This window comes from Tachysurus vachellii, chromosome 2 (assembly GCF_030014155.1).
Source record: "Tachysurus vachellii isolate PV-2020 chromosome 2, HZAU_Pvac_v1, whole genome shotgun sequence".
NCBI lineage: Eukaryota > Metazoa > Chordata > Actinopteri > Siluriformes > Bagridae > Tachysurus > Tachysurus vachellii.
The window spans coordinates 27542631-27686809 of NC_083461.1; the positions used below are offsets into that span (position 1 = coordinate 27542631).

General features: G+C 37.9%; 5 protein-coding genes across 16 annotated transcripts in view; 2 read left to right on the plus strand and 3 right to left on the minus strand.

Moving 5' to 3' along the window:
* Positions 1–2697: 2697 nt before the first annotated feature.
* Positions 2698–27396, plus strand: rnf24 (ring finger protein 24). The gene is made up of 6 exons (XM_060864104.1): positions 2698–3093; positions 14127–14276; positions 17169–17211; positions 18188–18229; positions 21841–21920; positions 24290–27396. Exons 2-6 carry the CDS (start codon positions 14134–14136, stop codon positions 24429–24431), a joined length of 450 nt encoding a protein of 149 aa, XP_060720087.1. The 5' UTR covers positions 2698–3093; positions 14127–14133; the 3' UTR covers positions 24432–27396.
* Positions 27397–29526: 2130 nt separating this feature from the next.
* Positions 29527–63278, minus strand: fbxo41 (F-box protein 41). 2 transcript variants are annotated; one of them, XM_060864107.1, is made up of 13 exons: positions 63141–63278; positions 55021–55908; positions 47564–47771; positions 44519–44589; positions 42406–42752; positions 39343–39578; positions 39124–39239; positions 38620–38772; positions 38430–38525; positions 37902–38020; positions 36296–36454; positions 35817–35932; positions 29527–34941 (listed from the first exon to the last, which is right to left on the minus strand). In XM_060864107.1, exons 2-13 carry the CDS (start codon positions 55677–55679, stop codon positions 34879–34881), a joined length of 2343 nt encoding a protein of 780 aa, XP_060720090.1. In that variant the 5' UTR covers positions 55680–55908; positions 63141–63278; the 3' UTR covers positions 29527–34878. The 2 variants fall into 2 exon arrangements, with proteins under 2 accessions (XP_060720090.1, XP_060720089.1); XM_060864106.1 differs by lacking the exon at positions 63141–63278 and adding an exon at positions 62863–62924.
* Positions 63279–79281: 16003 nt separating this feature from the next.
* Positions 79282–82935, minus strand: LOC132860508 (early growth response protein 1). Its single transcript, XM_060891765.1, has 2 exons — positions 82515–82935; positions 79282–82136 (listed from the first exon to the last, which is right to left on the minus strand). Exons 1-2 carry the CDS (start codon positions 82663–82665, stop codon positions 81013–81015), a joined length of 1275 nt encoding a protein of 424 aa, XP_060747748.1. The 5' UTR covers positions 82666–82935; the 3' UTR covers positions 79282–81012.
* A 16330-nt stretch (positions 82936–99265) lies between these two features.
* On the minus strand, positions 99266–104224 carry mogs (mannosyl-oligosaccharide glucosidase). Of its 2 annotated transcripts, none has more exons than XM_060864108.1 (5): positions 104075–104224; positions 102709–103076; positions 102271–102494; positions 101671–101864; positions 99266–101393 (listed from the first exon to the last, which is right to left on the minus strand). In XM_060864108.1, exons 2-5 carry the CDS (start codon positions 103058–103060, stop codon positions 99641–99643), a joined length of 2523 nt encoding a protein of 840 aa, XP_060720091.1. In that variant the 5' UTR covers positions 103061–103076; positions 104075–104224; the 3' UTR covers positions 99266–99640. The 2 variants fall into 2 exon arrangements, with proteins under 2 accessions (XP_060720091.1, XP_060720092.1); XM_060864109.1 differs by lacking the exon at positions 104075–104224 and adding an exon at positions 103501–103533.
* Positions 104225–108214: 3990 nt separating this feature from the next.
* The window catches only part of LOC132841682 (neurexin-1a-like), a 261155-nt gene continuing 225190 nt past the window's right edge, over positions 108215–144179 (plus strand). For 6 of the 10 annotated variants that reach the window (XM_060864110.1, XM_060864111.1, XM_060864118.1 and 3 more), the window contains exons 1-4: positions 108215–108285; positions 109876–111058; positions 120247–120264; positions 124867–124896. In XM_060864110.1, coding sequence (XP_060720093.1) covers positions 110347–111058; positions 120247–120264; positions 124867–124896 — 760 coding nt within the window. In that variant the 5' untranslated portion in view covers positions 108215–108285; positions 109876–110346. The remainder of the gene's footprint in view (positions 108286–109875; positions 111059–120246; positions 120265–124866; positions 124897–144179) is intronic. The other 4 variants (XM_060864112.1, XM_060864117.1, XM_060864125.1 and 1 more) reach the window with 2 other exon arrangements.

The window sequence follows — 144179 nt, forward strand, 5'->3', positions numbered from 1 at the left end:
TATCTGTGGGGCATCATCAAACAGAAGCTTGATCAATGTAAGGTTGCTAACATCCACCAGCATCATGTCCAAGAGGGTTAAGACAGTACTGGAAAATAATAGTGGCTGCACAAAATATTGACACTTTGAGCCCAATTTGGACATTTTCACTTAGGGGTGTACTCACTTTTGTGGCCAGCAGTTTAGACATTAATGGCTGTGTGTTGTGTTATTTTGAGGGGACAGCAAATGTACACTGTTATACAAGCTGTACACTCACTACTTTACATTGAAGCACAGTGTCATTTCTTCAGTGTTGTAACATTAAAAGATATAATAAAATATTTACAAAAATGTGAGGGGTGTACTTACTTCTGTCAGATACTGTAGATACACAGCTCATGTATGTGGAAGAGGGCAGACCGCACAGTCGAACATGATGTCATCACGTTTCTTTGAGATAGCATGTCTTCATAACAACACAACACAACAAAAACAACAGCAGCAAAACAGCCACAAATGGTGTAAACTTGTGAGGGAAACAGACAGCAGACCTCCAGTGAAGGAGCTACACAGGAGCTACAGGAATAATCTTTATTTGCTCTCAATGTGACAATGAAAAGCCAAGTGTTTATTATCAACATGGCTCTGAAGAGCTCGGAAAGACTGGTGTGTGTACAAAACAAACACACACACATACACACACACACACTGTTTTTGGTGTCACTCTGGTTCTCATCCTCATGAGCTCTATCTGAGTGGAGCAGAGGATCATGGGAGTTTTAGTATAGTCAAATATATACTGTTTATATGTTAGTGAATTTCTTTTCTTTGTGCTCTTTATATCTTCACAATCATTTTCCCCAAACACCCCCCAACACACACACACACACACACACACCCTGTACCAGTCTCATCATTAGACCTTTACTGCTTTGTCTCCTTTGGCTTCCTCGCCTTCTCACTGGCACAGTCATGTGATGCCACCCACTCAGCTTTCTCACAATGCACGTCTGTCACGCCGCCTCATTGGCATGCACTGGCACACGTCTCCACGTCTGCACCAAGCGTGTCCTCTGTTTCCTCCTACAATACACTTCCTGAAATGTTAAAAAAAAAAGCGTTCCTGCTCAGGAATGGAGGCAGCTGGAATGTGTCAGGATGGACCACAGTGTGATGCTATGGTCCAGTGTAATTTGAAGAAAAAAGCTAATAAACTCTAAAGAGATTATGCTTGAAATTTAACTTAGCAATACATAGGAGCCTTTTACCAAATCTCACCATCAACACCATTAGGCTCATCATACATGCATTTTCACTGGAAATGGAATAAAATCAAGTGTGAAATAATGATAATAATAATAATAATAATAATAATAATAATAATAATAATAATAATAAAGTAATAAAATGTAAACAGTCATTAAACACTATGAAAGGTCGAAAGTTATGAAAGTTACGAGCTGAGGTTAGCATGAAAAGTGTTTTAATGACTTGATTGATATGATATTGAGTGAAATACAACCACAAAATACAACTACTGTATGCATTTTGTGCTTAATAGACAAAGCACTTGAAAATGTAATAACAGAAAAACACTGTAACTTTAGTAAAAGAAAGAAAGAACGAAAGAAAGAAAGAAAGAAAGAAAGAAAGAAAGAAAGAAAGAAAGTAAAAATGTAATACATAATACAAAAAAATATTTTAAATAGTGAAATAATTCAATTCAATTCAGTTCAAGTTTATTTGTATAGCGCTTTTTACAATTGACATTGTCTCAAAGCAGCTTTACAGAACATAAACATAGAACAAAAGGTTATTATAAAGATTCATATAAATTTTTATATAATACAAAATTCTTGATTCATATTAGATATATTTAAATGTGTTTGTATTTATCCCTAATGAGCAAGTCTGAGATGACTCAGGTGACTGTGGGGAGGAAAAAATCCCTTGAATGATAAAGGAAGAAACCTTGAGAGGAACCAGACACAAAGGGGAACCTCATCCTCATATGGGTGACACTGGAAGGTGTGATTATAAATATACAGTCTGATAAATGTTGTATTGATGAGGAGATTGTTGTCCTCAAAGACCACATGGAGTTGGCATCTCCTCTGGAGCTGGAACATCTCTAGATGTCTCAGGATCCTCACAGAGTCGCCATCATCTAAGTGGAGGTCCAAAATCTTCATGGCATGGAAGACAATCGGAACTGGTACAATTTCTGGATGCCTCAGGATCCTCATTTATAAATAATGATAAATGTAACAAATTTATATAATAAGAATACATAAAGTAAATAAACATAAGGTTCTTTAATGGTTGTATAGACAGATAATTACAAAATAAGTAAAAACACGTTATAAAATACATGAAGGATAAAACTTTTATCAATTCAATAAAAGTTAAAATTCATCAAATAGCACTAACCAAAAAAAAAGAGACACTTTAATGGGATTTAATTGCAGTGTGTGTGTGTGTGTGTGTGTGTGTGTGTGTGTGTGTGTGTGTGTGTGTGTGTGTGTGTGTGTGTGTGTGTGTGTCCATTCCTGAGCGCGAACAAAAATCCCACCCACCACCATCCCCTTGTGCGCGCTCCCTGCGTTCTGGCGCTGTGTTCATGCGCGCACTCGGGCTACAGAGCAGGAGGGCGGGACGCTGCTTGCGTGCTACGTGCAGAAACGCTGTCGTCGTCGCACCGGAACATTTCTGCGAGACTGACTCGTATGTGTGTGTGCATGGGTCTATGTGTATGTGTATTTGTGTGTTTCTCTTTGCTAAACCTTGAGGAAGCTGCAAGAGCTGCGACTTACATCCTCTCTCTCTCTCTCTCTCTCTCTCTCTCACACACACACACACACACACACACACACACACACACACACATAAATGATTAAAGCGCTTGGGAGAAGTGACGCGATGCGCGCGGTTTCGCTTTATCTTCAGCGTTAAACAGCGCGCGCGCAAACACATACACACACACACACACACACATACACAGACCGACGGGTCGTGTCTGTGATTCAAACAGAGTGGCATTTAAATATTCAGCTTTGGATCGGAAGAATAAGAAGACAAAGAAGAAGGTTATCTAACGGAAGAAGAATAAAGGTATGTGTTTTATTTTTCACTACGCGTTTTTAACACATTCTGCGTTTTTACACGTTATTGCGCGTTAATACGGGTATATTGTGAGCACCGAGTTCCCTCACAGGGTTCTGCAGATGAAGGATAGATCAGACATCTACACTTTCTAGTCAAATGTGGATTCTGATGTTTGTTCCTCTGAAAGAACCGATAAAAAACTGAAATGATCTGAAATCAGAAACTATATAAACTACACTAGGTCCCTGCGTGTGAAATGAACATCATGTACTTTCATTTCATTGAAGCTTTCTTATTATCATATTTATTTTCTGATGTCTTATATAAATTAAATAGTGTTGGTGCTCATGCGCTTGGATACTGGAGGGTTTTTTTTAACGCATGTGTTTTTGGAACTATTGTGAAGATCCTGCATGCTGCATTTCTTTTTTTCTCAACACTCGTTACTCAGCCAGATCTGTTCATTCATCCAGCATCTTTTACAGCCTGGTCAGTCAATAATGTTTCACATCTCCGACATAAACCTCTTAGCCCTGGACACCTCTTTAATCTCCTCGTGCGTGTCGGGATTTGTAATGCTACACTTTCTCCACGTGTGCGTAGTTGCGCAATGTTGCGAGATTGTTGTTGATGTATCAGGATGTGAAAAGATTGAAAATATGACACAGTTTTTCACTTTCATTTTCGCTTATTGTTTATAACGGGGATGTGTTGCTGTTCTGAGACTGCGCTGAACATCACGTTTAAACTTCTCTGTGCTTCTGTGTTCATTCCAACCTGGATGCTGTACAGTAGATTTCTGTTCAGTGCCGCTGCTGTGATCATAAACACTTGTCTTACAGAACACAACCAGAGGAGTTCCCTTAAATCCTCCTCCTCGTGTTATCTCAGTTTTTTTAAACATAAAAAGCAATGACAGAAACTAAAAGTAACTCATAATTTGACTTCAGTCCAAATAAAACATCTTGCGATTCTTAGGAACTTCTGATGGTTCCTGAACCCCAAGTTCTGATTAGTCTTGTGGAAACTGAATAAGAATCAGGTTTATTGGCCAAGTGTTTTGACGCACACAAGGGAGAAAAAGTTCTACGGTAAACTCACATTGTATCACATTGTCATACAATGTGAGTTTACCGTAGAACTTTTTGTACAGTACAATATACAGCAGCAGTAGTGTGTGTAACGTGTATGGATGATGTGATGACTGACAGTTCTGATAATGCAGTACTTATAGATATGAAGCAGGGAATATAATTATGGTGAGTTTTTAATCAGGGTGATTGTCTGGGGAAAGAAACTGTTCCTGTGTCTGGTAGTTTTAGTAAACAAAGCTCTGTAGCGTCTGAGAGAAGGAAGGAGCTGAAAGAGGTTGTGTCCAGGGTGTGAAGGGTCAGTGGTGAATTTTCCTGCCCGGTTTCTGGTTCTTGTATGGTACAAATCCTGGGGAGTGGGCAGGGGAGCACCAGTTATTTATTTTCTGCTGTAACTGCGTGTTGTAGTCTGTTCCTGTTCTGTTTTCTTGCTGCTCCAATTGCTCAATTGGAACCAACTTAAAAATTTTTTTTTTTATAAAAACTTCTAGTTTTTCTTCGATCCATTTCTTCTCTGTATCGGTCTAAATTAGGTGGGCAATCTTGCAATCTTATCTGGTTTGAATCACGCTAATCAAACACACCTGTTCTATCAGTTGAGCCTGGCTTTAAATAGACTCAGGTGTGGCTTCTGCTTGGTTGGGGTGAAAACCTGCACCAACACGAGCCCTTTCCAGATAAGATTCTACATTCCTGTTCTAAACAAAACCCCCCAGAAAGCTAAAACCAGAAGCCATTCATAATCTATCATTTCGTTTATCAGTTTATCGTTCCCTGGAGCTCACTGTATCTCTGTATATCTGCTGTCAGATTCTGTGCGGGAAACCAACGGAGAACACAGCGGAGAACACAGCGTCTATTTACACTGATAACAGCTCGACTCTTCCGGTCCTGAATCATAAACCTTCACTCAGTCAATCAGCTGAATGTTAGATTAACAGCCAAATTAGCCCTGTGTGTGTGTGTGTGTGTGTGTGTGTGTGTGTGTGTGTGTGTGTGTGTGTGTGTGTGGTAAGATAAACACTTTAATAGCTGGTTTGTTCGAAGGATGCACCAATCTTCAGCGAGGCCACATGAGCTCAGTTTGTACATCAACATCTCTACAGCATAAGACTTTGTCCTAACTTTTTTATTTAACGAATGCAACTAAACAGAAATGGTTTTCAGAATTGCAGTGTTTAATTCAATTTATTTAAATAGTATTAAAATTTTTTTTTTTTTTTACAAACTATCTATAATTAATTTTGGACCAGTATTCAGTCTGCTATTAATTATTGTTAATAACTAAATCATTCTTATTAAATCATTTTTTAATTTATTAAAAAAAAAAACTATTTCTATTTAATTACACATTAATTTTGAATAAAAAAAAATATATATATATTTATATATATAAAACCTGGAACAAATAAAGAGTCAAACTGAAAGGCAAAATTAACAGATTATGACACATTACTACTACTGCCACTACTGCTACTATTACTACTATTATTATTATTATTATTATTATTATTATTATTATTATTATTATTATTATTATTAATATTATTATTAGGACTTTGGTTCTTATTTGCTATTAAGGATCAGAGAAGCTAGCATGCTGGTGTATTTGTGAGTGTTTGTGGCCAAGAAAGTGTTGACAGTGAGAGAGAGAGAGAGAGGGAGAGAGAGAAAGAGAGAGAGAGATAGAGAGGGGGAGGGTCAGGGAGGGGGAGGAATCCAGGCCGAGGGGCAACAGAACAGCTGCCTTTGCCATTTCTACAGTGTGTTTGTGTCATCTAAAGTTAACGTTACAGACCAAACGTTACACACCCCCATCCTCTCTCTCTCTCTCTCTCTCTCTCTCTCTCTCTCTCTCTCTCTCTCTCTCACACACACACACACACACACACACAGTGTGGTAGGATAACGAGTTGCTCATAAGTGTCTGTCATTTTTCCTACCTGAACACACTCTGTGATGGGATCTGAAACATGTCAGGGCGAGTTACACTGTCGCTTCAACTCCATCCATTCATTTCATCCATCCATCCATCCATCCATTCATTTCATCCATCCATCCATCCATCCATCCATCCATCCATCCATCCATCAATGCTAGTACAGCTTGTGAATAAATTGGATCATTAATAATCCCCTGACTGACCCCAAGCCTCCACTTTATCTATTAAACTGGTTGTCCTATAAAAAAAAAATATTAAGTCTACTTTATCGTGCATATGTTTTACATTATTATTATTATTATTATTATTATTATTATTATTATTATTATTATTATTATTATTATTATTATTATCACATTTCTAATCAGACTTTAACTCTGAATTAATATTTAGAGTCCTGGAGCAGAAACAAATCGCCAAGTGACGTAAAGTAAAAATACAAACAAACAAGTAAAAACAAATACTGTGTAATCATTATGTTATTATTACTTTATATTTTTAAATTTTTTAAACTGAGAAAATCATAAATTAGCAAGTCAGATTTAAATGGATATTGAAATTGCTCAGATCACAAATATTTCAGAAAATAATAGCAAAGTTTATTTATTTATTTATTTATTTATTTATTTATTTATTTATTTATTTTAGAGTTATTTGTTTGCATAAAAGCCACATAAATAGTCATGTCGAGTAAACGACCAACAAACAAACAAAAACTTAATAATAATAATAATAATAATAATAATAATAATAAAATAAATAAACAAATGAATACCACTACTAATAATATAATAATAAATGAGCTAAGAACTTTCTTGCTTTTAAAAAGTTTTATATTTGTAATCAGATTTTAAGCGTGAAGTGGGAGAGTCAGAATTAATAAACTCCCAGGGTAAATGTGGGGACTCGAGTAACATCGGTTCTGCTTTTACTTTTACTGCTGTGCATGATTTTCTAAAACTCCTTTATATAGCAAAAACAAATCAAAACACACACACACACAGGACTGTATTTAACAGCAGGCACAGACACTGGAGAAAATTCTGAGATCAGTGTGTTGATGATGATGATGATGATGATGATGATGATGATGATGATGTCAGTCGATCTTCATGCACGCTTCTTGATTTACTATAAATGAATGCCGGGATTATTCACAGCTCTACTCCAGCGTATTGCACAAGCTCAGAGCACTGCAGACCCCGGGGCTTTTACTGCTGCCCCTCTGCTGTATTAGGTTTCAGACAGGGTTGAAGCTCAGGATGGGGCTGGGGCTCGGGCTGAAAGTGGAAATTTCCACTCCATAGTCAGCCAGCTTCCTTTGTTCCGCCGCTCGCTGGAAGTTGGCTCGAAAGGCTGGAAAAAAACACAAGGAGGGAGAGAGAGAGAGAGAAGGGAGAGAGAGGGGGATATAGAGGGAGAGAGATGGAGAGAGAGAAAGGGAGAGAGGGAAAGAAGACTTTAAATATTAAAATGCTAGTTAAGGTTATTAACTAAATTCATTTATTTAAAATTTATCTGAAGCAGTGACCTTAATCTTAAAAAGTTGCACTTTGCATTTTTTCTCTTTAAAAGGAAGATTCTTTATACATTTTAAAATAAAAATATTTTATTGTATCTTCTGTTCTTTATGTATATACATAAACATTGTATGTTTATGTATATACATAAAGAACAGAAGATACAATAAAAAAAATGACATCCAAAACATATTGATATACAGTATATATTTTTATGTTTTCTGTTGAAAAGATATACATTTTATTTTAATATTTATTTTAACAATAATTTTAATTTATAATTATGCAATACCTAAACTCAGACCCTAACTTCCCCTTTTCAAAATAAACATTTATTTTTAGTGACTCTTCGGTTGTTCTCCAGAGAGAAATAAAGAATTTCCTCAGTGTCAGTTATGAGTCGTTTCAGTCACCAGGAAATCACTCATCGTGAACTTGTGACATCGTGAACTTGTGCAATTAAATGTCAATAAAACGTGGTAAGTCTCTAAAATCCCGAATGTCCTGTTGATGACGGTTAATGTCTACTGGGAAATGGAGAACATGTTCAGTGTTTTGTGATGGTTCATACAGTATTCAGAGATTATCGACATGTTGAGCAAACTGTAAACATCAGGAAAGTTTAGTGGAAAGGTCAAATGACCATTATTCAGGCTGCAGTTTGGCATTCCTCGGAAGTGGGAAGTCTGAACTTAGTCATATTTTATGGAGATAAAGTGCATATTTAGTTTTCTTAAAAAATTAAGAAAGCATTAGCTGCTCATGCTGTGAGCGAGCGATTGTGTTGGTTTGACGTCACTCGAGGAGAATATCCCAGAATTCTGAGATGAGGGGGCGTGTTCTTAGATCAGGAATGACGAGTTACGACCTCAAGCCAGGGATCACGACCTAATGTGGAGTCGCTCGATTTACAAATGAGGTTGTGGAAGAAAATAAGAAATACAAATGTTCAAGAAGGTTTCAGACTTTTTTTTTCCTTTTTCAGGTCTTATTTCTTGTTAAGATTTATGAATATTTTCTAGGTTTTAACTGAGTATGAACTTAGAAGCAGAATGTAGCTAGTATCTCATTTATTACAAGACGAGAGATCACGTTGTGTAAAACTGTGTACGAACGTGTTTAAAACACAAATATTTTGACCTTTATTGATGTTCAGGACATTCGCACGTCTGTGTTTTCACCTTATGGTCGCTACACAGGGGTCCGGTGTTTATTATCATTGTTACAGGAAAACAGAGCTGGTCTGAGCGAAGGACATTTTACTGAAAGTTATTTAAGAGAGCAGCAGGACGGTGTTAAAGGTCAGAGGGAATCTTGTGTGATGCTGTGAGTTGTGATGACGTCGTGACTCTTTTTTCATTGCTTGATCAAGACAAATTTTTCCCCTCGGATTAATAATTTAATAAATAATAAATAAATAAAGACTTTTATTAACTTGTACATATTGTGATAATGAGGATATATATATATATATATATATATATATATATATATTTCTTTTTTTTTTATTAATATTTTATTTTTAAATGAATAAAAACAATCAATATATATTTATTATATTTATTTTGTATCCATTAAATATAATCTTTAATATATTTATTTATATATCTATACATCTTATTCTATATATTATAAGACATACTGCATATAGTGAACATTTTTGTCATGAAGATCTGACTTTTTATTGATGTATTTGTAAGCAAAACTTTAACTCATACAAAAACCAGCTCATTGAAATACTCCAATATATTATAATAAGCCCCAGTGTGCTATTTTTACGATAAAGTAAAATACGGTGCCACATCCTCCGTCCTCGATAGCTCCGTTGATGTACTTGAGCTTCCATATAGCACGAGTTATTTTTCAGAACCTTTCATCTCAAATCAGACCTTTTTCTTATTTATTTATTTATTTATTTATTTTTGTACTCTGCGGCTGCCAGGAAGTGTGAAAGAGGCTCTTACAAACGTGTGTGCTCATAGTCTGCTTCAGTGAGTTTTAAATCAGGAACAGCTAATCCACTTTAGCAAGCACTTCTGTTGTATACTTACACAAGCTAGTGTGCTCCTTTATTAGTGAGCTCTTCCTGATGGACAGATTCACGGACGTGTACAGTACGTAGTAATAAAGCTTTGCCTCAAAGCTTTGGGATCAACAACTATTACAAGGTCCATAATTAAGCAGTAAAGCTCTTGGCCTCATGCTGTTAGAGGACAATAATCAATGATGGTGTGGTGTGATGAAGTGGTGTTACTGTTACTAGCAGGAAGTTGATTAGTTGCCTGTAACAGCATGCCCCAGAGTGTTCTGTAACCACAGGCTTCATCTTTTAGTCCCTTACGTTTCTGTTCATCTCTCATTAATCCGCTACACCATTAATCTGCTACAATAATAATATGAAATGACACGTCCTACATTTTCTTTAGTTTTATTTATGTTTCGTGTCATCCATATTGAATGAGCTGTTACTATAGAAACTAATATATACTACTAATATATACTAATATACTACACAAGATTTAAAAGTATTTTACCAAACTATATATTTATATTTAATGAGAACTAAACTATACTTTACTATACTATACTATACTATATACAACTTAAAAGTACTATACTATACTAATACTTATACTATACTATATTATACTACATTACACTACTCTACACTCCACAACCTAAAAGGCTCACAAACTATGCTATGCTATACAATTTTTAAGTACTATATATAAGATAATGAATTATCCCCTTGACCAGTTGCACTTCCTTCACAGTTGAAGGAAACGTCAAGGTGCTTTTTTATTAGGGATTTTCTTTGCACACATACTAGTCTGCCCACTCCTCAGGCTGTTTTGAGTACTCTGTCTGTTAGGAACATTGACGAAAAGGGTTTTTCCTCTGTGTTTTGTTGAAACAGTGGTACTGTTTATGGAAAGCACAGTGGCTCAGGAAATGCGGAACATGCTTTAGAGATAATGTTCATATGTTGGAATGTGGTATTGCACCAATGTAATACAGAAACGAAAGAGAAGAAGAAGGAGAAGAAGGAGGGGTAAATGAGTGTTCTATTCCAAACAGGAGTCAGCTATCCACACGTGGAGCTTGAGTGCTCTTTTATTGAACTTTGCTGTTCTTCTAGTTAACAGGTTAGATTGTTATGCTATGTTACATAGTGCCAGGTGCTAACTAGACAAGTGCTAAAATTCTGTGTCCAACCTCTGGTGTTCAATGATCCTCAATGTTCCTTTGAGTTCCACTCTTGATAAGTCATTAAAACAAAAACTTTACCTTCCCCCTAGGACAGAGATAGAAGGATTTTGAAATCACTGCTTCCACATTCATGACTTGATCCAAACGTCTTATACTGGAATCATAAGAGAATGTGACTCATTGTACCACCTGAAAGTGAACTCCAACTGGTAAAGTTATCAGTCATGGATTTTAAGTGAAAAAAAAAAAAACGTTTGATGGTGGAGTGAAGATGGCCAGTCAAAAAGAGTAAAAGAGACGCCAACTTATAGCTGAGGATCAAATGCTGAATAGACAAAGTGCAGGAATACTGGTTTTCATGGGTATTTCCTGCTTCTTTGGATTTTAAAGTGAATAGCTTGACATGGAGTTCAAAAGTGGCTTTGTAGTCAGGATTGTAAGCCGCAGCAGGATGGAGGCTTGCTGTTGCTCTCCGCCGTGCTGAATCCTGACGATGGCACACAGAAATAATAGCAAGGCTGAGGATAGAATGGGATCTGTTGGATCAGTTGCCAACCAGTTGCTCGAGTCTTTCTGGAACTTTCTTGTGTGTCACTCATGACAAATGGTCAACTGCTTGAACTGACATTTACACCTTGATCTTTTAAACCATTTGAGGTTTCGCATTATTAATGAAATCTACATCATCTTTTACCATGGGTGGCATTTAATTGGCTTTAAAAGATTAATGAAAGATAAACAGAAATACAAGGGAATGAAACATGAAGCCTGCGGCTAATGGCATTTTGCCAGCTAGATCATAAAAAGATAAGCTTAATAGCTGTTATCTCAGAGACACTAAATCTTACCTTTCTCTTCTTTTCCCTGGTGATGACTTTATATCGTGGTTTAGACAGAAGAGGACAATCCTCTAGGCGATCCACGTGGCTCCTCAGATCCAGCTCCTGATGCATTTAATTAAGCGATCAAGGACATGGGATACTGCTAGAGTAGTGTCAGGAATTCTAACATCAACTCAGGAACTTTGGTCATGTTTCCACAAGTGGATTTGAGGGTTACTTTTGTTTTAAGATAATAGTTCCAGGAACCTTTTAGATTCAGCTTGAGGGAAACTTAAGCTCTCAGCTAATTAATAACAGGCAGGAAATTGTTTCTAGATCAGAAAGTTTCTAGTGGAGGTTACTGTCAACATTTCTTCATTCCTGAAGTGGTTCCTGTATTGCACACAAATCTAAAAAGGCAGGTTTCTTCCACCTTTGAACATCTCATTCAATGGAGATGGAATGAGCACATTCACAGGAAGAACACATGATGTACCAGGGCATAGGCCAGCCTGTCTCTCTGGCTGTGTTTGCACCACAGGAATATTTTGTGAGATCATCAAAAACATTTCTCAATAACAATATGTAACATATGATTAGTTAGATCAAATGATTGGTTAGATCACTCATTAACTATGTTCAGTGGATGTACTTGGATTTTCTGGTGTCCTATGCTGGTGCATTCCTGTCTTGCTCTAAAGATTCTTGGGATGTTAGCATGCTTCTCAATCTGAAGATCCACCATCTGAAGATTGCACCTCAAACGTCAACTTTTAAACCCTGTTTAGTTTGTTCCAGTGTTTTGGTTCCTCCAGGAACCCAGAAGAACTGGATCTGTAGAAAGCGTCCTCCCTCGCGTTAATCTCTCAGCTAGCCTTGAATTTGTTCATCTTTGTCTGTCTTTATTGCCACATTGTTAAAGTAAACATATCCAGCTTCCTGTCTTTTCATATCGTGCACCAACTTGGCAAGGCTCCTCAATGTTCTTGTTGTGTTTGCATGAGTAAATGCTGTGCTAATTGTGCCAGGGCAGCTTGTTAGTACAAATTTGATTCAGTGGTAATCCGGCACGTTGCCTGCGCTGATATCAGAAAAAACAGGCAGAATCTTACAGTTATAGTTTATTTTGTGAAACCAGTGACAATCTGATGTTGGGTTTGGATTAGCTCCAGGGCTAACTGGCAAACAGTCAACCAAAAACCTCCACTGTTTACAACCAGCTTGTTGGAGAGCTTATAGTTGAGCTATTACTGTTTTTATGGCTCTCTGTGTGTGTGTAAACAGAACACAGTCTGTATTATTCCTAAACAGTGCGTTATTGATTTATGGATGTGTTTGGTATGGGCTGTCTCTGTTTATTTACTAGTGTGCTCCTTACCAGCAGGATTCTGGAGTTTTTAAAACTTAAATCGTTCCAGCAGTGTGAAGGAAACACCTCATCATTTTTGACAAATAAATATGAGAATACCATGGGATCCACCCGATTTCCATCAACTCCGTTTTCCAGAATGTTCTCATATTTCTAAATGCATCCAGATGGACGGCGTAGGACTGGACTTTGTATTCCAGATGACACTTCACACGCATTTTTAACTCACTGGGGTTCAATTTCAGTCCTTAAATAGGATGTGTCTTCCCACTCAGTGATCACCGATTCACTGCTTTTCCTTGCCAGTATAAAGACAACAGCAGAGTCTTCAAGGATGATCACTTAACACCAGTTTTCCCACAGAAGGCTGAGAGTGTGTGTGTGTGTGTGTGTGTGTATGTGTGTGTGTATATGTGTGTGGTGTAATGACTTGGTGTTCTCAAGCTCTCACCACAGAGTCATTCACTTAACCAAAGTCTGGCTTCCTCACACACAGACACACACACACACACACACACATCTGTCATAACTTCACTGGTAACTGTTGTTATGGAGACAGATGATGAGAGCGAACAGGAATCAGGCTGCATGCTGTCAAGAGCGCTGAGGTGGGAATGAAGCTGTAACACGTCTGCGCTCTGATTCATGGATGGGACTTGGAAAGGGCACTCGCTCTCACAGCTTCTCCACTGACATTTAGCCTCACTAATCAGACCTGTCAGATCTATCTATATTCCCTCCTTTACTTCTGACAAAGCCTTTAGGTTTCTGAGCAATTTAATAAAATGAAAAAAGGCTCGATTTTTTAAGTCTCGCTAGCAGCTAAACCTAATGCTAGCTAGATTAGCGTGGGTGACTGTTGACATATTTGTTTGTTGGAGAGAGTTGAGCAAAGTAACTACAGACCAATAGAACTGCATTGTTCTGAGAGTAGATTAGCAAAGCTAGCTAATGACTAGCATGCTAACTACATAGACTCACCAGTGCACTTTGCGATCTTTGCTAATTTCGTTGCTAAAACTAGCATTTTCAACATTCTATTTTTTCCATACAAAAACTCTTTTGTTCTCTTTTTTCCTCCACCAGGACATCCATGACCTCAGATTTCCATCACGACAGTTTCAGGATGCCGAATATAGGATTTCAAAACCTCCCCCTCAACATCTACATCGTGGTATTCGGCACCGCCATCTTCGTCTTCATCCTCAGCCTTCTGTTCTGCTGCTATCTGATACGGTAAGCCTTCACAATGCTTCCATCAACCTCCACCATTGGGATATCTCACAGTAAAGGACCATACCACTGCTCTGCCCACCAATTAAGCTTTTAGTGCAGTTTTAGTGTAACTAGGAAGAATTGAAAAATCAACACACGAAAAATCAACACTCATGATGCTAATAGTAATAATATATGGGATTAAAAAAACACTGAACATCGCATTAGAGTTATCTAATTATATCTAGATAGCTAACTAATGTGTTACTCTGTACACTTTATTCAGAATTGCAGTTAGAAACTACCAGTTAGCATAATGTTTATAAATGTTAGTTCGAAATGAAAGACTTCCCATTGTTTGATTAGCGCCTTCAAAATATGAAATTTTTCTTTAGAAAAGCTGCATGACCCTGAACGATGAATCGATTTTACCAAAAACCTTTCGAAGGCTAACAAAACTGTCTCTAGTTTGCAAAAAGCATGTAATCTGTCTACAGTTTTTGACTTTTTTTGACTTTTTTTTTTTTTTACTTTTTGTCCATATTATCTTTACTTCATAAATTACTTTGGCTCTTAAATTGGTGGAATCTATCTCAGCTTTATCCAGTAGCAGGATTGTGAAAAAGCTAACCGTGGATGAAGTAACAGCTACGTGAAGCACCGTGAGTCGTCTCCACGGTGGGAAAAAGAGGAAGGAGGAGATGCGTGGTGCAGCGAGAAGCTGACTTGTCCTCGACAGGAAAGAAACTGCTGACAGATGGTGCTGCCTGGAAGGATTTGCCTTTCATCTGCGGACTGAGGAGAGAGAACACGACGCTTTTATCACGTTTACTTTGAAGACAGCGATGACTTTGAACTGTGTAGTCAAACCCTCATCATTAATCCTGTGAAGGGAAAAATGGAGATTAAATGGTGGTGTTTTTTTTCCTTAATTTATTTTTAGAGAAAGAAAATATTTTGAGGAAGAAAAACCCACCGACGAGTTGATTCGATTAGTTTTGGGTGGTTTTGTTATTTCAAAAAAAACATTTTTTTATTTTTTTTGTTTTGTTTTTTTGGCTAGGGAAATAACAGGAAAATAAAGTGATGGTTGTTGAACTCTGGAAAGTCTTAAGCTTTCGGATAAATTAGCAACGTTCACTTGTCACTTAGCGTGAGAAGGTTAAACAAAACAGTTTAGAGAAGCTCCAGATTTAAAAAAAAGGATAGAAAAGAAAGTAAAACTCCCATTGATAAGATCAGTCATGTTACTTTCAAACGGCTCTTCAAAGCCTTCAGTGTTCTAGTCAGCATACTGAATAGATTCTCGCTTGAGAAGTCACGACCTGCACTGGCTTTAGCCTTATGGATGCTACAGCACACCTTCATCTTTTCCTCTCCTTCATGCTCAGCAGCAATTTTTTCTGTACATCAGAAGTGACAATAAGGCTGGCTATAAAAAACTCAACTATTCTCCCGAGCTGTGAAAATGAGCTGAAGTTCATGAGGTTCAGAACGAAACCTTTTCAAAAACTCAGGAATTAAATCAAGACAAAACCCTGAGCCGTGACCCCAACTTCCAAAGCTGGAAATATGTTAAAAAAGAATTTCACTGTGTTGTAATGTATATGTGACAAACACAAGGCTCCTTCTGTTAGTTGCTGTTTGGTTTCACACTTACAAGTTTGTCCCAACTGGACAAAAACAAACATATTGGCATTTTTACTGTTTCTTGGGAATTGATTTAGTTGAAATCTCTCCATATCATGTTTGGAATCCATTGATGTTTCCCAAGGGATCAAATATTACAATTCTTGAAGTGAGGGGGAGAACCAGAGTGAGGTGGAAGAACGTTCCAGGGTTGCTTTCACATTGTTTTTGTGAAATCAGTGTACTTCTAGGCTTCTAAAACTTGCTTTTCCTTTGCCAGTGGGCCAAATGCGTAAGATATCGCTCCAAGATTTCATGACCCAACCCATGTGCCTCTCGACAGCTCTGATAAATTCATGCTGCTCTACACCAGCAGGATAAGGTGCACCTGCTGTGAAGCGCCAATTTAACAAGCGCCAAAAATAGCAGGCTCGTGGCTCGCACAATCCAAGGAAGCGGCATTCTTCTCTAAGCTTCTTCTCGGCTTGTTTGGGATTGCGCAACTTCACGTCACCTCCACCTGAAAGTGTTTCCTGACAGAGCTTCTAAGCACGCTCAATACGTGTAGCACGAGGGAGTCGTGAGCTAACATGAATGCACAAAACAGCCCATGATTCATCCTACACACACACTCACTGAGGCAATGATAAATGTTGCAGCTCCTTACCAAAGATGGCACAAACACATGAAAGTGCTCCCCGGCCTTGAAAGCATTCATACAAGCCTCGTGTTTGTCTACTGCACATATTCTGCAGAAAGGAGAGAAGATGGGTGCTGGAGTTCTAATATTACAAACAGGTTCTATTTAGAACTAGAAGCAGACAAGGTTTGGGAGCTGGATTCCTCCTGTATTTTTCCATGTTTTCTGGTTTTCTCCTCCAGTCTAAAAATATTTGTTGTTGGCTGATGGGCATCTCTAAATTGACCATAATGTGTGCAAGTGTGTGATTGGTGATTGGGTTGGCATCCCATCTAGGGTGTCCCCTTGTCCCCCGAGTCACCTGGCCTAGTCTCGTCTCAGTTTGATCCTCTTTTCTGCTCTGACCCTAAGAACCTTTTCCCAACCATCACCAGCCTTGAACCAGGAAGTCACCTGACCAGTTGCAACAATCACATTACTTTGTACGGGGCTCTGAAAATGTATAATTCCACATCAGTTGAGGTCAACCACAGATCACCATTTTCAAGACCTTTCAAACTTCAGATTTATCAAACTCTCTGATGATATTTGCTTCATCCATTTCTTTCTTTCTTCTTTCATCCAGTCTCATTTGTGTTTTGCAGGCTACGACACCAGGCGCACAAGGAGCTGTATGCATATAAACAGGTATTTATTGACTACATGTATTATAAAGAGTGATTTCAGTGCTGCTTCAATAGACATTCAGGCTGTTGCAATGCTTATTTTAGCCTGTTCCTAAAGTTATCGCCCCCCCCACTATCACTTAATTGCATTTGCAGTCCTTGACGACTCAGCAGCCTTAACGACCTCAACAAGATCGAGCTCCCTTCCTTCTTCTGGCAGATGTTCCTCAAATAAAATGATTAAATGAGTACTCGTAAAAAAGAAAGGAGAGAAATAGAGAGAAACTTAAAAAATGTATTTATTATTATTATTATTATTATTATTATTATTATTATTATTATTTAGAATGATTTTTTGAATATCCATTGAATTTTTTTAATTTTCTCTGATTTTCTTCTCTTGTGCTTTTTTTTCTTTCTTTCTTTTTTTTTTTTTTTTTACAGCCATCTGAGTTGCATTTCATATTTTAAGTGATAGAAAGTTGTGATGATAATGAGCCCTGTTACATAACTGCCAACACTTTGTAGATGACATTAAAGACTGCACACAGATATAAAGCTGAGTAATATGTAAAACTGAGCCGTGGTGCTTCTTCAAATCTAATAACACTTGTGGTGATGACGTTAAGCCGACAGCCTGCTTCCTACACGCTCGAGCCCTGATTTACTGATTGCACTTGATTTACTAACATGAATGATGTAGAATTTGATTTTCACTTTTCACTCGAGCAGCTTGTCCATTTCACATGGTTTTTTTATTGTTTTATTTTTTTATAAAAATAAATGTGTAATACTTAAGTATGCCAAAGTGTGGTTGGAGTCAACTCAGACCGATTTATTTAGCCCTCACAGAGCGATTTGTTTATACCGTCTATGCTAGTTTGCCTACATTCTAGCAGTGTAACAATAAATTCCTTAACTAGCATAGCAAGTAATCATTGAGCCACATGGTAAATCATCACAATACCTCAAACTGACTGCTGATTATTTATTCACAGGTTATTCAGAAGGAAAAAGTCAAAGAGCTAAACCTGCATGAGGTAAGCACTTTTTCATTCACACCTCCTTAACATTCAAAATTCAGAACACAGTACTGGTCTGATTTGTTCTCCACATGGTGATGGTTACCATGATGTTACCATGGTAACAACTTATTTCATACAAATCATAATAAGGTGCTAATATTTTCTCATATGGTATCTAGCCTAGATAAGACTATTCTAGAAACAAGGTTGAAAAGGTGTTCCTAGTTTGTTAGTTTATTTATTTATCCCTTGCCGAACCCTGATTTGTGTTAACTGCATAGTCTTACAGTGAATCTTTGTTCTCTGTTCATATGATTGTGCACTGTTTTATTTATTTAGTTATTTATTTTTGTTTATGGATTATACAGGTTTTATATTCTATGGACTACGGTTCTGATTTGTGATTTTTGACTCACCACAAATAAATACATTTTTAGTTTAGCATATCCACAAGTCATTCAGCAGGAAATAGGAGTTGCAGCTAACCAGCAGCTAGGACTGGTGATGATTTGAAAAATTTCTCTGTAGCGTATTGTTACATTAGCTAGCGTTAACGATATTCAACCGCTACTTTTACAAGCCGTGTTTCTATATAAAGCCACCAAAACAGCAACACAGCTGCAAAAGTAATCTGTCGGAGTCGTGTGATGGTGTTGATGGAGATTGTGCTGCCAGACGAACCTGAGAACAGCATGCTAATATACAGATTGCTTACAGAGCGAGAGAGAGAGAGAGAGAGGCTATAAATACAGCCTAGGTTCCACGGCTTACTCACTTCCAAATGTGTGATCTCATGTTTAATTCAGGAGATAGGATTCTGACAGCTCATATTCAGGGTATCTGTGTCAGTACAGTTTGTTACAAGCCATGACTGATTTAGCTTTGAAGGGTTTTTTGGACAAATTTGGCCCTCAGTCCACAGATAAATTGTAGCAATTGGCTCGGGTTTGAAAATTTACGAAGGAAAATAGAGCCGTGATTAGGATTTTAGTTCAAAGGGATGCACTTATTTCCAGTGCTTTCAGAACAGCGTAACAGATATTGCGTCATCGGGTAGGCGTGGCCTATTTGCTAATCTAACCCTAACCCTAACCGTAGTTTTTGTTTGTTTATTTGTTTTCGAAAATAGCTTAACTGTAAGATAATAAAGCATAATAGATATAAAATATAAAATCTACCTGTATGACTGTTTTGTCCTTCATTATCCATCGTAGGTATGCTCTTTTTTTTGAAAGAGGGCATTTTTCCAAGACCTCCAGAAACATTGTCGAGGTAACGAAACCCCTGGAATTTAGTGAATGCCTTAGTTCAAATACAGATTAGCAAACACAGTCAACCGTAGCGTTGGTGCAGGTTTTGTGTTTGTCCCCAAAAAGAAAATTGGACGATGGATTTTGTATCTAGGACAATTCAAGCATCACACGCAATTCAGGATATTTATAGTTTTTCTCTTGCAGACCGACACGTCAGGCTTTTTGTCCGTTTATCAATGCATTACTTGACTGAGTTATGAGTCAGTTCCTGTTTTCAGTCCCATCATAACTGCTGTTAAAAGTCCTTCTTTGACCAGCATCTCCTTTTTCAGTCTCTTACTGTTACTTAAAATAAACATACAGCTTTACCTCTGATTTCCCGCTGAGTGCCACTTAAGAAAAACTTCAAGAAAACCTTATTTTTTATTTTATTTTTTGGAGCGAATGTGGAGCATTCGCTGTACAGGTCTGTGAGAATAAAATATGATTAAAAATCCAAGAGGAAACAAAATCTGCTTCCTTGAATAAAAATATGTCTCAGATACCAGCCCCATGCTGAAAAAAGGTATGTTATATTTGCTCCCATCTGCTATATATAGCAAATGTCTGGAAACCTTGCCTTGACTTGCTGGATGAATGCTAATGAAAGGCTAGCACTAACGCTCCAGTGTGAATTCCCCAGCTGAAGCTTAGCCCAAGTTCTGTTTGTCAAAGCTACAAACACTGAGTCATGCAAAATCTATTAAAAAACAGCAATTATGTTAAAACCTGAGACACTATTGTGAACCATGGGAAAATATCCATAGCTAAGAAGTGCAAATCTTTGGAAAGAAGCTACCTCCTTGCAGAATACTTTATCTCTTTTTTTTTGCCTCCCAGCAAGGGATTTTTGTTTATAAGAAAAGCTCACACTCTTGAGCATTATAAAACACTGTAGTGCTTGATTGCTATTTCACCTCTTCAGTTCGCACCGCTCTATTTTTATCCCGTAGGCTTTGTGGGGTTCATCGTTCAGGCGTCACTGCTTGCATGCTTTGGGTTTATGCTAGGTGTCGAGTGTAAATGACTGGCCACACGCTGGCATCAGTACGTCATCGCTTAGTCTCATTTCTGTAAATAGACAAATCGGAAAATAAGCAACTGTTTTTTTTTTAAATATTTTTCTGACTTTAAACTTTAAATGCCTGGAAGTTGGATGATTAATAATGTACTGTGGTGGAAAAATTACCAAACTTGAGTTCAAGTAATTCTAAGTCAAAATTAGTGTACAAGAAGTAAACGCAAAAAAAGTCATTAGTCTGCCTTCAAATGTGGCTACAAATTAACTTGGCCAAAAGCTGTTCTGGATTTCAGTCCCTTGCTAGATTTGTTTGCTCACAAGCATGCTAGCTCATTTTACTTTGTACTACTAATGTTTCTAGCCACATTTCATCCAAATTACTTCTATATATAACCATTAGCATTGCATATATTCTTTAGAAGCACTTAGATATGTTTAACATGACATCGATGTTAATAATCCAGAGTTTTCAACGATCTGGCTAGCTACAGTAGCTCCACTCACTCAACTCTGTAACGGTGTTAAAAAAGTCAATCTAATGAATGTAAATATTCTTTAAAATGCTGAAGTAAAATGAATATGATTCACTTTATTCATGTACTGTATAAAGTTTCAAGTTTCTCAGAACTGATTTTTTATTTTTATCAAACTAGCTGAGTTTGTGATGTCACAGTGTGCACCTGCCACGATATCACAAACTCAGCTAGTTTCAGCGTTGTCAGTTGTATTAACTGACATCCATCTGTAAGCCCCACCCCATCCATCTACCTTACAGAAGGAATGATTTAGTCGGTCTTTTCGTCTCGACGTACTGTCTTTCTAATTCTGTCTTGTCGTTGGTTCGTTATCCTAATGTGTTCACCTGTTCTGTGTTTAATGTCTAATTTGTTTGCTGTTTTTACTTTTCCTCATTGCAACGTCTAAATTCAGAGACTTGTTTTCTTGAATCGTGTTTATCTGTTTGTTTATTAAGTTGTTTATGGACAGTTTATTGTTACTTCCGTGTTTATTTATCTTTCAGTTTTGGACAAAAAAAGAGAAAAATGTGTAGGAGATACCAAATAAAAATTAAAGATAAAACTGAATGTATTTGATGAATCAAGCTCATGAGTTTAAGGTTCTTCTGAAGCAATTTATGGTATAAGCAAAGCATCAGCGGTTTTATCAGTCATCTTTAACGAGGCGTGTCAGTGACGTCTAACACCAACACGAGCCTGAATCTTCCGTAAAGTTCACTTTTGACGCTTCGGTAAATCGTGTCTAAGCAACATATTTCTTTCGCTCACTTCACGCTTCTTGTTTTGCGTCTGCAGATTTGCGCTGTGTGCTTGGAGGAGTTCAAGCAGAAAGACGAGCTGGGGATCTGTCCGTGCAAACATGCCTTTCACAGGAAGTGAGTATCAGACAATGTTATCTGCAATAAACATCAACGAATCCTCAGAATGAGTCTGAAATCTAAAATCTAAAAAATCCTGTTTCTTTTTTTTTTGTTCAGAAATATACATCATGGTGATCATGTAATATTTCGAAATATAGATTACTGAAAACGCTATCCTGTGGTCATGACGATTCCAATTCGCAAGTTTCATGTCACAGAAGCGTTTTTCTATCGTGTAGCATGTAGGAAAAAGTATTCTGAACATCTGAAAGCATGTTAACGTTGTCAAGACAAACGGAAATATCGGACCAGACTAAAGGTCAGGGCTGAGACACCGGGGTGGGAATTTTTTCAGAAAATCTGACCAAACGATAAAAATACTGACCTGCATCTTAGCATGGAGTGGGTTAATATATCTGTGCTTGGATGTACAATGTGTACAATGTGTAGCTGTGAGACATTCTTCCTCTGGATAAAAAAAAAAGATCAAAGGATATTTGAATGCATTTGAATATGAAAACCTTTAAAAAAGAAAGATCAATTTATATTCAGTATACGCTCCTAACATGGGGTATAACATCTAAGAACCCACATAGATTATAGATAATTTCTAGCTGTAGTGTGTGTGTCTGTGTGTGTATTGGTTTGACTTCTCCCGTTAACACAACTCTACCTGTTTATGTTTACACTTATGGACTTGAGGATCCTGATTAGTCCTGATTAATCAGAGTTTTTAAAATATTATGTCAGAAATGAGAAAATAAATCAGAATTCTGAGTTCTTTGTGAAGTAAGATGAGTCTGAATTTTGAGATGAAAAGCTACAAACTTGTAAATAATAAGTAAAAAGCTTGAGACAGTAAATATGAGATAGTAAATTTGAATCTTGAGATAATACATCAGAATTCTGCACTTTGAGATATTGGATTTTGACTTCTGTATTTTGAAAAATAGATCAGAACTCAGAGATAATCAGGTAGAGTTTTTTTTAATTAAAATGCACCAGAATTTAATAAAATCTCAGAAGTTTGAAATGTTAGAATGATTTGATTTCATGAGTATATAGAAAGCCATAATTAATAAAATTACTTAAATAAAAAAAGTAAATAGATTGGTGTTATATATCAGTAAAAAAAGATATCAATATAAACATTTTACATTTGAATGAAAAGTTCTTAATTTTCTTAATAAAATTTCTTATTAGCACTCCAGCACTCAGCTTTTCAACTGCCATAGAAATAAAAAAAATCCTGGAAATGCTGTTTTTTCTGCCATCCCTACGGCTCCTGGTGTCCTAAATACAGCAGAGGACCGAGTGAATAATTGATGAGTGTGAAGTTTACACTGCTGCTGACTTCATATGTTTATCATCTCATCACTTAAAAAACACAAAATCTACACAAATTCAAATTCCTAGAAATATATATATATATATATATATTTATATATATATACATATAGGTGGTGCCAATAATTATGGAGGTTTTTTTTGGGCTTAATTCGAGTAAAATCATACTAACTTTAGAAGTTACAAATGGTACAGTAATTTTTTTTTTGTATATTTTTTTTTACCTAATTTGCAAATAATAAAACAAACAAGTTAAATAAACAAAAGTCTACTTTCAGTTTCAGACTAAAGAAAAAAAGCTCCAGTTTATTTTGTGAAAAATGTAGGTTCCTAAGTCCACTGTGGTCTTATTTGTTTTGTGTAACCGCTGAGAGAAAAAACGTTTCCAGCAGCAGCACATTGATTAAACTTTAAAAAAAAAAAAAAACTAAAGAAAACCTTTTTTCTCTCAGTAACTTATTAAATTAATTTTAATGTAATCATATAAATTAAAGTTTGTGGCATTTTATTAGTGTCTAAAAAAATTGTGATCATGATATGTCGTAGACTGTAATCCAATGAAGATAAACATTTTAAATCATGCTAGCTAAACGCAAACCGCTAGCTAGATAAACACACAAATGATGTTTAAAATCTCATCTCACACCTGATGCTGTATACACCATATAAAAAAAAGGAAAGCGTGACAGAGCCCAAATGATGACGGTGATGAGTCCTGGAGAACATCATGTACAGTACAGTAAAGCTAATTCTTCTCATGTAGTCTATCAGGACACTTCCACTGTTTCAGTCAATTAAAGCTGAGGAATATAGAAACTATTAGTCTTCGCTCCACCTCATGAAGAGCAGCACACCTCAGACTTGTTTCCATGGGATACTCAAGTGGATCTGTAGCCAATAAGAGGTGCCAATATTTACGGTTTTGGCACAGCCGAACATATCAGTTTGTTTTTTGGATTTAACCCTTTGTTAACTCTTTGTTCCCTTTCTCTTCCCCTAATTCCGACCTTCTCTTGACATCACTCTGTCGCTCTCAGGTGCCTCATCAAGTGGTTGGAGGTGAGGAAGGTGTGTCCTCTGTGTAACATGCCCGTCTTACAGCTGGCGCAGCAGCAGGGAACCTCAGAGACGACGGCCCTGACACAGCAGCCCTTGCCTGGGGTGGAGAACTTGGTGTAGCCTTGATGTTCATGTCTTTTCCTCTTCTTTCTCCTACCTCCACCCTCAATTGCTCTACTATACTGGTACACAACAACAACAACAACAACGACATAAAGTGGTGATGTCCTGCTTTTTGCACCACGGCAGATCAGATGGATCATTGATAATCAACAATTCCAACCAAGATCAACCCAACCAGTGGAGATCCAGACTCTTCCACACCAAAGCACTTTTCTGGGGACACCAAGAGGAGCAACACGGACTATTTATAGAAGTGATAGGAGAAGAAGGACGATTCACAAAAAAGTGTGGGTTTTTTTTTGTTGTTTATTTTTAACAAGCACTTTACATGGACTCAACCTTAATCTTAATGGCTTGTGAAAATGGTAGCAAGTTTTGTATTATTTCAATTAACTGCATCTATTTTTATTTTTTGTTCTTTAGCGATGTAAACAAGCGATAGAATTACGATTCAAGGAATATCACATGATAAACAAGGGATGAGAGTTTTTCACGGTGCAGAAGGGACCGTAGGAAGCGAGTCCTCTCCCATGAAGAATCTGTTAATGGAATCGGAAATAGAGTTTAAGTTCAGCTCCAGTGTCATAGTGCATTAGGAAGGCATCCTGCATGGAAAGAAGTAGCTCTTCTGGGCTGATCCTAGACCAGTTTGGTGGTCATATTATAGTTTGTGTATCAGGGCAGAATAGGAGCATCTGATTGGCTGGAAGGACTCAAGCAAATGTGAGTTAGAAGAAGAAAACTTCATGTTATAGTACAGAATTGTTTATATTTTGTAGTCAGTCCATTAGCAGCAGCAGCAGAAACAAGTCCAAACACAACCCACCAAATTCTTACAATAGTCCAATATCATTTGCTCAAAAGAAAAAACATGTTTTGAATCCCAAAAACAGTCCTGTTCTGAAGGTACTGGAATCATTTCAGTGTCCTTTGAGATTGAAGACTCTTGAATCATTTACTAAACCCCTGAATTAAGAATCATCATATTTAAGATCATTCCCGTTTTTAAGCTCTTTTGATTTTTTTGCCGATGTAAATGAACATTTTTTTACATTTCAATCGAGACTCGTTTGGTATTTTAGTGACGAACAAAAATTGGTAATTGTTATTGTAATATTTAACTTAACATGTAAATAGTGGAGAAAAGGAAAAACTTGTTGGGAAGGAAAAAACACCTAGCAAGCACTTAGCTAGCTAGCTGTTCGTTTCAGTTTGGAGTCGTTTCATCAATCTTGACTTTTTTTAGTCATTTTAAGTGCCAAACAGGAGTACGCAATCATGCTAGCATGTACAGAGTCAAGCTCAATCAGCTAGCTCTTAGGAAGGGACTCGACTTGCACTTGGAGCCATGTGCAAAAGATTTTTCCAGAAGAAGGAGTAGTCTTGTGTCCTTGTTTGAACCAGACACACCAACCTCAACAACCCAACAGTGCACTAAAATATAAAGCCCAGTGCTGAAGTCAAGTGGGTCATATGATCGCCCCAGACGAACTCGCATCCATGTGTGAACAGTGACGGTCCTGACTGTGAAGCCGGAACCAGAGTATGCAAGGTCCTAGCATGGATCAGAATGTGGTTCCAGCAATTTGTATGTGATACACAAAGAGGTGTAAATGCATTGAGTGCATTTGGCTGCAGCACTTCAGTCAGCACGTTGCACCTTTATTGAATCTGCGTTCTGGTGCTTTCACCATGGCTGCATTGTTCTCGCTGGAAAGTGCTGTGTAGGGCATTTTCAATGGAGGTCAGCGGCTTTAAATAGATCTTCTGGGTTAAAATTATATGAAGCAGAAGGCTTTCTTTGTCGCAGTGCTGAAAGCTTTGCTCATTTCACCGCTGCGTTCCAATTCCGGTCTCCATCCCATTGCTTTTCACAAGAGACGTTAGGAAAATCTTTCCAAAGTGTTCAGATTAACATCTAATTTGTGGGATTGGCCAAGAATGTATGCTCAGTTGACAGGAATCCCAGCATTGGTGCGAGTTCTTCAACTTCTTCTTCTTGTCTTTTTTCTGATAAATCGATCAACCCATGAAAAGACTAATCAAACTGAATTAGACTAATACAGAAGAAATAATAGGAGTCTTCAGTGTTTAAACCGCAGTTATCTATGTCCCCGATGTCTGCAAAATACCTCATCGTGTCTTTCGCATATCTGCGAGGAACACCGTGAGGAACGTTGGAGCCTCGACAGTGCAGCCTCTTTAAGCAATAGTATTATAGATGACTACAAACACGAAATAATACATTGCTCTTGCTTCCTGACATTATAATCAATACACTACTGCCCCCTGCTGGTGTGGAGAGATTTTTCTTATTATTCCTCCTGCACTCCTTAGCTCAATAATGTTTAATATTAGTGCATCTTGATATCATTATTTATGATTATAGGCACAGACTACACACTACTGCCCCCTCCTGATGTGGAGAGGTTTCTGCTTTTGGGCTTCATTTGTCATAGTGTTTTGGATGTCTCAGTCGGTGCTGGGTGTCTGACGATGACTCTTGTGTGAGATTTGAGTTAAATGCCATTTGGCCTCTTCTTCACATCTGTTAATAAACATAATCTACAGTGGAGTCGTCTTTAACTTGTTTGAGTGGTTAATCGTCCAGATTGTGGGCTCTGGCCATAATATTGTATAGTTCTTATCTTCTCCCCATCCTGTCCTGTGTTGTCCTGTCCTGTCCTGTCCCTCATAATTGGTGGTGTACAGTGTTTTCTTGCGTCCTGCCTCATCACAATTGTTTGACCTCTTAACCCTTGCACTCTCACACCCGCCCCCCATGTTTAACACTGATATAATGTTTGTGACACTCACAGACATGGTTGTAAAACTAAGAATTCTGCAGCAGAATAATTTTTTTTTTGGAGACATTCTTGCTTGTACAGTATTTGTAAGCTCTATTTTTGTATATTTAATTGACATTTTGGAGAAAATAAAAAGAGTAAAAAAGATGGAAGAAGTTCTTTTATTTCGTCTGTTCGTTTGCTAATTTCATTTTATTTATTTAAAAAAAAAAAATGTTGCATGTGATTTGCCCTGAGTTGTAAATAAAAATGACCACATTTTGGAGGCAAAAAAAAAGCAAAATCATTGCACTGGGTTTTTATTGCTTCGCTTTTAGCTGAGACTTTATCAGGAGTGTGTGTGTGTGTGTGTGTTGCTTTTTTCACAATTGTCACCTTGAATTCATTCCAAAATAATGAAAGAAATCTAACAGAAGCTGAGAATTCCATAAACCAAGCTGCTGTTTTTATCAAACTGAGGAACTCTCTCTCTCTCTCTCTCTCTCTCTCTCTCACACACACACACATATACACATACACACACATTTTTCTAATCAGTCCTTTGTCCTGGATTCACACCTTGATGGCTGATTTCTCTACTGTAAATGTGTTGAGTCACACATCTTCAGCTCACAATAAAGTTTAAAATACATGTAATAGAATTCTGAGAAAATTCTGATGTGTATATGAAGTCACGTGACAGTGTATCTGAAATCTGGACACGTGTCTCACTTCACGTGGGTATTTTTCATGCTTTAACAAACTCATTATCTTAAACAGAAAATCTGAATCAGAATACAGCTTTAATATAATTCCACTAGGTGTGAAGAAAATGATGTAGCTAAAGTTATTACTAAGACATGTCATGTATAATGAACATGGGCTTTTAAGGCGTCAACAGTCAGGAAAGTGTCACAATTTGGGTCATTTGATAAGTTGTGTTCTGCTTCCCCCTGGTGGCCACTGCGCAAAATGATGAAACACTTCCTATTTTCTTGTGCATTGGAGCTCTAAGGCTAAAGTTTCTATAATAAAGTTGCTTATTTACCAGGATTGCCTGCGCCTGTCAGTTAGGGTATTTAAAGCCAGCTCTTGCTGCCCTCCTTTTCTTAAAGGGGTAAGTAATATGGTTTGTATGGGGTTGTAAGCGATATTTAAGGCCTGTTTAAAGAAAGAGAAAGAATCTAAAACTTTAATACTCTAAAGTCTTTTATTTCTTCAATGCTCCAAATTAAAATCATGTAACATTATTATTTGTCCCTGATTTAGTTTGAGATTGCTTTAAAAGTGCACCATTTTGGTATCTGGTTTTCTTTTGCTTTTGTTGCTGCCTTATAACTCAGCTCTGTAACCATGCTGCCTAGAGGTTTCATAGAGACACAACCAAAACCCTTCATCTAATCTAATCTATCTATCAATCATCATGCAGAGGTTTTCACTCTGTACTCGAGTTCACAATGATCCTTCCTGTAACAAAAGTACGCTATGCCAAGGGACGGTGCCAGGGTTGGAAGGGATGATGGTCTTAGATCCCTGAAACTGACTCACCAACAGTTGCATAACAAATCAATGTTGAATGTCTAGGGATGCGGTAGCCTAGTGGTTAAGGTGTTGGGCTATTAATGGGAAGGTTTTGAGTTCAAATCCCACATTAACCAAGCTGCTACTGCCAGGCCCCTGAGCAAGGCCCTAAACCCTCAATGGGTTAGTTGTACAAAATGAGGTAAAAACTAAATAAATTTTGGTGTATGCCAAATGCTGTAAATGTAAAATGAAAGAATGATGACTGTCCAATGGCCCTATACTAACACCAGTGCCACCTGCTGACAGGAATAGGTTCTGTTCTGTTTAACAGCTCGACATGTACGTTTTAAATCTGCGTATAGCAGAATGAACGTGTAAAATAAGTGCTAACACACAGACAGGATTATTGTACTTTATTTGTGGTCTACAATTTTTTCACACCGCTGAAGCCCCACCCTCGCAACCCCACTGGCCACGACACTTCTGGATTCTGATTAGTCAGATGAGATGGTGTGGATTTAAATTTTAGGGCAGCTTTATATCACAGGTTTATGTTAAAGTTTTCTGTAATGTAATGTTTATGGAAGGAGTCATCAGTGTCGGTGCACTGTAAGTCAGACAAGGTCAAATTTAAAGTTTATGTGACAAGCTCAGACAAGCGGCTTCAAAATCTGAGACTGGTGATGGAAAGACAATTCAAGGATGCACAAGTTTTAAAAAATTGACAGAGACATGCTGTTTTGTATGATTTTTTTAATTATTTATTTTGTTTCATTGGCTGTTTTTGGAATAAAATTGCATGAAACCCAGAATGTAAACGTTTGCATCTTATCACACACATGATGGCGGTGTTAATTAAGAGCAGGCAAAGCTACCGAAGCGATAAATGGAGTTGTCAGGCCAGGCAGCGACAGGAAGGTTTGTACAGAAACGTCGGCCATGCTCCGTGTGCAGTCTGTAACAAAAATCTAAACAAAAGTGCAATCGTACTTTTGTACACTGCTTTCAAGAGGATTAAATCCTGGCTGACGGATGTAAAATACATTCACAGCAGGAACATGTGCAGAAAAGGTACAGCTTCAGAAGAAATGCTGCTTTACACTTTAAGGAAAAAAAAAAAGCTTTGGTGATAAACGTGAACATTTTCCACTTCGTCATCTATGACTAACATTTAGTTCTTTAGTTTTGTGCTGGAGCTTTGATGCTAATGTAACAAATCTGCAACGCAATGTTTTCTTAAATAAATACATAAACACCCAGACCTATACAATACTGATAAGCTCCATAATGTTTGGTAAATAATAATATAAAAAAATCCTGAAAATAATTTTGTTTCTGTTCATTTTTAGATAGCATGTGCAATCATGTTAAACACGTAACACGTCTGTTCCTAACAACTTCAGCAGATGTTCCTGTAATTCCAGATGTTCAAAGTCGCCACCTGAAATTGTACAAAAAGTTTAGCTACGTGGTGACACCAAGCATTTAGTGGAAAATTTCAGGTTTTTCGCCAAACTATTCCTTGGCACAAAGCGGATCAGAGATAAAAATAAATATTCCAGAGGCATCTCTCAAGCGTCGCCGGCGCTGAATCCAGGAGATGAGGTGAAAGCGAGAACGGACCGTTTCCGATAAATGCTGAAAGTAAAATCATGACGCTGATATTGATCTGTACAGTATAAATAGTGTAGAGTAGAGTAGTCCAGGAATGTGCCATTCCACCATTTTAATCTGGGAAAACAAGAGCAATCTTTTTCCCACACACCGAGTCATAAATATCATGTAGCATCGTTATTCCACGTACACGCCTTATCTCGGTGTCAGAGGAGCGTGTCGTCTGGACGGTGTTAATAAGAGCTTTATGGATACAGATGTTTTCATAGAACAGCCACGTAAGAAAAAGGGCACGACACCGGGTACTTTAAAAACAACAAACACCACTACAACTGATTTCTACAACGACCTTCGTAGTCGAGAAAACGGATGTGCTTGCACCGGTGCAGGCTGCACGTTCTGTAGGTTCCGTCTACATGGGACTAAAAGACAGAAATGAACATAAGTGTGCTGTTTCTACATGCTAAAAACTTATGCACAAATGTTTGTACCGTTTATCATGATGGTTTCAGGATCTCCATCATAGACTAGCCTGTAACATTACCTTTAAATAAATATGCATTTACACCACAGGAACCTTTTCTGGATCTCTTTCGAGGAACTTTATAGAGCAGTGAAATTAAGCAATAAAGCAAGCTTTCGGTGACCAAGAAACACCTAGCAGTACAAAGTAGGCAGGGCAAAGGATATGCAAATTAAAAGCCTTTACTGATGAGCAGAAAGATTGAGGTTTGTTTCTTTTTTTTGGTTCCTAATTTTTGTTACGACTTGCAGAGGGTTTGTTTTAGAATAGAGAACTTTTTGCAGAACTTTTAAGCAGCAGTGTCATGAAGCAATAAATCATTGTTAAAAAGAAATGGAGTTTCTCAGCATCGGAGGGCAAGTAACCATTAGCAAGACCTAGTGGGCGGAGTCAGCAGTGTGACACAACTGAGTTTCAATTAAAGTTGAACTTTATGCAAATAAGAAGCTAAGGGATACGTTGACAACCAACAGGACTGAGAGATATTGATGTGGCTTTTTTTCTACTCACTCAAACAGTATTTGTTATTTTCAGTTCCACATATTTTTGCCTACTTGGTTTTCGACTTGCTATGTTTGATCAAACTAAAACAGAACCTTTTCCAGAACCTTTCCAGGAACTTTTCTCTGCACTCACAGCAGCACTGAGGCCCAAATCCATTCACTGTAAATGATGAACGGTGATTTCATAGGGTTAGGGTTAGTGATTTCATCATTTTTGTCTTTTTATTCTGGTAGATGGAAGTCTTTCACTGTGGCAACCATTTCAGTGCCAGTGTGAACACATGACCACCACCAGAGTTTACTTCCTTGGCAACAGTTAGAAAAAAATAAACCAGACCAGAAATCATTGGGATGGAGTTTCTAAACAGTTTCCAGTTTTTCAGCTGTTGATATTAATACTGATGGATAAGAAGGTTTGGAGCACGTCTCAGATGAACTGAGGTAGAGAAATGTTCTATGGTCAATAAGCTAAAACAAGAAATGTGCATGGTAGTAAAAATCTGTAAGTTCAAGTTTGGGTTCTTCCTGGAACAGGAGCTTAAAAGATCCTGAATTGGGTCCCAAGAGCTAAACTCAGTTCTGGTTCCTTTAATTGTAAATAAAAAGTCTTCGACATCAAGAAAAGGTTCCTGCAGTAGAACAAAACCTATCTGTTGTAAGAGATGTTGCTAACAATAAAGCTTAGCGTTGACAGATTAGCATTTTTGGCTAAAAATTACCGGAACCTTACAGAACGAGCGGTCGTGACCTCGGAAAGAGCTCGGATAAAAAAAGTGCATCGTTTGTCAAATACTGCAAAAAGCTCCACGTTAAACAAAGTGACATCAAATAACACCTTAATACTTAAACACTAGCATTTTCCTCATTTTTTTTTTTGTTTGATATCATGGCGCAAAGATTGTTCAGTCAAAAAAAACCCTAAAAAAATCAAAAGAAACAGCAAGCAGTATAAAGCTCTTACGTCTAAAATTCTAGCAACTATCGTCAACAGTTACAAAGGCAACAGGATGTATTTATGCTTGAACACAAACATGCCAAACATCATTATAGACATTTTTTATAGAAATAAATAGTTTGGAATAAACTCTATGCTCTCTTTTTAAATAATTTTCCATCTCTATAGGACTCTGATACACATTCAATATATAAAGCATCTATGATACACAACATACTGCAAATTCAACACAACTCTTCAGAAGAGATATTTCATGTGGTTGACTTGAGCACCACAGAAGAAGAACTTTGGGAAGAAAAAAACATCGGAGCTCGACGAAGCTCCTGAACATCATCTTTTTTTGTGTGTGTATATAATGTAATTCTTCGCTTGTGCATAAATAATGTATGTACAGCTTTAAGTCTTCAGGAGACAGATTGTCAGGAACTGAAAATGTGGCCTTGGTGAAGCAGTGCACCGTTACTCGGTCCTCAAATCTGAGACTCGCAAGAACATCAGCATCGAGAAGTGGTTCCTTTTACCTCCAACCTTTTATTTTGTGGGGAAGGTCACTGTGAGTGAAAGACTGAGTGAAACTGCAGAGTTGAATAAATTTAGAAATTGATAAACTCGATGTGGGGATTTAATACAGGAAGTACTGCACCGCACAACAGGAAGTGATTTCCTTGGACTAAAGCACTTGGAGTTAAAAGGTTGAAGCTCTAAACCCTGGTTCCGTGAAAACACCAAAGCTTGATGACAAAACTGGTGTGGAACTGTAAGTTCTCCGAAATCCTCACGACATCTGCATCATGACTGTTATTGCATTTGCTTAAGGAGACGTCAAGCTCTGATGCACTGAAAGGTCTTAAATCGTGGTTTAATATGGAAATGGCAAAAAAAAATAAAAAATACAGGATGGATTTGTGAGAAATGTTAAAAGACCTCCCTAGCTCAGATACAGAGGTGTTGAAGATTTATCTACTGAGAGCTATTCGGTTCCAACTTTGCTCTCTTAGCACAAGGGTTCCTTAGGGGTTCCTTGGGGGTTTCTTGGTTCTTGAAATCATCTCTGATAGGAAAACCAACCTGTTTAATGGTTCACACTGAGGAACAAACCAGAAAGATCCCCTTAAATGTTCAGGTTTTTCCTTAAGAGTGTAAAATATAGTATTTTGTAAGGACTGAAGGCAGAATGTGAAAGGTGCCACACCTGAGCAATATGACCATGTGATTTTACAGCACTTTACATGTTTTTACACAACTGTCGTAAGCAGGTCTGGAGCAATATGGCCACGTGAGATCGTATCGTATAAATTTATTTTATATTTTCAATAGTAGTTCAACTGTTTTTTTAAATGTTTTATTAATAAATTTAGTATGTTTGATTTTAATTTCTGAATTATTTCGATAATAAAACAAAGCATCACCAAACGGAGGAACCGCTATTTGTGAATTTTAAGAGTATTTGGTTATTAATTTATCCCCAATTTCTTTATGAAAGATTTTTTTTTCCACAATCCCTTTACATGTTTAAACAAAGGTAGCCATGTAGCAGGTTGGGCATTAATACATGATTTTATTTTTCTACTTTTCAATAAGTGAAAAAATGATAAATAAAATGATGAAAACTGCGATGATTAAATATTGTGTGTTCTGGAGATCTGCTAACAAACAAAGAGATTGTGAAAGTTTCTCGATATTTCGGCCATGTTGCTCACCCCTACAATTATGGCACTTTGTACATGTTTATTCGAAATGTGTTAACTGTTATAAAATGGTGCTAATGAGAGCTGAGCTGCATGAGGTTGATGATTGTTTTTATAAGATTTCAATTAAAGCACTGTGGATGCACAATATTCCACAAATGCAGAATTTCGGATTAACAGGCGAGTCAAACCTTCAACACGTTGATGTTTGCTAGCAGCATGATGAAGATGATGATGTTATTAGAATGTTATGGTATGAAAATCCTTCACGTTGGTTGGTGTAATTTCTTCTACATCCTGCTTGCTAGGGCAAAAAAGGTCCTACCTTGTAAAACAGTAAGTTGGTAGTCTTATTGTGCAATACACTCGCAAGAATGCGATCTCGGATCGGTGATTTTTAAAATTTCATTCTTGTTTAATACCGATTAATAATGCACTGCATACCCTCAACTCCAAGGCCATTTTCCTTAAGTGTGTATCTTATTCTTATGATGTTCCACATGGCTCTAATCTAGGACCGTTTCCTTTTTCTTTTCCTTGGCTGAAAATTGCAGCTCTGTGCTATAAACGTATCCAGTGAAAACTGATCCGATCTGGTCAACGTGATCTGACACTCTCCAGCTTGAATGCAGTCTCAAGAAGACTTCAGTAGATTATCGGTCGGAGCCAAAAACCTTGAAAGCGTTTGTTTAGCCGCAGACGAATAAATTGTTTTCGACATGATGCTGTAGTGATTATGTAGTTTCCTTTTTGTCGTTGTCACAGTAGCTGAAACTTAAGTTAGAGCTTCAGCTTGTTCCATGAAGGAGAAGTTGGTGGGTTTTACGCAGTTCATCTGGCAGTAGAGGACATTAGCACAAACCATCAGCCTTTACGTGGAGGATTTTTGAAAAGCCTGGCCTCTTCTTTAAAGCCTGTGGAGAAACATGTGGAGGATATGCACTTTACCTGAGTCTAACACCAATGACCATAAACAAACAAAATATTATTTTAGCGTCTACAATTTTACAATCTTCAAGATGATTCATTCACCAGTAAAGCCATATCCTCAGCAATCAGGACTCCTTTAAATGACTCATCTGATCTGAATCACTGATTTACTGAGTCGGAGACAGGAAAAGACCATGGCCTCTGACTCGATAGCAGCTTCGGCTGGTTAATTTTAGCCGGCGGTGGGAGGATCACACAGATGGGAGATCTGCCTCAAGCATCTTTGTGCCTGCTGTTCACTTCGAGGCGGTTGATTAAAAACCCATTTGTTTATTTTTGTTCAGAGTTTCCGCTCTCGGGCATCACACATGTAGTTTTATAGAATCAGGACATTGTAGAGACCCTCAAGATGTTGATTCATTTAATACCTCCACCGTTATACAGTATGTACATGAATTAGTGTTAGTTTTTAAATAAAAACAACCGAGAGAAGAAATCGCCCACACTGTGAATAATCTGCGCTGCTTCTCTTGAGCATTTTACGATCAATTTTTTTTTTGCTTTTCACAGAATTTCTAGTTGATTTGACAAAACAACACAGTATTGTTGTTGTTGTTGTTATTGTTGTTATTATTATTATTATTATTATTATTAGCTAGCAAATAATTTTTGTTGCATTTTTTTAAAGCCAAGTTAAAATGCTTTTTAAATAAGCTATTTTTAACTTAAAAAAAAGAGCACTTTTTTGTTTATATATTTAACACAAGCTTCTAACCATGATGTTTCTAGAAAGATCTGAAAGATCTGAAACCTGTCCCTGAAGACTGAACTGCGGTGTGTGTGTGTGTGTTTTCCACACCTGGAGTTTGTTCACCATTTCATCAAAGAGCTTTCTGGCCTCAGGGCTGTTGGGGTCTTCAAAGTAATCTTCAATACCGATCTGTACAACGATGGACTTCAGGTTACGACAGACGCCTCGAGAGAGTGATAGAGAGCGAGAGAGAGAGAAAGAAAGTGTGAGTAAGAGAGGTGTGAATATCGGCGTCCACTTTTTATTCGCCGTCAAGCTTTATTTTATGCTTTAAATTGCAGGGAAAAAAAGACTCTTGAATCCTGACTTCAATATAGCAGATTGTCAAATTCTTTTAACTTCAAAGATTTGGTATTTAAATCCAATTAAATATTAGTGTACTGAGTAACTGGACTGTTTATTTATTTAGCATAAAAATTAGAGACTTACTGTGTAGTTGCACATTAATATGTTGCTGCTCATAATTAGTGTGTGTGTGTGTGTGTGTGTGTGTGTTGATGACAGCATGCAGCACAGTGTGAACTCACTGTTGAAGTGAAGAAGTGCTTTGGGCGTGACCGGAGTCGAGGTGAGGACCAACATCTCCAAACCTTTCAGACCTTCACGACACACTTCAGCTGCCACTTCCTGATTAATCTCACTGACGTGGTCCAGTTCCAGCACCTGCAGCCTCATACAATTCCTCGCTGTAACACACACACACACACACACACACACACACACACACACACACACACACACACACACACACATAATACCCAGCATTCATTGAGAATAAAGCTACAGCCTGGTGTTCTTTTTTTTTACTGGTGTGGAACATCCCTGAAACATTAAGGGTTCTCTTTTCACTTTAATAAAGTTCTCTCTCACTCACTCATTTTCTACTGCTTATCCGAACTATTCTCGGGTCACGGGGAGCCTGTGCCTATCTCAGGCGTCATCGGGCATCAAGGCAGGATACACCCTGGATGGAGTGCCAACCCATCACAGGGCACACACACACACTCTCATTCACACACGCAATCACACACTACGGACAATTTTCCAGAGATGCCAATCAACCTAACATGCATGTCTTTGGACCGGGGGAGGAAACCGGAGTACCCGGAGGAAACCCCCGAGGCACGGAGAGAACATGCAAACTCCACGCACACAAGTTGGAGGCGGGAATCGAACCCCCAACCCTGGAGGTGTGAGGCGAACGTGCTAACCACTAAGCCAGCGTGCCCCACTTTAATAAAGTTAATAAAACAAAAAAACAAATAAATTAAAACCATCTCGTTATTCATTTTCTTTAACACCGAATTAGTGCATTTGTTTATTTTAGCTGTGTTTGAATGCCAAATATACAGTTAAATAAGATTCTAATAAAATACAAAAATATCAGACCCTTGCTTGACTTGGGAATGAAAGTAAAGCTGCAGAGACATATTAACTTCGGCAGACTACTTTTTATGTCATGGATGGTATAAACCTTCTCTCACCGACTTAAAACATCAGCAGCTTCACAATGACGTCTTTCAGACATCAAACATGATCTGAAAGCTCTGATCTGAAAAGGCCAAAGTCATTATTTGTAAATAGCAGGATAGCAGTAATGCGGGGAATCTTTCTTTCTTCTCGACTCGCTACATGAGTTGTTCATCTCCAGCGTATACAGGCTTCTTTATTCAAATCCAAACATTAGTATTTAACAGGGTTGTTTCCTGTGCAGCATCCTTTTTAAAACTCAACCTATTTGTTGTTTCATGTTGATATTTAAAGCATGATGAGCCACAGCTGCTTTTTTAGAAAGTAATAAATATCTGATTTTTACATCATCATCATCATCATCATCATCATCATCATCATCATCGTCGTGTCAGTGCAGTGTGTTTTTCACTCATCATGCCAAAGAAGCAAATTGCAGTAAGAATCAATGAGTCATTTTAAGGTGATATCTGTGATTTTGAAACATATTTTTAGATCCGTAATAATGAAACATGTTTTTAAATGTATACATTAAACTAAGAACTGTGGAACGTGTCCAGTCTCTTGATTATCATATTTGAATATAAAATCTTTGAGGGGCTGAAACAAGCTCCACCCCTTCTCTAAGGTGTATGATGTTTTAACCCATTTCCTGCTACTCACCCAATGAAGCCAATCCCTGTATACCACATCCAGCTCCGCCCACCCCTAAGGCTCGTAGGTGTGGCCAACACCGGCCAATCGTCTGTAAGCACCGGTTACTGAAGCGGGCTGGTTGTTGACTATTAATCGTATAATGTAATAAAAAGACAGAAATCAATGTTGGTATAAAATCCAATAGCTCTCAGCTAGCTAGCTAAAACAGAACAATTCTCACACTCTTATTTACTGTGTGTAAAATGTTTCTGGTTAGTGTCCTGTTAAAACTTTACAAATTTATAATTCAGTTAGCCTGTTTTATGGTAGAATCATAACTAAAGTTGCAAAATGCCCCTAGTAGCCTGGAGGATTTCTGATATTAGTGAACATTATTTTAAAGTTTTAAACATTTTGGTTAATACTGTTGTGTTGTGGCTAATATTTTTAAACTACTACTAATAATAGGTTAAAATAAATTAAAAAAAAAGGTTTTTATAAGCATTTCATAGATAAAATAATAAAGTGTTTCAATTACAGAGATTTATGTCTTACCAGGGATGTAATGGCGCCACCTGGAGGGAGATGATGTCCCTGCAGCCTGCTCCTAAAGCCCAGATAACTTCCTGACCAACCGGATCCGTTGCACTTCTGAAATAATTCACAGCTTGTAATTCAGAAGAACTACAGTCCTAAGTTCACTGTGTAAGAATGAGCACAGAACAGCTCCCCCTGATGGACTGACCGGTATGTTACGGCCTGTAGAGCTCGACAGTAGCAGCTGGCCAGCCACAGAGAGCGATCGGTCAGCAAGTTGGGACAGTGAGACACCTTCAGAATGAGCAGATTTCCTCCTGTTGCTTTCAGCAAGGCTTCCAGACCTTCCTCCAGACACCCACTAACACACACTTACAACATCATCTATATGCAGATACATGATGATAGAACCTAAAGAAACTAGGCTCTTATTTACACATGCAAATTGGATAACACGTGGAAGCTCCTTCACTCTGTAGTTCTCATGGGCAGGAAGTCAAAATGTAACATAACAGAGTTCCACATCTAAGCTAGGAAGTCAAAAGCATCTGTTTTTCATGGTTGTTTTATCACATATGTGATTTGGGCTGAAGTTAATGCACGAAGATTAATTTAGTTCCAATGGCCTAAAATTCAGAGCTCTTGTGTGTACATGAATATGACTTAAGGTCAGGTATTGAATTTACGGACATCTGTTTCTCTGCGTTAGTACCGTGTGCTCTTCAGATACTCCTCCTTGGTCTCCTTCTTTCCTCTCTGCCTTGGTTTGAGGTTCTGCAGGATCAGAGAGTGGGTCTGCGTACACCACTGAGAGAGTGTGCACAAGAACTGGACAATAAAAATAAAAATGCTATTTTGGTACTAAATTGAGCTCAGGTCATCAAATAGACGGTCATTAAAATATAAGTCAGAATCTTAAAAAATAGGGAACCTTAGAGGAGATGCGAGCGTTCTCCAGCAGCACTCTTGTCCACACAGCAGGGTGACGTGCCACAAACCTCCAGTCGTGACACACCTCGGCTGTCCTCAGCAGGGTTTTAGTGTCCAGGTAAGTAAAGATGCAGAAAAGCGCCGCCCGCATCTTGAGCACCTCAGGGCTGACCACCTCACTGGTCTTGGATGGGCTCTTCTCATGACGGCAGGGTTTGTAGCAGCCCTCAGAACGGCCTGAAAAGAAAAGGGTGCTGTAGTCATGACAATATAACAAACTTCCACCTTCTTTTCATTGTAACTTGCAACATTTGCAACAATTACCATTAAATATTTTTTAGGTGTGAGGAAACACTTTGGGTGTTTGGGGGAGAAGAGAGTCTCTGTAGGTGGGGCAAATGGATGTGGAAGATGTTACTTATAGTACACCGTCGTTACACACTGGATTATTCCATTGGAATCCATGCATTTTGTTCTTACAATCCACACGGTGGTGCCAGAGCACCATAAACATCTCGTTCTCATCACTGCTGCATCCTACTCAAGGGTTAAATCAGCCAGAGCATGTACAATTCTACACCACAGTCGGTCACAGATCCACCAGCTGGAGTATTCCGAACCTCACAAGAGGATCACAAGAAACCCTGAGTGTGAAGTAATTTTCCCAGTGGCCTATTTCTTCCATATAATACACCACTTTTACACTCATATGCACTAGACATCATAGAATTTAGTAAATAACTGGGTGAAATTAAGAATGTCTTAATTTATGTGCTTTTTAGTGATGTATGATATGAACAAGGAGAACATTTTTTTTTTCCTGGATTTAGGGTAAAGAGGCTCTGCACTGGTCAAAGGATGTCAGAAGGTTAGACAGGAGAAGATATTTGGGTGGATGAACATTTGGGTAGCACAGTGTAAAAAAGCTCCAGATTTGGGAGTCCGAGCCTTAGGCTAGTTTCAATAAATTCTCAGGCTGGGCGAGATATGCAGTGGAATGTCCAGAAGATACTCTAGATTATGGAGAATACCCCAGATCAAACTAAAGAAACACTGGGGTAAGATAGTGTTGCGATGAATTGCCAGATTGAGTGGAAGAAGCATTGGGCTGGTCAGAGGAAGCCCCAGGTTAGGCAAAAGAAGAAGATTTCTTGATAAAAGCCTTGGGTTGGACAGAAACCTCAGTTTGGCTGGAGTATAGACGACATTTGGGAGTATAGACGACATATTGGGCAGAATCCCAAGGTATGGTGGATGAAGCATTGAGTTGGACACAAAAGGATTGGGAAGAAACCCCTAATTGGTGGATAAACCTTTGGGTTGATCAGAGGAAACCTTGATTGGCCAGAGGAAGCACCAGATTGGTTGGGAGAACCTTTGAGTTTGTTTTGGGTTGGAGAGGAACATCAGTTTAGATAAGGAAGCTTATGTTGACAGAAGAAGCCGGAGATTGGGTTGAGGACGCCTTTAGTTGGGCAAAATAGAATTAAGGTGGGTCGTTCTGTAAGGGGACAACCATGACCAATCACATATCAAAGCACCTGCTTCAGATCATCAGTTAGATATACTAAAAATTGTGTATTTGTTCAGGTGCCTGCAGTAAGACTATTTTGGAGATAACTTTTGTCTAATGTTTTTTACAATATGCTGAATATACTGTGGTGTCTTCACTGAGGAAGACTACACTGATGAAACCAAGGAGTTGTAGGTGCCACTAGAAAACATTCAATCATTGCCTACTGAATTGAAAATGAGGTGGGAGTAATCGCTCTGCTCGCTCATCCATATTAAGAGAGATGAGATGGGTTTTTGTACCTTTTTCCCACAGATGAGTGAGATGGAAAAGACAGACGGAAAGGAACTGCTGGGCGCCTCTCAGGTTGGCTTCTTTCTAGATTTTTTGGGGGGCTTGTTAGTCACACTACAGCAGTGTAGCGCTTACAGATCACAGTGTGTTTGCTAATTACTGTCATCTGGTACAACTCAGCTAAACAAAACAACACGGTGGGAATTACAGGAGCAGTTTGACATGAAATGAAATTTAAGTTGTCCCCATAAACGTCATTTGTTATCCAAGACACATTCACTCGACACATCCGTTGTTAACTATGAGGTTAGTGTTTTCCAACATCTTTAGAACAGGGTAAGTTATACTTAGCATATACTTAGCATCACAAGCTACATTTTTTAATGATTACATTCTAAAGAGAACAGAGGTTGCGAGGGGATGAATGTCTATAGCTGCTAAGTGAGAACTTGAATGAATTTTTTGCACAGATATTATACACATAAGATTCACAATCTTATACGCTATCTCAGGGACCTGCTGCTAAGAAACTGTGTTTATTCTATTATTACTGCACGCAATATTGTCTGAACTTACTGTATTTACATATACAGTAGTATTGACACTGGTCGGTCGGCGTTTTTCGTTTACTGTCTTTTGTGTATTGTCTTTTTGTATTTTGTGTATTGTCTTGTAACCTTTTGTCTGCACTGTCTTTTGTCCTGCACTGTCTAGTCTGTCTTGTCCTGCACTGTCTTGTTTGTATCGTCCTGCACTGTTTGCACCAGGTTGCACAGTTGCACTTTATGTGGCTAGGACTACTTACTAAGTCCTAGCCCTGTCTTTGTTTTATGTAGCACCATGATCCTGGAGAAACGTTGTCTCATTTCACTGTGTACTGCAACAGCTATATATGGTTGAAATGACTTGCAATATTAAAATGCAATGAAGAAAACCAAATATGTTTCAGCCAATTGACTTCATTTGGAGAAGAAACTGGAAAATGATTGTGAAGGTAAATGTAATGATATGTTATGTATTCTTTTATCAGAGCCACAGTGAATGGAAAATAATTTCATCTGTTTATCAATAATTTATGGCTGATCTGGAGTCAGTGAGAAAGATGCTGTTTAATACTTATCTCTCACTGTTCTTTGGCTTACTCTCACAATAACACTCTCATACTGACCCAGTTCCTCGACATACACACACACTGCTGAGACCCAGAGGATGACCATCTGTTGTCCCCCAGTGTTTCCTGTTCTTAGCGCTTGTTACCTGTCCCCAGCCGGTAGCTGCTACGGTGATGGCAATGCTGCTGACACTCCCCCCTCCTCTCCTGCTCCCATATGTCCGCCTCGGACTCAGTGGTGCGCGAGGCCACGTCAGACACATCCCCTTCCTCGCCCTCCGTGCTGTTGCGGTACGGCCGCCGCTGCCAGTTCTGGATGGCTTGCTTGCGGAGGCCCCAGTTGCGGCGCTCATAAGGTGACGGTTCTCTGGGACGATTCTGCCCATGGTAGTACTGAGCCTCCAGACTGTCCTCTAGTGGCTGCAGTTCCACACTGTCACTGTCGTAACCCGCCACCGAGGCCTGGGACACAGACTTCGAGCGACCAGACGCCCTAAAAATCAGCAAGGTGACTTGGAGTGTATGTGACGAATTTTGCACCTCAAAACTTTAATGTTAAGATCATTATAGTCAAATTATTATTTTACACACACACACACACACACACACACACACACACACAATTTTAAAAATTTTATTTAAATATTAAAAAAAGTAAACCATTATATTTAGACCATTTTATTTATTTATTTGATTGTTTTATTTTATGGTGTTTTTTTTTGTTTTGTTTTTTTTGTATAACGTTTTTTGCAATGAAGCTAATATTTTGTTTGTAGTGTGTTCTGCCTGAGTTTGTCATTTGCCTTCACATTAAATACACTCTGTTTCTTAAGGATTTATTTACATCCACTTATTTTACATGTAATAAACCTTTAATTAACCTTTAACTATAACATTGCGACACATTTATTATTGTTTCCTCACCTTAAACTTTAATGCTTTTTATCATCTAATTGACTGAATGATGATTTAAAAGATCGGAATAAGCAATTTTTTTTGTTGTTGTTCAGCTGGACAAATAGAGCATGTCTCAGCTGATGCTCTCCGTTCCACACCCAGGGCCCTTTAAAGACGTATTGACACAGCTCCCAGATCAGTGTGGAGACTTAAAGGATAGTTGAGGCTCCTGCAGAGGATTATGGGAAAGGAATGTTCTTTTCCCCTGGAGTTACGGCAGAATTTCCACTGGGCATTCCAGGCAGACACGTAGTCACTGCTTAGACATTAACATCCACAGACATGCTTTCGTATTTAAAGGGACCTGGTGTGTGAGGAAGAAAAGAAATACGGTGTTCTGATATATGTAGCCTTTACAAAACGATCCTCTGGGTGCCATGGCAACACGTTTGTGCAACTGATAAAGCTCTCTCTCTCTCTCTCTCTCTCTCTCTCTCTCTCTCTGAGCTACTGTTAGCTTTCTGCAGTGTTTAGATTTGGAGAGTGATGCATGACCGGCCACTGCACAACTATAAAAACACTCAGTGTCTCTGAACAGAAGCACCACAGTACCCAAGGTTGCCAGTAACATGATAAACTCCCCTTCAGGAATTCCTTGAGAGTTAAACAGCTATTACAGTGTTATTCAATATATTTGCCATATTAAAATTTGGACAACTAGGTTTTGATGATGGAGGATTTTTAAGGTGCCTTAGATTAGGTGCACTGAAGTCATCTGTGAAAGATCAGGATTACGAGATAAACACCACAGAAATGCCGTAATTATGATAGTGGATTTTCTTTTCTTTCAGATTTTTTGTAGTTTGTTAAGAGAAGCTTCATCTCCATCTTGCTACAACCAAAGTGACCTGAAAGTCCTAACTTCCACGACTTCTCAAACTCATATATATATGAACTTCTCAAAAGGATTCTGTGTATGGCTTTGTCCTTCTGCTCAGAAGGTCATAGGCTCAAATCTCAGCACCAACCAAACCCAACTGCATCACTGTATCCTGTCTTTTTGGAGAAAACAGCTAGGATGGATGTTTGAGTGCAAACACTGAATCATAATCCTTTAATTTTAACCAAACACTTTTCACAGCTTTAACATGTATATTTTGTAATAATAAAATCAATTTTTCAGGGGGGATTTGATCAAAAAGTAAAAAACAGAACAAAATACAACTGTGTAGAACCATGTAAGGTCTTGTAAAGAATTCTCTCTTTCTCTCTCTCTCTCTCTCTCTCTCTCTCTCTCTCTCTCTCTCTCTCTCCCTCCCTCTCTCTCTCTCACACACACACACACACAATCTTGTGACTTACCCAGTACTGGGAGATGAACGTCGATCTGAGACCTGGTACATGCCCCTTGATCCAGAGATACTAGAGTTCCTCTGTGTCAGAAGAGAGAGAGACAGAGAGAGAGAGAGAGAGAGAGAGCGCGAGAAAGAGAGAGAAATTCCACATTTTATAAATAGTTAAAAAATAAACATAATACATTCCTCTGGGCTAAAATAGACAAAGCTCCCACGGAGGTAAGTCAATGTCAGATGCTGATCGCTCGAGCATCTGATTTGTTGTAGAAGCAGAACAAAAATATCTCAAAAAACATTTCAGAATTTCAGATGCCTCGGAGCAATGCAGATTCCTTATCCAGACACCTCAGGAGCTATATATATATATATATATATATATATATATATATATATATATATATATATATATATATATGTGTGTGTGTGTGTGTGTGTGTGTGTGTTATACACAGCATGAAAAATAAAAATGAATATGAGCAGAAATCAGAGATTTACAGGATTATTATTACCAAAAAGAAAAATCCTGAGCACTTTCTCTTCATGCCGTGTTGTTTTAGTAAATATTACTCTGCTAATTGGCTTCAAGCCTGAGTTAGCTCTGTGAATGAGTCTCTTAGCAGTTAGCAATGCTGTTTCATTAGCTCACCTAGCACAGCAATTACCTAAACTTACCTTACTGTTCACATCAGTAAATCACAGCCTTTATTAGATTAGGTGCAGTAGCTCACGTAGCATCACAGTCTTCATCAGGTTAGTTAGCCTAATTAACACCACTGCATTTATTAGATTAGTTAGAATAATTAGCACCAAAATCATACCCTTCATTAGATTAGCTATGTCAATTAACCAGCATTGGACTCATTTAAATCAGTCAGTCATTTTAATACTTTAGCTAGCTGAATTAGCAACATAACCTTCTGCTACATGAACATCACAGAGCAAAAGTGTAAAACTCTCGAGAATCATAGTATAGTATAAACATATGATAGAATATAGTTCAAATTAAATATTTAATTTGTAAAACAACCAAAGGTGGGAGGATGCTGACAGTCAGGAAGTTATCTTGTCTTTTGTTTTGTGGTAATCAAGCAAGCTAGCTTTATTAGCAGTGTTGAATGACAAAGTTGGTGAGTAATGATGCTAATTCACAGCTTAACCAGCTTAGCTTTGCTTTATTTTGCTAATCTTACAGGCTTTTCTCAATAATGCCTTTTGTATTGTCAGTACAGTATAACAGAGAACAATATTTCTTTTAAACCTGTACTAGTTATCGCTATATATATGTCTTGCTAGTTTGTTTAGACTTTTCCCCTGTTACATTTCATCCTCCTCCTCCTCCTCCCTGTGTTCTACTTCGGCCCTGTTCCAAATCAGAGAGAGCTCTGTATATAGCGGAGCCTCCTCCTGACACACAGAATGATGATTTTTTTTTTTCCTATCATCAGGAAGGGGAATGTAGGTCGCCGGCTGGCATTTAGAAGCACTTGATCACTGTGGCTGAGAGTCAGAGCTGCGATAACACCCTTCTCACTAAGTTCATGTGGATGCTAATTAGTAATTTTTTTAAAAATGTATATAATTACAGTAAACAAAAATTATAGAATCTCTTATTAACAATCACATGTAGTTAGTAAACGCTGGAATGTGCTTTATGGTGGTGGCCATCTTGGAAAATCGAAGGTACACAGAAGCTGGTGTTTTGCTAATTTAGTCGGTGTTAAACAAAAGCAGATTTAATAACTAGTTATCCGATCTTCGATCTTTATTTAATTATTTAATTTATTCATCCTGCCATTTGTAAAGGTCACAATTAAATGAGCAGTAGGATGGCTGTGCTAGTGCACAAAATAAATTACATACATACATACATACATACATACATACATACATACATACATACATACATACATACATAAAAACATCAAAGTTGGTGACTTTTTTCTGTGAATTCTGCTTAAAAATGTTTGTGGAATTTTATTATGTATTACTGTATTATGTATTATGTATTTATGTATTAGACATAATTCATTATTTGTAAAGTGCTGCATTTTTATAAACATAAAATATCAGTAATAACTGGAGCTGCATCCCAAATGACATACTACATGCTACACACTACTCTAGTGTCTAGTGGACAAATGTATAGTATATTTTATCATCCCAAATGGAACTCTAACGCTTTTTTACTAACAGGAGGTAAAAGGAAACGACCTCAAATGTACCTAAAGAGATGCCGCTATGGTACCTTTAACGTTTAGAATACAGTTAATTTTAAAAATGTTGACAATAAATTATGCAATTTAAATTTAAAAGATGTTTGTTAGATGTCTTTGTAAAGCAAGGTCAAATCTCTGAAATGTGTGTGAAATGTGAGTGTGTTGAGATGTTGGCGGTCATGGAGATTTTAATAGTGGTATTGGAGAAGTTGGTGGTGGTGGTGGTGGTGGAGTTTGTGGTCATGGACATTGTGGTGGTGGAGGTGGCGGTGGTCGTGGATATTGCAGTGCTTTAGTGGTGGTCATTTAGATTGTGGTGCTGTTGGTGGAGGTGAGGTGTTGGTGGTCATTTAGATTGTGGTGCTGTTGGTGGAGGTGAGGTGTTGGTGGTCGTTTAGATTGTGGTGCTGTTGGTGGAGGTGAGGTGTTGGTGGTCATTTAGATTGTGGTGCTGTTGGTGGAGGTGAGGTGTTGGTGGTCGTTTAGATTGTGGTGCTGTTGGTGAAGGTGTTGGTGGTTGTTTAGATTGTGGTGTTGTTGCTGGTCATGGAGATTGTGGTGGTGGAGGTGGTGGTGGATTTGAGCACTTTAGTTTTACTTCAGTTTTACTGTATAAACAATAAGGTACATTAATAATCTGTAATCTGTAACTATTACAAAAATAAGTACAGCTTTGGATTTTCCCAAGAATGAATCCTTAAGCAGAAATAACGAGAGGTTCAAATCTTTTATCCTGGGATTAAATTTAACCTCAAAACCTTTGTCTTGTTGTGATTCTAATCAGAGATGATATCTGCACCAGTTGAGTGTCTGATCACACTGTGAAAGTTTTTTACCTGTCTGCCGTTGGATTTGGAGCCCTGCAGGCTACAGTGGCCCAGGCTCCCATTCGGTGTGGTTCCACAGCTGCTGATGATCTGGAGCTGTTTCTCCGCTCTGTCTGCTCGCTCCAGAAGCTCCTCGATGAACTGCTGCAGACGCACTTTAGCGCTGGCTTCCCGCGCCGCCGTCTCCTGCAGGAACTGATCGATCTGCGCCACCTCTCTGCAGAGAAGCGGTACAGCATGGCGGTGAGCCACGTACACGCTCGACTTTCTACGCGCATCTTATTCTTTAACAATCTTTTGTTTCTACGTCACAGATCGGCGTTTATGGTCCTGTGGTACGACATGAAGCTTTAAAAATGTGACATCAGTACACAATTGATTAATTTTCCCATCCCATGGTTAATGATCAGGAAACATTTCACACACTTATAAAGAGAAATAATTACACAGGTAAAAGATCAGGAACATAAACAGGAATAATGCATATGACACACCTTAATCTTTAAACATCTCAAAGTTTATCATTTTAGTCACTAATTTATTTATTATTTTTATATATTTGTTCTTTAAAGATATGCACTACACAGAAACTACATTTCCCAGAACACAGCGTGGCCTACAAACATGGCTGACAAGGACTACAGCACCCAGTCACCACAAACTCAGCAACATGTCCATCCACATTCTGGATATGAAAATGCATTAAAAAAAAAGGTTTCTGAAATCCATAAACTCAGTTCTTTTCAATATTCTATTCTATTCTCTCAATATAAATCTAAAACTTCGTCACATCCATGAATTCTTTTGCATCACACCTTTTAATATCGGCCGGTTTAACGATATCGATCAGACTACATGAGTTCGGAGATGTAGAATTGTCTCTGTTTCCGTTTCCTCTCTCTGCCCTCCTTTTCTTTTCTTTCTTCTATGCTTGTTTGTTTACTGTGGCATTCTACAAATCCTCAGAGACGCACAGCCTCCTTTATCTCTGTGGAAGGAGTGTAATCACTTAGAATCTGCTCGCTGTGCTGCTGTTTTTTCTAACCAGAGGGTTACACACACACACAGATACAGACAAAGAGAGAGAGAGAGAGAGAGAGAGAGAGACAGAGAGGGAGAGAGAGAGAAAGAGACAGACAGACAGACAGACAGAGAGAGAGAGAGATACAGACAGACAGACAAAGAGAGAGAGTGAGAGAGAGAGAGACAGACAGAGAGGGAGAGAGAAATATAGACAGAGAGAGAGACAGACAGAGAGGGAGAGAGAGATACAGACAGAGAGAGAGACAGACAGACAGACAGACAGACAGAGAGAGAGAGAGAGAGAGAGAGAGAGAGAGAGAGACAAAGAGAGAAAGAGAGAGAGAGAGAGAGAGAGAGAGAGAGAGAGAGAGGGTGTGAGAGAGAGAGAGAGAGAGAGAGAGGGTGTGAGAGAGAGAGAGAGAGACAGACAGACAGAGAGAGAGATAGAGATACAGACAGAGAGAGTGAGAGAGAGAGAGAGAGAGAGAGAGAGAGAGAGAGAGAGAGAGAGAGACAGACAGACAAAGAGAGAGAGAGAGAGAGAGAGAGAGAGAGAGAGAGAGAGAGAGAGACAGAGAGGGGGAGAGACATACAGACAGACAGAGGGAGAGAGAGAGAGAGAGAGACAGACAGACAGAGAGAGAGAGATAGAGATACAGACAGAGAGAGTGAGAGAGAGAGAGAGAGAGAGAGAGAGAGAGAGAGAGAGAGAGAGGGAGAGACAGACAGAGAGAGAGAGAGAGAGAGAGAGAGAGAGAGAGAGAGAGAGAGAGAGAGAGAGAGAGAGAGAGGGAGAGACAGACAGACAAAGAGAGAGAGAGAGAGAGAGAGAGAGAGAGAGAGAGAGAGAGAGAGAGACAGAGAGGGGGAGAGACATACAGACAGACAGAGGGAGAGAGAGAGAGAGAGAGAGAGAGAGAGACAGACAGACAGAGAGAGAGAGATAGAGATACAGACAGAGAGAGTGAGAGAGAGAGAGAGAGAGAGAGAGAGAGAGAGAGGGAGAGACAGACAGAGAGAGAGAGAGAGAGAGAGAGAGAGAGAGAGAGCGAGAGAGCGAGAGAGAGAGAGAGAGGGAGAGACAGACAGACAAAGAGAGAGAGAGAGAGAGAGAGAGAGAGAGAGAGAGAGAATCTGCATTTCTGACAAACACACTCAAGCCACCATGGACAGAAATATTTCTGAAAATATGAAGCTTTTCCTGAGCGACTTCCTGATTGGTTTCAGAGATTAAAGGCAGCGAGTGATTAAAAAAAACATTAACACTGACATCCAAATGTGTAACAAAACAAAACAGACCCGAATCAATCGGTAGCTTATATTCTAAAGTCGATGATCCAAAGCGTCTTTCACATTAATCACGCTTTTCATTAATTCCTTTACATTTAATCGTTTTTTTATCACTTCAATCTGCCACAACACACTTCCTTCATTTCCTCCTCTCAAAGCCTCCGTATTTCATCGTCCTGGTTGACGATTAATTGCCATCTTTAAGGAAGTCACCGAACGTGTGAGTTATTACGTAATGTATTGGATGGGGTTTTTGTTCTAATGGCCAGAAGTTTGCGCACCCCCGACCATCACAGCCATATGTCCTTGTTGATTATGTCCTTCCAGATTTATTCTCCCCCTGTGGTCGCTGTTGGATGTGAGGATTCGTGTTCACTCGCACGTTCTACAAGAATATTAGTGAGATCAGATCCTGTTGTCCAGGACACCCCAGTTCCAGTCCATCCCAAAGGTGTTCTGTCAGGGTTCAGATATATGATTGTGTGTTTTTAAGTTTGCAGTTTCAGTTCAGTTCAAGAGGGATTTATCAGGATGTGTTTGGTTTGGAGGGATGTGTTGGTTTTCATGAATCATGGAATATTTATTTTATTTTATTTTATTATTTGGTTCCTATCAAGGTTTCTTCCTCATGCCATCTCAGGGAGTTTTTCCCCACCACGGACGCCTGAAACGCAAATAAATGTGTTAAATTAAAGCTGCTTTATGAAGATGTTCATTGTTCAAAGCACTAAACAAATAAAATGAAATAGAATTGAACTGAATTTATTAATGACTTTAAAATGCATCTGGATATTTTCTAGATGTGTTTCAGTAATCCATCCCACTTCCTGAAGATCCTGATTGTTGTCTCGAATGTGTTCCAAATGTTTATTAACTTCATGCTGGGTTTTAAGGTAGATGACGACGTTGAGGAAAAAAAAAAAAAAAAAAAAAAACGAAACCATTTAATTGAATTTAATTATTTCATCATACCGAAGAGCTGCTGTATTTAACTGAGGGAGTGAGAATGAAAAAAATAAACAAAACACCCACACAATCTGCAAAAGGAGAAGGGCAAAACGCCTCCTACCTATGTGTGTGTGTGTGTGTGTGTGTTGTGCTGTTTTATGTGTGAACTCGTGAAGAAAAGAAATACAGATTTTGAGCCTCCTATTTTCTTGCAGCAGCCTGTGTGTGAAAGTGTGATGTGTGTGTGTGTGTGCCTGCCTGCAGGTTTTTCTGTTATTTTCCTCCATGTCACAGTTGAACATATCAGAGTCTAAACAGATCTGTCGCAATCCAAGATACCTGATGTGTGACTCTCTCTCTCTCTCTCTCTCTCTCTCTCTCTCTCACACACACACACACACACACACTTTTTTCTAATAATTATTTTTTGCTTTAAGATTTTTTTTTATTATAAATTGTATTCATTAGTTCAAGAGACTAAAATATTATACCAATTTATAAATTAATTTATAAATATTTACCACTTTATAATGTTGTCCAAACAACCTAAATCAATCAATAAATAAATAAATAAATAAATAAATAAATAAATGTAAAATCAGCAGCGAGACTGAATCCTGGACTGATCAGAAGGTGCTGATTGCATTTCCAATACCAGCGGCTCAGATGTTCATATCATTGCAATAATAAACAACTTAATACCACAAAATGAATAAATGAATAATGTCATTAACTGTAAATACAGACGTTTATATCTCGTGGACTAAATTTAAGATGATGCTGATTTTGTGTCAGAATAAATGTGAATATAATCATCACTACGTTGTAGCTGTTCCACAGTGAAACACAGTGTCTGTAGTCAGAGATGGAGAGAATGCTTTAAAAGGAAAAAAACAACAGATGAATAAAGCCGAGCTGCTGTTGTACAAACAGGACGATGGCAAAATTTCATTTTGGTGCAAAGAACAGAACAAAATTTCTGCACGTGCTGTGATTCATCACTCATCGTCACTTTTTTTTCTTTACACAGTGATGCTTAGCAACTTAACCTGATCTGGAAGAAAAATAAATGAATGAATGAATGAATGAATGAATAAATAAATAAATAAATAAATAAATAAATAAGGACAATTCATGAGATTCAGACCTACAGCATCCACGCAAGGCTCGAAAGCCACATCGCACTTTTCCGTACCGTGCTCCAATTAGACTCGTGAAAAGAGAAAGAAGGAAAGAGAACAAAAGCGTGTAGAGTCTCAGTCACGGTAATAACAGTGGTGGAGGAGACATTGGGCCTGTAAGCAAAACACATTCCCCCTAGAGTCAGGAGGCTAATTAGAGACGAAACACGGAGGAAAGACGAGAGGAAATAAAGTAGTGAACGGAATGAAGGTGGTGTGATTAGAAAAGGGAAAACACAGAGGATGAATGAGCTGTGTGTGTGTATGTGTTTGTGTGTGTATGTGTATGTATGTGTGTGTGTGTGTATGTGTGTGTATGTATGTGTTTGTGTTTGTATGTGTGTATGTGTGTGTATGTATGTGTTGGTGTATGCATGTGTTTGTGTGTGTGTTTGTGTGTGTATACAGTATGTGTGTGTGTGTGTGTGTATCTGTTTGTGTGTGTGTGATAATCTACAGTGTTGCTAGAAAAGTGGCATAAATATTAATGGTTCACTTTCAGGCTTGAATAGAAGGAAATAAATACTATGATTGTGACAATATTGTGCAAAGGTTTTATTTTATTTTATATCAAATCTCATACAGAACTCTTGTTGAACTTTGTATCTATTGTGTTTCACTGGCACTGAGGGATTTCTGTATCTATTTTTTTTTTATTTATTACAAGCACTAGGGTCTTCTTTTAAACTCCTACCAATTCTCATGGCGGTAATTCTGAAAAATATCAAATTTGCTTGATGTTTCGTTAATTTCTGCATTTGCAAAATCATGAAATCTTGTAGAGACTGATTGAAGAGAAGAGTTTGCTGTGTAGAACTGGTGTGATACTGTCTTTAACTGCGACTCTGTTTTTTTTTTTTTTTTTTGGAAAATGAAAATGATGAAGATAAATTGGATAAAGTGAAAGAGAAAAATGTAGATGAGGCTTTTTTCGTCCCCTTTAAAATGCATTCATTGAGCTCCATTTGTAAGCTTGCAGCTTTCCTGTTGTGCGTGACGGACCTCGTAAAGAAGGCTCAAGATGATCCACAAATCAATTTTGCTTGGTAAATATTTCAAATCTAGTCGTCATCTCATCAGGTTTCGTCTTCAAGGTGAGAAGGGAAACTCTGGAACAATACCAGCGATGGAAAGCAGGGATACGATCCCATCTTAAGCCGTTGTGGAAAATCGTTCCACATGGAAGTGAAAGTATTTTTCTAGCTCGGCAACATGGCAGCCGCTAAACATACAGTATAAGGACGGTCTAAGATTAATACTTAGTACTGCTTTTACACTGTTAAAGTGTCTCAGACACGTAGAAAAGTGAAGAGAACTGAACAAAGGAAAAGCAACAAACAAGAAATAAAAATGGAAAAAAGACAGGAACAGAAGAGATGAAGAGAATTAAAGGAAGGGAAAGAAACGGAAGAAAATAAGATAAAAAAGAGAACAAAGAGGTGACTGAAGTGGAGAGGAGATGAGAGGATCAGAAGATTTAGCAGAAAGGTGTTGTGAGTCTCATGTCGTGATTATTGGAGACTGACGTTACACGAGCATCTTGTCTCTCTTACACCACACTGAAAGGGGGAAATTTAATCAGACTCTACTTTCAGCCACTTGCAAGCGTTTAGCAATATTTCATGTCCGAGGCAACGATCCCGAATCACTAGTGAGTGCACAACATCGACCCGTGACGCCTGTTTATGCCGCCGCACGGTCAGAACAAAGAGCCTCGTCCTAAAACCAAAACCCAGACTTCAGACACACACAAAAAAAAAAATCTCTGTCTGTTTCTCTGTCTAACCAAAGCTAATGATAAGGGACATTAGCATCAGGGACATTAGAGCAGCTGCAGAACTGGAGGAATTAGCATTCTACTGTAGATCTTCTGCAACATCACATTCACTTCAGTCCAGCAAAGAATCTAATCAGCGGCATTATACCGTATGTACTAATAAATTTTTTGCATGTTTTGTAAAGTAAAAATTTCATAATAAAATTATTTAGACCTCAACCTTACATTCTGTTTAGAAGCTGAAGACAAAGGTGTGTCTTATTTCCGTGGGATTCTGACCGTGAACGTTTTGACGTAACCACAGTACCTCAGTATGTCACAGTGAAGTTAAAATTTTGGTGTAAATATAATTAAAAGTAAAGAATGTCACATGAACCCAATATGGCACAACGAATGAGACACGCCTTTGTTTTCACCAAACCTTAGAACCTTGTGTGTAAGTTTTGATCCATTCTGGTCCAGGTCGCTTGCTTCAATGTTACATTATATATCATCTCAAAAAAATCTCTGAAACTAGAAACGTGAGCCAAGTCTGAATACACAGAACTTTCCCTGCATTAATATTGATGAAGGTTTTGGACTTAAGTCAGCAACCTTAAAAGTAGCCTTTTGTGATCTATTTCATTTTTTAAGGTATACTTTAAATAATGTACTCAAGTTACAGTTCTCAAATCTTATTATTATGGGTTTTAGGCTTTGGAGACACACAGGAATTGCTCACATATCTTCAGTGCTAACAGCCCTTTCAAGTCCTTTCTACCATCTACAGTATACGAAGCTCTCTGGCACCAGTAAATACCTTGAGCTCCTGTGCCCTTTTTTAAATAAGATTACAACAGGATTGTGAAATGTTAGACCAGTGTTTGCAGTCAAATGACAATTGGAAATACCCAACACCATGTTATAAATAGACTTGATTTTCAGACACAAGCATGCAAGCACACGTATAAAATATCAATGAACATCTAAGATCGATATTCACATTCATATCTAGATTGAGTATTTTCACAGTACTATATGGGCTGATAGCTGTGTAAGTATCGGACCTCATATCCCGTTTTATATCGCCACCAAACCCCAGTATTACAATCTGTCTTAGTGTATCTGAGGACTCTTAATTTGAGTATGTATCATCTGTTACTGGCACAATGCTAATTAAAGCAGATGGTACATCACTGAAATAGTCGCACTCATAAAAAACAAATGCTGCAGAAATACAAGAGAATATTCAAGAACTTGCAACTTACTGCTGTTTGTGTGTGAGTTCCTGCTCCTTGTTGACCAGGTCTTGCTTAAGGCTGGCTAGCATCTCCACCGAGACGTCCACCTGCCGCGACAGCTCTGAGGCCTTGTCCTCCAACTCCTGCTTCTCCTGGCTGAGTCTTTCACTCTCCAGCTTGGCCTTCTCGAGTTCCGAGCTCTTCCTCTCCAGCTCGGCCTGCAGGCGCCCCACACGTGCTGCAATCTTTTGCTCCACTTCTTCAGACAGTTTCTCCAGTCTCTCATCCAGCTCAAGCCTTTCAAAGGCCCGAGCCCTGAGGCGTGCCAAGCCCTCCTCATAAGCAGCTTCCATGGCACTGGGGTCCATTGAGCTCATGGCTTTCTTCACAAGGATCTCACCCAGTGGGAACTCCACATTGGGAAGGTAGCGGGCACCGGCGGATGAGGTCGTGGCAAGCCCGAGCTCGTCGCCTGAGCAGGGGAAGCGGGATTCAGCAGCCAGGGCACTGTCGGCCACCAGTGGGAGCAGTGCGGCGGCGTCACACACGCTGTTGGATTTAGAGAGGACGTACAGCGTCTCGTAGGTGTGATTGTACTCTAGGTGAGCGCGCAGTGATGACAGGCTCCGGAAGCGTTTGTGCTCCCCGCAGCGAGGGCAGCGGTACGGCAGGTCCAGAGAGGCCATGCCAGGCTCAGGCCACTGGGCGCCGCCCTAAACAGGCTAGGCACCAGAGACCTCTACTCATCTCAGGTACATGTAGGACACTACACTTCATCCACATGCTGAAAAATCTATACACATTCCACCTTCTGAAATACGACTCAGCAGAATGCTGAAAAAACACCCTTTTGGTTTGTATCTTCTGTTTTCCTCTGTTTCCTTACATGTTGTCTGTATGGCACTGAATTCAACCCTGGGAAGAAAACATAGAACATAACGGTTTATAGATCAATGATAAAAGAAAACATAACAATGATCAAGTGTCAGATTTGTTTAGTAAGTGTCAACTGACACATTTCTAAAATGCCAGGAAAAGCTCCAGGAATGACCTCGGATGAGACATGTTTCATTTTCTGCTAAAAGAAAACAGAAGAAAAGAAAAAAGAAGTTTTATAGGAGGGTTGGGCCATTAATCATCTCTATATAACTGTAAAGATCTGAATGTTTGCAGAGTAAAAATTATAACCCAATAACATCTGTTGCTAAGGAGTCTAACATTATCTTGAATGTGGAAACTCGATTGTCCAGTCAGGGCACAGAATTGGAACATCTGTAACTTGCAGTTCATTCCACAAAGCCAGGATTTGTCTGAATATGGGTAATAATCTCAGTAGTTTTCCTGAGATCTGATTTTTGAATATAATTTGTGTGTTATCACTGTTTACATCTTTAACACTGTTTATACAGTAATCAGTGGTACAGTAAGTGGGTATTTGACTAAATAAATGCAGTGTATTTCATAGCAATGAAACTAAAAGACAAGGTAAAAACACAAACCCTACCACTAACCATGATCTACCATGAACCTGTAAAGGAGCCAGAGAATAAAACAACTAAAGTCAGGAACTAAACTCCACCTTCTTTCTATTTTTTTCCTGTAAAGTTTCTCCACCAATCACCTCCTTCCTTCTCCTGCCTACTCTTTCTAACCAAGAGTCTTTAGTGTGAGGCCAGGCTTCCCCAACCCTCGTTCTCTTATTTCTCCCTAGTTTTAGCAGTACCACAATACCTCACCATGTCTATAGGTTGGCAGTCTGCACTTGCAAATACCTTTTTATATTTAAATAAGGGATTCAGTTGAACTTCATATCTGGTGTACAGTAGATCCAGATTGCCTGGCACTGTCAATCAATCAATCAATCCCTCTCTCTTCATGTTCATCTCAGTAGCCATCATTCTGATGGAATCTTTCAAGAAGGTTCATCCTAAGACTACATCCATGTCTAAATGACCCTTAGTGACCCTTAGTAGAGTGTTTAAGCAGTTTTCCTCTATACAAAATGGCAGAGCTGACCTACATATGACCACTAATTTGACATGCTAGAGAGCATTCATACGACATCTGAATAAAGGTGCAGCTTGGTCTAAAACCATTCCATATATGTCTCAGCTCTAGATAGTTCAGCAATCGCAGACCACTACCTATTTGAAACATTTCTGGCAAAACCAGTAACACAGAAGTCTGAAATGCATCAGGCTAGTCCAATATCCCTACTGAATACTACTGTACTACGTCCCACTACCTGTCCATTTGCCTAGCATCTTAGAACAATCTAATCTCTCTGGAATGTGAAAGGGAGACTATAAGGCTAGAGGCATTTGGAGTGCATCCAGTGGCATTTGAAACCAACAATTAGTCTTTGAGTGACATTCCCTGTTACAGATTCAATTAACCCTCTAAGACAGTCAGGAGGATGATCCTTCACAAATCAGTAAATCTAATTAACGATGTTTACGTCTATAGACTGATGATGGTGTCATGTGGGAAAAGGGCAGTCTCTAGAGAGCAGTGATATGAACTGGAGCAGCATCAGTGACTGATTAGACAGCAAAACGTTGACATTGAAACCAAAAACACTGAACCAAAAACATGCCAACTGTGAATGGAAAGACTTTGCTAATGCTAATTCAAATCAGTGAACTTTAGCACTTTTGAGATTTATTTGCTCAAAAAATAGAAGAAATTACTTTTCTATTTCAATCAAATTGTAACTGATTAGAGCTCATTTAAAAAAGATAACAATAAATGTATATGGCAAAATTATTGGCACCCCTAAGGAACATTTAAAAGCTGCAGCATGTTTGAGAAATGCATATTATGTAAGATGTGGCAGGACACAAGTGTCTTTGTTGTGGACAGTCCAGAAATCATAGTTAGTCCATAGCACAAGACATAAAATGGTTAGACTAAAATAAAGATAGAATAAGTTTAAATAAGGATAATCCATTGTAATAATTAAGTATTTGCATAATCAAGTATGCAAAGATCATAACCATGAACAAGAAACACAAAAACTAGATCTTTTTTGATTGCAGCTTTCCTAAATTGGTTTTAAACTTGGAACTTCTCTGAAAAGGAAATTAAAAATGGTCTGAAGGATTTTAAAGCTTCCAAAGGCTTTTGGGTGTAGAACAGTTTTCCTGCAGGGACTGGGAGTAGACTGCTGCACAAACACACACTTGTGTAATTAATCAAGCTGCTTAAACGGTCATCAACTGAACACTGTACACGACGGCACAAGAAATCAGCTCACATCACAGGAACAAACAACTACACAACACAGCACACGCCAATCTGTCATGTCTTGTAACGGAAGTCCTGAAAGCCTCTGATCAAGAATCAGCTTTCCTGTTTTTCCTGCTATGTCAAGCCTCATGATGTCCGTCCCAAAATCTGATATCTCGTTGAGAAAAGCTCTCATAAGAAGAATTCCCATCTGAGAACGCTTTTTCACTCTTTAGAAAAGCAAGGCCGCATCTGACACTGCCAGCGCCCAGCTTAAAGTCCGGTTACCATAGAGACACTTCCTCTCTCATACAAATACATAAATGAGAGGTTGATTCAGAGCCACACGTTAGCTAATATGCTTGTTTACTGCATGTCTTCACAAATCCCCTGAACTGCACAGGACTTTCATCCAGAAATCGCCTCCTGTTTAATCTTTTGTTTGACCTTATTGTGCCATGACGGATCCTCGTCCTTCTCTCAAAGTCCACCAAGACCTTATCAGCCCAAAGAAGCTCTGATGCTAGGAATCAAGTTGCCTTGCAGTATTTAAATTCCAAAATGGGGAATCAGGGATAGGAAAGACACAAAGCTTAAGATTAAGAACACTACAATTGTTGGAAGCAATTGTACAAGTCAATGCAAGATTTTATTTTTATAATGAATTTGCATCCTTGATAATCTGTAAAGAATGAATTCCAGCAAATTCAAGTGAAATACATTTAGGAGCTCATTATTTTATTTCTTCTTGAGTTGTATTTCTGTTTCTGGTTCATTTGTGCTTTTACTGTTTTAAATAAAGAATTTAGTGTTTAAAATAATATTTTATTGAAATTATGTGTTTGTTTTGCTTTAAGTTCATTTCACTTTGAGATTAATTGTGTAAAAGAACATGAGACCAGGAACTTTTAGTATAACCTGTGAGTTATGAGATCCAAGTACTGTAAGTTAGCTAAAGTTAGCACCAAAAGAGTTTGGTAGTAAATGTGACTAGTGACTACTGTAATTGTGACTGAATTGTGATAAATAATCACATTCAATAGGTAAGTATTTCAAGGATGACAACTGAATCCGGGACATATTTAACCACAGAACCAACAAGCAAAGCTATCTAGCTAGCTGACTATAATGATAATAACAGTGATTAACAAAATGATTGATTGTTATGGTACTTTAGTACATTGTATTTGGTTTGATTTTTTTTTTATGTGCGGGACAAATTATGGTTTCATCAACAAGTCAAATCCCAATTTCAAAAATGCATCAAAGTGGCAGAACCTTTTGAACTATTAAATATGATTCACACTTTTGGCTGTCTTCTAAAGGCCCAGAGTCTCCGATGATGGGAGTACCGTATCTACAGATTACACTGGCTTCTATTGATCCCAGGGCTTTTCCACTGAACCAATTATCTTTCATTATCCACCGCTTATGCTAACAGTCCAGTAAAACCTCCACTGCTAACACAGAACGCTGCCTTGTGCCAACACGACCTCTATAATGACCTGTGGACTATGTAAACTGGCAGAACGACATATACAACACCTCTTATAACATCCTTCTATGATTTTGAGGGTCTATCTAGTACTATATATTACAAAATATATTAAAAAGTGTCCTGTATCATATTAGCTTTCACATTTGATCTGCTGTATGGATTTTGTCTAGTTGTGTGTCCATAGTAACAATGCAGACAGAAATCATTCATTTTCAATAAGCTAGTATATAGTGTAGCCAGGGGCGGAGTAACAGTGCCACAACCAAAATTTACTGGAGTTTATGCAAATGAGAAGAGAAGATATATAGAGACTATTAATAAAATTCAGTTGACCACTGACTCATCAGCCAAATAATAAAATGAAACAAAATCTGATTTGTGGTAATGTGCGTAGTTTTTCATATGTCTGTTGCTTGCTAGGTTTGCGTTACAATATTGTATTAGCAATATAATACTATCGGCCTGCACGAAAACAGTGTAAAAGCAGACAAAACACTAGAGTTTTTTTTTACCAGTCGATGGCAAAAGATGTCACACACGATAAGACCATGCTAGTAGCGTTAACAGAATGCAGGGAATTACGAGGGCTAATTTAAAAGACATTTCTAAAATTTTTGTCCAGTGGAATGGTTAAAGGGACTTGGTAGCTTAGTCACTTGTTTTGTTTTTCCAATTGAACTGAATTGAATAAGCAAAGTATCTGGGTACATGACGTGCTTATTGGGGTTTTCACTTTTTACACTATTTATGCTACACAATGGTATATGATTTGTGATGAAGCTACTGTATCACATGACTCTGTCGTCTACAAAGTTGCAAAACAACATCAAAAGTGTCAATAGTTTACATAAAATACATGAAGTGACATATTTTGGGACAATATTTTAGTGTTATTGGCCGTAATGGTCAGTCAGTGCTTTCTGGGATCGTTGATGTGTTGCTTGAGTGTGTGTGTTTGTGTGTGTTTGTCTTTCATTTTTATAGACGTGTGTATTGATCTGTTACATTCAGTATTTGTGGCTTTAAACCAAAAAATCAATGCAGTCCAAAACAGACCTGCTACTATAACATTGGTCAGATTTGTCACTGGCTGTTATCCAATAGTTTTGTAATAGAGATTCTGAATGAATATTAGGAAGGTGAAATGTAAAATACGCAGTGGAGTAGCATGACCTGAGTCTCAAATCAATTACGAACCGGATGCAAAAATGACCAAATATGGCAGTGTAACCATGGGATTTCACATAGCAGCATTATAGAGCAGAAACCAGAGAGCTGAAAGCTATCAACATGAAATCTACAGTTTTGTCTGGTCACACATTAACCCCATCATCATCAAGCCTCAGGATCTCGTCCGTGTCTGTGAATGGTGTCTTTTTACAACTACACTTAATAAGCAAAAGTGTGGAAAATATGACACAAGGAATGTGATGATACTGTGGAATATTATGGCCAGTTTAGTGAAGAAAAGTAAACGCATTTATTAACATCAACACACGCAAAGATTATGCACAAAAGAAGTCTGACGTCACTGTGACTGGAAAGAGAAATCAGCCAATCAGAAGAGAGAGAGAGAGAGAGAGAGAGAGAGAGAGAGAGAGAGAGAGAGAGATCCCAATGCAATGCAATAATTCAAGCAAAATATATTCAGATGTGATGAATATTAAACATTGTTCTTCCTAAACAGTTGAGACCTTTATTGGTTCTCTAATTTGGTAATTTGACGGTAAGGTCGTGAACGAGAGTCGATTTATTCTCGCTGTGATATTTTTATATCTTTATCCAGTCGCAAATCTGTACATGTACGTAAACACTATAGCATAGTAGTTCTCAAAGTGATGTCTGCACACCAGTATAGCCAAGGGGTCAGTGATTTTGTATTTTTTTATTGTTATTTATTTAAATTTATTTATTTATTTATTTATTTATTTATTTGAATATGACAACTCACGTTATCGAAGTAATTATATTTAGGGGTCTAAGCACCAAAGCCAACACAACAAAGATCAATTTTTGTTTATAGGAGTAGAAAAGAATAGAAAGTTTTAAAAATATTATTTGATAAATTGATGAATCAAATCCATACTGAGAGTGTTTATAGAATTTATATTTTTTCAGTGAAAGGGGACTCACTGAAATGTTATAGGTAAAAGACCAGAGACTATAAAACTTTGATTATTATAGGCCATTTAAACCTGGACCATTGTTGATAAAACTGTAATAACATTCATTTATTTTACCAAATTTGCCAGATTAATATCTGATTCCTGGAAGTAGTGTAATATGAAAATAAACTCATAACACTTCACTATCGTTACCAACTCATTCATTCATTCCATTTCCTTAACCAGAGCAACTTGCATTAATTTTTTAACTCATTTTATACATCTGAGCAATTGAGGGTTAAGGAAGGGCCTTGCTCAGGGGCCCAGTAGTGTCAGTGGGATTCAAACTCATAACCTTCCACTTGGTAATCCAGCACCTTAATCACTAAGCTACCACATCCCTTAACAGTCTCACATAAACACCAAAGGTTTTGTTGTCCTGTGCCGAAGATAATGCTTGTTAATCTCCTGACGACGGAAACTTCAGCCAATAGAGTTGTTGTAAAAACACATTAGGACATCTTTGAGTTTTTGGACCATAGACGAGAGGATAAAACCGGTCTGAACGATGATTAGATTGAAATGTTCTGCATCTTTGCTGCATTTGTATCTGACGCTTTAATACAGATGTTGCTGATTTGAGGGCGCACGAATGATGAGGTGTAAAGGGGACCTTCATTCATTTAGCCATTAAAATTCTATTCTTTTACTTGCAATTTACTACAAGGTCAAAATTCGGTCCTGCTCTGATCCTATTCTACCGTGGTGATAAGAGAAGATATTTTCCCGCACACACTAATCCGTTTAGCAGATGATCTGATGCACTGATACACCGATTAAATCAAAACCCAATCATCAAGCGCACGGTGTGAAGCAGAAGCCTCCATCCCAAAAAAAGATGCTGATCACATCCTGTTTTTTTTCTTTCTATGTCAGGTCCAAGAGCGCGAGCCCCTGATTAATGCATCCTCATCCACTGCACGCATGAGGCAACCGGAACCGGAGCCGTTTATATGATCATAATATACAACCTCCAACCTCTCTGATTATCCGTGCCCGGTGGTGATGGTGTTCTTGATGGTGATGTGATGCCAGCCAGGTTTGCACCATTTCTCGTTCTCTCTCCCCCTCCCCTGTCCTCCCCTCCGGTGCGGCTCGCGCTCCTCTGTAATACCCCGGTACACCGGAAAGCGCGCGCCTTGGAGGACGCACCGCCACCGCGCTCGATCTCCTCCATACCAACACGCCAGGTCAGAAAACAAGACAAGGCAAGAAAGAAAATATCAGACACGTTGAGAAAAAAGGTCTGTCCTCACCTCTATCGGTCTATCCCCCGGTATTTTCCTCCCGTGGAGCCGAGCTCGCGCGCTCCGGTGCGCTGACGTCACGCCGCTGCGCTCTGCAGCATGACGCGCGGGGCGCGCAGGAGCTCACCAGAGTTGCCAGATTGCGAGATCCACCTTTTTTACCACCCTGATGTCTGATTATTATGATTTGATTTGGCACGTGAAATAGGTTAGTGAAGTGGGATTATCAATCTGGCAACCCTACAGGAAAAACCTAACGAATCATATACTGAATCGAATAACTCCGTTATTTGACTCGACTCTTGGAGATAAATGCAATACGGGTAACATGTACAAATCAGAGAGAAGGACAAACCGGGAATAAGGGCATCACTGCGAAATCCCGGGATGCATAATTAGGAGTGATTTAGGAATCGACGAATCAAGCACGAGTCGGTTCATTTCGAACGAGTCTTTAAAGTGACTCTAGGGAATCGATTCGAACATAATGATGACCTTTATTTGCTTTAATACAAGTTGATGATCACCTCAGTCAATTAATGCCTTTACTCATAGTGCAAGTTATTTGCTTTATATTCTATTAATTGATCATTTTCATTCAACATGTATTTATTTATCGATTAATATATATTTTATTTTTTTATATATTATTTGTATCAACCTATTCGTGTTATGAATTGACTTTATTAATCCTTTGTAATATAAACATATTGCACAATTTCTGCTGTCCACAAGAATCCTGGAGTCCTGATGCAGGAGCAGTCAGGGACAAAAAGAACAAACAACAGCTCCGCCTTGTGGTGAGAGTCTAAAACTGCACCCGCAAAATATAAAGTACGCTTAAGCAGCTCTCGTTCTAAATATTACTGGACAACTTTTTTTATTATTATTGTATTGTTCTCTACATTGTATAATTGATGTATGATATGGGCTGTAGGGTTGTGATATATGGTGTGGTATAGCTGCTATATCTTACACCTTCTGTCTGTCCTGGAGGTTTGCACCTAGAACCTGACACAGTGTAAGTGTTTTCCTTTCATTTCATCCTTAAATGAAAAGGAATAAATCCAAATAAAGAAGAGATCACTGCTGTATATTTGAGAAACAGCTACGGCATCAGCATCAGACATTGGCTAGTTTACATTTACACCATTTTTCCTTTTATGGTGATGAGCTCTAGTACTGTTAGTCCTTTAGTCACTATGTTAGTCATAATTCTCAGAGAACTACAGAATGAGCTATTTAAAACACACACACTCTCACAAACACATACACACACACATATACACACACATACACTCTCTCTCTCTCTCTCTCTCTCTCTCTCTCTCTCTCTCTCTCTCACAAACACACACACACACACACACACACACACACACACACACACACACACACACACACGCCCCTCTGCATTCTTTATAATTCAGATGTAGCCAAATTGACAGGCATACTATAGCAATAATTGCCGTCCTCTCAGATCCCTTTGTGCTTTGATTGGCTCTGTTTGAGACGTGCTGCGCTTTTCACTTGCTTTTTATTCACAAACGCTTGGTCTGGATATTATTAGTTCCCTTTTGCTTAGCAATCATAATATGTGACATTTCTACAGCGTCGTCATTTCTGTGAAAGAACACAGTGAGGATGAGCAAGAAAACAAAACACAACAACAGAAGGAAAGAAGGAAAGAAAGAAAGAAGGAAAGAAAGAAGGAAAGAAAATAGTAAGAAAGATATAACAAACCTGTGAATGGGCTCGAGAATGTATTTTTTTTGCCATCACGTAATTATATGAAATTATTTTTATTACTTTTATTGTTATTTTTATTATTTCAAGCACATTTCAGGCCTGCACTTATTTTCTTCACCAATAGGGGGCAGCAGAGGTTAACCTTCAAAAAATGTATTCACGTTACCTGCAGGGACATGCACAGAATTTTAATATTTTACTTTACCTACATCAAAACAATCCTTTAAATTGAAACTAGGCATTGGTAGCTAAATTTAATTCTCTATAATAAATATCCTATTTATTTCATTTTGGAATATAATTAAGTTACACATGCTCCACAGAAAACAATGTGCTTCCTACAACACTCTGTAATGGAAAGACATTTTTTGCATTTCACCTGATTCTTGTAAATTATATTGCAGCTTTAAATATTCGCCACCTGAGCTGCATGTTCGCCGTATATTTTAAGAAGAAACCACAACATACAACAATTTGAAACTTGAAATGGTTGGGCTACAGGAAAAAAACTTACATATATACACATCGTGTTTAATACTAAAAAGTGAATAATCCTTCTAGGAAGATGAAGGTCAGAAAAGGTCAGAAAAAGCATCCATTGTGCCTCAGTCAGCGGTTCTGTTTGTGTCTAATGTGTCACAAAGGGAAAAATCACAAGCAGCCACACACACACACACACACACACACACAAAGACACAGACATAGTTCAGTAATTACACTGCAGTCTATCTGCTTTTGATGAAATAATAAGAAAGTCAGTGCAAACTATATTTAGAAAATGCCCACTAAAGCAGCAGTATGTAATTTTTCGGAACTTGGGATCTCTCCACTAGCAGTATTTAGCTTGCCTATATCTATGACTGATAGTGTAGATAATCATATGATGAGGCATAGATGAAAATAATAATCACTAACCAGCTAATCTGTTTCCCATTAAAGCGGCAATAAGTATATTTTATTCAGGAAAAACGTAAATAGCACTTATGCTCAACAAGGCATACACCTTATACTATATGTAATAGACTCAAATTTAATTATGGTGCATTTATGGAATATTATGTATAATGTTCTATAAAAGGTCCAAATAGCATAAATGATCTAGCAGAAATTGTCTTCCATATAAAAAACAAATCCCAAAAAAAGAGAAAAAACCTGAAAACTAAGATGCTATTAATTTTTTAATTGCTAGCTGACTACAAAATGCCCATTGTCAGTCATAGATGATAGATGGAGACCTTCTGAGTCAGCAAGTGTCCATGCTAATTGTAATTAGTCCAGAATAGATTACTACCTTCCTGTGCTAATTATAGAGTAACAGCTATGACAAAATTCAGTTACAGAAAAACAGTTAACTAGTCAGAATCTCCCAAATTGTCTTTATTTATTATTGTTATTAGCATATTTAAGGAAACAAAGGATGTCTGCTAGCATAACAGAATTATTCACCTACTTTTTCCCACAAAGTCTACATAGATGGGGTTTTAGCATGTGTAGCATGCATACTTTAAACACCTCCACAAATGCTTTTTTTTTTGTTTTAACCACCCAAAAAAGTTGCATATAGCCTCTTTAAGTCCCCCCAGCTCAAATAAAACCTATCACCAGAAATATTTAGCAGTTAAACACAAAAATATTACAGTTCAGTGTATAGAATTTACACACAGGAGTAAAAACAGCAAGTGTTTATTTAACACCTAGAGCGTTTTATATAATCTGAACTAAAATGGACACTGCACGAGGAAATCCAACCCTGGACGTGTAGGAATTCAGCAGCAGGCATCTTGCTCTGCACTGATCATTTGTTGTAATCGAAACACATCAAGCAAAGCATTATGAAATCCATTAATGATACATCGCATGAATGTATGAGCCACGGCAATAATACAGACCTCTGCAATCTTAGCATGAGCCAGAGACGTTACCATAGTAACAGAGTATGTCTTATCAAGTATGGCTCTCGTGCTTTTTTTTTTCCACTGGAACTTATTTGGGCTTTCAGAGTAGGTATGACAACAGGCTATTGAGCCAGCGCAATGATTTGCATGTTAATAGATTTAACAGGAGCAGTATGTTAATTTGGCTGCTAGCTGAGAGGTCTCGTCAAAAATCTGTCATATCGCTTAAAACTGAGATCGACGTATATATAGAAGCTTTTATGAAAATGGTGAGGAGATACTTGAAAACTAAAAATAGTGGCGGTTCAGGTGAAGGTGGAAAAGGCCGCTGTTGTTCTCTGGATGGAGTGTGTGTGTGTGTGTGTGCGTACACATCAATGATACTGCAGTCGACACCTGGAAGCAGAAAATACTCAAAAAATCCTCGGTCGGAAAATTGACTGTGTTGCAGCTCACACATTTGAGCTCTTGTAGGAGGACTGAACTGAATTCATGTTGAATTTTTTATCCTTAGCTTGTAGTTAGATTGCTAATGTTCATGTTAATGAAGGAAAATATACCATCTAGTTTGTTCGTGCTAATAAATGAAAGCATAGCAGCTAGTTAGACTGCTTTTTTCCATGCTAATCAAATATACAAAATTGGATAGTTTGAGTCCAGATTTTCATGCTAATACAGCAAAGAATAGATTAAGAAAAAGAGGATAGCAACTAGCTAGAATGTTAAATGTAATTGTAATTGTTTTAAACATTTTAGTGCAACTATTCATGCCAATACTCACGGAAAATTGCGGTTACCTAGCTTCTTGTTTTACTGAAATAAAGGGCAGATTACTACCTCATATGATAATTAGTTGGATAGAGAATTCATTCATTCATTCATCTTCTACCGCTTATCCGAACAACCTCGGGTCACGGGGAGCCTGTGCTCAGGCGTCATTGGGCATCAAGGCAGGATACACCCTGGACAGAGTGCCAACCCATCGCAGGGCACACACACACACACACACACACACACTCATTCACTCACGCAATCACACACTAGGGACAATTTTCCAGAGATGCCAATCAACCTACCATGCATGTCTTTGGACCGTGGGAGGAAACTGGAGTACCCGGAGGAAACCCCCGAGGCACGGGGAGAACATGCAAACTCCACACACACAAGGTGGAGGCGGGAATCGAACCCCGACCCTGGAGGTGTGAGGCAAACATGCTAACCACTAAGCCACCGTGCCCCCCTTGGATAGAGAATTAATTCGCAAATTAAACCAAAATAAATATATAAATAAATAAAAAAGATAATAGCTAGATACTAACTCTTTATGCAAATAATCTAGCTAGTTGGAGTATGGTGTTTTGTTTTTAATGAATTAAAGACCAAATAGATGACTAGCTTTGCTCAAAGTTAAAAGGTAAACGTCTAATTAATTTAAGTAGCTGCTACACAAAGCAGTAATCTATCAAGTTATATAATTTGATCTATTAACCTGAAATATTAGGCTATTTGTGTTTAAATACTTATAGAAGTTCCCAATTTCAGTAGATTTCATTTTAATTTTCCTCTATAATTTACTAGCAATTCAAAGAATGAAGGAAAGAATAGCAGCTAGTTAGCTTGCAATAATTCCATGCTAAACTGAATTACAGCAGTTAGCCCTATTACATTTACATTTTCTTCCACATCTGATAAATTAACAAGTGGAGGCTAGTTAGACGGCAAAGATCCATGCTAATAGATAAAACAATTGAAGCTATGCTAATGTCCTACATTATTAATATGAAATAAAGAATCAAAGGTACTTTCTGCACATTTTTATGCTAATAAAACGAATTATAGGCAGCAGTTAGTTTACTTTAGACCTCTTGTCATGAGTTAAAGAGAAGATGCTAGTTACTTTGTTAGCTGTTGTTGCTGATATATTAAAGAACACTTTAATATAAAGAAATATTTTAATATGGAAATTTTTTAAGCAAAGTTTTCTGCTCTGAAACAGGCAAATAGTTCATTTCCTTTTCTCACAATGTTTCTGTTCTCTTAAATTTCAAGTCTCTCTCCTGCTAAACTGTTTAAACTCGTTACACTTTGTGACCCCGACTTGGCTCAGCTTGACCTCGACGTATTCATCAAGCATAATGAAGGCCTGCGGTGTGACGGGGAAGACGAGAGCTGTGAGTAAAGGTGAGGCTCGCAGCACTTCCACACTCGTGTTGGCCATTATCAGGAACACGGTGACGGCTGCACTTCTCTGTTAATGGACAGCAGAATCACGTAATACGACAGAACGCTGCTACAGACATGATCTTTGTGACGGAGGAAATACCATCAGAGGCTATTAAACTTGTTTGACCTTTGGGCCATTTATAAGAATGATGGGCTATTAATATGGTGTAAATGCCACAATGTGGTGTGGGTCAAAAACAAACAAAAAAAAAGAAATAGCAAATGGAAGTGCTTTTGGAACTCACAAATATAATCATGTCAGAGGAAGAATTAAAGGAATATCACAGCGTTTTTTCCCCTAATATGTACCTATTGTATGTGTGTTTACAATGGATGAGAATTTAGACATGCATTTCTGCACTAACCAAAGGGGCAGATGTGGAATTTACTGTAAAGATTTTTATATACTGTACGTTGCTCTGGATAAGGGAGTCTACCAAAAGCCTTAAAAGTAATGTACATGTAATTGTGAGGTTTTTGGTGTCACAGTATAAAATCAAACTTTATAAAGAATGAAAGAATGACCATAGCACCAGAATCAGAATCACACAATAAGAATCAAAATAACATTGAGAATCAGAATCATATTGGGAATCAGAATCACTTTGAGAATCATAATTACAGTGTGAATCAGAATTGTATTGAGAATCGGTCATCAGAATAGATCATTCAAATCTATCTATCTATCTATCTATCTATCTATCTATCTATCTATCTATCTATCTATCTATCTATCTATCTATCTATCTATCTATCTAATTGGAAGAAAATTCGATTTTCAAGAAGAAAGGGAATAAGACTGCATTTCCGTATTTAAACCCAGAAAGACTCAATGCTTCAGCCAACATGTCACCTAATCCGTCTCCCTCAAGCACCGCTGGCTCTCGACTTCCTGTTCTTCCACATCAGCTTAATGCTTAACCTGCAATTCCTGACTCCAGGTTGAGGGCCACAAAAGCTCCATCATGCCCAAGAGATTCTTTCACTTCCTCTTTCCACTGACTGGGAATGGGATACGGGGTTAATGTTTAAAACCGGCAGAAGCAAATCCATCAAAGTCGACGTCAGAGCTCCTTAAGAGAAGGACTGATGAGTACAAGAGTACCATCACACTCTCAGGGAATCAGAAGAGATGTGGACAAGCTAACCAGCCCTCAGAGGAAGTGGAAATCATGGAACTCACAATGGGAGATCATAATGAGATCAAAGGTGCTAGAAGATGTTTGAGATGTAGAATTCTCATGCATCATGGTGTTTTTTTTCTCTGAGAAGATTGTCTTACCAAAACTTGAAGAACATTGCATTGTTATGCAATGAAATCTACAACAGAGTGTATCCCTATTTTAAAAGTTTCAATTAAAATGCTGAAGAACTGTCCAAAGACTGGTTCTTGATGGTTCTTTAATGATTTTGGCTATAAATTTTGGCCATAAAAGCAAAATAGCAGAATGTTCATTGGGGAACCATAATGGTTCTTTTATTGGCAAAGCTTTGAACAACCTTTTCTGGCATCTTTATTTGTTTAAAGTATTTTTTAAAAAATCACATTTGAATTGTGTAAAAGCACAGCATGGCTATTTTAAACCACATTACGGGACCAGAGGGTCTCCAATGGATACATTTCTTCTCAATAATAAATGTTGATAATTGGTGTAAAGAATAGACGTCTTTTGCTTTCCCAGTGGGGTGCAAACATTGTCCTGTATTCGTCCTCGTGAGACAGAGATGGATCAACTCTCTTCGCTACACACAGGGAATCATAAATCGAACCTTGCTCAATTTCCATCTGCAATTTCCTCGACTCAATTTGCACGTGCGCGGATCTTCCAAGCACCTATGTCATCCCAAGTAATTACCATGGCATGGCTGAACTCGAGTAATCGCGGCACTCGTCTCGGAACAGTAATTAACAAGAGCTGTAATTATATCGCCTGTTATTCAGGGGGTTGTAATATGAGCCTCGAGAGGTGGAGCATGCGTTGAAAAAAAAGAATAAGCTATTTTTCATTATACACAATGATGCTTCGGTGGAGGACAGGCTCAGTCTGGGACTTGGTTTAGGTTGTCTTAGAAAAGACGCTGTTTTCTCAGCAGGATAGCTATATAGTAAGGACCCCCATTTGTGTTGCCCCCCATGATCTGCCCGACAAACCGCACAGCAGGTGGGACTGTACCACCAATCGTCAGAATGGGGGAGGGGAGATGCATGTAGACATTAGGAGTAACATGCTGGAACAGGTAACATGCTGGAAACAGATACAAATATAGACAGGGCTCAATTAACATTGTTGATTCCTCACCAAAATCAAACTGAAATTTATTTAATGCTTAGACATCATAAGACGGAAGACAAAACAAAAGCAGTGTAAGAAACTGAAGTGATGGAGGTTAAGGAACTGTCAGGGTCTATGCGATAACATTTTGATTCCTAAAGCAACGAATCAGTTCCTGGTGCCACAAGTGAATCTGCTGCATTACAACTAAACAAAATACAAACACATTTAGTTTACTCTGATCAACACTTACTGTAGCCATCTTTATTTAGAATCTGGCTCGCTGTTAATTCATAAAATAAGAGGAGTATTTTGAAATGTATTAGAGTTTTGGGCAAATCCTTGCTGTTTTTTTTTTTTGCTAACCTCGATGCATCGATTCATTTTAATTATTGCGTCTTAAACCGATGCATGGATGCAAACAACGGCATCATAAAACCATTAATATTTTATTCTTTTAAAACCTCCTTCCTTAAAATCTTTTGGAGCACTAAACGGATACAGGCTCAGACAGCGGCATCGTGTTACACGTTTAATACACATATATTCTGGGTCTTGTCACGACGGATTGATCTTCTTTTTCTTCTTCTTTTGTATTTAACAGTCAGCTTGTACAGTATTTCCGTTAAAGCTGTTAAAGATCTCAGGAACGCAGCATGAAATCACACACCAAATTAAGCCATTTAAACAAACAATTGAGTCCTTTTTTTTTTTTAATCACTCTCGAGACAGTGCACTTTAGACCGAATATAAGTTACACGCTCAGCAAGCATTGCACTGCGCCCATCTGGAATAGAAAGTCTGTTTGAGAAGAGATCAAATTACGAAAATGCCATCTTTAAATGTCATCCTCGGCGAAAAGCTCTGAAGCCGCACGACGTTTGCTAAGCGTTACTGTATAAAATCATAATGCAGCCACACTCCATTGAGTAATAGGTGTGTGTGGCCTGCTTACAGAAATAAAATTGCTAAAAATACATACATTCTGGAATGAGCATCTTGGTGTTGTGGCCAATTTCAGAATGACTCGGATCCCATGAGAGATCCTTAGCCAACTTACATGGCAGGTTTCCAGCCTGTGGAGCAGATTTCATAGCCTTGGACATCATTAAGGTTTGAAAATAAATGTTGCCACACAGAGTAGAGCAACAGGGCTGCCATAGCTTAGCACTTTCAAGATTGCAGTGTTTTGGGCTTTATGGCACACATAACGTTATTTAAGTGCACGTGAGGCAGGGGGGATTTCAGACGCAGTGGAGTAGTCCTGCTGAGCACACGTGAGTGGAGCTCATTCAACCCACTCGTTTTATTAACTGGCCACAATCAGGAACTGAATTTTTATTTGCTTTGAGATTGTAACTAGATAGACGCTGGCGTTATTTATTTATTTAATTTATTTATTTCACCAAAGAGCAAACACGAGCTAGAAATTAAATTATAGGTTGTACTGATTTCATACAAACATTATTTTTATGAGGAGAATTTACAAATTTGCAAATTGGTCACATGACCAGAGAAGTTTCCTTCCATCGTGCACCCGAGAAAGATCTCATAGAACATGAAAGACTATTAGAAATTATGCATCCTGATTGTTCAACGAGAAGGTGTTGATTCGTTTTCTGTAACAGAAGCTCTGACGGTTTATATTAAGGTTATCGTTTCTATAGCAACGGTTCAGCTATAGGGACTCGTACTGATGATTGTCCATTTATGTATAATAAAATAGCGTGGAATTGTTGCTATAGTGATAATTTCTGTAAGGAGACGTTTATGACGTTTATGGAGGGAGTCTCCAGCGTCAGTGTTTCTTGTATATCAGCACAGAAGAGCCTTATTGTCTACGTAACTAACTAAATGTAACTAGAAACAGATAAAAATACATAATGTAATAATCATCTTCAGTGCGGTAAGTTACACTGCTTCATTAAACCAATATACAGTAGTGTTGATTATTTTCCTATAACCGGAAAATTGTTGTGTGTTTTAAAAGGATTTTGTTTCATATGCAACCGGGATGAAAATTAAATCATGAAAAAAACAAATAATCCGATCACATTTAGATCAAAACATTATTTGCTGCTTGATTTCCCATGAAAGCCAAAGAAAACCGTCAGATACGAGGTACGAGGTAACGTTCTGAAAGTTTCAACTTTCAATAAACTTGCAAGCCGGAAAAAGGATTTTTTTTTTTTGCTTACACACAATCGTCCTAATCGTCTGTTACATCAGTTTTACATCAGGCTTTGTCCGGTTTTAAGAATAAAGTGCTGGCATGCAAATATTTCTGCTTTCACACCAAAAAATGTTGTGTTGTCAAAGCTGGTGTTTTTTATTATTTCTCTTAAACTAAACTCTTTTATTTTGTGTGTGTGTGTGTGTGTGTGTGTGTGTGTGTGTGTGTGGATATGATGGACCTGTCTGGAGTTCTGTAATGGTGGATTGATGGCAGGACACAGCACTGATCATTAACTAGGACGGGATCTTACCTGCCACTCAAAGTTTCTTTTAGTAAGACAGATGAGGCTGGATCCCTGTTTTATGTTCTCGAATTAACCCTTTTTTCCTCCACTACGGATTCATCTTATAATACATCCGGATTTCCTCTTATAATACGTAATTTCTCAGTATTCTTGAGTCTATACGGAATGATGTATAGACGGATAAGAGAACGGTCATCTTGAAAACGAGAGACTATTAGCTGGTGCCCAAGGGGACACCGATTTGTGGTGTGGATGACAATTGTGCGGTGGTAATGAGGCTAAGCCTGAGACGGCTGTGTCACATCAGGCCACCCATGTGTCAGTGTGTGTCAGAGAGCACGCTCACACATAAGACAGAGCAAGAGATGGCAGAAAGAGAGAATAATACAGTCTGGAATTAAGAGAAAGCGTGAGACCAGGACTGAAGGATGGAATGTAATTATGAGAGAAAAAAGAGAGAGAAAGAGAGGGTGAGGAAAAAATAAGCGTGAAGAGACACGATGCAGTAAGTTTATCTCGGCTGCCCATGGTTCGCCCGCAGTGTCAGACGGAGAGAAACAAGCACTTAGCCATAGTGAGGCAACAGTTACCTGAAATGAAGTGTGCCACATCGGAGCGCCGGATTTCCCCTGAGTAACAGGTGCGCCACCGAGGACCACTTCAGGAACCGTCTTTATGATTTAATCTTAATCAGTTCTGTTGACTATGAAGTTACAAGAACATGCAGATACACGGAGCCGGTGTTCAAATGAGCCAGAGAAAGTTCTTCAGAGGAATGCTAACTATTTGTGGTTCTCTAAAGAACTGTGTGAAAAATAAAACTTAGAAAATGTAATCTTTATAAACCGCACGAGTGAACGTCAAATCTGAATCATGTGAAGTTTATTTTGTACAAGGACGTTTCTTTCTTTAAAAACCAAAACGTTTTATTATCTACATTTTATTTCTAATATATAAATGAACCTAGTGCTTTCTTGCGTCGTCTGAGTTGCCCCTTTAAAGAAGTTTTCCAGCCGGTAGACTCTCTGGATTAATTCAGTTTGATTATTTTATGGAAAAAGGATCATGAGGTGTAACTGGAGTTTGCAAATGATGATCCTTAAACTCTTTGATTTCATGCTTAGTGCATGTTCTCAGGACTTAAAGCAGGCCCTCCACCACTCTATCATGGACGTCTCTGGTGTGTGATTGAATTGCTTAGAGACAAAGTGTTCACCTCTTCGTCGTGGTTTTTCAGCTCACCGTGACGCTTGACCTCCAGTTGCTATAGAAATGTGGTGGCGAGAAGAACATCCATGGAGAAGCCTCCTTGACCCTTCGGTTTAACTCGTCGTTTTTTAATGTGGTATAAAAACTCCTTGGAGAAAACTCCTTCTGCTAATATTAATGAAGAAAAATTCGGTTTGCGAGGAATTAGCCACTTATGTGTTTGCATAATCAGATCCTTTACCTCGCTGCTCGTCCTGGTTTAATCACCTGGACTCTCCAAAACACCTACACCCTTCTCAGGATCAGACACGGGACCAGTGGCGCGCACGGCTATCAGACGAATTAATCTGTCAAACTTGATTGCCATTGGAGGCGTGTGATTATGCGGTCCTGATTACGAAGCCAGCCAGAGGACCATACAGCCGCCGGCTCACACTTGGTCAAGGTGGATGGAGAAATCACGCAATGATTGCATTGGGACGGATCGGTCTCGCTGTCACGCCGGTGCACGGCTCGTCTGAAGTGCGACTGTGATTAATACAGGGCCACTTCAGCGCTATACACCCGGTAACGACACTTAACGAGACCTCCGGCTTTCGCATCAAAAGTTGCCCTTTTTACATCGTCTTAAAGCAAACACTTAATTTGACGGCCAGCGCAAACGTATCAGTTCCGGCTGGACAGCGGACGGGATTTAAAGGTGAAATCTTAGAAATAATCGCTCATCAGACGGAACTTTGTGCTCTGTATGAAAACAAATAAGTAATATTTACCCTTTCGGTGCATTTTAAACAATTAGAAATCAGGTGAATAAAGTTCGAACGTGTCTCAGATCACTTAACGGAAAGGGTTTGACAATTCACGGAAGTTTTTGTTTTGTTTTTACTTTCACGTGTTTTTTTTTTTACATTTATAATTCTTTACTTTTTTCACGTTATGTTCGTGTTATGTTTTTACATCTGCATTCTGACGTTCATGTCTGATTTTTTTACACAAGCTCATTGCCATTCACGTGTGATTTTTACAAGCACATTTCCATTCACGTGTGATTTTTACAAGCACATTGCCATTCACGTGTGATTTTTACAAGCACGTTGCCATTCACGTGTGATTTTTACAAGCACATTGCCATTCACGTGTGATTTTTACAAGCACATTTCCATTCACGTGTGATTTTTACAAGCACATTGCCATTCACGTGTGATTTTTACAAGCACATTGCCATTCACCTGCGATTTTTACAAGCTCATTGCCATTCACGTGTGATTTTTACAAGCACATTTCCATTCACGTGTGATTTTTACAAGCACATTGCCATTCACGTGTGATTTTTACAAGCACATTGCCATTCACGTGTGATTTTTACAAGCACATTGCCATTCACGTGTGATTTTTACAAGCACATTTCCATTCACGTGTGATTTTTACAAGCACATTGCCATTCACGTGTGATTTTTACAAGCACATTGCCATTCACCTGCGATTTTTACAAGCACATTGCCATTCACGTGTGATTTTTACAAGCACATTGCCATTCACGTGTGATTTTTACAAGCACATTGCCATTCACGTGTGATTTTTACAAGCACATTGCCATTCACGTGTGATTTTTACAAGCACATTTCCATTCACGTGCGATTTTTACACAAGCTCATTGCCATTCACGTGTGATTTTTGCAAGCACATTTCCATTCACAAATGATTTTTTACAAACAAATGTGTATTCACCTGTTAAAAGGAAACAATTATTTACTTTCCTGTGAATATTTTTCCACATGATTTATCTATTTTTTGTTGTTGTTGTTGTTTTCTCTTAAACAGTTAATAAAAACTTCACCAGAAAATATTGACTTTTCCCAAAACAAGAAAAATGTGTCATATAAATCTAAATTTATAGATGTTAAAAAAAATCTACTCTTTCCTTAACAAGACATAAACTCCACATTTACATCAGAATAATAATAATTATAAGTTTGATTCCTTCAGTATTAATATCCTAACATACCATTTTTTTATTACTTCATTTAATCATTTAGCAAACTTTGTGCCGCTTAACTTGCTTTAAATATCTTGTTTGCAAAAGTTTATACACCCCACTATGCAATCACTCTCAGTTCATAAAGTTTGTCAATGTTGTTTCTGGTCTTATTAGGCATCGATCTGAAGGAGACTAGTAGAGCATGGAGAGTGCTGTGCTGCTGCCATGGATCATGTGGTGGGTCACATGGTGCTCCTCGGCTGGGCATCGGCGTGGGTGCTGGTGATGTTCTGCCAGCAGGCCGCGTCATGTGCACAGAGCAGCCTACACTCCGAGGAGCCCCTCAGAACTCATGCATGCCACTCGGCGACAGATTGTGGGAGTCCAGAGCTCACCGAGAGCACTGGCTGCTTTCAGAGAAAGTATAGTTCAAAAGTTTGTGCCCCCCATTCCCTTTGCCTTCTAAAAACATAATTCAAGTTAGTTGAATGATCCTTGAGCAAGGCCCTTTAACATCACTGCCCCAGGGATGCTGCATCACAGCTGACCCTTCACTTAGACCCTAATCTCCAAAATTGGGATATGCAAAAAAGAAGTATTTCAATGTGCTGTAATGTATATGTGTACATAAAGGCTTCTTTTTCTATTATCAAAACAAAAGAGATTAAAGCAACCTCCCAAAGAAGTTTAAACATTTTATTTCCAATTATGTTGTACATAAATGCCAGAAAACTAACTCTAACATAATCATATCTCAACTCTCAACCTATAGATTTAACTGAGAGAGTATGTGTGTTTTTTTTTTTATCTGGCTAAGAATCTTCAAATTGAGTCTACAGGAAATCAACAGTTTTTCATGATTATGTTGTTTACTCACGACCAACTTTTTCAAACATAAATCTACTTTAGACCACCTTGGTCCATATACAGAGTCGATAAGTGAGATTAAGAATTTTTTTTAAAAAAAAACACCTTTAAATGTGAGCAACCTGAAAAAATTATGGAATAGAAATTACTGACCGAAAAGTTTAAAAGTGCATCTGAGTCAATATAATGCTGCATGAAATGGCAGATTTGTAGTCACCAAAAAAAAAAAAAAATGCATCCAGGCTAATTTTTGCAGCAGTGTATAAAATAGTACTTGATCCAGCACATTTAATTATGTTTTATTTTTATTGTTTGTTTGTTTATTTATTTATTTATTTATTTATTACAAATAATGCTCTGACAGTTACACACAAACACAACATAAAGAAGACACAAAACACTAAATTAAGGTGATGAAAGGTTTTGAATTGTTTTGGGGAAGTCATGGCCTAATGGTGAGAGAGTTTGACTACTATCCCTAAGGTTGTGGGTTCGAGTCTCGGGCCGGCAATACCAAGACTGAGGTGCTCTTGAGCAAGGCACCGAACCCCCCCAACTGCTCCCCGGGCGCCGCAGAATAAATGGCTGCCCACTGCTCCAGGTGTGTGTTCACGGTGAGTGTGTGTGTTCACTGCTGTGTGTGTGCACTTTGGATGGGTTAAATGCGGAGAACAAATTCTGAGTATGGGTTACCGCACTTAGCCGTATGTCACGTCACTTCACTTCACTTAATAACAGAATGTCTTTTTTTACTAACGGGATTTGTGCTTCTGTAAAGAAAAGGTGTCCATGGTGTGAAGGATACGTTGCCTAAACACTCACCTGCTAAACTTACAGCTCGCTTTAAGTGTTTTCCTGTATCCAAAAAGTTCTACACTCTGGCAGAAAAAGTTCTTGAATTGTTCCTTGAGTTTTAGCTTCCAAAAATATGTTTTACTATAAAATACGTTTTTTGTTACTGCTACTACAACTGACTTCATTAAAGTTCTTAGTTCCACTTGGAAATCTTCATCAGAGTACTTTTTTATAAATGCCTTTTGGAGTTCTAAAACCCTTTACATGTTCCAACCAGCGAAGCCTTAAGAGCTACTTACCATAAGTGTGTAAACATTAGTGTTTGTCAAGTTTGAGTGCTGATTTGTTTCATTAGACGTTACCTCTTACAGGTAAATAAAAAAAGACTCTTAAAAAAGTAGTTTAGAAATATTTTTATTCATAAACATCAGTCATAAAAATAACAAACATCAAAGTTCATTCAAAGTACTTTGTATAAACTGTCTTAATATATACAATTTTTTTCTCCCACTATAGGAAGAGATTAAAAATAATTTAAGGCAAGTTTCCCATAAAAATCTCCCCTGTTGTTCGTTCCTAGCTTCTTTCATTAGTTTTTTTTTTAAACAAACTACAATACAGTGATGTCCTAACTGTGATAAGACACCTTTTACCTTCATGTAGAAGAACTAGTGGAAAAAAAACAGAAAAGAAAATGCAGCAATGTGTGCTACCTAAGTTACTCAACAGCAATGTCCAGCCTGGTGCTATTCTAGTCTTCATCACATTACACACTACAAAGAGCCATGTGAGCTAGATGATTCATAATTCATTCATTTATGTACATACACAAACTAGGGGTCTGTCAAACAACGAAACACGGGTTCTAAGTGGACAGAAATGCTTTGTGTCTCTTGTAAATGTAAACTTGTACACTTGTTCAGGAATTCTTAACTCTTTCACGCTTTATTTTTAGGTGTGGAGGTCTGCTTTTTATTTCCCTTTAATATACAGCAGGCAGGAAACACTGTGAGTTCAAAAGGTTCGAAATAAACTGTCATCTTAACTATTCAGACAAACAGAAAAATACAAAAATACAAATAATCATACATTGCCATATAAATATATTTATTTTTGCACTGACAGCTGTAGTAGAATAACTTCCTTATCAAACAACACAATTTACCATTCAATCAATAGCATTGCAATGAAATAAAACACGTAAATTGACACTAATTTAAGGAAAAGGAAAAGGAACCTCTTGGCACATATGAACCACAAGTCGTGGTGTGTCCAAGTTCCAAAAGGTGAAAAAGCCACCACCATGATGTACTGTAGAAACGAGGTAAAGTCTCACTTCTGCAGTGAGGCATCAATTATTACATTAGCTTATTAATCATCATATTACATGAACAGTAAACATGCAATATCAAAAAGCACAAAAGTTGGAGAGAAGTGCAATACGATCCAGCGCAAGAAAATAAAATAAAGTTAGGAAGAAAGGAAGGTAGAAAGGAATGAAGGAAGGAAGGAAGGAAGGAAGGAAGGAAGGAAGGAAGGGTGGAGAGAAAAATAAAATGAAAAATAACTAGATTTAGGAGCTGTTCCAGAGTCAAGGTGCTGAACTGCAGCTCGAAAGCGTTTGGCTGCTCTGCAAACAACCTGGAGCACAAAAGTTAAACGGTTAAAGAGTTTATGCAGTTGCTGCACACAGAGCAAGCATCATGAAGGGCATTTCTGTAGGGAAGATCCCCCTGTTCCCTTTGAAAGAAAAAACTTCTGGCACCCTTGTACAACTCGCTCCTTTGCCTAAAAACATTCTCCATCCAGTTCCTCCAAATCAAAGAATAAATAAATAAAAACGCATAAAATAAAATAAAAAAAGATGTTTTGTCTCTGATTCAATGTGATGGACTAATATGAGTAGAGGAAGTAGTTTACTATGAACTGTCCATTCATATTTCCACGATATTAAAGGCCCTCTCTGTAAAAGTGTGTCTGTCCCCTCTGGAAGGTGAACATGAGTTAGTCTGTTTCGCTAAGAATTAATTTTAGTTTAAAACACAACTCCACCTGGAAAAAAAAGAGAAAAAAACATGTGCACACTATAAACTAGGTTCCATTAGGATTGTTCATATTGGAACCATTTCAGTTTTTAGGAACCTTTCCAACGAAGTTCCTGTGGGCACTTTAAAGGATTCCGTGCATTAAAACCCATAAGAAATATTCCAGGAACCTTTTTGTTTTGTGTGCAGGGTTTTTTGTGGGGAAGAGGGCAGACAAATTAAAATCTAAATAATAATAATTAGAAGTACATGCGCACAGTGCACGTTGAGCCTCCGACTAAGAACCTTAGCAACCGTGGATCTTCCCAAGATCGTGTGCACACCAAATACAAAGCGCATTTTGGCACCGGATTTTGGTTTTACTCGTTCTTCAGATGGCCTCGGGGAGAGCGAAGGGCCAAGCGCCGAGCTCTTGCGTCTTCTCCTTGTGCCGCAGGTGCACACGGCCGTGCCGCTTGCGCTCGTCGCTGCGCGCAAACCTCTTCCCGCACACATCGCACGCGAACGGCTTCTCGCCGGTGTGCGTACGCGTGTGCGTGGTGAGGTGGTCGCTGCGGCTGAAGCTACGCGCGCACACGCGACACCGGAACGGCTTGTGGCCCGTGTGAATTCGAATGTGCCGGTTGAGCTCGTCCGAGCGAGAAAAGCGACGGTCGCAGGAGCCCATCGGACACGTGAAGGGCTTCTCCTTGGCGGTGGAGGAAGAACCGGAGGCGGCGGCGCTGCTCTTGCGCTTCGGCGCGCGTGCGCGGCTTGGTGCCAATGGCTCCGGGGGAAGCAGAGTGGAATACAGGAGCGAGTCGATGGTGGAGGTCGCGTAGGTCGGAGGCTCGCACTGTCCCGGAGCAGGGATGGGCTGGAAGTTTGGAAACACACCCGGTTTCAGGAGGCTATTTGATGGTGCGTCCATGACAGAGTAGTTAAACGCAGGAGCACCAAAACTCTGACCACAAGCATCCCCGAAGCCTTGTTCCTGCTTAATTCCGGCTTCCACCTTAAACTCTATGTCAGGGCTGGACAGCGAGTCCAGCAGATCTTTCATATCCACCTGATGATGCTGATGCTGCTGCTGCTGCTGATCGGAGGAAAAGTCGCCAGATGTTGGAAAACCGTAAGTGTCAGTTTTCCCGAAGGAGTTCCACTCGTAATAACAGCCTCCGCTGTTCTCAAACTCACTTTTCACGACCACAGGGAAGGTCCCAGGCTCAGAGGATGGAAGTTCTTGTGGTGCATTTGGGGTGGCGTTTTGCTGTTGTTGCTGCTGAGGCTGAGGCTGGGGCTGCTGCTGCGCTTCTGGAAGTGGGCCCGCGGAGATGCCCACGATCTCGGTGATCATGTTAAGCAGCGTTTCCGCGCTGCAGGGGGCGCCCTGACACGCCTCCACGTAGAAACTGCCCGAGTAGGACAGCGAGGCGTCGTAGCTTCCCTTAGGGCCGTGACAGGAGGAGTATTGATCCGCGCTGGTGGGCTCCGTTTTGGGAGTGATTGTTGTATCTGTAGATAATGGCGGAGGAGGACAAGAGAAAAAAAGAGGCGTCATTAGCGTAGAGTTAAAGATGAATCTTACAGCATGTTACATAAAGTAGTAAGCAGATGCGCACTATGGTGAAATTCATGGATAGGAATAATACACAAGGTTGATGTTATAGGACTATTCCAACCTTGGTGAGAGTGAGACATCATTCCACAGCGTCAAGGCTCAATGAAATAGATAATGCCTATACTATGGCAAGGGCTAATTCAGTTAAAAATATCAAAAATATACACTTAATCTTCGTAACAGCATAGCAAAGCACAGCTATAATCCACACCCTGTAAGACAAATCAACTTCATGAAACAGACCGATAGAATCCGATCTATGGCGAACTCACCGTGTGCAAACTGAGTAGGTGCTGTGCGCTCAGCGTCCATAAAGACATCCTGATGCTCCTTACTGTCCATCATCCCGATGGCTGAGTCGTTACAGGTGTCAAACTGGGGGTAGAAAGAGTCCTGAGAGTTCAAATCGACGTTATTGAGCATGTTTTCCAGAAAATAATAAAAAAAAAAGTAAAAGAAAAAAAAAGCAACGAGGATATTTGAATATCCGGTCCAAAAATGTTCTTTATGGAGAAAATCTGGAGAATAAATATAAACATGAAATTCACAAAATGTCTCTTCTCTGCAACAATCAAGTTCGTAATAGATCCGTAATGCGTGATAAGGTCCTGTAGAAACAATAAAAAGTGAATAATAATCAGGAATTCCCCTTTTTTATAATAATGTCCTAGATTTGTGCGACTCGCAGTTGGATGTTCCTTCGCTATCTGTTGCTGCGCTCCTCTCACCCACAGCCGCTTTTTATACCCCTGAGCTGGAGGCTCAGCCCTCCCTCTCTCATTCACCGCGTGCTGGGAGAGGATTCCCCCGCTGCGTGGCATCTTCATGCCCATACATGGACACGGAGGATGTGACGGGGTTTCCCCTCCCCTTTAAAAAAAAAATGAAAGTAAGAAAGAAAAAGAAAGAGAGGAGAGGTACTGTACGCTCATCACGCTTCCAACAGGTCTCTGGTAAGTTGTGTCAGATTGCGCTATAGCATTATTACGCTCTCAGACCATAAAGGCACCTTTAGTACAACATTTCCAATGTCAGTGTGCCTGACATTCAAGGTGAAAGGTACAAAAGAGCAATAAGCTTAAATATTAATATAAAAAAAAATACAAAGCAGTAATTATGTGATAGTGAATTTATTTATTTATTTGTTTGTTTGTTTGTTTATAGCATACTAGTATATAAAGTACAACTATTAATACTACTTTTTTCCATTGGTTTAATTTTATTTAATCTGAATTGTAGCATCGTTTTTGTAATATTTTAGGAGCAATATTCCGTTCTTCTTCTTCTTCTTCTTCTTCTTCTTCTTCTTTCTCACAAGTATTTTGATGACACACGGTATGAAAAACTGCAGTGTTTCATTAATCAGAAAGACTGAATAACTGTAATAATATTGATTTTTTTATATATGCAAATATAAATTTGACACTGAAAATGTAACTGTTTCCAGTTTGTACAATTTGTAAGAAAAATAGATATATAATATGATATTATGATATCCATGTGTACTGTACAATAATGTATCAAAATATCAATGCTAATTAATCCCCTTTAATGATGAACAATTAATACCTAAATCCATCGATTTATTTGCCGGAATTGAATATAAAAGCATAAGAGTAGTTAGCAGTGTAATAGAGTCACTTCACCACAGTTTTGCTGAACGACTGAATCCCAGATAAGTCGCAGATCTCTAAATATAGAGCAAAGAGTGTATGATGTCTTTATACCATGGACAGCGACATTGCTCAGGCTCTTCTTGACTCCACAGCAGCCATCTTCAAACATGTTTTTTGGAAGTGATCTGATAGGCTACAACAAGTAAACACCACTGCCACACTAGACAGGCTTATAAATTGAACTGAGGGGTTGTTATTGAAATTCGAAAACCAATCATGTTTCAATAGTCTTTGTAACATTGTTCCTGGAGACATTCTTGCATTTCTTTCTGCATTGTTTCTCCTGAACTCTGTACGTTAGATCTTCTGTAACTTTTTGCAGCCACAGAACCTTAAAATAAATTGCACAGATGTCTTTAAAACAGATCTTTAAAAATCAATCAATCTATCTATCTATCTATCTATTTATCTATCTATCTATCTATCTATCTATCTATCTATCTATCTATCTATCTATCTATCTATCTATCTATCTATCTATCAGTAGAAAGTATAAATCAGTATATATCAAGTTAAACATTATTTATTCAAAGGTCTACTTGCTTGTATATTGAAACCAGCTTGGTTTTTGTTCCCTTCATTTCTGTCGTTGGAGCAAAAATGTAGAAGAAATGGTTGAATGAATGAAAGTAAAGGAAAATAAAATTTGATCAAATAAAATGAACATAAATCCAAAGTTATGAGAAGGAAGAAGTAATGTAATGAGTACATTATAAACAGAGAAATAAGTATAAAATGAAGAAATAAATTAATAAATAAAAATATAGAAATAAGTAAAGGACAGAAAAAAGAAAAATAGATTATGTAAATGTCATTGTTAAAGCATCAATTCATTTGACAACAGACCAAGAAAATGTATTATTATTATTATTATTATTATTATTATTATTATTATTATTGTTGTTGTTGTTGCAATAATAATAACAACAATACTACTACTACTGCTACTACTACTACTACTACTACTACTACTACTACTACTACTAATAATAATAATAATAATAATAATAATAATATGATGATGATGATGATGATGATGGAACTGGAAAAATTTTAGAACGTGAAATATGTGTAAAAAAGTAATCTGTTAAAAAAAGTTAAGAAATTTGTTCTGTTAAGAAATTAGATGAATCTCCATTGCAACACAATGCTACAACTTTGCATGGTCTCTGAAATGATGACTTCTTCACTCTACATAGTGACACCATAACTGTGGCACTTTATCCATCAAAGCTGATCTGTGAATGTGAAGTGAATGAAAGGCCTTGCATTAAACCTGTTTCCATGCATGATATTAAAGAGCAAAAAAAAAATCAAATCAAATCAATCATCAAACAGGATGTGTGTCAAGCGTTCTTCATACTTATTATGATAATGACACAATCGGGCTCGTCTCAAAATGGCAAATAAGTCTGACATTCTCTGGAGCAAATCATTTTCACCGTGGTAATGTGCTCTTATCTGAGGGCCCGGTGTGTTGCCTCTCTTCCAGTCGACCTAAATCTATTAAGTAGTTCATAACACTGAAGCTACTGTGGCGCTAACTGCAGAGCAACACTCACCTCTCGCCTCTGCAAAATGCCACCAAGCTCCGTAATGGCATTATGTAATGCGCTGCACTTACCAAGATTAATACACAGAAGTATAATGCAACAGGGGTAAAAGTGTAAGGACACAGACGTGTTGGTATTTATTCTGAAGCCTGATTTCCAGTTGACTGATGCTGCCGCTGACTCTGAGCCAGGAAAGCTCCAGGATAAACTGAAGGATTCCAGGATGTTAGTCACTCGATGCAAAATGATGCTGGTGATGTGAGGATTTTAATATGCATTAGCATGATATGGTAATTTCCTCTTTCTCTTCCATTGCTGTACCTAACAGAGTGCAAGCAGAGTGTTTGGCATCTACACTCGGGTTCCTTCTGGAGAGCTGTTACTTGCCACCCATCTGTGGCTGCATTCACAAAAAAACAAAGTATTACTAATAGTCCTTTTAAGTGGAACAAATCATTCGTAGCTGAGAGTATATTCCCAATATCTATATGTGATCAAACACTTTCTTTCAGTAAAGAGCAAAACAAGAGCATCTATATGATGGAGGCGGAGTGTCAGATTTCAAACACATTTTTATTATGTCACAACTCCATTAAAGGATCCTTGGAGCTCCAGACACCCAGTAAAGAGCCACCATAATGTTTGAAATTAGACAGTTTTTAAAAGGATCCTTTGAGACCTTCGGGAATATTCATGCATGTTTAGGTGATGTTCTGATCCAAGAGACATGCAGTCGAGACAATTTGGTGACGGGTGGAGGGTTTTAATAATTTTGTTAGCTTTTGAGAATTGCTGTGAGGAATAAAACATTTCCGGACATGCTGCTACAGCAAACACGACAACAATGATATTAGTTTCCTTCAATGTGTTTTTGTTCCCTTTTCATATGTCATGTGTTGGAGATTGAGTAAATAGTGGATATTACATGACAGATCAGCCTGTCCAAATCTATTGTACTATTCGAAACCAAACAATTAACCCCCTATTCATTGCACAACTGTTATAGTGTTGCACAAAATGCTGCAAACATTTCAAATAGCTGAAGTGAATATGATCAGATCAGATGGTTATGTAATAATGGAGACAGGCTGTAACTTCCATTTCTGAATCAATGCATCGTGCCAGCGCTCTTCCTCGATAACAAGCTCTTCTAAATCATCAACTCTTATTCCAGGCACTTCAATCACCTTTATTTTCTGCCTCATGTACAACTGTGTGCATTTCCATAGAAGATGAAGAAAAGGAAGAATTTTTGGAGCTCTCTCAGAAGAGGAGGCTTCATATCACCCCTCCCCTCACCCCCACCCACATACACATCATATTCCTGAATATGTCCCACATTATAATTCCCCCAAAGGCACTAGATGAAACCTATCAAACACAGGGAACAATGGCGTTTCTGAGAAAGCGCAAAAAATGGGATTGGGCGAGCTAGAATGAGTGAAACCTCGGCCGGAATCACGACTCACTATAAATACAAGACGCTCGTTCTCAGCTGCCAAGATTTTCTCCTCTCTCTTTATTGCTCTCTTTCCAGTTCTCAGCCATTTCTGTCATTTTCTGCTCATGTAATAATATACAGTTGCTAAAGCAGTGTTAAGAATGATAGAGAATGAAGTAAAATGAAGAAAGTTCATCTGTCTTTTCTTGCTCTGTCTCCGGAGAGTGTGGGTGCAGGGTTAGGGAAGCCCGATGAATCTCATGAAGCCCCACTCGCTGAGCTGCAGGTTTCCCTGATGTTCCAGAAATACACCCCGCTCGCCCACTCTCGTACCCGGATGCCTGTCCTCGCCTCTCTGGATGGGAGGGGAGAGAGCTGAGAAGCTTTTCCTGTTCGTGACTGCGGAGGGCTACAGCCATTTACAGGAAGAGTTATACACCTTGACCCATCAAATCCCTCAAATCGTTACAGAAACCTTCCACTCTGAAAGACCTTAACACCTAAAATACATTTAGATTTCAGTACCTGTGATGTGTTTATGGATTTTAGTTTGTTGGTTCGCGCAAAGCTCCTACTAATAAGAGCTTGCTATCAATCACCAACGGTTCAAAATCCAGTGTTGAAAAGCCTGAGACAGCAAATCCCAGAATGCAAAGCAGCTATTTGACACAGCTAAGAATCTTGACTAGTTAGTGATCTGTTAGTTTGATTAGCATGAATGTTTGGAAGCTAATTTGTTTCAATAACGCGTACACATAAGGAAGTAAGACTAGCTTTGGACTACAGCACTAAAGAATTAAAGAGTCGCTGCATCAGTGTGCTTGTGGGTTGTTGAAGGGAAAATTTAACCAATTTGCAAATAAACCACAATGTCAGTTAAAAAAAAAAGCCTTTGCAACAATGAAGCATGCCTATTTATTTATAAATACTGGTGTGCAATATTTTAGTTTTCTTCTTGCAGAGAATTAACACACATGATCTCAGTTGAACTGGATGAATACAAGAAATAAAACACCAGAATTACTCAAGGGCAAGGACTAAGAAAGAAACTGTGTGAAATAACCCATGTTGGTACTTAAGGCCAAACCTGGTGCCACCTGGAGTTATCTAACCACCACACTTCGAGTACTCTTGATCTTTGTTTAATTTATACAGCAAATTATACACTAGCGAGAGGTTGCATCAGGTCCTTCAGAGTTCTTGATAAGGATTCAGGAAATGGATTTTATAACAATATACATCTAATGTTGTTTCCAGAGCCGAGCAGATGAAGGGCCAGATGGCCAACGCTAACACGTTTGGTATTGTATGCATGATCTATGATTCTATAATGGATGCATTATGTCGTATCTAAAATCGGTTATTCAAGACAAATTCCACTTGAGCTTTATTGATGAATCAACAAAGATTAGAATACAATAACTTTCTTTTGATTAACCTTGCTCTTGCTCCACTTGGTAATTCTGCAAACATTCTCCATGACACAATTGCATGCAAAGAGACTTCATAACTGTTGGCCCTACGAAAGGTAATTCAACACAACCCTTTCAGTGAATTCAATACCCACAGTGTGAAAAGGGACGAGCCTATTCAAACACACAGATCGCTGCTTTTCTGAGGAGACCGACTAAGAATGTAGCGCCTCTCTCTTTCCCTTTGCTAGCACAAGTAACTATGGTAACAGGCCCTCTGCATGGCACTGCTTTCCACATGCTCTCCAGAAATAAAACTGTTGGGCTAAGAGTGAGCAGGTAAAGACAAAAGATCCTGGGCGAGACTATTTTTAGCTGAGGTTTTACATAATATCCACCTGGACCAGTGAAAGCAGGGTGAGGCTCGGTGATGGTGAGGGTGGCACGGGGGCACTGACACTCTGGAGGAGAAGCAAAGCAGGGCAGATGGTGCTAACTGATGGATTGAGAACTGATTCTGAAAGTCATGATGAATGTGATGGAGATCACGCAGGTGCACCAAGACACAACGTCAGAAAAATATGGGTTCCTCAAAGGTTCTTTGGAATTTTGAAGATTCAGGTTTTCTAAAGGAATGAAAAAGTAAGGCTTTGCTGTAGGGTTCTACCATTATGGGTTCCACCAAGTGGACAAACCGAAAGAACCTTTAGGGGTCAGAAGTCTCACGTTTTTCACTGAAGGAAAGGAAGTTGTTAAAAAAAGGGGGCTTTGACAAGGATATTGGATGGTTAGCAATTCTTAAGAATTTCTTTGCTAAAAGAGAATAATTTTATTTCAAGGTTCTTCTCTTCCAGGTTTCAACAAATAGACAGACCATAAGAACCATTAGAAGCATAACATAAACATAAACAATGTTGTTTATAAAAAGATTTAATAGGGTTCTAAACAGATTATACTTGGAAACTTTTGGTTGTGCGGTTCTACATATCCTTTAAGAGTCCTACCAGCTGGACAAAGTGAAGAACTCATATATTATTGTTATATTATATATATTACTCATATATAATATACTTACATTATATTGACTATTATATATATATATATATATATATATATATATATATATATATATATATATATATATATATATATATATATATATATATTGAATATATGTATATATTCCACAATCTTCCAATTTGTAGCCCTACACCTTAACCACAAGGCTACAACCCCCCCCCCTCCCCCCCTCCCCTTTAACTGCTTCCCAAATAGCATTAGACTTTTTTTCTAAGAATGTTCACTATATGAAACCCCTTTTTGGAAAAGGAATCCATTTTGTTGTGAAGATTTCATTAGTGGGACAAACTGAAGAAGGTATGAAGGAAGAAAACCTTATTTTCATAAGAATGACAAGGTTTCAGCAATGGTTGTAAGGATGAATTAATGGTTCTAACATAGTGTTTATGATTTAAAACCTTTGGTATAGAAAAATTACCATAGATGGACTTTGGAAGAAGACAAAATTGTTCAGTAAGTTTTAAAATGGAAACATTGTTCTGAGGTCCTACAGAGAGCAAAACTGAAGAACTTACTCATGAGAAAACTTCTTTAGATAGCTCATGTATGGTTGAGCTTAAGTTTCCCTTCATAGACAAAAACAAATTCTTATAGTTTATAATTGGTTAAGACTCCAGAAGAAAAGAAACAGAACAAAGCGTTAATAGTGAGGTGGATGTGACTGATTTCTAGCTGGTGGCCAATATGAGTGTGTCAATTGGAAGCTCCCGGGGGACATCTGTTATGAGCCCGAGGCAGCAGGAGATAGAGCCTGATGAGCGTCACCGTACAACCTATTACATCATCCCTCCTCTCGTTGAAGTAACAAGTGTTTATGAGCGAGAGGAAAACATTTGCCGGGGAAAAACAAACAGGCAGCCTTTAGCCACGAGGCGCGGTGAGCCACGCTTTCCACTTTACACACTGACAACAGTTACAACGTCAACGCATGATGTGGGAGTATTGCTGAAGGCCTAAGAGTTGGCTGGCAAACACGTCAACAAATCCCTCTGTGAAAATACAAAATTATTGTGCTGAGAGTTGTTGAAGTTAAGGACAATATAATTGTTATAAATTATTATCCACAAGTAACTTTGGAAAAAGAGAAATATTGTAGTGTTAAAAAGAGAAAAAAATAGTTTTTTTTTTTTCCAATTGTTGAACTTCATCAAATTCTGAATTTCCCCTAATCATGAAGAAACAGCTCCATCTAGCCAATGTAATCGGGCATAACATCAACGCTATGATGTGAACAGAATGCAGTGAGTTAATGTCATGTTTTTCATTCATTCATTCATTCATTTTCTACCGCTTATCCGAACTACCTCGGGTCACGGGGAGCCTGTGCTTATCTCAGGCGTCATCAGGCATCAAGGCAGGATACACCCTGGAAGGAGTGCCAACCCATCACTGGGCACACACACACACACTCTCATTCACTCACTCACGCACTCACACACTACGGACAATTTTCCAGAGATGCCAATCAACCTACCATGCATGTCTTTGGACCGGGGGAGTAAACCGGAGTACCCGGAGGAAACCCCAAGGCACGGGGAGAACATCCACACACACAAGATGGAGGCGGGAATCGAACTCCGGCCCTGGAGGTGTGAGGCGAACGTGCTAACCACTAAGCCACTGTGCCCCCCTAATGTCATGTTTAAATATCCGTAAAAAGAAGTAAGATTGAAGTGACAACCCGGTATAGATCCTGTCCGAATCAGTATAATTCCTGTGTACATGCACCATACAGTAATGCTGTAAAACCTGAACAAAGGAAATTATTTCTTCCAGAGGTCACTTATCAAACAGCTTATAATGGCTATATAAGATAAATAACTCATGGGATTTCTAATTCTAATTCTAGTAAATCCAAATTAATTCATTCAGTGTAATGAGATTAAATTAGATTTTATAAGCATGAATCATAAATTATGCTAATCAATGAACAAATGTAACATGCAGCACCTTCAGGTAGTGGAATATTGTAGGGATGTGGTATCAAGTTGAAATATCCATAATCTGCTCACATATCTGTGTCCATGGGCTTGAATTATGTAGATTGATACATTGAACCTGAGACATCATCAACAGTAGCAGCAATGGAGCATCATTGATTGATTTCCCATTTAGCTTCTACTGCAGAAATGTAAAGCAAACAGAAAACTGAGCTTTCTGGATTTGTGTTTTAAACAATGGGAACATTATCCTCAAACATTAGTAGTATGCCAGTAATTTGACACACTCTAGGATGCTTGCATGAAATTTGGGATGCATCTCCAATGTCTGAATTAGTAATAAATATTTGAGTCAGGCAGCCCCTTGGATCAGCATTTTGGTCATCTTGACGTCTCAATGCTCCAGGGACTCTGGAACAGTCCCATTGTGGGGGTTATTGTGGAGTTTAACTTGTTGTTTAGTTACATGTGGGTTTCCGCCGGTTTCCTCCTAACTCCCAAAAACAGGTGATTTGACTCTAAATTGCTCTTTGTTGTAAACAAGCAGGGTCTGAAACATGATGGCATCCCATCCAGGGAGTATTCCTGCATAAAACCCAGCCTCTGAATAAAAAAAAATACCTTGACCAGGATAAAAAATTTGGAAATTCCCATGGTCATCCTTTATATTTGCCCCTGCATAGTAAATACCATGTTTGTATCTTACAATACAATCCATATATGTTTCTCTAATCAGTGATGTAGTTAAATTAAAAGCTGTGAGTAAGTGATGCATTAATTCGCCTATTAGCAGTTATTGACTGTTCCCCCATGCATTGACTCATACAGATGTGGCCCAACTGATCTGATCAAAAAAGATTAGTTCAGGATTTCATCAATCCACAAATGAAGCCCCTCTGACTCATTTATTTATGCCTGCATGTTAGATCCCACTAATGCTGTTTTGGCTATTATCCCATTGCTCAGTGAGAACAAGTCTTTGGAAGAGGACAGCAATTGCGCAATGCCTGCTTTAGTCACACCGATCATGCACACACTACAACAGCAGAGACACGCATTTTAAATATGGGGGGGTGGTTTCTGCACAAATGAGTGAGGGGATGTGAATAGTGCTTGTGCATTCAATTCATACATTATTGCTCCCATGATACCTTTCACAGTTGTGTGCTTAATGTTTTGAAAAGGTCAACCAGTGTTTCAGTCATTCAGGGGTCAGCATGTTGCTAATACAGAAAGAATTGTGGCAAAAGTTGGCGTAATTTAAATGATGCATAAACCATCAATTATGGTAGCTTTTATAAAATCCGAATAGCTTCTACTGATGCACAAGAAAAATAGATCATGATAGTTGGTAATATGAAGCAGGGACGAAACAGAGCATTCTAGTTATTTTAGCCGTTTAAAAGCTGCAGCTGAGCTGCCAGAGAAAAGGCCTATTTATAGTACTGTAACCCTCCTGCAGCAAAGCTCTGCCTCTGCATCTATTCAAACTAGAGGCATGAAAGAGATGGTGCCTTGACCCTTGGTGGTGCGGGCATGTGAACATCACGGTCGTATGAAAGAAAAGACTGAGAACTGAGATAGAGAAAGTTTAGCAAAAGAGATGCTTCGATGCGAAGCACAGAGGATGTACAAAGCTTCTTTTTAACAGCACTGTATTAAAATCTCATGAATCGCATCTCTACCACAATGATTCTCCATGGAAACAACATGCAACAAAAAATTGGCGAGTTGACGTCAGTCATTGGCCTTCATCTGTCTGTGTTGAGTGACAATGTCATGGACTGGGCTAAAAACTACAGTTTCATAATTGTTAGAGGAGTTTTGTCCATCAGTCTTATCCATTAAGAATAGCAAAAACCGTAAGAGAGAGGAAGATTCTGCCACCTATGGGTCAGGATGGAATATACCCATATTTTTCAGTCAAGCATAGATTTTGGTCTCCAACATAAGCTCTTTTTTTAATAAGCAAGTTAGATTAATACAAGCACCTTTTGACATTAAGAATAGAGAATCTGCAGGAGTGTCAGTACTTTTCAGTCATGATTAGAACAATCAGAGCTGACTAGCCTGTAAATGGGTGGCTACCCTGTCCACGACCTGTGCTGTAACTGTACTGTTTCCACCAGTGTTGTAATGTAACGGAGTACAAATACTTCGTTACTGTACTTAAGTAGAAATTTCACGTATCTGTACTTTACTTCGCTATTTAAATTTATGTCAACTTTCACTTTTACTCCACTACATTTCCTAGATAAAATGTACACTTTTACTCTGCTATATTTCCACTAAGCATCTTCGTTACTCGTTACTACAAAATAAAATCAGAAGAAATGTGTGCGACTGCAATAAGGGAGGTTTGGCGAATCACTGCTCCTAGATTGCATTACGCTCCGCACGCTCTACGGAGAAGCACAGGCACGCGCAGCGTGCACGCGCAGTCAGAGCTGGAGGCGTTTATCTATAACGTTAATCGGCAGAAAGCCGCAAAGACGGCAACCAAAAGCAGTGAAATGTCACTATTCTTATTACCAGAGTTGTAGCACAAACAAAATATTAATGCAAACAATCCATTCAGTACTAAATAAAAATAACATTTATTGATGTGGTCTTTGTCTTGTGAAAATTTTTTTATTAATGACTGCATTCATTGGACACACTGTTTGTAGAGAATGCACACATACATGAACTGATTTGATTCAAGACTGGCATCGTTACATCATGCATAAAATTTTGGTGTCCACTTTTGCCATTAAATAATACCATAACTTTTGGCTTACTATGTAGTCATATAATATATAATATAAAACTCTACTTGTTTTAAATTCTCACTGCAGGCTAAAACCCCCTAAAGATGAAATTCTAGAACCGCCCCTGCTCTTATGCCTACCGAAAATCACTTAAATTTTACTTTTTACTTTTACTTCAAATACTTGAGTACATTAAATATCAGAAAATTACTTTTGATACTTAAGTACAGTATATATCAGATACTTTAAGACTTTTACTTGAGTAATATTCTAAAAGGTAACTTTCACTTCTACCAAAGTATTTTTCTAGTACGATACTTGTACTTTTACTCAAGTATTGCTTTCTAGTACTTTATACAACACTGGTTTCCAGATGTATCCAGTTTCATGGTACTGTTTGTATGTATGTATGTTATTGATGACATTAGTCCTGAACTCTTGGTAGAGCCCAGCAGCCTTCTCCTGGTATGGTCCCTCTATCCTAATGTAATGGTGCAGTGCCCTTAGTGCCAGGTAGTTGATGTTGATCCATATTACGTTTTTAGATGTGATAAGGACAGTATGGCTTACAAGTTATTGTATGTTGTTACTAAGAATTCCCAACAGGTGGCAGCTTAATACAAGATCTGAGTTATGTTTTTCTTTGTGAAACTGTGCACAAAACAAATATCCTGAATCCTACATACATTAATTAGAACACTTCTTGCCTCCTGATTGCTCTATATGTGTTGCAGCTGGTGAGATTAAGATTTGGGAACCAATACTGCCGATGTACCTACTTTTATATTTTTCAGCACTGGTGATTTCTTGCTAGAAACTTCAGTTTCATTTTTTTTTTTAATACCAAATGCTTTGTCCAGAAGTAATTTATTATTCAAGTACCTGGCATATTTATTTGCAGCTGACTCTCTGCTGGTAGGTTTGTTGAAAGTGATTTTGAAGTCAGTTCCTCTGAAGTGTCTTATCCTCTATGTGAGCTTGCAGGAAAACCTGGGTTTCAGAAGTGATGTAGAACATTAGTGAGATGATAGGAGCTTGAGGGGCAGCGCTCTGGAACAAGCCATGAGGATGGTGTGAATGCAAGAGAAAAGTGTACCCTTGCCATTGGGCCAAGGTTGGGTCAATGCTGACAGGGGTTGTTGTTGTGAAAAAAGCACCTTTGCCAAGTTTGGGCCAATGTTAGGCCAACATTGTCAGATTGTTAAGAACGGTTTCATCCTGCCAGTTGGGTCAGTGTCGTCAGGGTTTTAATAAAATATGAGTCCTTGCCAACATTTGACAGATGTTGACCAATGTGAGCCAATTTTGGGTCTGTGTGGTCAGGGTTGTTATGCAAAATGCAACATTGGCAATGTAATGCCACCAATGTCAGGGTTATCATGAAAAGTGTGACCTTGCCAATGATGGGCTAACTTTAGGCCAAGGTTGTCAGAGTTGGCCTAATGTTGTTAGGGCTGTTAAGAAAAGCACTGCTTTATTAATGTTGGGCCAACGCTGTGCCAACTTTGTGCTTCTTATAATCGTTTACTATGTGGTTCATAAAATTCATGGTATAATATGTGAATAGAAATACATACTTAACAATATGTGTATTATACAATAAAATTATTTGGTCAGGATTTAACTTCCTGGCATTTGTACCTGTATTTTTTTTTATGTATACAGTATATATATTTGTTTATAATGAGACAGCACTCTTTGTTCTTTCAGAAAGTGCTTACTAGTAATTATAATTACAGAGACTCTTAATTATGACATGAACACATATGCAAATTTCCCCAGACATGTCAGGTTTCATCTTCTTAAAGAAATAAAATATTTCAATTAAAGTTGAAGGTGGTAAATTGTAAGTGTGTGTTAAGATCCTGTCAACAAATGAGCTGTGCAGTCAGTTGTACCTGTGACCAAAGATCTTGGACTTCTTGAAGTATCACAACTCTCCTGGCCAAGGCTGAGCGCATGTACAGGGCGTAGAAGAACCAGATAAGGCAGAGAATGCACATCCCGATGGAGATGTTGATGAAAACCTTATTAATAGCCATTCTTTTCTTTTTTTCTTTTTCTTCTGGAAAGGAACCAGTGGTTTCTCTTCCTTCTGAGAGGGCGAGAATCCCCATTGACACTGATATTCTTCTTCTTCCACCTTCATGGATTAGTGATATCCTGCCTGAGATTGAGGCATAATGCTCAGTTAAAACCAGAAGTAATTCATATTTGGATATTATGTGGTTTTTATCAGTGGAAGAGCAGAAAAGGAATCCAAGCTTATTCAGTGAAATGTGTTTTACAGACACATTTGTTCAGAAATCTAGATGTACCATCTCAGAACAAAAATAATCCTAATTTTTTTATGCTACTTTACATAGCCAAAAGTATGTTGAAACAGGAATATGGGGCCCAATCACTGAATAACAGCCCCAAACCATTATCTCTTCAGCGCCAAACTTCACTGTTGGCACTGTACTTTCCAGTAGGTAGTGTTCTCCAAACCCAGATTCATCCATCAGGCTGCCTCTTAGTGAAGTGTGATTCATCACTCCACCAGAGAACACTTCTCCAGAGTCCAATGGTGGCGCTTTACGCCACTCCAGCTGACACAGCATAGTAATCTTAGGCTTTTGTGCAGCTGCTCAGCCATGGAAACCCAATTCATAAACCTGATGATGCACAGTTCTTGTGATGATGGGGGCAGTTGCTTCCGGGGGCAGTTCAGAACTCTGTAGAGAGTGATACATGATGTAGTGAGGATAAGCGATTTTTACTCATTGTGCACTTCAGCACTCGGCGGCCCTGCTCTGCAGATTTGCAGAGGTATATTAATAAATGTACTTTATGTGGATTTAAGAATTGACCTACATGATAATATAGCTCCGTTCCATTCCATGTTAAATGTTTGTGTGCTGATTTTATTGATAGTACTGATTATGTTTCACCCTCCTGTACAATGTGTGGTGAGCATACATATTACATCTAAATTCCACAGTATTAAAATAAAAATAATTTTACAAAACGGCCCGTTCAAACATGCAGCACAGAAAACTGCTCATATGTGAATGCCACCCTATGGGTGACTACAGTGTCATAAAGGGCAATATTAAGAGCCGTCTATTGATTAGGTAAATAAGGCAAAATGGGGGAAAAATCAAAAACATGTCCAAAATTTTGAAGTAAACAGAGACAAATATGAGGGTTCATATGTGTGAATTAAAGACAATGTGGAACTACAGCTTGAGATTACACTTGAATACATATGAAAAACTAAACAGGAAAGCAAAGGCCAATGCATTGTTGTAATTGTAATAATATTACAAAGTGCAACTTTTATTCTGAAATTTTATGATACAAAATTAAACTTGAAAACTTCAAAAGTTTTTGACAAACTATTATGTAGTGCACAGTTCATTTTTTCTAAGACATCTGACATCTTTTTCTGAGCAGACATGAAGAACTGTTCTGCATTGTTTACACCCTACTAAAACAAGTAGGACAAGTTTATGAAGATCCTTTGCCAGAGAGAAAAGCTGTTTCCTTTGACAGGAAATCAGTCATTTCATCACACAAACACTTGAATTTCATATCATTTTTGACACACGGAGCAAGAACTACCTATGGCTGGTTCAGCAGCCATTATTTTCAATCCTGGTATCTGTTTTTCAATTGAACTGGTATGAACAGCTCCTCAGAAGTAGATTCAATATGACACTTTGTACCACAGCATCAAACGAATGACCTGATTAGACTTGTTAAACTGTTCTCATTTTGGTGGCTAGAGTACAAAAGCATCATCTGACAACAGAAATAATATTCTGTAAAACTCATGAATAAGAAACAGCCATCACAACACCTAAAGGGCCAGATGAATATCTACAAGGGCAGAATTTAACTTCACTTAGATACTGTAGGTTGTAAGCTCATACCAAGTATAGAGCTCTAGATGAAAGTTCCTCCTCATCCTCATTTCTCAGGGATTGCTCTTGGCTTTTCACTGTATTTCTATATTTCCATAAAACTGGTTTGTGTCAAAGTCTCTTGTCAAAACCACTATAAGTAGGGTGATGGGGAGCATGAGAACACAGCACCCCCTGTTGGCCATAAATAACAACAACATTTAAGTCAGCGGTGGACTGGCCATCTGGAGCACTGAGATTTATCCTGGTGGAGGGCATAGTGGGCTGCTCTCAGCCAGAATGTCCAGGGCTACTGTTTGGTCCCTGTTTACCCATTGGTGGTGCTCTCATGGTTATACTTCCTACACTGGCTTCCTGTTACTGAGAGAAATGCCAGGAAAGTGACGAGCACTGAAAGTCTACTGCCGGTATCTGAAGACTAAAGTCCAGCAAGCAAACACGCTTCCTGTCCAGTGGGGGTGTAATGGTTAGTATTATTATTCTTGCACCCATTAGATCCTATAGTGCAATCAGGTGAGTGTTAGTTCAAGTCTGAGCTAGAGCTCCAATATCGTAATCATTGATGATACGGGAATTGGTGGGGATGATAAGGGCATGATTAGGTGCAGGCAGACAGTCTGAAGGGTGTGTCCACATAATGTGGAAAACACAGTATTTATTCAGAGTGCTGATTTGAACCATCTGATGCTAAATTAAAGCCAATAACTGTTAGCAGATGGCAAAGGATGCTGCCATGTCAGTTGCTTGATGCACAGATTTTAATATTCTTTGCTATGTGTAGTAGTCTTATTAGGGTGATAATAATATCCAGTTTTCTGTGTACCTAGTGCAAACAGCATGTCTGGCATAGATATCAGACCCCTTTCTAGAGCTGTTATTTGTACTTACTGTAGCACCAATCTGTGGCTGTGTTAGCAAAAAATCTCACCACTAAGTATTTACCACCCTCTTGAAATTTTATACATTTTACAAACTAGAAATAAAATGTATTTAATTGGAATTGTCTTATAAGTCGCATGTATCATGTAATATGTAATAATTTTAGTAGTATTTAGTAGTAATTTCATGTATCATGTAATATGTAATAATTTTAGTAGTACCTAGTAAGAATTCATTCACTAGGAAATCATTCCTAGTAGGAATGATTTTGAAGTATATGAACCCTGACTTCTATATACAACATTTTGTTATGGTCACACTGTTTTGTTGGAGTAGAAGTTTTGCTCTTTAATGCAGACCTTGGTTCAAACATAAAAAGGAACATACAGGGAGGTATCGTTTTATTCTTTTAAACACACCTGAATTCCAGAACAAAATGCCTGTGGTTTATTTACATTATATTCTCTGGCCCTATCATTTCTGTATACTCACAAATCCCATAGCAGTTTGACACCTGAGTATAAACTTATTACATTACCACTTGTTGAAAATTTACATATTTCTCCAACATTCTATGTTGTGTAATTTATAAAAGGACCTTAATACATCATCATAAAAATAATCCCGTTTTTCAGTAAGACTTGGTTCCCTAACACACTATTTTTCTAACAAGAAATGAAACATTTCATCGTTAGCACAAAACGTTTGAGATAAATAAAAGCACCTTTTGACATTAAGAAATCAGAACCTGGAGAAATGTCAGTACTCTTCAGCCATGATTAGAACAATCAGAGCTGACCAGCCTGTAAATGGGTGGCTACCCTGTCCACGACCTGTGCTGTCACTGTACTGTTCCCAGATGTATCCCGTTTCATGGTACTGTTTGTAAATGTTATTGATGACATTAGTTCTGAGCTCTTGATAGAGCTCAGCAGCCTTCTCCTGGTATGGTCCCTCTATCCTACTGTAATGGTGCAGTGCCCTTAGTGCCAGGTAGTTGATGTTGATCCATATAGCACCACGCCAGTAGGGGGCATCATGCTCTGTATTGCGTTTCATATACATTGGATCAGAACGGGAAAGTGAACGCAAGCCATAGGGTGTCCATAAGCGAGCAGGATCATGAATGTCTTTCAGTATGTACTCTAATTTTTGAGAGTCGGTTGTCAGGATGTGAAGCAAGAACGGAAACAGACTAACGTAGCCAAGTGCATTTACATACTGAAGCTTAGGGGCTTTGCGCACTGACCGCACCAGGCGTTTTACTGGTAACTGGTGCCTCATCTGTCCGGGTGGCACAAAAACCTTTTCTTGCTGTAATGACACTGCCTGAGTATGGTTACCATAGTCACAGAAGGCATGAAGCTGCTCAGACCAGTGCAACTCACTTAGAAGGCTGTTGTTGCTGAGGGTTTTGTAGGTGTGCTCATATTCCTGATGGGGTTCCCCAAGCAACCGCGCCATGCTTGTCATGACCCGCGATGCAAGCACCATCCAACAGTGTAAATCCACGTGTCTTTCATCTTCGGAAGGGTGTGATGCACGAGGGTAGTCATCCAGCCCAGAGGTCAAGGTCTTAGGGTTAAGGAAGCGGTTGGTGTCTTTGTCCCTGCCACGCCAACGGTAGGAGCTGGGCAACGGTCCGGCTTGAGTGGTGTTATACCACTCGAACCATGTCTGCAGTCGGGGGTACAATCTTCGCAAGAAAGGTAGAGTATCCTGCAGTTGTGGCACATTAGGATGTGCATCAACCTGTTCCAGAATCTCTTCCAGAACTAGAAAGAATGTAGGTGGATTTGCATTTTCAGTGTGCTGCACCACAAACTCTGAAGGGACTTTGCTGAGTGCCTCATCACCCAGGATCTGCTCACGTGGAATCCAGCCTTCCACATTCATCAAATCCAACCAGTGAGCAACAGCCTCACGTGTCACCTGAGGGTCCCACTTACTGAGGAGGAGCTGATGGAAGCCTTCATCCCACAGGAAACCCCTTGGGAAGAAGGAGCGGGAGGGTACTGCGGTGAACAAGGCACCCTCAGGGTAAAGAACGGGGTGTTCATGATAATTCGACTGTACCACGGACTGTCCAAAAAAGTAGCCCATGCTGCCAAGCATGTTGCTTATAGCAGCTTTGCCAAACCTCTCCTGAGCTGGAGTAAACCCTTTAGCCTGGAGTCTGAATAACTCCTCAAACTTCTCACTGTAAGACCGTTTCAGCCTTGTAATCTCCTCAGTCAGCACCGAGCCCTTTAGCTGGTTGGGCCGGTCATGGAAACTTCCAGATTCAAACAAAACTTCAATCTGGAATGGAACTTGGACAGTAACCTGGTGCACCACAAAGTCACTCTGGATGCGGTTATCTTTTTGTGGAGGAGGTGTGGAGGTATCCACAGCAATGTAAGGCCTCTTCTCTGCAGTGGGAGGACTAAAGACAAATCTGTGACTCAGGCTGTTCTTCACTATGTCTGTTAGTTGGTTCAGACCAGGGCTTAGTGTCTGTAAGTAATTATAGCTGCAGAGAAGAAACATACTGTATCATACGTTGTTAAAAATAAAATGATGACTTGTACAATTCTGTTAATTCTACTGATTTTCTTGCTGTTTATACTGACACTGAGGTCATAGCAACAATCTGAGTAAGTGTTTAGAAATGACATTTCATTTCACTGTCAAATCTATTTAAAGATTTAAGGTAAGCATAAAGTGTTAAATGATGACAAAGCAGAAATAATATTTCTTTTCTTCTTCTAATTGCAATGTGTGTGAATATGGTCTATAATTTAAAATACCTGGCATATTTATTGGGAGATGCCTCTCCACCAGTGGGTTTGCCGAAAGTGATTTTGAACTCCCCCAGTTCCTCTGAAGTGCCTGTAACGTGGCTTAGGCGTGTCTTATCCTTAGTGTGAATTTGTAGGGAACCCTGAGTATCTGCAGCCACATAGAACATCAGCGAGACCACTGGAGCATAAGGGGCAGAGCTCTGGAGAAATTCATGACAATAGTGTGAGTAGTAGAGAGGATATGATGGGGCTAAATAGCAAATGCATTAAGAAAGGATTTCAGAACAAAATAATTTAAAGGAAAATTCAGATGCAGAGAAACCATACATTCATGAGGCAGCAGCCCATAGCACAAGTGAAAGCCCCAGGAAATGCCCAATCAGTTTATTAATCTAATAGACTGAAAAGAGTTGTGGAAAAATAAAAGCTAACCTCAGAAGAACAGTTAGCTCAAAAGAACAGCAAAGACATTTTCTTTTCCTCATGCTGGACTACAACAGAGTTGGGATTTTTACATCTGCCATTTTTTTTTGGTAATGCCAAGGAACAAGATAAGAGAAGCTGCCAAAAAAATCAATAATAAATATTTTTCACAGCATTACTTACTAGTTGCTTGCCGACAATTCTCCATGTCCAGTCGCCACCGTGTTCTCCTCCTAAACGTTTCACAAAGGTTGTGGTGAGCGTAAAATCGGTGTCTTGGATCTGCTGCATGCCAAAGTTGATGCCGTCGTGCATCAGCCATCCGTAGGAACGCAATCCATCCCCCTGCTCACACGTGTGCCTCAGGTTAACGCCCGTAGGAGAGAACTGGGTCATCCACATCAAGCCTATAGAGCCACACATACAGACTGATGTTAGCATAAAGGTGGACCTGGGATGTGATGTTCACAATAGTTTGGCCTGTTCTATATAATGGATTTACACTATAAACACCGTCATAATATTTACATATGTTGACATCTGTGCATAATAACCACACGCTATTGGTGTGTACCTCTCAGTTTAAAATCCTGTCAATATGACCTGTAAAATCAGTTGTACCTGTGACCACAGATCTTGGACTTCTTGTTTTCATGCCAAAATACACTTGAGGTCGATACGAGCCCCAGAACCTCTCAGGAGACACAGCTGCAGTGGTGCTGTTGCCATCTAAGACCCGAGGTGAATAATGAAGCGTCACAGCTCTCCTTGCCAACGCCGAGCTCATGTAAAGGGCATAGAAGAACCAGACAAGGCTGAAAATGCACAACCCGATGGAGATATTGATGAAGATCTTGCTCACGTCTGTTTTTCCTTTTTTCTTTTCCTTCCTGAGCAGAATTGGTGGTTTCTCCTCTTTCTGAGAGTGAGACTCTCCATCAGTGGCAACATTCCTCTTCCTAGGCCTGCCCATATTTGACGTGATCTGGCTGAAATAGAGGCACAATGTATATTTAAGACAATTCTGTGGTTCTGTGATTAATGTCCCTTTGTTGAACAAACACTGCTGTATATTGTCTGTTAGTCTCCTTAAACTCTTAAACATTAAAAATGATCAGTAATGCTTACTTTGAAAGACAGAGAACCTCCAAAAAAAAAATGAATTGGAGGCCGTGTGGCATGTGAAGCAGTTATATTATATATATATATATATATATATATATATATATATATTGCGAAGTTAATTCAAATTACAAGCCGTAAAAAGAAAGTGAACATTTCTTGATCAGATCAGATCAGATTTATTTATTTATTTATTTTAATGTAAAAGTAATATTGAAAGCTAATATACAGAATGGAAGGTGAAAAGCACCCGGAGCACAGACGAAGTCTCTTTCCCATCCTTTTATTTACCTTTCAGTAAGATTCCCTTTGAAGGAACAGGGGCGTCCTTTGGCACCTCTGATCTACCTGGGTACATTACAGCTACATGAAATATTACAGACCGCACCTTTAACTTGATACGGTCGTTGATAAAAGGCTCCGGCAGACGATTAGATGACTTTAGTGGACTTGACTGAGTAATTATGAATTATTCATGTTTAAAATCATGACCAATTCCCAAAACTTAGTTTTTTATTTACAATATGATTTAAGTTGTATAAGTGCTGTTGTTTGTGATGCCACTGTTTTAGGTCTATATTCATATATCATCATTCATTTTATCATAACACTAATCATTAATAGTTGTTGATATGATGATGATGATGATGATGATGATGATGATGATGATGATTAGTTCTGTTATGTAGCTCATCCTGCTAACAGTGCCACAAAGACCCGGAAATACAGAATGAATGAACACATTTAAATCCTTTCCCATCGCCCTAGCTTCTCTTTAAGCATTTATTTATATGTATAGACCCCATGGACTGATTATAATGCTACCTAATCACGGTTTTAATGAGAGATAATAGAATTATTTTACCTCAAAGCAGCGTGAGGATGAGGTTCATTATCCCCACCTGACTCTGGCACTTCCGGGATGACGTGTGGTTGTCATGGATCTCTTTCGTGATTGGTCGGGAGTCTTTCTTCGTCACACGACCTTAAGCAACCATTATTCATGGCACAGTTTTTCCGTGCGTAATGCTAGTCTACAAATAAAGTAGACGAAAATTTTATTTAGCCTACTTTCATTAAAAATTATAGCTGCTGGAACCTTTGAGATATATCGTACATGCGTCGCATTCTGGTGACGTAACCAAAGAGAAGGCGTTATCTGATATGGCGCTGACGGGTCAATTGTAAACGTTAACTCTTCCGCCATATTGGAAAGGTCTAAATTGAGTCCATGGTGAATACATACCAAAGATGAATAAATGAATGAATAATAAATAAATAAGTAAACAAACACTATAGACCAAATGCACATTATCATCTAGTGCTTGCTAATATTATGAACAGCAGCTATGTTAAATATGCTTCTGCTTCTCTCTTTTAACCCATCCTGAGGCATCCAGAAATTGTACCAGCTCAGATTGTCTTCCATGCCATGAAGATTTTGGACCTCCACTGAGATGAGGGTGACTTTGTGAGGATCCTGAGACATCTAGAGATGTTCCAGCTGCAGTTAGACTCAGTGATACTAAAGAGGATATGCAACTCCATGTGGTCTTTGAGGACAACAATCTCCTCATCAATACAACATTTATCAGACTGTATATTTATAATCACACCCTCCAGTGTAACCCATATGAGGATGAGGTTCCCCTTTGTGTCTGGTTCCTCTCAAGGTTTCTTCCTTCATCATTCAAGGGATTTTTTCCTCCCCACTCCCCACACCTCAGACTTGCTCATTGGGGATAAACACATTTGAATATATCTAATACGAATCTTGAATTTTGTATTATATTAATCTTTATATTATTCTTTATAATAACCTTTTGTTCTATGTTTATGTTCTGTAAAGCTGCTTTAAGACAACGTCAATTGTAAAAAGTGCTATACAGATAAAGGTATGTTGACAGCTGGCTATCACACCCATATTGATCCCAAAACTGGAATTCTGGCGTCAACGCAACCAAACACCATTGGATTGCAGATTGACTTTGAGAGACCAATAAAAAAGACTTTTTTTAACATATATTTTGACATATATTTTGCTATTTGACATATACGACAAATTCGTCCACCTGGACGTTGATGTGATTAAGCCTTATTCTAACACTGCAACACATTGAATATCTGGCTTGTTATATGATACGATTAAAAAACGAAGCAGTGTGTGATTTTATCTTCACTCCCATTGGTGCACCGACTTGCTCCATATTTGCATAACGTTTTACTGATCTCATCTTTGGACACGCCTACATCTAATCACCAAAGTCGCTTTCCACACTGAAAATGAAAGAGACTATGATGATAGTCTCTTATAACCACCCTGAAATACACTTTTATGGTGTCGAAGGCTTAAAAAAATTACATTCAAGCCAACAATTGTTTATGCACTGAGGAGGTAATGCGATTAAGTCATTGCAATTACAGAGCTCAACAAAGCATAGCTCCTTTCTGATGAATTGTCACCATCCGACGTCTCTGGGGAAATAGTTATAATAAAATAATTACCAGAAGTAATAAGCAAGTGCTTTGTGCCCACATAATCACATCATTCTAATTAGTCTCATCCTTTACCAGAAATGAACAAAGGTGTTTTTTTTGTTTTGTTTTGTTTTTTCCTCCCGATCTGTGCTTGATTAGAAAAAAAAAAAATACAACTAAACACAAAAGTGCTCAGATTTATTGATACATGAAATATAATAGCAGGGTGTGTTCAGGATCTTCCTGTGGGTTTGCAGAAGTTTAGAAGAGATTTCATTCAGACAGAAGATGGAGCCAGATCACAGATAATGCCATTAGTATGTTTATGGCAGTAAACATACAGTATATCACAGATTCATTTCATTTTATTTTATTTATACAGCGCTTTAAAGAACAGAATTTATCCCAGATAAACAGAAAACTGGCTTTATACCAAGATCCTTAATAAACAAAGCACTGGTGAGCAGAATGAAGTAAGCAAGGAAGGAAAGAAAAGCTACGCGATTTACGAATAGTTTAATGGGATCAGTTTAGTCTTTTGCTGTTGTCATGAACTCTGAATAAATGTTGAGTATCTGACAGCAGTTTGACACCATAGAACCCAATAACAAAAGGAGCTAAAAATGAAGCTTACAGACAACAAAGCCTTCTTCTTAGAGACATCCTGAATCAAGAAAGGTACTACACAGAGTACTAGTCGAAGTCTACTGGCCAAATATACAGTCTTAATTTAATCTAGTACAAGTAATCCTTGTCCTTTGAGGGTTTGAGGTGGAACAGTGGAGCTGAGGTTTTACAAATTAGAAGCCAACAACAAGGAGTTCTTTTAGATAAGTTCCTAGTGTTTTTAGTATTAATGTACTACAATTTGTGTGTGTGTGTGTGTGTGTGTGTGTGTGTGTGTGTGTGTGTGCAATGCAGGAAAACCAGAATCCCATCCATGGTGTACAGCATTACATCCTACTTCATGTCCAGCATTCCCAGGAGAAGCTCCGGATCCACTGCAGCCCTAAGCAGGATAAAGCGCTTACTTCAGATGGATGAATGAATTTCCTATACAGTTGAGAACATCCTTCTGGAAATTTTCCAGCACTCCAGACTGCGGTACTGACTGGCTTGTGTAAATGTGAAATGTACCTATGTGTTCTCTCCACCTACATGATCTGAAAATACATTTCACATGCTTAAATTATTATTTTTTATCACGGCAAGCGTAAAAATATCTCACTACAAAGAAAATGCCCAGATCTGTCTTAATAAATGAATGAGCAAGTGAATTAATTTGCAAGTTAATATGATAATATAGAAAATAATAAACTCAAAGGATCCTTAAAAATATATAAAAATAATAATACCTCTTGAAATGTTTAATCAATTGAACATTAGACCTGAATTCTGTGGATTGATCAAATAAGTTTAAGTGACAGAAATGATATAATATAAATGCATTAAGAGGTATAATGTTAGAAAATAAATAAATAAAGGTTGCCATGACCATCAAAAACATATGTAGTATTCTACCTATAAATAAATAAATAAATAAATAAATAAATAAATAAATAGTATTCTGGCACTTAATTTATTTATAATTACATTTGGTTTTATTTGTATATTTCATCTAATTTTAGATGTACATCTCTGTGCTCCTTATTGTTCTGCTGCTCTCAGGTCATCCTGCAACTCATTTTGATCGACTTCTTCCTTCTCGTCAGTCTGAGAGCGTCTTGTGAAACACTATGTCTCCAGCCTGTTCAGGAATTCCTTCGCCTTTATTGTGATTTCTCCTTGTGGGCTACATGATGGAATCTTATCACTGATAAACCTTGCGATTTTGCACAAGGATCCATTCATCTGTCCAACTGTCCATCTTCTGCAGCATTTACTGTACACAGGTCGGCAGGGAGCGTGATGTCTACCGAAGAAGACTCAGAGCATGTGTTGGGGTCAGAATCAACACACACTACAAGCAATTTAAAGATGCCAGTCAGTCTACAAGGCATGTCTTTGGACTGGAGAAGGAAACTGGAGGGCCCAAAGGAAACACTTGAAGCACAGGGAGAAGATGCAAACTCTGCCCACACAGAATAAAGACAGAAATCTGACCCCAAACCCTGAACCAGAGACAAACCCATCGTTTCTCCCTTCTGTGAGAATTTTACTTTTAAAAAATATCTTTGTTCATATTTATGAAGCATAAAATACATCATGTGTGAAATTTAAAGCAATAGAAGCAATAACAAAAACATGACAATATCTGATTGTACGATCTGTAAAAAAAATGTGTGTGTGTGTGTGTGTGTGTGTGTGTGTGTGTGTGTGTGTGTGTGTTTGGAGCTGTCCAAGGTGCTGCAGCACCGCTGATGCCCCGCCCACTCTGAAGCCATGTCACATGACCCTCTCTCAGTCTCAGGCTGGCAGTGAGAGTGGAGCAGCCAGCCAGCGCATCTCATCCTCATCCTCCTCCTCCTCCTCCTCCTCTCTCTCTCTGTCTCTCTCTCTCCCTCTCTCTCTCTCTCTGTCTCTATCTCTCCACCTCTCATTCTCTCTCCTCACAAAGCGCAGCGGATTCTATCCGTGACAACTTGCAGAGCATCTGAGGTAATCATATTTATTCTATAACGATTTGTTTGCTGTTGTTGTTGTTAATTATTGCTGCTGCTGCTTTTTATTTCCTTCTGTTTTAATCTGAGGCAGGATGCGTTGATGCAGCGCTCTGTGCCAGAGATATAAACACTGTAGCTGCGTAATGACTGACTTACTGCCAACCTTCCTTTCGTTTCCTGTTTAATCTGGGACAGAAGATGATCTGTGTGTGTGTTGCATGTGGAAGAGTGTTTGATTTACATACATTCATAAAACAAAGAGAGAGAGAACGAGTTGTTGATGTAGCGATGCGTAAGTTGCTCTAAAATATCCCAAGTTAAGGATGTTGTGCTTAAGAACCAGTTCCCAAGGTGTGATAGTCCTGTATTTCCTGCTTGGGTTCTGCAACAGGGTGTCCGTTCTGGCTGGAACCTTCCATTCTATTCTCACACACTGAGAATAACGACTAGTGTATTTATTTATTTTTCTTTCTATAAATGAAGGGCATTAAGAGTGCACAGGTAGTGTCCATGTGCGTGCCTGTAAATGAAACAATGCAGTTTGTGTGTGTGTGCGCACGCGTGAGTGTTTGTGTGTGTGTGTGTGTGTGTGTGTGTGTGTGAGAGAGAGAGAGAGAGAGAGAGAGATCTCATCCTGTATCTAATGCAATTTGGATGATATGTTGATGATGCTTTGACTTATCGGGACCAAAAAAAAAACGATAAGTCAAACGAAAAGTACAAAGAATCATTTTTTAACAAATAATCCCCCCAAAATTCCCTGATTAATTAAAATACACAAGGTTCTAAAATGGTTTAGGGAAATAACATGAATTATAGAACCTTTCAAGCGTCCCTGGTTCTCTTCTTTTTCCCAGTTCCACTAAAAAGGTTCACGTGGAACCACTACCTCAATCCGAGATTCACGCAGAACCTTTTGTATGACAGTTTACAAGAACCATTAACCTTCTCACAGAACACTTGAAGAACCCATTTTTACTACTCATACCTTGAACATCTTGGTACTTCATCTTTTAGGGTTCTTTGTCAGGATATTATGTAATTCCATTCCACAATCAGTTCTTGTTGAAATGGGAAAGGATCTTTAGACTATAAAAATGTTCTTTATGGCCCTAAGAAAAAAAGAGGTTTCTTTTAAGAACCTTTTAGTGAAGGTTTGGGGAACCCAACAATGGCATCTTCTATGGCATCACTGTAAAAAGAGAGATGGATAGAAATGGGTTATTTAAGGGTATAATTTACTTTAAAGATAATTTAGATAATTAAATAAAGTGTACTTAGCTTCCTAAAAGTTTATATTTTTATTCTGATAGAGGAACTCTGTAGCATTCCACATAGAGCCTTCTCTGTTAGTAAGGGTCCTACAGATGGACAAAGAAAGAATCCAAACAAATCCAGGTTCTAAATGATCTGAGAGTGGACATAGTTGGACAATGAACAAATCTTTCTTTTTTGCTTTCTATGTTTCTCCTTCCTTCCTTCCTTCCTTCCTTCCTTCCTTCCTTCCTTCCTTCCTTCCTCCCTTCCTTTCCTTTCCTTTCCTTTCCCTTCCCTTCCCTTCCCTCTCCCTTTCCCTTCTCTTCAGGCTCAGCACACAGCATGATTATGTTCTGAGAAACAATTACTGTTGGGCTATTCGACTCGACAGAACAAGCGACTCTTACGTCTCTGAGCATCTTTAATCTCACCTGATAAACCTAAGCATAGCATTTAGTATGTTGGTGGTGGTGTGCATGGGCTCTGCTGACTATGAGGATTGTGGATCATAAAGAGAGAGAGAGAAAAGCACAGAGAGGAGAGCCCAGAGAGCGCTGCTGATTCATTCCTGGACTAACCTTGGTGCCTCTTCCAATGCTGGGTGAAGAATGTTCTCTTTAGGAGGTTCTACTCCCTCCTACAGTGTAGGATTCATGGCCAGAAAGCCAGTATTGCCCTTCAGCAGCACAGCCGAGGTCATTGGTGTATTTTTTTAAACCCATCTCCATTGAGTTGTGGGAATCAGGTTCTTTAAGAACTTTTTTTTTTCAAAATACTTTTAGGAACCATTATCTTTATCATGGTGCTCCGATCGTGCCCAGGCAATCATCTGCTCTGGGTCGGGCTCTTTGTGTGCACCCTGGTGGATGCCAGCTCCAGCCTGAAGTTCTCTGGTGCTGAGGGCCAGTGGATGGCATTCCCCATGTGGAACGCCTGCTGTGAGAGTGAGATGAGCTTCAACATGAAAACCAAGAGCTCCCATGGACTCCTGGTGTACTTTGACGACGAAGGCTTCTGCGATTTCTTGGAGCTGCTCATGAACAACGGCAAGCTTAATCTCCGCTTCTCAATCTTCTGCGCTGAGCCAGTGGCCGTGCTGTCAGACGTGCAGGTCAACGACAGCAAGTGGCACGCCATCATGGTACGGCGGAACTTCCAGAACACAACGCTCATCGTGGACAACGAGGTCAAATGGGTGGAGGTGAAGTCCAAGAGACGGGACATGACTGTGTTCAGTCACCTGTTCTTAGGAGGGATACCACCGGAGCTACGGTCTGTGGCGCTACGCCTGACATCGAACGGCGTGAAGGACCAGGTTCCCTTTGAAGGTTGGATAACGGACTTGAAAGTCAACGACTCTGCGCCTGTCATTCTGAACAGCGCAGGAGTGGACAGTGATGCGTGTGATAACGATAACGTGTGCTTTAATGGAGGAATTTGCAGCATCATCGACAACGAACCCACATGCAACTGCTCCGAGACGGGATTCCACGGAAAAGACTGCACCGAAGGTAAGAGATCTGGCACTTTTCTGGTTTCTGGTTCCAAAGAAAAATAAAAATATGCTAATTCTAAATAATAATTTTATTCTCTAGAACCTCTTGATAAATATTTCCAGGTAACGTTTAAAAATGTGTATATTTTACAGTATCTATTAAATCTGTACATGTGCAACAATATTTAGCAACACTATCAAACTAAGTTAAACTCAACATTGTTCTCATTTCCCCAGCTACGTAACTAGCTTAGCTAATTCCACTTCTTAAGTAGGAGCCATTTAATTTTATCTTAGCTGTTAGCCAAGTCTGCTAAGAAGCTAGTTATTGTTAGGCTAATGCTGAGAAATTTTTTTAAAGCAGACATTTTTAAAATCATTAAATACTTTAAATACATTAAATCATTAAAAGCCTTATTTGTTTCATAATTCAAGATTTTTTTAAACCAAACTCGTTCTTTTCATGGTTTTTTAACATAATGAATTAGCATAGATATTTAACTCAATTATTTGTAAATAAATAAGTTTGCAGAGAGTATATTGCAGTCTAATATTAGGCTAACTCTTATACTGTGTAAACCAGTTCCTTAGCTTGCTATTGGGGTAGCTAGCATTAGTCTATCTCTGTGTAAATAAATTACCAAGCTGCTAATGAGCTGTATATCTGATGTTTATAACACTGACCAAACAGTTTGTTGTAAATTGTAAAGAAAGTAAATATCCAAAACCCATGCTCACTTCTGTTAGCTGGTTAACTTGTTGTTCCTTCAACATTTTTCACTCTATATATTAACAAGCTTGAAAATTCCAGTCAGACATCAAGCTTCCCAGTCAAGTTGAACACAGCATAACATTATGCTAAGTCTTATATTGTTTTCAGTGTTAGCGAGTCATGGAACTGTTATGCAAACTGGTGACCTGGGTCAAAGTAGCTCCAATAATGTGTGAAAATGGCAGTAACTGAAAGGGATGATTTGTTTATTATTATTATTTTATTATTTTTATTATTATTATTATTATTATTATTATTATTATTATTATTATTTATATTTAAATTTAAATTTATGTTATATATTTTCTAAATTAAAATTAAATAAAATGTATTAATAATGTTGCCAAATTAAAATGTTGATAATTTTGCCAATAATGTCACCTTTTCCAATATTTATATATTTTTAATAACATATAATATCATTAATAATAATAATAATAATAATAATAATAATAATAATAATAATAATAATAATAATAATAATAATAATAAATACACCACTATAGTAACAGCACTAAGTAAAACATTTAGCGGAATGTGAAGTGGATTTGAATTTCAGACTCTGTAGAGGAAACAGAAATAGAGTTGTCATCATCTTGGTACAAATGACTTTGCATTTATTTCTATTTTTATCTGTATAAACTTCATCATGCTTCCTTACCAGCTTTGTTTTATTCTCTCTCTTTAAGATATTAAAACAAAAAAAAGGTGTGAACTATTTTATCCTCAAGATATCAGAAAACTTTATCTGGAACTGGAGACTCCTTCCATAAACATTAAATAAAGATCTTCTTACAGAAAATCAACTGTAGCAATGATTAGACGTTTCTCTTTGCTAGCTTACAGTACAACGTTTTCTTAAGTCTGTTTGTTTGTTTACTGATCATAGTTTCTGTACCTCATTCACCATAAACAACCTGTTACTATAGAATCAGGAACATACAAGAACAAGAGTGTTGATATAAACAGAGCGTTTCCTAACCTTTACCACATCACCTAACTTAATTTAGTTGCATGTTTTTCAGTTGACGGTTATGAAAAATAAATCAAGTGCACTTTATTAAAAAATAGATAAAGTCCACATAGAAAACAATGTGTTTAGTATAATTAGGCTTATAATTTTTTGTGAGTAAAAAAGTTATCTAATGACTAACTAAGTGAGCTGAGTTCATGTTTTTATCGCTGCATCAGTCAATATGTAAAAGTGTGTGTATATATCAGACTAAAATCAGACTATTTATCAGATTATTTACAGCAGCAAGCAAGTTCAATCAGTACACTGGTAATATTAGCTAGCGTGAGCCATCAGTGCTCTGGTAATTTAAGCTAGCTAGTGCTATCAGTACACTGGTAATATTAGCTAGCTAGTGATTATCAGTGCTCTAGCAATATTAACTACCTAGAGCTATAAGTGCTCTGGTAATATTAGCTAGCTAGTCTTATCAGTGCCTTGTTCATATTGACTAGCGTGATCTATCAGTGCTCTGGTAATATTATCTAAGAAGAACTATCAGTGCTCTGGTAATATTAGTTGTTATCGAGAGCTATCAGTACTGTGGTAATATTAGCTAGCTAGTCTTATCAGTGATCTGTTAATACTGATAAGAGTGAGCTATCGGTTCTCTGGTAATATTAGCTAGCAAGAGCTATCAGTGTTCTGGTAATATCAGCTATCTTATGTTATCAGTGCTATGTTAATATTTATTATCAAAAGCTATCAGTGCTCTGGTAATATTAACTAGTTAGAGCTATCAGTGCTCTGTTAATACTGACTAACGAGAGCTACTGTATCTGTACTCTGGTAATATTAACTAGCTTTTGTTATTATCAATGTTCTGGTAATATTAACTAGCTAGTGTATTAGTACCCTGGTAATATTAACTAGCTAATGTTGTATTAGTGGTAGTATTAGTGGTAGTATTAGCTAGCGAGAGCTATCAGCGTTTTGGTTATATTAGCTACTGAGAGTTATCAGTGCTCTGTTAATATTAGCTAGCGAGAGCTATCAGTGCTCTGAAAACATTAGCCAGCTAATTTCATTTCAGTTCCATTTCACATGATGTAGCTTCATACATTGGCTAGTCAAGCCTTTTAAATGCTTACATACGGCCATGTTGAATTTCACACCACAATCTCAAATGAAATGATGTCATTTCCTGAACTCGGTCACCTCCAGGAAGGTGACTGTGTTCCTGAGACTTGACTGGGCTTATTTACTCGCCAAGTGTCTAGTGCTTTTTCTTAAAGCCCACATATACCTACTCTACAGATCTATTTCTAGATACTGACCTATCCAGTAAATAATTTAAAGGCATTTATTCATTACTCTGATCAAGCCAGGGGATTAAAGGATTTGCACCCTTCACGCAGCCTCACACATAAATCCCTTTGTTTGATTGAAACAATCATTTTGATGCACTGCTCATGTTTGTGTTAGCCTTCGCTCTGAGCCTCTCATTACAGAAATCAGGGAGATGTGCATGACTCACTCGCTCACTCGCTTCTCTTCTAATGTGACAGAATGTTTTAACGCTCTCAACGTCTCACCTGGTTGAACCAAAAAACACTAAATCAAGTTGCTCTTTCCAGTCTGTGTGCCATGTCGGTGTTGTGACGCCAGTCTTGTATGACTTACTCTATTTATGCTTCTTGTTTAAACGGCTGCTAAAGGAACATAGGAAATGTTATTGACACTCCTCCTGGTTTCACTATTGTTCTTCTTAAAGTGCTAATTTGTTTTCAGAACAAATCAGTGCAACAAGTGAGCTTCAATTAACTACTTCAATTAAGCTACCATTTGTCAAATAGCATGTCTAATAACTTGCTAGCTAGCTTAACCTATTTAGCTTAGATTAACATAGAAAAACATGGACAGGATGTTCATGAGAAATAACAACTTAGCTCAGTTAGCTTAAAAGTTAAATGTCTCAGTTAAATAGGTTTCTATGCTAATGTAATCTAGCTAGCCATCTTACACTAGCTACTCAGAGTTCTATGGTAAATTTGAACTAGCTAGCTAGCCTACATGGACAGGCTAAATTAACTAAATTAGCTCCTAGCTCAAAGGTTTGCAGCATTTCAATTATTGTTTCAGTAATAGCCATAGTAATAAAATTAAATTTTCCTTTTTAAGGCATGATAGAAAGTTAATGGAATCTTCCACTGGGTATTTTGTGGCACTCGTCCCTGTGAATTAGCCGTTACTATAGAAATGATAATGTATTAAAACAAGCGCATTTATATAAACCTGTTCTGTCATTGTAGAAAATGAATCAACACCTTCCGACCAATCGCAAATCCTTAGTGTATTACGAGTCACATCTTACTGTTTTCTGAAAACCTTACTTGACTACGCCCCAAACCTCACATGACCCCGCCCAAGAACTCACCAAAACCCCTCTCACTTTTCCAGTTGGGTTGAGGTGCCTGTTTATTGCCGAATGCTCATCTTTTTAGCCACTCCCACAATTGCAGCATTGCAGTAATCATAGCAATGTTTGCCAGCATCCTTTAAATGAAGAGCACTGACGCAAATTAGGCTTTTAAGCAACGCTGCATGAGAAGAAACAATTAATTAACTGTCGCTAAACTCCAATGTAATCGTTTCCATCCAGAGCACCAGGATATGCTTACACAGTAGTACATTCAAATACGAGATCCCTTCAAACGAGCGCGGAAATGTCTAGCGTGTGCATCCCAAGGCACGATTTGTGCCCGAGGCCGTGTCTGACAGCCATATGTGGTTTAGAGAGACTGTGTTAAGTATTTAGTCTTTGAGGGACTGATGATGACAGCGGTGTCTGAAGACACAGAAATATGACGACATCATGCTCTTTAACTCCTGCCATATCAGAAGGTAGTGACAACGAGGCACTTGTGATATGTGGAGTCAGTCAGTCAGTCAGTCAGTCAGTCAGTGCAGATTAGGAGCTCGTAGATACAAACCTAAAGATGAGATGGATTTTCCCTGATGATATTTTATTTTGTTCTTGGAGATTAAACAGAGCTGTCAAGAGAGAACCTCACATTGACTGGCATGTCCTGATGCAACATTACTAAACCGTTACACTAGTGATAGATAATATGAGCATGCCTTATACTCATCTGGGATAAATGGGAAGAAAACAAGCTGGTTAAAATATCTAAATGAAAATTTACAACAAATACAAAAATTTGAGTTTGTCCACTGAGTCACACCGTTTTATTTTTTCGTTTTTTTTTTTTTTTTTAAAACTCAAAGTTCGCTTTAGAAATGTACATAAATTAAACAACAACAACAACAGGTTGTGGGTGGGTTTGACATTGAGACACATTGTTCACGATTGCATATTCATTATTTTTGTCTATTTGTTTTTTGTTTGTTTGTTTGTTTGATGAATATGGAATTAAAAATTTATGTTCCTGGTAGTTCTCAGTGTCTCAAAATCTAGCATCTACTCTCGTCTAGTGTAGATTTATTACAGTCCGGAGAATGACATAAAGTTCATCAAATAACGACAGCTTCTTAAAAGCCTTTAACAGCCGGGAATCTAACACATCTAACACAAAAAAAAACCCTTGCTTATTTTTATTTATTTATTTATTTATTTATTTATTTATTTATTTATTTATTTATTTTAAGTGAGTTTTCGCAGCTTGATGAGCTGTAACACCTACGATGTGGAGAACATTTGAACATTTCACGTGTTGCCTCACGTGCACCACCAACATGCCGCCTCACGTGTAACACCACCTGCTTTCACAGCATGAATGTTCACACTCCGACAGCAGGCTAGTCAGGCATTTTTTTTCTTTGCATTCATTTTCTTTGCTCAATGACACGTCCAAACGAAGGAAATGAAACCAAAGATAATATTTACGCTTGCGTTCTGTTCCTCACCTGGAGGAAGCGTGTGTGTGTGTGCATGTGTGTGTGTAAAGTAGGTGGTGCAGATAAATTCATAAAACCTCTGCCAACAAATAAAACATTGCAGCAACAAATACAAAGAAAAAAAATAACTTTTTTTTAAAGGATCTTTACGACTGAGAAATTGGCAGTAGCTTCGTGTCTGATTCTGTCTTCTGAAAATGAACTTTGGTTTAAGCAAATGTGAGAATTAGTCATCGTAGGAAGAGCTAAATGTGAAGCAGGAACAATTTGGACACCCAGGATGTTTTAACACCACAAAAGTTTTTGCCCTGTTTAAATTTAAATTAAATTTAAATGTAGCTCCTCTCTTTTTTAATTTATTTATTATTTTTATTGCTTAATCTTGAAGCAAACACTACTAATGAGTGCCAAAGAAATTTTACACAACTGATTTACACAATACATTTTTAAACAGTTCCAACAATTTGAACTCAAGACAAAAAAAAAGACATTTATTGTTGACAACTTCCCGTTAACATCCAAAATCACTTTAAAAACTGTTTCTTTTTCACTCTAATCCTATTTTGAAGGTGGAATCATTGAAATATTTCAGTGACATTGCATGAGAAACAGCATGTGTAATGCCACCTCTGGGATTAAGGTTATTAGGACTATAAGCTACTTGTTGATTATCCAGAGGATCAGGTTCAAGCTGAAGAAACAGAAGTGTGTAGACTAGAGGCGACATCTGGCCAATAATATTTAGCTCAGTGACAAAAAGCTGGTTAAATTTACTTTATTTCAAATGCGTACATCGGCTCCACATGATATAATCGTGTAACATTAGCATGTTAGTCGTACATCTCACAAAACATAAATTAAACACTTTATTATACCATAGTTCCCATCAGCGTCATCAACATCCTCGTGAGATTTCGCACTGTAAGATTGTGGTTTTGGTTTATGCTACATGAATTAATCACGATGGCTCTACATCATACAGCCATTAGAAACTTGTTTAAATGAAGCTGATTATAAACAATCACAAGAAATTAAGTTTTGTTGAGAAACATACCATTTTTATGTAAAATATACGTAAAAAGTGTTTTGGTAAAACTGACAACACAGACAACTTACATTTCAGTGTGTAAACATCAGATTATTATCTGAAGTTTTTTTTTTTTTGGAACAGCTGTCAAAAAAACAAAAGTACATGGTTTCATTTTTAGACTGATGAGAGATTAGATTTTAACCGTTTAATAATGTGACCAGTTTTAAAATTGCAGAGAAAAGCAAAAAATGTCTTAAATGCAGTCCAGTTCTAGAGAACTTCAAGTCAGGAAAATACTACAGACACTGTGAAGTGATGAGAAACACACACACACACACACGTAATCCAGCCCCAAATGCCGTCTGTGACTGCAGCATTCCATCGATTTCCAGCAGAGTGGCCGGACACTTAGCCGTCGCGTTCCTTCCGTAACTGCATTGTAAAAGGAATAAAGAGGAAGCTGAGCTGTGGGACGCTTTTAACCATCGAATCATCAAAGCATTAATCTGAAAACGTCAAAGATCAGCAGACTCACGTCACTCCATTACCGATTAAATCAGAGACTGCTGTATCGGCTCAGGACAGGCGTGGCGGAGGGGCACTGCTCAAATTAGATCCACGTTTACTTTCCCAGCCTTCAGCAGACGCCTTTATCCATAAGCAATTTATAATTTCTGCTGAAAAAACATTTCCTCATTCTTCAGGTTGTGGGAGACGAGCAGCAATCTATAACCCTGTTAGAGGAAACAACAACAGGAAACAACACTGAAAACCTATCACAATTCAATATTTAAAATATTTTTACTTTAATATTGAAATTAAACATAAAGTCAGCCTCTCATGTAATAGAGCAACATCAGAAAAAAAAATCTGGACTGAAACCTGAAACCCAACTGCAGGATTTTATTAGAATTAGGGGACCAAACACCATAGCCACATCTAATCTAACTGGAAGCTTTCTTTTTATTATTACTTCACACAGTTAATCTAAGGAAAACCAAAGAATGAATGGAACATTTTAATGAAATTTGGCACAGTTTTTGAGAACACTCTGAGCTACCGTCACACCAATTTTGGCTTACATCCCTCAAACACTTTAGCAACACCAAGAGAGCAAATTTGGACATGTGTCCTAATAACTACTCAACACACACATTCCATTTTCCTCTGATTCTTAGTGTGCATCTCAATCAGCATTATCGGTCTAGCTCCCTAGCTCATGAATCAGTATATTGTGTACATGATTTGAGGCACTGGTAAGGATCCTGGCTCAGTACACTCTGGGACGCTGATAACTTCATCAATCACTATAAAAACCCAAACAAATCAAATATTTGTTTTATACATCATATAGATGTGTTAGCTTGATCACACGCCCTTCCTATCATTCTACTTCAAGCTAGATCAGAGACTAGCTAGTAGAGAAAGTTAAGTTTTTAGAACATATGACATCATTTCGAGTAAGGGAACATAGAGAGCATTGATGGTCCCTGACTTTTGAGGTACACTGTCAGATTTTTTTAGTGAGCAAACGTTCCAGTGCTCTGGAAGGATTTAAATTGGCCAACTACCTGATCAGAGCCATGACTGTTGAACTAGAGAGCTGATTGAGGTGCAACCTTGCAGACCCTTTATTTTCCACCATATTGGTTTTTACACCATCTTTAATGTTTTCAAAAAAGATTTTCTCTCTTTTTCTGCTACAAAAACTTTGTCAAGAAAGTTGGATCACAGCATCGTCAATCCAACTGAAACAAATCTGAGTCTTAGATTTTTTTCATTTTGTGGGACGGTTTATTCAGAACATGCAAACGCCAAACAGGAAGTGACTTGACTACGGTGTGATTTGCTGCCATCATATTTTGTAAACCTCCTTGGGAACATGCACTGATGACTGTACAGTATAAGATACTAGACTCTTATCCACACTATAATTAATTCATTAGTGACACTTTTTTAAATTAATGTAGCATAAAAAACATAATCTGTTTCCCTTTTAAAAACTTAACTAATAAAAAAAACATAAAACATAGTTATTTTTATATTGGTTGTGATGGTAAAGAAAAGAATGGGAAAAAAAACAAACAAAAAAAAAACTCACCTCTGACCCTGGAGACTCCTTCCATACACACGTCACAACTGTGAGCGATTCTGCATGTTTATTTCAATTGGTTTCTGTGGAAAGTCCACTGCACATGTCCTTGTGTAAGTCTTATAATAAAAACTTGCAAGCTTTTCCTAACACCTTATGACCAATCTCAATCCCGAATTCAGCAACATATAGTATATGCTCGTAACATGCAGTTACTACGAGCGCTAATTTGAGAAAGACCATTGTCGCTGAGCACTGTGACCTTTTCCTCCTACAGGAGTGGAGAACAGGTGATCATGTAATCTGGTGAACAGGTGATCAGAGCGCTTGCATGTGATGTTTGATGTCTTGCATGGTACCATGCAAAGGCAAGTATTTGTCTGCATGCTGCTTTAATGAATGTCTTCCTTTCTCTCTCCCTGCCCCATCTGTGCTTACAGAAGACAACCGAGCCAAAGGTGGGTACTGCATTTATCATCCTTAATCTTAACTTCCTCTTTAATTCAACATTCACCTCTAATCTGCTTTATCAATGTTACATGAGCACAGCATGGACGGTAGGTATAAAATGTAAATTTTGATTAATTTTGTGAAATTTGAAGAATATTTAGTAGCTGAATTTTGGATATTATTTATATTTTCAAAAAAGAGACATAAATAAATAAAACCAAAGAAAACAAACAAACAAAAAAACACTGCAAAATAATCATAGCATCATTTAAATCATTTAAATCATTTATATCGTCCCATTTATTATAATTATCTAATAAATATGTTGATATGTGGAAAACAATATAAACTGAATAAATTGTAATTTTATATTTATTTTATATTTGACGTAAAAGTTATACAAAAATCTATTTTTTAAGCCTATTTCTTGTTTCTAGCTACAAGATAGTTTGTTTAGGTTATTGATTGTGTATTTATTTTTTTTTTCATTATGAGATTATGATCAACAATTGAAAGATTATTAAGCTTTAAGATATTTTTCTCTAATTCAAAACTTAAATATCTGTTTCAATAATATTTCACAGCAAAAGTAAATTATTATATTCTATTTCAGAGATTTACTTTTATTATATCAGGGTGAATGTTTATTGGGTTTCATTAAGTGACTCCAACAAATGTGAAATTATTAACATTTTTAAATTTTTCTTAACTTGAACAGTTTTTGTTTAAAGGAAATTTACACTTTAAAGAAGCAGAATAATCTGATACTATCTAATCTAAAAGGATTCAATGCATTTCTTGACATTTTTATTAATTTCAAGCATTTTTTGAAATTAATTTCTAGCTAGAAACCAAAAATTAGATCGAACATAAATATTTTAAGACTTTTTTAAGTTTCAAACTAAAGCTTTTTGTTTCAATACAAATATTTTCAAAATTGTTTCTTTTTTCTACCTAGAAAATCTAAAAACAAAAACACAAAACAAAGGCTTCAATAAAAAATTAGTAAACACTATTTTGGACATGTATCTGATTTCAAAAATTGTTTTAGGGAGAAAAATACTATAAAATTGTGAACAATATTGCATTTTAAATATATGGAAAACATCAAAGGTAAAATATTTGTTAATGTAGACAATCTGAGTGAATCTTTTCATTTATATAAAAGCTTATTTCTAAATATTTCTTTTTCATTTTTATCTTAATTTTTTTTGCTCTTGTTATAATTGCTTAAAATAAGTACAATTATCTTCAAAAACAAAGCTTAAAATTCATTATATTTTCTATATAATAATATCATAAGATTCAAGATATTTGTACTTGGTAAAACTTAACCAAGTTTATATTATGTAAGTTATATATAGTTATAAGTAATAAAAAAAATATTATTATTATTATTATTATTATTATTATTATTATTATTATTATTATTATTATTATTATTTTGCAGTGTGTAATTTGGAAACATTGTGTAAAACATAAACCTACGTACAAATTATATCAACCAATGGTGATTTATTTAAATTTCATTTAATAGGATTAAAGCTTGAGTTCGCTTTGGCCTTCAGTTTGACATTTTAACACATTAACACTGTCTGTGAAAAGAAAAGCATGAGAAACGATCATGAGAACGTTCTTTAAGAGCCGAGTCGGGTTTCTGTACGACGGGTGGAAATGCTCCTTCAAGGTTGAAAAGGTAAATCATCCATCTGCATGATATCCATATCAACTAACTCCAAGTAAATTCCTCCAAATCCACCATGGAGAAAATCAGCCATGGCACCGAAAGGAGACGGGAAAAGAAAATAAATACACCCGAGCGGATGTAAAGGAGGAAAAGTGTTTTTCTTTATCAGATTGTTGTGTTGGAGTGGGTTGATACGTCTAGCGAGTACCATCAGGGTCATCTTAATATTATTCAGTTCAGTTTAACTTATAAGTAGCTTTTTATTGCAGATAATGTTGATAATGCTGAGAGAGGAAATAAGAACAGGCTCTGAGAGGAGAATGTAATAAGAACAGCTACAAGCCAATGTCGAACTTTTGTTTTAAAATGGATTAACACCATCTTTATTCAACAAAACTGATAATAATAATCATGATACTTCATAGTCAAGCCTATAGAGATGTAAAAAAAATTAGTTAAAAGTTTAGTTTTGCCAAAAAAAATCAAACAAATGTCACAAAAACTTATGTAAATAGGTTAGCACAATGGTTTTTACATCAAATAAAGTAGATAAAGAACATTTAGCTGACAGATTATTACATTAAAACTTTCCTTGCAGCTAATATTATCTGTTAATATAGCAAACATTAGCCTAACTGTTACATGTACATTGCTAGTGAAGGAGCTAGCTTAAACAACAAATAAACGAGGCAAAAGCCAAGATTGCTTGCAAGGTAAATAAATAGTATTTTCTAGAAGCAAGGTAGCTAATGTTAGACTAAGTCATTTGGATCTCATGGTAGCTAACAACAACACTAGAACCTGTAGTTATGAGAGCTAGCAAGGGAGCTAACAGTAGGTTCAGTTTCATCTTGTTTACTTCATAAAGTAATTAGCTTAGCATTTCTTTTTTGTTTGTAAACCTCAGATTTAATTCATAGCTAAGATTAAGAAATGACAAATTGTTACATACAACAACATTCTTTGCTTAGGCTGTTATCAGTCATATTATCTGTTATTTTCTTCACCCACAGTCAGTGTAGCAAACATTAGCTTAACTACTACATTCAAATTGCTACCAAAAAAGATAGCTTAAATAATATATTGCTAAAACCATTAGGTCTATTTTAAAGTTAGTTAAGATTAGACAAATTCATGTAATAGTATGCAGTATCCAAGATTGTCAGCAGGGTAACTTAAAAGAAGCATCTTCTAGAATTGAGCTAACTAACATTAGACTAGCTATCAACTCTCATATTCTGTAATTAGATGCTGTAGTTATGAGAGCTAGCCAGGTAGCTGATATTACGCTAACTATTCTATTGATCAAACAAGTGCTACAAAGTAACTCAGTTTATTCTTGTTTAGTTAAATCACTAGCAAGTTCAGCCAGCAAGATAATGAAACATTTCAGGTCACTAAAATAAGAAAAATTAGAATGTCAGATAAGAGAATTTTTTTGTTAGAAAATTAAGCTAGAAAATTAATTTTAAAAATAATAAATGTTGAAATGAACACATTTTGTGAACACATAAATAATTTCTTAAGTAAAGTAAAGCTGGATAATTTATGAGCTTTTATGCTGTCAGTAAATCTTGTGAGCGATCTGTCGCTATAGAAATGATAGCATATCACAACAAGCGCGATAATATAAAGCAGTGATTTGTAGCCGCTTTACTGTCAGAGCTGCTGGTTGGGAAAAAGTAATCAACATTTCCTGACCAATCAGAATCTAGAATTCAACAGCACCGTTACCTCCGCTGAAGGATTGACAGCTAATCCCATACTAATGGATCATGTTAACTGCTAGCACGGGCAGACGGTCAATTGAAGAAATATAAAAATGGTAATTACCTTCTCCTCCCTCTCCTCCTGCCCTCACTTTGACATTTATGCGACATAATGCTTCTGCTCTTGGTACAAATGTACTTATATACTCTGCAGTGGAGAGGAAAATGATGGGTGAATGTTGCGTCGTTGCCTGGATATGTATTGGATTTGCGCTCCAGCTGTCCCTGTTAGTTCCGTAAATCAGTGAGTTGAATAGTAAAGGACTGTGGGGTAGGCAGGTAGTTCGGGTTAGACCACATGAAATATCCTTCATGATGTTTTCTGTGTTTGTTTAAAAAAATAAAAATAATTTTCTTGATCCTAAACACAAACCTGCTTTTATTTTTTAATTTTTGGCTTTGGAGTTGTCCATTATAACCTCACAGGTTATATACTGCTATGAGTGATAATTTTATTTGATATTTTTAACAAATATTAATCAAGATCACTCCCGTATGATCTTGACGCCCTGAAAGCCCCGGCCCTTCCTCCATTTAAAATTTGTAATTTTTAAGACCGGTGTTTTCGTTTCGGCTCGATTTTTCCGCTTGAAAAAAACGGGGCATTTGTTTCCTGTCACGATAAACTGAGAATGTTTACTGTAGCTATCGGTGTCTGTTAGCTTTCACTAACTTTATACATATACTGTAGTTAACATCACTTAGTTAAATGTGTTTAATTTCAGCTGATTACTGTTAAACTTCAGATATACGCAACCTACAGGTTCCACATTACACAAAGGATCAAGAATATATTGCGAATTTTACTCAGCTATTCGTCTCACATTAGCTATGACTATCTATGGACTAATCTGGGAAATCCTTCATACCAGTTATTTGGATTTACCGTGTTATTCCTAATTTGCATAGAATTTGCATTTTGAAATCTTACTACAAATGATGTTTGCTACGTTTTTGCTTAACAGCTACGTCTAGTGCTCATACAGCACATGCTCACACAACAGAATGAACACTGTGTTAGAGAGTTACTTTTTCCGTTCCGTTCTCCGTTTTGTTTTCCATCCTCCGTCCTGTGAATCAGTCTGTTCCACCAGACGAATGTCCGTGTTGTGCACTTGTGCTTTTTGCTGACTGTGCTCTTGTTTTCCTTTAAGGTCTGGCACACCTGATGATGGGAGACCAAGGTATGTTTTCTTATATTCTCTGTTCCTACTTTCGCTCATCCTCATCTCGCCTTTTCTCCTCGTCTATCTCATTGCTTCTGCTCTGCACTTAAGTGGTTAAAGAGCTTAGGTTTTCCCGCTGTCATAAAGCTCCTAATTAGTTATTGGGCTGCATTTTCTACTCCGATAGAGATTGGAACTAGAGAACCACAGCTGTGGGATAGGAGTGTGCTGATAATGCTTCTCCTTAGAGGAAATGGAACTGGGATTGAATTTACATTGACAAAAACCTGTCCTAATACTCTCTTAGAAGAAAAGGGTTCCTCAAGGGTTCTTTATATTGTTAGAGCTTCTCTGCTTCATGAATGGCTTCCCTCCAGTAAACCATTAATTTTCTTTAGCAAAGAAATTGTTTTCAAGTAAATTTATGTCAAGGAGGTCAATTGCAGCATTAAATTGTAGCCAAGCCCATCAATTTCATCATCCAATCAGGTCCAGATTTCTCAAAAGTGAATGCTTTCTCTCCAAGCTAAGGTAAGCTTAACTTGTATGAGTCACCTCTGGGTTCCTTAAGGGTTCTTTGGATTGTTGCAACATCATTGCGTCCTTCAAGGGAACCTTTAAGGATTCTTGAGTGCTGTTCCTGGAAGTCAGATGAAGCATTAAAGCACACCATTTTCCCTAAGGTCATTGCTAATTGATAGAGCAAGCATCACATTGAACACTCTCTCTCTCAGCTAAAGTTCAACAAGCTCACCTTTAGGTTTCTACTATGTTCTTCTAAAATTTTAGAACAAAAGGGTTCTTCAAGGGTTCCTTATATAGAAAAGGAAGAGAGGTTTTCTGACATTAAAGGATTCCAGAGAACATTTAATGTAGCAGTTTAATTGCTAAAAGTGTTGCCCATCAGTTTCAGAGAGCTTCGTGGTTAGGAAACTAGCCAGGGAACTGAATTAGACCACAAGCTTTGATTTTAGAATTATGTTTAACTTGGTTTGCTCAATACTTTCAGAAAACCTTTTCTTCTACACTTAAAAAAAAGAGTCTTTCAAGAGTTCTTTTTAAATAGTTAGTGGAGTCTTTTGCTATTAAAAGCAAAAACTCTGTTATATTCCATCCTCCACCAGAACAAGCACAAGAACCTTTCTAGATTTGCTCAGTTTTTCCTGCAAGACTGTAGCAGCACTTTTTATATACAGTATGTTCATGCATGATCAGGAAGATTCTCATTGTTGAAAATGGTAGAGCAAGCATCACTTGAAATATTCTCTCTCTCTCTCTCTCTCTCTCTCTCTCTCTCTCTCTCTCTCTCTCTTTCTTTCTAAGATGTTCTAAACTCTATGATGTTTTTGGGTTAGTGCTCTTCAAGAGTTGTGAGCCAAGGGAAGCGTGCTTTCCATCTAAAGCTGCTCCACCATTCAGCTTCCAATGAGGCAGTAAAATGTAGCTACTACGAAGCTAGGAACCATTGAGGAAGCCTTTAATCTAAAAGTCTGGGTAATTACGGCTTGGTTTATTGCATGTGGCAGTAGAATGAATCCGTCCTCCTCACTTTAGCTTTTCATCCACTACATCACAAGTGCATTTTCCCTTCATCTACACCACTTTGACCTCATTACACAACCATGACTTATGTATCTTCTTCTCTCCCTTTCCCTTTTGCTTTTCCTTTCTCTGGGCTCTGCTTCCTCTATGGAACCATGTCATCCAATTTCATAGGTAAATCTAAAGGTACTGAACTTCTCATTTTGTTGCCATTCCTTTTGCTTTTGTTCATGACCCTGTGTATCTGAGATGAAGTGCTAAAATGTCTGTAGCTAAGTTGAGCTGAACTTTCCAAGCAGAAGAAAATGAAGGTAGGTGCTCTCGACAAATCTTTGGTCTGGCTCGAGGATTTTACAGAGGATTTTTCACCTAGCGCTATTCGTAAATCCGATTGCCTTTGGGGTGGCGGTGCATCTTACCGGTGCTCGGACTGGTAACTACTTACTCAATCACAGAGATGGCTTTTCAGGGAGCCCATCTCAGTGTGAAAAATTAGTCATTTTTCCCTAGAATTGAGTGTTTCTTCACTGGAGGTAAGTGGCTGTAGAAGACGTCTCGCAGCTCCGCTCCCTAAAGACCAAAAAAAAAAAAATTTAGGCAAAGGGCTTCCCAGTGATCCTCAGTTAAAGGCAACAATTTTCCCCACTTAGGGTAATTAGCGGTTCAGAAAACAATAGAGTCGCGTCGGCTGATAACGGCTGCTTCGCTTATTTTGGAAATTCTGCTCTTTTGTCTCTGAAACATAAATTCCATCTCATATAATGTGATCAATCCAATTTATATTTTCAATTTCCAGAAAGCGATTATGGAAATGAGAACATCACTGTAGGGGTGATTGTTTGTTCGGATACAAAGACCGTTCTGATGTATTAGAAAGTCGTGTCGTATATAAGACATTAAACCTGACTGCAATGCAGCTGAAGTTACACAGTCTTCCTGAAACGATGTGAGAAGTTATTTATTAAGGCACATCTGCAGATTTGAAGGACGTTTAAAGTTTTTAAACTTCTGGAAAATGTTGTCGCTCAATTAAGAGATTTTTTAGCTAACACAAACTGAAATTTATTTAAAAGAAATCTTTGTCCACAGTGTAGAAATAAAGCATGATTTTTGTAAATATATCTAAAACCAGACAATACAAATTTAGCTAACATGTGAAACTACTGTTGAAACTAAGGATGAATTTAGCTAACTAGCTAACAGACAGGTGGTGTAGAGAAGTTAACTTTAGCTATCATACAAGCTAATGATTCGGACATGAGAAATTTAGCTTTAGCAAAGTTGCTGAATTACTGGTGATTTAGAACGTATGAATTTACCTAACTATCTGATATAAAAAAGGATGAACTAGCATATGAATTGGTGATTTAGACAAGAGACATTTAGCTAACTAGTAAAGAAAACAATAATGTAGACAGGATGAAGTAACTAGTTAGTAAACAATCTGGTGCTTTACATAACAAGATGCAAACTCTTTCTGGCCCTGAAAAGCAGAGCAGCAGCCTGGGCTGTGATTTAACATGTTTTATTTTCTCACTTCTCCCTTCTGCTCATCCGCTACGTCATCTAGGTTCATTGTTGTCATCGTAGCCGCTGTACAGGCAGATATGCTTTAGTAAATTTGAGTTTAATGACAGGCGTTGGATTTGATGGTCCAGCCTCGGGACATGATTTGCTAAGTGAATGTTCTTGGCGCCGAATGCAATTTTCAGAGACGGATTGGCGGAGACGCTTAATTTCATTTTTATATTTCTCTGTCAATTGAACCTCGTTACATATTCTGGATTTGCTGGAAAGCTGTTTTTTTATTATTATTATTTATTCATCTATCTGTTTATTTATTTATTTACTGCAACTCTGCATGAAATTGGCCAGTTTTATTTTTTCCCTGTGCTCACATTCAGAGATAAGTTCATTGTATTTTAATAAACAAAAATGTTCATTTAAGAGATTTCATTATGTTAAAACAGAGAGAGAGAGAGAGAGAGAGAGAGAGAGAGAGAGAGAGAGAGAGAGAGAGTTTTTAATAAAGTTATCTCTAGTGGTTTGGGTGAGTTTTGCCTTCTGTAGAATCTGCCTCACTGGAGCTGAACTGGTCTCTCGCCGCTTCTCCTATGCTACATTAGAGGAGCAGAAGGAGAACCAGGAGGTGCCCATGTCTCTGCTGACTCAGCACTGAGGACCAAACAGTGCACACCTTCTGATTTCTGGTTCATCATTAGCCACCTAGTGTAGCTAATATACAGCCTACAAACAGAATCTTAGCTGAGTAACCATTTTCTATTTATTTAGCTTTGTCGTCATCACTTTTATTTCAGCCAGCAGAGCTGAGTGGCACGATTACAAAAGTAAGAAATGTCAGATATCTTCAAAAGTTGGATTATTAGCAATAATGTAAGCCCAGCAATTGACTTGGCATGAGCTACAACATTAGCAAATGCTCTGTTTCATTTCAAAGAGCTTAAAAATATACTTGTGGAGGCTAGGTAGCTAACTAGCAGTCATCAATGAATGTGAACGTAGTGGACATTACAGCTTCATTCCATAAAGTGAGCTAACGATTCTAACAAGCTAGCTTGGAAAGTTTACAGTGATTTAGTATTAAGTTTGCTAACTAGCAAATACTATGGTGATTTATAAAAGGTGATGCTAGATCAGTAGCTAACTAGCAAAACCACTGATCATTTAATCAGGATTAATTTTAATTTAATTTTAATAAAATTAATCTTATAATAATTTAAACAGAAACAATTTAGCTAACGTGTACTTAGTAATAATTTAGACAAGCCTAAGTTAGCTAACCCTTGAACCCTCTGCAGATTCTGACAGGACAAAAGTAATGAATCATATCTATAGCTTTGCTTTGTCGTGATTCATCTAGTGTTTTTTAAGAATTTTATCAGAGAATCTTCTGAGAAAACTTTCTGAGAAACTTTCTGAATCTTCTGAGAAAACTTTTTTTTTATTGAAGCGAGGCTGTTGAAAACCTACGAGTGCTAAATCTTTGGTTACTGTTAAAAGTCACGAGCGAGGCTTACTCGGCTATTATTCAAGGCTACCGCAGCCACGGTCAGAAGAAGACAAACAGAGAACCTGCAGCTTCAACACAAAGCTCACCTGGACTCTTGCTCAGGATTCCAGCAGCTGGCCTCGGAGAACGTTGTCGAGTTCGCTTAGCACTCGCCAGGCGCTATTGAAAGAAGAGCTAGGTCACTGTGCCCTCTCTCTCTCTCTCTCTCTCTCTCTCTCTCTCTCTCTCGTGCACTATCCTGTTAATGTTTTTCATTATGATAATAATGATTAGCTCCTGTTCAAGAGGTTCTCAAGGTCACACATTAATTCTGGGTTCTACCTAAGAGACCACAGGAAAAAAAAGCTTTAACAGATTAGATTATATATGACTTTTTTCCAGCCTTTAGCACTTTCTCTTCTTTTTTAATGAAACTGACAGGAACTGAGAAGCTTGAACATAGAGGGTTGCCAGGTAGTGCAGAAAGGTTTAAAATATTGCTTGTGGGTTTATATTAGCACACACGTTTTAATACATTATTGTTTCTATAGTAACAGTTGCTTATATCATGGAGGACGCTGTATTTGAATTAAGGTTAATTATAAAAAAAAGGTTATTTCCTATAACAGTGTGACTGCAAATAAATAATACAGTAAACCTGGAAGCAAAATTAGATATAAAGTCACTATTTAAAAATTAAACATAATAATTAAACCATAATGTCCATTATTTATAACGTGACTAAAATATAAAGAAAAAAAAAACTTCTGTAATAAATAGATAAATAATTAGATTGTACAAATGAAATTATACAAAAAAAATGATACAAAAATAAAAAAGAAAAATTAAATATTCATCATCTGAGTCCACTTACTTTTATGCTTCCAAAGTTTTTTTTTAGTAGTATTATTAAATTATTAATAAAATAAAAAGAAGGTCTATTTAACTTCTTAGCGCTGGCTCTGAAATGAAAGCTTGATTGTCCGTAGCCCACGATAACGCCTACAAGCCGTCAATACGACCGCTGTGAAGAAAACAGATAGGACATGATCCCTAGCGGTCCACGGGGGACGTCGGGAAAAAAAATCCATAAACACACACACACACACACATACACACAATTGCTGTTTTTTCAATAGCCTCCAATAAAATGTATTTACTGGAAGAAACGAGCTGCATATAAATCCTCCACTTGTGTGTGTGTGTGTGTGTGAGAGAGAGAGAAAGAGAGAGAGAGAGAGGAAAGAAAAAAGACAGTGTAAGAACAATGAGGAGGAGGAGGAGAAGCAGGAGTGTAGAATAAAATAATTAAAAAACAAGCAGGATCGATATGCTCCACTGTAGGCTGAAGTGGAAGGAGAGCAGCTCGAGAAGGTCGATGGATGAGAGGAAATGCGGTGATGAAATCCTCCGTCTTGGGCAGGAACAGAGACAATGTCCCCAGAATTTTTTCACGTCACATAAATATTAAGAATTGGATGAAAATGCTTTTTGGCTAATTAGTGAGAATTAATTAAGAGGATTAATTGCAGTCTTGCTGACATGCAGATTTTTATCAGTGGTTCATGAGATTCAAATCTGTCTGTGTTTCACACCAGAGACGTTTATTGTTGCGTCTGTAGGCGTGTGTGTGTGTGTGTGTGTGTGTGTGTGTGTACTTGTCATTTTGCATTCTGATTTATTTCCTTCTCTCTGACTCAACAGTGATTCATATTCATTCTTCTAAAGCCAGACTCTCATGGATCAGACTCAAGCTGTGTTAGGAAATAAAACCTGCTGGAATATAGAGGATTAAAAAAAATGCATATGACCAAATCTCAACATAACCTTATTAATAAATCCATATTTATATCTAGTTTGTTTAATAAATTTGTTTCTATTATTGCATTCAATTTAAATCAGTCTCTGTACAATGTAAATAATTAAGTAATTAAAATAATTAAATAAACTGTATAAGTTATAATGTTATTATTATTTTCCAAACTAATAAAATAATTAATAAATAATATTTAGAAAAATATTTCTCTCTCTATGTTTTATTTTATTTTAATGAAATCTGTTAAATGGCAATTTCTTTTTTTATATATATATATAAAGTAATGTTAGATCATTGAAATGCTTGGCCCCTTAATCGCTGCTTTCAGCAATGTCCCTATTTTTTTTTTACCAAACCTGCCACTACTGAACGAGAGAGAGAGAGAGAGAGAGAGAGAGAGAGAGAGAGAGAGAGAGAGAGAGAGAGAGAGAGAAAGGAAATATGTGAAACAATCCAAATTAATTTAAAAACATAAACCTTAAAAAAAAAAAAAATTAAATATATCATGCTTATCATCAGTTACCCATCAACAAATAAATCAGAACTCAAAGCTAAACAGAAATCAGTGAATCATTACAGACAAACTGAGCCTGTCTCATATCGTTAATAAATTATTTCAAACTACCTACCTAACACCATCTATTTGTGATTTCAGTGTAAAGTGCCTTAGGAAGCCTTATAAGATGTTATGAACATGTTTATAGTGTATTGTTTATGATCTTCATTATAGTTTATGATAGAAATCATGTGAATAGAGAAAAAGCTCTCCGCAGGTCCAGGCTGAGATTCATTACGCTGCAGGCTGATGGACTGTTTTAGGACACGCCGTCCCTCACGTCTCAGATTCCCTCGACGCGTCCTGTGCTATTTTTTTCACCGCTGAACAAAAAAAAAAGAGGCAGAAACACATTTTTGCATAATGCCCTGAAATCATGCAGAGTGGAAAAGGGACTCGTCTTTAGATTTACAGTACACTTTATTTCATTTTTTTTTCATCATTAAACTGCTATACTACCGTTTTGATAACAGGTTGCTATGACGACGTTGTTATACCGTTATGAAAGACTCGGAGTCACAGGTCAGACTCCGAGACTCAGCCTTTGAAAAAGATGCATGCAGTGAGAAATAAAACCTATGAACGCATTTATAAAAAAGTAAAAATATAAATACGCAAATGAATAAATGCCCGATTATATATTAATATTAATATATTTAATGTATCTTTTTAATGTAATAAATTTAAGCTTATATAAAATGAATGAAAATAAATGAAGATAATTTAATTAAAATAGTATATTTGTAAATATAACGCAACGTAATGCCAATGATATCCTGTGTTGCTTGGCCCCCTAATCGCTGCTTGCACCTCAATTATTATAAATATTAATATTTTTATTATTTAATATTAATTTTAACTGTTAAAGCCAAGAGAGGATCAACGAAAGATAGAAAAAAGAGAGAAAGAAATATCTATCTATCTATCTATCTATCTATCTATCTATCTATCTATCTATCTATCTATCTATCTATCTACAGTTGAAACCAGATATTTACATACACCATGGCCCAAGTGAAAGGAAGTGTATGTATACTTCAGACTTTGATAAAAGTGATAATAAAAATACATAAAAATTCTCCCTCGCTCGATTCTGGCATTTAACAAATGCAAAACATATATTAATATTTATTGATTTAAAACAGAAAAAGTTTACTCTGATTTAATGTAGGACAGTAAAGAAATAAAAGTTTTTGTGTTTTTTCTGAAGTGTATGTAAATATCTGGTTTCAACTGTATCTATCTATCTATTATTTATTTATTTATTTATTTATTGGAAAATCTATATGTTGACAGGATTGTAGCTTTTTAACCTTTAACCTCAGCCATTTTGTCTTGTATAAATCAACACAGATAACGACATCCTTTATCAGATCAGCACAATAAAGCATTGTCCACGATGAAGCTCTGTTCAGTTATTAACCTCCTGAGTTTGTTGATAACCTCTATCACTGGGATATAAATAGTCTGCTCCCACCACCACCACTCCCACACCCCCGCCACAACATCTACCCCCCTACTCAACCCCCCGCCCTCTCTCGTATCTGTTAGCACTGCTGCTAGAAACGATGGAATTAATAACTCTTTTCATTCGGTCCGCTGTGTCATGAATCACTGCGTGCGATGGAGAGGAGATGTTATCGACGAGAATCATTCGCTCTTCCAGCTCTGTAATAGACGCTGGCGGGAAAGAACGGCCGTTTTTCATCGCACTTTGCCCAAGACTCTTTTTGATTTTTTAATGCTTTTTTTTTCTTTACAGTCATGAAACCGAATGCAAAATAATGATCCTTTCTGGTGTTTCTGGTGTCTGACATGGATATGAGGAGGAAAAAACTCTGAGTAATAAAGATGGTAATGTGGGCGTCGCTTGGAGGAGATTGCCCTTGAGAGGCACATTTAGTGTTACACAATTTTTAGATTTTTGAGTTTGAGAAGAATGAGAGTGAAAGGCTTTATAGAGAAATGTAGCTATAATGTAACAAGAGCAGTCAAGACTCATGGAATAAGGCTTTTTAAATGTTTATGACCCTCAACCCATTAAAGTTCTGCTCAGATTTTCTTTTTCAAAAACATCTTTCTAGTATCATTTTATATCAGGATTTATGTTCATATTCTCTGCTGAAATGTGAACCTCCATTACTGTGTCATAAACATGTCATAACTGTGTTATTGCTTATCATAAACCGTGAATAACTTTAGAATTGTAAGGTTAAGTACAGAAAATGTAAAAAGTCATAGGGCTTCATAGAGGTCTTATTAACAGACATATGATGCTCAAATTACTCTAACTCTGTTATGACTGTCTAACAGAGTTGCCATAAGCATTCATTAACACAAAGTCATTTTATGTAAAGGCAAAAGAAAATATACATATACAGCTGACCTTATGGTGTCATAGTACCTTTATAGGCATTCATAAACATATAATAAACAATATAAAAAATATCTAAGGGATAGAGATAACATACTGTATATAACTGTTATTATAGTGCCATAGTACTTTCATAGGCATAAGCCTTCATAATTGTGTAATAAGCATAAATATGAGGCGCTTGTTACTTAGGGATCAGAGAATTGTCATTACTGAAGCACTGGACACATGACTCTGTCCTCTATGTCATAGTATATAGACATTCATAAATATATAATAAGCAGAAATATGAAGCTCACGGTACTTAAGGCAGAGAAAATGTACATAATTGTGTCATTATAGTGAAATGGTTCTGTCATAAATTTATAATAAGTGAAATATGAAACTCGTGTGCTTATGGTGGGATATACAGATGCACAAATCTGACATTATGATGTCATTACAACTGACTTTGGAGCTAATCATGTTTCTAAACCACTGGACTTAGGTGTTCTGTCAACTTTACAATATTTTAATCAACAGAAGCCTCTATTCTTAAATAGTTGTTAAACATATTATTTTATATGTTAATAAGTTGCAGTTATATGAGGCATGATGTGTGTGACATCAGTAAGGTCAAAGGTCATAGCACAGGTAAGCAATAAAGTATAATTCGAGAAACCAAGAACAGGGAACGGAAAACAACTTCTTCCAAAATGTAGCAATGAAGTGTTTGAGTTAAGTAAGAGTTCAGAGATTCCTGGATCCTATCAAAAAAAGCTCCGCCCACAGAACCTCCATCAGTTCAGCTAGACTTAGCATCCTAACTCGAGGTAGCATTAGCAAACTGCCGAACACGTTCAGAGTGAATGTCTGATAAAGACTCAAGATTCATCTTATCCTGATGTATGAATAGAGCAGTCGCTGTTATGAAAATAGTAAATTCTTACAAAAGCTGCAATATTAGCATGCTAGCATCTTTAGCTAAAAGACAGACCGTTCAATTGTATGTTCTTCGATGTGCATCTTCCTCCTCGTAACGATTCATTGGCTGAGATCGACTCTGGATGTTTACCGAAATAGACACGATCATGAAGTACACTGACCAATGAGAGCAGAGGGGTGGAGTCTAGTGCTTTTTCTGTCTGGAAATGTTGCAAGGATAAATAAGAAACACAATAACTCTGTGCAATAGACAAACGGCTACTTCACGACGAATATTTTAATATTTTCCCCCTTCACATTTTTAATCATTAATGACGACCGCTGCTGTGTGATGAAGGCTGCTGGGGATTTGTCCTATAATTCTGACCACGGCAAAACCACTTACATCTCTGACCACGTAGTCAGCATAATCATGAACGAGAGAGTGTGTTTATTTAAATAAAATAAAAAAAAGATAGAAAAAAGCAAAGCAGCCCTTCAGGCTTGCATCTCGTGTCTTTATAATTAATATAATAAGCGATGGAGAAGAGAACAGGAGTCAGGCTCGCCTCGTTTGTTTTTGGTCTTATGTGAGGCTCGAAGCAGGATTAAGGTAAGCCGTGCAGGCTTTTGGATTTCATTCAAGGCTGAAATTTAAAATAAGGAGGCGTGTTACTCTGTCAGGTCTTTTCTTTTTTCTTTTTTTTTCTATATGCAGGTAATAAATAGACCGTTTGATATGTCAATAAATTCTCAAAGCCACGGCCCGGGCCATGGTGACGTCTTTACAGCGCATAAAGCAAAAGCAAGGACACGTGCTGCGTGGTTGTGGATTAAATATACTCCGTGATTACAAGCGAGCTGGAGCTTACATGCCATGTAAGCAAAAACGAGTGCAGCTATGTGTATTCATTTCCAATTAGCGTCTACTCGAGTCCAGGAAATGCCCTCAGAAAGGCCATTAATTGATTTTTTTTTTCGGATTCAAATCCCCATCCTGTGAGCGGCATCTGGAACATGACCTCGTCTGTTCGATCTTATTATGCTAATTGATTTAATTTGATCTTGTTATTTATTTATTTAGCTATCGATGAGCACGACTACACATGTTTAAACGGAGGAACACACCCTGAACGCATCCAAAAACAAAGCTTTATCAACATCTGTATTTTAGTCGTTTATTTATTTTTTATTTTTTTTAAAGCATTCGCATCCTCCCGTGGCTCAGAGCGCTCGAAATCAAGAAGTCATCTCGTTACCGGAGCCTCTGTAATTCTCTGTAATTGTACAGGCACATCTGCTACCTATTAAGATGAAAGAGATGTTTTTTCCTTTCTTTTCTTCCCCCCTGGAGACTTAGAAAAAGGAATAAACAACATCTATTATATCTCTGCACAAGTCGTAGCCCATAACGCTAGCTACGTTTTCTTTAATAAACATGTCTTATTGCTTTTAAAGCCATAATACACTAAAATAATAAACCTAACAGTAAAACTTTAGTCCTTATGACTTTATCTGAGATCCTGATTGGTCAGAAGGTGTGGAACAGCAGCTATGACATTTATTATTATAAACGTTATTATGACGTTTATTATTATTACTGCCCTCATTACAGTACGCTATCGTTTCCATAGTAACAGTTTGATGGGCGGTGGATGCGCCACGTAAACCATTTTAAAAAGGTGTGTAATCAATGAGGTACTTTGAATGTATTGAGATGGTTAATATGGTAATATGACAGTTTTAAGATCAGTTTTTCTTAATAACATAGGCAAAAGAGAAGGAACTTCTGTTTGCAGCCATGAGCTTAAGTGTTTCCTGGACATACAGAATGTTCTTTAAAAAACCTTTGTTAGTTAATTTATTTATAATTTGTTGTGGAATTTCTTGTTTCTATCTAGATCCAAGTCTCTTTTTATTGGACTGTTGTTGTCTCTCTGTTGGTGGGTTTATTTAGAAAGTCTCTCTATTTAGTCTCCTGTAGCATGTTGTTGCACTAACTGATACCAGGTACACCACATTTGGAAAAGCGAAGAACCCTTAAAAAAGTATAAACCCTTAAAGGACCCATAAGTGACTCTTAAAGCATGTTGTTTTTTCTTCTTAAGAATGACAGGACTCTCGTTGCTCTGTTTATTCTTTAATGTCAACTTTAACAACCAGAAACTAACCGCATCCATTTTTTTATCAAGGTCACTTAAAAAAAAAACCTTATTGTAACAATGTAGTGCAAGAATTTTAGAAAAGAATCATGCTTCTAAATGGATTATTTTATGAATAAGGTACAAATGCGACCAGGCGCAAAGCCTCTCTCTGACCGAAGGATGGATGTATTGTGTGTTCATGAAGCTTTGTCGTAGCACGGACGTTCATTTCCTTTAGTTACCACGAAAAAAACAAGGCCTGGAGAAGAATTCCACCGTTTTTGACATATACATATTTTGACACGTGTCAAAGCGCTAAAAACTGGAGCTGTCCTTTAACATTTAGTGTGTTTTTTTTTTCTGTCTTTTAGCATCAAATTGTCCCTATAAGTAATGTTAATTTAACAGTTTGTGTTCAGGCTTGTTTATGTGTGGAAATGTTCTCAGAGATGCTTGATTTAGGAAACGAGTCTTGATCTGTAGTCACACTGTTGATGTTTTTGAATAAATGAATCCCTGCTGGATGAAGGTGAAGGTCACGAGAAGCACCGTGGGAGGCTTGTTACCGCAGGAACGTCCCTGTAAATACCACTCGGTGCCGATCGCTGTGTTTACTGAACGCTGCACTGTTGAACCAAGAGCAGATCTGAATTATTATTATTACTGTCTTCATTTGCAATATGCTCATGACGTCCATGAATAGATTAGACTAGACTGGAATTTTTCCAATACTCATAGCCAACGGATCAGGAGATTTGAATTCCAGATTCCTGCTGAAAGGCTGATTTCTGTTCAGATATGTTAATAGCTGTGATTTCATTGCTTAAAGTCTATAAAAGTATTAAAGTATATATATATATCTGTTAAAGGGTTCTACAGAGAACCTTTACTGGGACAAAATGAAGAATCCTTCAGCAAGAATACCAGAGTTAACCTTTAAAGCCTGGCCTTTAACTCTATATAAAAGATCGTTCCAAAGGGAATAGCAACTCGAGTCGAAGGTATTATTAAGAGAATAATGTTAGTGGGTTGTAGACATGGTCAGTTCCTTGTCGGTTGTTGTGTAATGGTACTCAATTACAGCACTTTGCAGCGGCAGGAGAAGCAACCCGGTGAGAGGAAAGGTTTGGGTTCTCTCCCAGAATATCAGCATAACGCAGTTAGCACATGCTAAATGTCCTGTGTGTGGAGATTTCCTAGCCAATAATAGAGGCATTGAGAGAGTGTGTGTGTGTGTATGTGTGTGTGTGCTGTTCCAGTTGTCCATCTCATCTGAAAAGGTCTCATGTTTCCTGTTGCAATGCCTCTTGGTGAATGATGGAGAGAGAGTGTGTGTGTGTGTGTGTGTGTGCGTGTGTGTGTGTGTGTGTGTGTGTGTGTGTGTGTGTGTGTGAAGAATGCAGTAATCACATTGGAAAGTCATTAAAGTGCTTATGGAAAGCCATTAAAGCCTTGTCCTTACTTAGTCATTGTAGTTCACAGCTCACAGACACACTTTCAAGTTTGTGTGTGTGTGTGTGTGTGTGTGTGTGTGTGTGTGTGTGGATAAAAGATAAAAAAAAATTCTCCTTGTTTGTATATATGTTTGTTCAATATGTGTAGAGGCTTATGTTCAATTCAGTATATATGTTTGTTGCTTTCCTGTATGTATATTATTACCGTTTCCATAGACGGCTCATACACAGGGAAGTAAAGGGGAGACCGTTCTCACAAACAATGACGTTTTCTGTAAACATTATGGGAAGGAGTCTCCAGTGTCAGGGCTAAAGTACAGAGGAGTATCATTTATTCACTTAGCGAGAGAGAAAGAGATAAAAGAGAGAGTGTTGAGAGAACGACGAGAGAAAGCTGATCTGACGTAAATAAGAACAGGAACTCGCTTCTTTTTTTCCCAGACATTCATAACCTTAAACGGATAATTAAAGGAACTGTTATAGTTTAGAAATTGTTTGAGGAGTGAAAAACTTCAGGACATGCTGTTACGAGAAAATAAAGATAACAAGAAGTGCGCTTCATCACACTTTGCTTCCTCATCCTGTCCCGTCTAATCCATCAGCCGTAGAGGAGCAGCGCGGGCCGGCGGTATTGTGGCTGCAATGTGAAATGACCTCTGTGTGTGGACAGAATGGTTAAAGGAAACAGGCTTTACGGTCGCAGAGATTTACAATATACATCCAAGCCTGTTAATGGAAATTCAAATCCTATCGTAAAATCAGCAGTGTTTAATTAAGCTCTGTAATGCTCATGCTTCCAACAGGACTTAAGTGCGTACAAGGTGTTAATTCATTAGTGCGGGTTTTACTGCCAAGTGAAAATAACGGCGTCTTAAAAAAAACACATCGGACACACGTACGTTCGATGATACAGAGACTGAATCAGTCTCCTGGGAAATGTTAGCAAGAGTAAAGCATAATGGGTCACGAGCTGAAGCGTGGGATGAGATGATACAAAACATACTCGGACTTTATTAGACCTTTTCACACGCTTACTGCTGATTGGTTAATTAGCTCAAATGAAACTTGATGCTTTGTTTGTTCTGTTTTTTTTTATCACAGGCGTTCATATGATGCTTTTTTTAATGTGCGATCAATTTTGAAACATGAAAACACAGCAAAAGATAAATGTGTGTGTGTGGTGGGGGTCAGTGGTGGATCAGGTTACGGCTCTGGGTTGTTGATCAGAGGATCAGGGTTCAAGTCCCAGCACTGCAAAGCTGACAATGACGGGCCCTTGAGCAAGGCCCTTAACCCTCTCTGGTCCAGGGGCCCTGTATCATGTCTCACCCTGTGCCCGGACCCCAAACCTTCAAAGTTGGGATATGTGAAGAAAGTATTTCAATGTGCTGTAATATATATGTGACAAAATAAAGGCTTCTTCTTCTAAAGTATTTCGGAAAAAAAGAATGATATTGGTTTATAGTAAAGACGAGTGGGAAAACGTCTGAGTTGGATTTTTTTTTAGCTCCTAGTTGGAATCATGTGAGTCAGAAAACATGGTGGAATCAGCTGATGTGATGGAGGGATCTATTAGGGTTAATTAGTTGAAATTGACTTTTTACTCGTCAGAAACTGATTTCTTGACGTTACTGAAAAATGGTAAAAAAAAAAAAAAATAAACAAAAAAAAAATTGCTGTAGTTTTTATAGTTCTTGAAGAGAAAATTCAGTTCCTTTTGATCCAGAGTGACTTGAATGTAGCTGACGTTGTAATTTCCAACTTCCCAGTTACTCCTAAACAATTAAAATTTATTTTAATTATATAACCTTTTTTTTCCGTGCACAAGGCTCAATAAAAATCTCCCCTTTCCCTTTCTCGGTAAAATGTTGATTTTTATTTTTTCAACTTTGTGGCGCTGCAGAACCAAATCTCAGAGCCTCAGTAAGAGTCTATACTGAACAAATGTTTTTTGTTTTTTTTTTTCAATCAGACATCGACAGAATAATAACGAGCCAAACTGCCATGCAATAAACTAATCATTACAGCTAAAGATACGGCAAATTGAATGTGGCACTCAGCCATCTGGTCTTAGCTTATCAGGTGTAATGCTAAGCTCTCCGGCGTTGTGACACTGCATCCCTCTTTATTAGCATTCAATTGTTTCGCTTTATCAAAGTGCAGTTTTTTGATTCACGCTGCTCTGACTCCAAGCATTCCAGCGTTTTTTCACCTTTATTAAATGATTTCAAAAACTTGTGTGACAAAAATGATATACAGGGAGACGTTAGCGTGGCGTGGACGCTTGCATGAAGTGTATAAACAGAGACCTCTTCATCAAAATGTAGTTTTTTCGTGTCCATGTGAAATTGGTAGTCTCCACATTGAGTCTGTCTTGAACGATGGCAGAAAAGCTATTGCCTTCCGGTTTAATTCGCTAGTTTACAGAGGTCTTGACAAACAAGTGATTATTTCAGCGTAATTAGCCGAGTCATGTCCCAGGTGGTGCAAGCACGTGGAGGTAATTATCACAGAGAGACTGGGGACATCAACCTGGGACAACACAGGCACACCCCTCATTGTCAGGGGTGGAGGAGACTGACGAGGGACTTGATGGAGGAGGAGGAGGAGGAGGAGGAGGCACTGGAGACAGAATGTGTTGGGTGGGACTTGGCTGTCACACAGAGCCACCGCGGCATCATAATTATCGAGCCGAGAGACAGCCGGTGTGTAAAAAGAGGCCGACGTGAAGCTTATTCTGACTGACGGGAGAATAAAACGAGGCCTGCAATTATTTACACGCTTGAGTACATGTTCCTGCTAGACTTTATCAAAGAATTCATAAAAAGCTGTCGCTTTAATCATTAATTAATAAGAAGATGTGAAAAATATAGACAAGAAGAACTACAACACATCAGCAGGCATCAGTCTCTTAAACTGTAGTGGACTGTAGAGATTAAACGCCAACAGATCTTCTCAAACCTGGGGATTTATTATTTATTTATTTAGCAACCACCAAATAAATCTGATCACATGACCACATGTTGCTGCACTTTCATTCCCATGCAGAAAACATTACTGTAGAGAAACTAATCCCATCCTGAATGGGTTAACTGGTAATTCGTAATGTTTAAGAGTTAGAATAATAGCTGTTCTGTTTGTTACAATCAGAGAGACGTTATGTGGACTATATTGTATTATATGAACCATATAACAACATTTTTTAAAAAACACTTCTTTAATATTTATTCTGTTTTTTTTAGAATGAGTACTAATAAGAAATTTTTGGTACTAACCATATTTTTTTTGTTTATTTTGTTCTCTGCATGTTCTGTTAGCAAAGAACTGCTCGTACTGAGTTTAAAGGTGTTTAAAACCGTACACAAGCAACTACGTTCTTGAATTTGAGAATGCAGGGAGATGGGAAAGAAGGAATCACGGTGCTCAGTGCTCGCTGAACTGAACTGAACTGAACTGCTGTCTCAGTCTACTGACAAAGATGTTTCACCTTCTCCTGTTGGGCTATGATTTGCCGTCATTAATTTGTGTTTTTTTTTTTTTTTACCATAACGTGCCCTTTTTTGGTATAGCGGTATGCTATAGTGTAATGCTTTTTGTTTTTTTTTACTTGCACACTATGTACTGTATAAACCCCGGGAAAAATTAGTCTTCTTCAACTCTTCTCTCTTTGAAAGCCATTAATTGACTTTCTTTATTTATCGCAAGCCAACTTTGATCCTAAGAGGCGTCCTATTCAGCACATCCTCTACACTGTCAGTCTGAGGCTCTGAGCTATTGTCAGGAACACAACAGAGTAAAAGGAGCTATTGTCAGATCCATTTCATCTCCCTGAACTCGCAAACCGCCCGAGACTCAGAGCAGCCTTTTCTACAGACATGCATGCAGACAGGATGGAATTAAGGAAGTCCTGAATCTTCTGAAAACTTCATATTTCATTGGATTTTAGCTTTTAGGTTTGATCAAAGGTTTGGCTATTTTACATTAAAAAAATAAATTATAAGTTATATTTTGAACTAAAATAAAATAAAAAAAATAATGATAAGTAATTCAATATATATATGTATATATATGTGTATATACATATATATACATATATATGTATATACACATATATATATATATATATATATATATATATATATATATATATATATATATATATATATATATATATATATATATATATATTTTTTTTTTTTTTTTATTGTTTTGTATTTTTTAATATAGGATTTTAATTTGATAAATATTACACTGCATGTACGGTTAATTTGTTTTTTGAACATAACATTATACCCTTTTTTTTTTTTTTTTTTGGTCTTCAAGTCGTTATTGTACGTCTGTGTGAATAAAACCAACTAACAAAAAACTAAAAAGCTTGAACCACTTGATTGAGGGTCCAAGCATCAAATACATAATCAGAGCTCAAGTGAGTGTGGATGTAGATAAATAATGACATTTTAGCGCTTTAGATGATCAGATAAATCATGATGAGTAATGCAGCGTGTGGTTAAGATCTTCTGATCCTGACTGGATTGTTGGTGTTGCAACATAGCACTGCAAGATCAGCAAAAATCCAAAAGTGTTGATATTCGATGCTGTGCTCTGTTTCTAACTCCAGCAGTGCGAGGTGATGGGTGTTGCTAGGTGACGGTGTTAATTAGCACTGGATGTATAGCTGCAGGTCATCGTGTTCCCCGCTGTGACCAGGTTATGGGTTGTGCATGAAAGGTCTCCATTCTAGCTGGAACTGTGAAGGACTTAACAGCCTCACTGGCTTTCAGGCTTCACTGTAGGACCCACAATAGATTTATGGGTTTGTGGGGCTGCAGCTTGACCAGGTGATCGGGTATGCAGTATACAAGCTTCGTAATGTTGACTGCTTTTAAAACTTATAGAGTGTCAGAATAAATCCTTCATTTTGACAAATGCCTCGCAGTGTTCATTCACATGCAGCGATGCCCATCACTCTGAAGGAAATAGTTCCAATTACAGATAAGTTGTAGACACACGTGTTCCAGGTTGGGTTCCTCTGGGTGCTCTAAGTGTTCTGAGTTCTCTCCTAGGTGTGAACGTGTGTGTGTGTGTCATGCTAGTGTCTTGCGATGGTCTGGTCTACTATCCAGGACGTATTCCCACTTTGTCTTGAGTGTTTCTGGGATAGACTCCAGATTGTATTTACTGCCACTCTGGCAAGAACCGTAATCTTTTCATGCAACCTGTTGGAATTTTATACATTTAAATCTTTCAGGATGTGTTAGAATGCAAATCTGCTGCACATGCTATATATTTTACATCATTAAATGCATCAAACTCCTTGTTTTATTACGCCACAATCTTAAAGTTCAATCTATAGTTAGGCGATGTGACAAAAAAAATCATACTGTACACAGAGATATTTGTACCATACACAAGATACATCATGACGTACAGGTTCAAAGAGGATCCATGAAATGAATCACATGGAAAGTTTATAGAAGATATCTCAGCTAACTCTAGCACATG

What these genes read in the sequence shown, in the direction of transcription:
- fbxo41 (XM_060864107.1), bottom strand. Translation starts at nt 55,679, where the DNA reads ATGGCCTCTCTGGACCTGCCGTACCGCTGCCCTCGCTGCGGGGAGCAC. An exon ending in CAGCTACCGGCTGGGGACAG is followed by an intron (nt 39,579 to 42,405) that starts GTAACAAGCGCT and finishes TTTTCTTTTCAG; the next exon opens with GCCGTTCTGAGGGCTGCTAC. An exon ending in ACGCTCGCATCTCCTCTAAG is followed by an intron (nt 39,240 to 39,342) that starts GTTCCCTATTTT and finishes TTTATTGTCCAG; the next exon opens with TTCTTGTGCACACTCTCTCA.
- mogs (XM_060864108.1), bottom strand. Translation starts at nt 103,060, where the DNA reads ATGGGCAGGCCTAGGAAGAGGAATGTTGCCACTGATGGAGAGTCTCAC. An exon ending in TCCAAGATCTGTGGTCACAG is followed by an intron (nt 102,495 to 102,708) that starts GTACAACTGATT and finishes GTGGCTCTATAG; the next exon opens with GCTTGATGTGGATGACCCAG. An exon ending in GAATTGTCGGCAAGCAACTA is followed by an intron (nt 101,865 to 102,270) that starts GTAAGTAATGCT and finishes GAATTTCTCCAG; the next exon opens with AGCTCTGCCCCTTATGCTCC.
- rnf24 (XM_060864104.1), top strand. Translation starts at nt 14,134, where the DNA reads ATGACCTCAGATTTCCATCACGACAGTTTCAGGATGCCGAATATAGGA. An exon ending in AAGAGCTAAACCTGCATGAG is followed by an intron (nt 18,230 to 21,840) that starts GTAAGCACTTTT and finishes TTGCGTCTGCAG; the next exon opens with ATTTGCGCTGTGTGCTTGGA. An exon ending in AAACATGCCTTTCACAGGAA is followed by an intron (nt 21,921 to 24,289) that starts GTGAGTATCAGA and finishes TGTCGCTCTCAG; the next exon opens with GTGCCTCATCAAGTGGTTGG.
- LOC132860508 (XM_060891765.1), bottom strand. Translation starts at nt 82,665, where the DNA reads ATGCTCAATAACGTCGATTTGAACTCTCAGGACTCTTTCTACCCCCAG. An exon ending in ACCTACTCAGTTTGCACACG is followed by an intron (nt 82,137 to 82,514) that starts GTGAGTTCGCCA and finishes CATTATCTACAG; the next exon opens with ATACAACAATCACTCCCAAA.